Genomic DNA, 121,964 nt, shown 5'->3' with positions numbered 1-121,964 from the left:
AAACCCTATGCCCATGTAGCCCCTGAAGCCAGGAGATGGAATCAGCCCTAATTGAACTGCCTGGAAGCAAGAAATAGTTCCCGAAAACTTTGGAGGTATTTTCCAGCACACAGAATGGATGGCCTCAATCTGTTATCCTTACCTCTCCACAGCACCCTATAGAAAGGACCTACCAGCTCTATTTTCTAAGGTAGGAAAGATAATTGGCTATAACGAGCAACTTTTTCAAGGAAATGCTCCCAATCTTTACAGGTCATAGCACACAGAAAACATTTGCATGGCACACCTGGGTGAACTAATGATACTACCTCCCTAGGAGGTACTCCTGACATTTGTGTTCTACCTGTCAACTCCAGGGCCATTTCTTCCCACCCTATAACCCATTTTGTAGCAGCTGTGGGACACACCAGTTGGGAAGCGCTGGTTTAAGGATATGCAACCCACCTGAGCTTTCTAACACACCAGAGCCACCTCTTTTGCTGATCTAACCTCAGCAGTGTAGGGAACCTTCACAACTCTACAGAGCACGTTTATGGTAGTACCACTCCTTCTTCCCCCCTTCCTAGAAGTTGTATTATCAGGCTACAGGCAGCTGTCAAACCTAGTATTGAGGTAATGTCTGACTCAACTTCATGAAGCACATCCAAAATGTCTACAAGACATGGTGTACTAAAACAAAAATACAGACTTTATTTAGGCACAGATATATTTCTCAGCAAGAAAGAAAAGGCTTTAAAATCAACTTCCTGAGGCAACTGGTTCTTGTGCACTTCTGACAGGAAGGTGGGAAGTGGAGTGGGGAACTGGGTCACAGCATTAAGGAACAAGAAGCTCACCAATGAGGAGGAGCCAGGCAGGAAGAAGAATCAGAGAGGGCTTAAAGGAAGAGGAAGAGGAAAAGTGTTCTTCAGGAAAGTGGAAGAGGAGGAGGAGTCCTTGGGGGAGAAAGAGGCAGCTTAGGAGGGAGCTAGCTTCAGATTATGTACAGGGTTGACCATGCCAGACATCTATACCTTGGGTTGGTTCAGCTGGGCCTGCTCCAGAGGAAGAAGTTGCAGCGAGAGGAAGGGTCAGTGGGAGGACCCTGGGGCCTAGCACACATATAGAAGTGGCGGCCCAGATTGGGTCCTGGCTTCTTCACAGTTCGCATCACACATGGCTCCCTGTGACCCCCACAAAGGGGCATGGGTAAGGGCCCCCCCAACACAGACTTCCAAAAAGAAGTCCGTACCTCCTTTTCATCCTTGGCCTCTGAAGCACTGGCCGGCCCCTCCACCACTTTTGTCATCACCTCCTCTTCCGGAGTCTTTGGGGTCATGAGGGCAACCACACTAGGAAGCTCCGAGATAGGAGAAGCTTGGGGACAATTAGAAGATGGCTGGAAGTAGCTTGTCAGGTTTTTTTGGCCTCTGCTGGGGCCAGCCTGACTTGGCCGAGGCCTGGTTGAACGTACACGGGCTTTGTTTTGGTGCATCTGTATCCGGGTTTGTTTGCTGAGTCGCAGTGCTGATTGCTTGAACACAGGATCTTGTTTGAGATGAACTAGGAAGCGAAGGATCTTGAGCTGGGTACCTGCAAACTCGGGGAGGAAGCGGGTGCATAGAGGTGGGCACTGTTTTGCTGGCACAGAGGACACACTCAAGACTGCACCCACGGGACAATGATCAGAGCCCATTACCTCAGGCAGCCGGAAGGAGTCCTGGAAGGTGTCTATTACCAGGGTCCGGTCCCCCAGCACATAGTCAAGCCGGGAGCCATAATTCAGGCGGCGGGCCCCACTGACTGCTGACCAGCAGGTGAATGCACCCTCCTGCTTTGGCTGGAAGCAGCGGTAGCTGTCAATGAAGGGTCGTATAGGGGACCCAGCCTGGCATCCTAGGTTACTGAGCAAGCCATCCATCCACCTGCGCCCTGGGTCCTCTTCAAAGCATTCCTGGCGAAGGGAGAGAGGGATGAGACAAAGGCAAAACTAGATGCCTAGAACTGAAAGAGACTTAGACTAACTGCTTCATTTTTAAGATAAGAAAATATGAGTGTCCCAAAAAAAGACTAGTACTCAGGGTCACACGGCCCAGAACTGGCAGAGCTGGGATTAAATGTTAAATCTGAAAGCTTGTGGTTTGCTTAATCAAAGCAATTCTCAGAACTGCTCACCAAAAGGATGGAAAGCAGGAAGTTAAAAGTGGTTATCTCTAGGAAGTAGGACTGGGATTAGGAGGTAAGAAAAATGCTACCTTTTCATTTAAACCCTCTGGAACTACCTGGCTTATTTTGTGGGTGTCAAAGGCCTCACAGACCATCTCCTCTCTCCCCCACAAACTCCTTAGCTGAGGAGTTCCAGAAATCCATACCTAACTACTTCCTTTGGCTCTGACCCCCATTTCATCCATCCATCCAATCCATCTGGCCCACCCACTCATTCAATGAGAAAAACGTTTAAAGAACACTGATTATGTGCCAGGCATGGTACTAGAGACAACGTGGGAACCTGAGCTCGTCCAAGGGATCAATGAGGCTTCCTTTCAGAAAGTGATCTGGAGCTGGAAAGTTAAGGCTGAGCAGGAGCAACCCAGGCAGAGGGTGTTTTAAATTGAGATTGCAACCTCTGTAATGGGCCTGTGGAGAAAGGAAGCATGAACTCAAAAGACAAAGGGAGACCAGACTGGGGACCAGCAGACCAGCAGGAGATAACTATCAAAGTCCATATAAGCAAGAGATGATAATCACTTAGACTAGGGTAGAGCCAGAGGAGACAAATAAAAATGAAATTAAGAGATGATTTGGAACTAAAATCAGCAGTACCCATTGATTGTGGGTGTAGAGAAGAAAGACATATTAACACAATTCCCAGGCTTCTGGATGGAGTAGCCAAGGGGATGATGGTGTCACTTAGGAAGATGAAGACTAGAAAAGCCAGACTTTGGGGAAGAGGACATATTCTGCTATTTTGGAAAGATTGTGTTTGTCATGTGACCTGATACTATTAGTCTTTTCCTGGCAGGAAGAATGTAAGAGGTGCACTTGAGAGATCTATGATAGTTCTGAACTAGGAAGAAAAGGCATAGTTATATGACACTATTGCAGGAAGGAGAAAGAACAGACTGAGTTAATGCCTGATGAGAAATAAGGTAGGAAGGGACTGAAGGCTTGCACTTTGTAATGTACACTCTCTTCCCTGTCACACTACCACCACCATTCTTTCATTATCTCATTTCTGTTCATTTTCCCTACTTGGAGCCACATCTGTTTATGTAGCTCTTCTCTAAGTTAATCAAAAGACTCTTCCTACAGCCCCTTCTCTGAGCCAAGCCCAATGCTGAGTTGGACTATGCCAGCCTAAGTTACTGATCGCTCCCCTCGTGAGCAAGCTGAGAACTGGTTTGTAGATTCTAGGGCAGTAGTTCTGAAGCCCGACTGTACAAGAAAATCAACCTGGAACCTTGTAAAACATACTGCTACCCTGGCCCCACAACCAACAGATTCTGATTTAATTGGTCTAGGGTGGCACCAAGGTATTTTTAAAAAATATTTTATTTATTTATTTGACACAGAGAGAGGGAGAGAGAGAGAAAGAGAGCACGCACATGAGTGGGGCAGAGGGAGAGGGAGAAGCAGGCTCTCCGGTGAGCAAGGAGCCCGATGTGGGACTCGATCCCAGGACCTTGGGATCATGACCCAAGCTGAAGGCAGCCGCTTAACTGACTGAGCAGCCCAGGTATCCCTAGGGTGGCACCAAGGTATTAACATTCTTATAAAAGCTCCTTGTTCTAATGTGCTGTCAGAGAATGAGAACCACTGGCCTAGAGGGATTCAAAGATGAAAGGTCCATACAACAACAGCAACAACAACAAAAGACAGGGTACAGTGAGAAAAATCAAAATGAAAATAACTTTTTCAATGGGCTGAGAGGAGATAACCTAACTGGAGTGGACAAAGTATGTAGGGGTACTGAAGATGGAAATGGAGATTAAAATGCCTTCAATGCCAGGCCTAGATGTTTTCTCTGTATTGCAGAGGTAACAGGGAGGTATTGAAAGTTCACGCGCAGGAAACAGTGTATTAGAGAAATGATCAAGACAATGTGGAATTCAAGGACCTCAAAATCTGGCCCCCAAAGGACTTTCCCGCCCCATCTCCTGCCACTCACTTCCCTTCACCCGTCAACCCCTAACAAGAATGGGACTTGCAGTTCACCATGCATACCAAGCAAATTCTCACCTTGCAGCCTTTGCTTAAGCTAGAATGCTTTGCTTCCCCCACCCCCAAAGCTCTATTTTACTCATCGTTTAAAATTCAACCATTTTCAGAAACAAGATGAAACCAGAGAGGGAGACAAACCATAAGAGACTCTTAATCTCAGGAAACAAACTAAGCGTTGCTGGAGGGGAGGGGGGGTGTGAGGGATGGGGTGGCTGGGTGATGGACATTGGGGAGGGTATGTGCTATGGTGAGTGCTGTGAATTGTGTAAGACTGATGAATCACAGACCTGTACCCCTGAAAAAAATAATACATTATATGTTAATTTTTAAAAATTCAACTACTTTCAGATGTCTCCCTAATGTCTAGACTGGCCCAGGAATCCCATTTCTCCAGGCTCCCCTAGACTGCCATCTCTGCTTCAGCTCTGAAGATATCTTTCTATAATTGGCTGGTTGTAAGTCCACAGCCCCTCATCATGCTGAAACCTCTGAGGGGACAAGAGCCAGAACTGACTGGTAATTGAGTCCTCAGCACATGGCTCATGACCAAGTCAAGGGCAAGACAGTAATGTTTCCTGAGTGAATGAACAATCTTCAGTGCTTTCAGAAGTTATTTCAAACTAAGCTCTGCTTTTCCATGAAGGAAGCTACCCTTGGACCCAAAATCTAGCATTGGTTGGCTGGCTAAACAGAACTACAGTCAGAAGTGAGGAAAGGGGCCTAGAAGAGCCTTACCATGTTGACTGCATCCCAGTGGTCAATGGGGCGGTGGGCTGTATTCAGGTCACCCAGAATGATCACATGGCTAAAAAACATGACATGGGATTATCAACTAGACACTCAAGAAAGGGAAGCAGTAGTCCTGGCCCATCTACTGTCTTCTAGGCCCAAGAGCTCAGATTAGCCCCTCCTCACATTTTACGGCCAAAGTGGGAGCCTATAGCAATGCATTGCTCCAATCTTACCATAATCTTGCTAAGTTTTATGCCTGACCAACCCAATCCTGATCTCCAAAGATGACATCATTCCCTATCTGACATGACCATCTCACTTATCTCTACCTAATGGTATCTTTCTAGTCCTGCAAAGTTGAGGCCAGGTACTTCTCTTAGGAAGTATCCCTTGATTACTCTAACCCACCCTCATTTTCCTGTCCTTCCCTCGGACAAGACTTTTCATTTGCTCCTGGGCACTTTAGCTTCTTCATCTCATTTCATCCTTAAAACTACTCTGTAGTAGGGATTCATACACTCACTTAACAAGAGAAAATAAAGCAGAACTAGCCTCGGGACTCATAGTGAGTAAAAGGAGCCAGGAAAGGTGTTTAGAGGTATCTGAGTACAAAACCCGTATCTGTATCACTTTACCTGGTCCTCACAGCTCATACAGTGCAGAGCCCATTCAGGTAGGCACGCTGATGTCTCCAACAAGGCTATAAAGGAACTCAAAAGACAAAGATCCCATATCCTTCCAATAGAGCTTGACACCTAAATGGGTTGGGCACCTAGAACAAGCTCAAGTACTCAGGCTTACAATACCTGCCAGCTGCCAGGAGGGCTTCAGCTCTGATCTGCAGCAAGCGATAAAAGCGCATTTTAAAGGACAGCCGCTCAGGTTTCCCAGCATCCGCATGGGGGCAGTACACGTTGATTAAGGTCAAGGTCTTCTCTTTCCCTTCCCATGTGCTGAGGAGAAGAGACCACCCCCCAAAACACAAGAAAAAGTCATTTCCAAGCCTCCTTTCCCCCCATACCATGTGGCTTCCACTTAATGTTTGCCTGTAGGATGGATGTGAAGAAGGGGACAGAAAGACAGGAATGTACTGGCATGCACAGGACTTGGGGACTGACTACAGGTAAGGCAGGGAGGGGGCACTAGGATAACACCCAGGTAAACCAGGTGATGGTGCTGCCATTCACGACAGGACATCCAGAAAGACAGCAACATGGGGCTATGAGCTGCTAAGTTGCATTTGATGTGCCTGTGGTAATAAGAGAGCTGGACCTCCCAGCCAGTTCCCCACTGTAGAGATGGGGAACTCAAACCTCACAGGGGAACCTGATTTGCCCAAGGTCACATAGTGAGTAACCCAGCCAGAACTAGAGTCCAAGAAAGGCAAATGTGGGACATTTTCCATGATGAATATATGTTTATAAGGTGAGCTTCAGAATCACCATACTAACAGTAGAAGCAACAGTGCTCAGTGACAGGGGGATGTGGGCTATTACCGGATCTTGTGTTGTGTGAGGAGGGCCCGGCCCTCACTATCCAGAGCCCGAAGCTCCTCTTGGGTGAATTCATCCATGTTTCCATAGCAACCCACGTCCCCATCATGAGTGGCAAGTAGGCCACTCAGGCCTTCTTCAGCAGCCATTGGGGTAGCACTGTCCTTACAGAACGTGGCTACACCTGAAGATAGACAGGATACTCTGAATGGGCCTAAAAGTCAATAGCCTATTGCATAGCTTATTGCCCCCACATAGGTCCCCCGAGTCATCTTCATCTAGTGTGGCTGTACTGACAATTCTCTCAACTCCAGGGCCATGGATGGCTCCCGAGAGACTGAGGCAATTCTACTCAAATCCTGGAATGTCAGTTCCTTCATCTAAAGAAGCCACAGGAGGGCACGTGGATGGCTCAGTCAGTTAAGCATCTGCCTTCTGCTCAGGTCATGATCCCAGGGTCCTGAGATGGAGCCCTGAATTGGGCTCCCTGCTCAGCGGAGAGCATCTCCTGCTGCTGCTCCCCCTGCTTGTGTTCCCTCTCTCTGTCAAATAAATAAAATCTTAAAAAAATTAAAAAGCCACAGAACAATAATAGCTACTAGTCTAAGTGTTTTACATGGACACGTGATAAGTGCTCAAAAAGTGTTAGCTATTGGGCGCCTGGGTGGCTCAGTGGGTTAAGCCACTGCCTTCGGCTCAGGTCGTGATCTCAGGGTCCCGGGATCGAGTCCCGCGTCGGGCTCTCTGCTCAGCGGGGAGCCTGCTTCCCTCTCTCTCTCTCTCTCTGCCTGTCTCTCTGCCTACTTGTGATCTCTCTCTGTCAAATAAATAAATAAAATCTTTAGAAAAAAAAAAGTGTTAGCTATTATTATTATCACATGGACTAATCTGTTTAATCCTTATACAGGCATACCCCAGTATATTGCGAGTTCAGTTCCAGAACACCACAAAAAGCAAATATTGTGATAAAGCAAGTCAAATGAATATTTTGGTTTCCCAGGGCAAATAGAAGTTATGTTGTTACTGTACTGTAGTCTATTAAACATGCAATAACATTATGTCTAAAAAATGTGTATGCCTTAATTAAAAAATATTTTATTGCTAAAAAATGCTGTCATCTGAGCTTTTAGGAAGTTGCAAGCACTGATCACAGATCACCATAACAAATATGATAAAAAAGTTTAAAATATTGTAAGAATTACCAAAAAGTGACAAAGAGACATGAAGTAAGCAAATGTGGCAGGAAAAATGGTGCCAAGACATTTGCAACACAGGGTTGCCATAAAACCCTTCAATTTATAAAATATGCAATATCTGTAAAACATAATAAAGTGCTTTACATATATATGTATATATAAAAATATATTATATATAGATATATAGATTCATATATTTGTTACATATTTATTTACATTTAAGTTTATATATATTATATACATATATCTATATATAAACATACACATATCTACAAAACAAGGTATGACCATACTAGCCGTAGGAGGTAGGCACTATCTCCCTTTCTCAGCTGAGAAACTTGAAGCATAAAAAGGTTGATTAACTTGCCAAAGGGTACACAGCAAGGAAGTGAGGTAGGATTCAAACCCTGGCAGTCTGGCTCCAGAGCTCATACAATTAACCACCACATGACTAACTGTGCTTCCCAAGTCAAATAGGGTAATTTTACACATAAAAACTATCCTTCACATAGCTTTATGTGACTTTAGTTCTGTGGACTAAAAGCCTGGGAGCCTGCAACATCAGACAGAGTGAGGGGATGCAACGGAGGTAGGCCAGAGCTGCTGTGGTCACCATGACCCACGGTAACCAGTGTTAGCTCAACCACCAGAAGAATATGAAAAAGCAGAGCTACTAGTTCAAGGGAAAGTACCAAGGTGACAGGCTTTCTGCTGATATTTTCAAGCAGAGGGACTCAGAGATCATTCAGCAGAAGCAGAAAAAGGCAAACGAGAAGGAGGAACCCAAGTAGCTTTGTGGCTTCGTGTCCAAGCCTCTAGGCCTCCCCTGTGTACCTGGAGCCAGGCCCACCACACTCATGTTTTCTCCTGTAGTGCTCACAGGTCCTAGCACCAATGGCATTCCTTTTGCCCTAAGTCTGCAGTGGATCCCTTTTGTGCTTCCTTCCCCTCAGGCAGCCTCTCTACCCCTGAGCCATCCTGGGAGTTGTGGGGGTACCCTTTCCCAGTGTTTTTTTATTCCTGTGGGGCTCACCCCAAAGTATTAAAAGCAGCTTTGTAACTTCAAAAGAAATTTAAAAGTAAAAACCTGAGTTTCTTATTACCTTATCAAATACTGGAAACCCTTTCACCCCCGACCTGCCGCCATCACTAATTTACAGTCCCCAGAAAGCCCCATTTACCAGAATAGCCACTGCGGTTGCGGCTGAAGCTGAAATAGGAGTTATAGCCCTCAATGATAGCCAGAGGTTCTCTCAGCACATCCCCTACAAAAAAAAAAAAATATAAGATTGTGTCAGAGATAAAGGTAGGGCCCCAGACACAAAGGTCTGGAATTGAAGTTGTAGACTAATACCCTGCACACGTCAGAGCCAGAGCTGGGAGGGAAAGGAAGTATCCGTGATTAGAGGAGGAACTAGAAACCTAGAGAGGGAATTGATATCAGAGTAAGAAGGAGGTAGGCTATGGAATGGGAGGAGGGAAATTAGGTGGGAGGAAGCTAGTGATTAGGTGAAAGGAGGGAGCTGGAGGTGGGAAATGGAATATGGGAGAGACAATCCGAGCTGGGGATATGAGGTAGGAGAGTGAGGTAATTAGAGGATCTGAGCTGGGGATGGAGAAAAAGTTGTTAGAGGGTCTTAGAGGGGGGTGTAAGAGAGAGGGAAGGAATGGGGGTTGTTGAGCTAGGGTGGGAGAGAGAGAACTAGGGGATCTAATCTCTGCGTGGGACATAAGATAGAAATGATAAGAGGTTCTGAGGCTGGGAAGGAGAAATGGTGGTAGAGCTCTAGGGGATCTGAGGGGAGAACTGAGGATCTGAGATGGTGAGGTAAAAAGGAAGAAATCAGGGAGTCTGAGCTGGGGGCAAAGATGGGGTGGGAATTAAAGGATCTGAGCTCGAGGCAGGGAAAGAGAATTGGGGAATCTAATTTGGGAGTTGAAGCTGGACAGTGTGTGAGGAGGAGGAAATTTGGGGTACTGAGCTGGGGCAGGAGAATGAGTAGGAATTAGAGGATCTGTGCCAGGATGAAGGTTGCACGGGTGAGGGAATTAAAGCTCTGCTGACGACAGGAGATGAAGCAGGAATTAAGACATCAAGCTGTAGTGAGAAATAGGGGTTTAGGGGGGAGGGGATCAGGATTCTGAACTGGGACTAAGAGGAGAACTCTACGGATAGAGAAATGGTGACGTAAAATGAGATTAAGTAGGGGACAAAAGTTAGTGTAAAAGATAAAGTATGGTAGGGATCCTGGATTTTTGAGCGCTCACTCGTCACTTTGGTCTCCTGAAGGCAGACGATATCGGCATCCAGCTTGTCCAAAATGCGCCCCACGGCCACGGCGGCACAGTTGCTGGGCTCCTCGTATACCATCCCTTGCAGGGGGCTCCGGATCCCATTGATGTTCCAGCTCACCACCCGCAACATCTCAACAGCGAACTACAACACCTCACAGTCCGCGCCCAACCCAGGGGACACAGAATGGCTGGACACCACCACTCACTCCCGAGTTGTTCAAATCCCGCCTTCCGCGAGCATTGGCGCATACGTTCTCCTGCGCGCCACAAAGCTGGTGGCGGAAAGTGGGGCGGAGCTTCGATCCCCCCAGTTCTCATTGGCGGGAGGAGCGGAACTTGATGGGGTGGTGCAGACGCCTAGGAGGAATGAATGCAAGAGGAAGTCCTTCAGCTAGGCCCCTCCTCCTCCCGCCGCTAAGTGGCCCAAGCGTCAGAGTCTGTCTGCCTTTCCGTGCGGCTCACGAGACCCCGTTGTGCTTCCAATTACTTCCAGATAGGGCCTCGCCACTTTTTAAGCCGCGGAACCTTGTACGAAACCGCACGGCAACCGAAGCCCCGCCCCCAGTGCAACTGACCTTACCTCCAAGTGCGCCTCTGGTGCTTGTGTGGGAGACGGGAAGCTCGAAGGGAACTGTGCAGCTAGAGGGAGCGGTAAGAAGTGCTGCAGTGGAATTAGACTTAGGAGAAGGCCCCGGCCTTATAGGGCAAGGGGAGGGGAAGAGAGGAAGTTGTCTCATGCCCACCCTATAGCCATTATTTGTCTTGGGCCTCATAACGTTCCTAAGGACATGGCCCAACACATACTTTTTCGTGGCTCCACTTCTCAGATGAGTAAAAGCGAGGCCCAGGGTATTTAAGTGGGCTACCCAAGCTCCAGAGCAGCACTGTCTCCCAATGTACCCCATGGCTCTTCCATATGCATTATTTGTTTCATTCTCTGGACAACCCTGTAAGGGGTATTAAGGCTAAATATGACAAAATGAGTGAATTCACCCCAGTCGCACAGAAGTGGTAGAGCCAGAATTCAAAGCCTATCTTAATCAGCCCAAGGAATACTTTCCTGAATAAGTTTTTCCTAACACCCACACACCTCCCCAGTTAGATTTTTTCCTCTGGGTCCCCACAGCACCCTCTGGTCCATTCTGTCGCAGCACTTATCTGAATGCACAGCTACCATTGATTTCTGTTTTTGTCACACAACTGCCAGCAACTTGAGAGCAATTACCATGTCTTTTTAAAAAAATTATTTGAGGGAGAGAGAGCGCACACAAGCAGGGGAACAGCAGAGGGCGCTGCAGAGGGAGAGGGAGAAGTGGACTCCCAGCTGGGCGGGGAGCCCAGTATGGGACTGGATCATGACCTCAGCGAAGGCAGACACTTACCAGACTGAGCCACCCAGGTGCTCCATAGAGCAATGACCATGTCTGATTTATCTCGTTAGCCCCTTCCTCTAATCTAGGGCACAACATATATTAGGAGTCTATAACTATTTCCTAAGGGAATAAACACAGGGCAAGTGCAAAAGCAACAGATTAGTGACTTGTTTTTGACAACACAAAAATAGGAATAATAGACATGCCTAATGTCCAAGGAAAAGCATGACTTTGCATTCTTAGGTTTCTCACCCCAAACTGCAAGCATAATTTTTTCCCCAGAATTCCATAGCCTTAGAGCCATCATCCTCAATGTCTGCATAAAAGGTGCAAAGAGCTGCTTTTCCTCCAAAAGGACTTAAGGTTACTTTCCAGTTGTTGCCATCAAGTTAAATAGCTCTACAATTAAAATAAAAATTTTGGTTTTTCATGCTTTGGTGGTTATTGGCTCAGGATTGAGTCCCAGGAGTGGGATAACTAGGACAAAGGAAAATAACATTTTTTATTGCTCTTGCTTCATATTGCCAAATCACTGTCCAGTAAGAGAGTGTGCCCATTTACACTGAAGACCAACCTGCAGCTCAGCCCTGACGAAATCCAGATCTTGCCTGTCTACATTGCTGGTTTTAATTTCCTCATTCTGCAGTTGCTTGTTAATATTAGTTCTGACCTTTGGGGCAAGGTGAACACATGGTTGGCCTGATGAAAAAAGGCTCCGGATGGCTCAGGAACTTCCTTGACAACTAACACAGCTGGTATTTCAACAGAGTGCACACATGCCCCTCTTATCAAGGGTACTTCCACAGCCTTTTCAAGGAACCAACCAACGCCTCCAGACTCCCTCTTTGACGCCATCTCTGTACCTGCTTTGAAGGTCTAAATGCAAGAAAGCTGTGTGTTGGATAATTAGTGATGGAAGAAAAAACCTCTAGGAGAACAGGTAAGTGAGACAGAAGGGGAAATAGATAGAGGTACACAAATCCAAATCCATTCTTTAGGCTCTCTGGTAATTTTTCTTTATATAGGGTTACTTGAAGTGTGCCTTAAAGGGTATGGGAGAATTGAGGAAAAGACGATATCTATATCTAATTATCTATCTAATTATCTATCTATCATCTATCTATCTCTCATCCATCCCAACCTGTCTTTGTGGGACACTGAACAAAAGGAAAGTTCCTTAGCACCTTAGAAGTCTCTCTATTTTGATCTATTCCAGTTTTGAGTGATCTGGATGGTAGGGATTATATCTCACAATGGTGTATAAAGTAGGTCTGGTTTGCTGTGGCACTTTGAACAAGGCTTTCACTTTCTCTGGGCTTCAATAACCTCCTTACCGAAATGGAAATTGAAGTCCCTGGCCTACTTCCTTCAGAGGGTTGTCTCCTGTAGGAGAACAGGAACCAAATTTCTGGAGATGTTTCAGGTCTTCCATGATCTGTCTGAGATTAGTGGTCCTGGTATTTTTCTATCGCCTCCACGGGTAATACCACCCACAGGCCTCCAGCTCTTCTCCCAGAGTGACTATGGTCTGTAGAGAGCCACTCTTAGGACTAGGATGCAGTGAGCCTTGGGCCCCAGGCATGGGGTTGAATATAGTGGGGGAATAGTGAACCAGGGCAATGGCTGCAAAGGAAGTGGTACCTAAGCTGCTGCCACAAAAGGCCTAATACTCACGTATCAGCTCATAAACTATAAGCATGTGGCCAATCTCCCCTGTACACTCTTACCCCTCACAAATGCATTTATACCCACACACTCCCAAGAATTACTAATAGAGATACACCATTTGTGATTTTGTAACCCATGGGTATGGTCTTAATAATGCATTTAATAGGATTATCCTACATACCCCTGACTTTGGAAGGACGGTTAGGATCTGTGGGCCTCCGGAAGTCACACTGTGTGCTTTTTCTCCCTAGAATTAACCCCATTTTAGAATTCGTGGTTCAGATCTTTGTCTTGAGTGAGTCTCTGATACTGAGTGAAAGTGAACTCTTTTTCTGCTACCAGTTAATTGGGCTTTTTCAGGGCAGGGGACTTCATATTTTGTTTATTCTATTCTACCCCATTCAAGGTTGAGAAACTTTCTAGATACCTCCTTCTTCTTTCAGACCTAGTTAGTTTGCCTACCCCATTCCCTGCATAGATCTCAGTTATACTGTTTACCTTCCTGAACGGGGATTCTTTGTGTATATGTTCATCTCATCAAGGGAAGAGAGATACAGATTATACAACTACTCATTAAGCAAGTGTCTTCTCTTTGCCAGGACTTGAGCTGGACACTGGAAACACTGATCACAGATAATTGAGGTCTAGTCCCCATCCTCAAGGAACTCACAGTCCAGTAAGGAAGTACACCAGTAAAAACTGGTGGATACGTGCTCGGATAAATGGAAGCATATAGACAATATGAGAACCAAAGATAATGCCTGTCCCAGGTTACAGGGAAAGGTTCCCAGAAGAGGCAACATTGAACCAGTTCTTGAGGAGTGAGTCAGATTTCATTGAGAATGGAAGGAAAGAGAAGGCATTTCAGGTGGAGCAAAGGCCCAGAGGTAAAAAGTACATGTCATGTTATGTTTAGGGACTCAGGGAGTCAGCCAGTACAGTTTAAGCATGGGGGTCTAAAAAGAGACATGGCTAGAGAATTAGGTTGGAGCTTGATTTAGAACAGCCATTCTGAGACCTTTCCATAAAGCTTGTTTAGTTTTCCTGCTTCAAGGATCAAAGTTAATAACAGAGGTAAACAAACAAACAAACAAAAACCGATAGCCCACGTACCACAAAAGCAAAATAAAACAAAACAAAACAACACATCAACAATAAACAACCAGCTAGCTAGTTCCAGTTCTAGGCAACTTTAATTTGAATTTTCAAGCCTGGACCCCAGGCTTACGCTTTCAGACCTTGCCAATAGCCTGCTAGCCTCCTATCTCAGATTTCCTGCTGCTAAAATTACATTTCTGCCTCTTGTCAGGGTCATGAGGACAAAACTGTAAATAGAGATGGAGGTTCATATGACTGGCTCAGTTACCTTGGACAAGCTACTTCCCCTCCTTAGACCTTAGTTTCCCTATGAGACTAGTGAGAATGTTTATAAGGAGCAACTAGGATATGAAATATGTTGTTGCTTTGTGGGCAATGGAAACTTTACGTGTAAGATTATTAGCACTGAAAATCAAAATGAGGGGCACCTGGGTGGCTCAGTGAGTTAAAGCCTCTGCCTTCGGCTCAGGTCATGATCCCAGGGTCCTGGGATCGAGCCCCACATCGGGCTCTCTGTTCCGCGGGGAGCCCGCTTCCCTCTCTCTCTTCCTGCCTCTCTGCCTACTTGTAATCTCTGTCTGTCAAATAAATAAAGAAGATCTTTAAAAAAAATCAAAATGAGATATTACCTTATATCTATCAGAATAGCTAAAATCAAAAACACAGGAAATAAAAAGTGTTGGCAAGGATGTGGGGGAAAAAGGGAACCATCTTACACTGTTAGTGGGAATGCAAATTGATGGAACCTCTGTGGAGAATAGTATGGAGTTTTCTCAAAAAATTAAAAATAGAAATACCATATGATCCAGCAATTTCACTACTGGGTATTTACCCAAAGAAAATGAAAACACTAATGCAAAAAGATATATACACCCCTATGTTTATTGAAGCCTTATTTACAAAGCTAAGATATGGAAGCAGCCCAGGTATCCATCAATAGATGAATGGATCTGAGACTATATATGTGTGTATATATGTATATATGTATATATGACTATATGTATATATATAATCCCCACACATACACATACATACTTATACACACACAATGGAATACTACTCAGATGTAAAAGGCATAAAAAAAACGAGATCTTCCTATTTACAATGACATGGATGGAGCTTGAGAGTGTTACGATAAGTAAGTCAGTCAGAGAAAAACAAATATATGATTTCATTCATTTGTGGAATTTAAGAAGCAAACAAAGAAAAAAAGACAAAAAACAGTCTTAAATACAGAAAATAAATTGGTGGTTGCCAGAGGTGAGGCAGGTGAGGGGAGGTGTAGAATAGGTAGAGGGGATTAACTGTACACTTACCTAGATGAGTACTGCGAAATGCATAGACTTACTGAATTATACTGTACACCTGAAACTAATATAACACTGCATGTTAATTATACTTCACTTAAAATAGTAATACAAAAATAAACAAAAGATGTAAAACTGCAATGTCAGAAAAAGAAAAAAAAAACAACTTAGTAGCTAGCAAAGCCAATGCTGAGGAAAAAAAAAGTAGCATTTGCAGAGTAATACTTATTAGGAGACTTATTAAAATTAAGAGTTGTATCTCTTCCAAAGTCTAGTTCTGAGACTCTGAAGGTTCTGAGATCATTTGGAACACCACATTCTTAAGTCAAGCTAAACTGATCAATTAACAACAACAACAAAGCCTTGGACTGGGAAAATGAGGTCCCCAGTGTTCTACTCCTGACTTGGGCACTTGTTTGGGCACAGGACCTTAGGAAATACTTCCCTGCTCTAGGCGCCCACTTTCTTAACAGAGAAGGTTGGATGAAATGATTTCTAGGGCCTTCTGTATCACAAAACCAAAAAAGTAAAAATAAATTTATCTTTCTAATTGATTGGCAGGAGCTCTTTATTATAAATGTTATATGTTATAAATTCCCCTTACTGTTTCTTGTATACCCAGCATTATATTAGAAGTTTCAGATCAGCCCAAGAGGTGATTGATCATTTAATTCACAAAGGGAATAGGTGTTGACTAATGTATTTTGAATATTTCCCAGGTTGCTTTATATGTGTTAACATGTTGAGTTTTCAACAATCTTAAGAAGTGGGTAGAAATTCTAATCAGATGAAAAAACTGGGGCACTGTAAAGTAAGTTTTCTGCCCAGGATCTCATAATGGGGCAAGAGGTGGGATTCCACTCAGGTAGTATGGCTCCAGAGCCCATTGCTGTTAACCACCACGGTTCACGCTGTCTCAGTAGATTCATTTAGATGGGCAGGCTCCAAAATGTACTGAAGATTTGGAATGATTTGTACACAACTGGAATCTAACCTTTGTATAGACTAGGATACTAAGAATAAACTTTTAAGGAACTTCTTAAAAGGCAAAGTGTAGCCAGGAGCATTGGAGGAAAGGGATTAGGGATTTCTATACCCAAGACCTTGTTCCTTTGTAGCCCAGTTCAATGGAAGAAAGTTGAGATTCCTTGTAGCCAATCATTGGAGATTCATCAGGGGGGTGGGAAGGTTGCAAAAGAATGAAGTAAAAGTACACTTGGACATATTCCAGGTAAATTGTGTCATTACATGTGCTCTTCCCCCCAGGGGAATGGGGGAAGGTAAAGTAGACTCATCTGGGTGGGATGAATCTGGCCTATGGACTTGTCCTACTTTGAGGTCATTGCTCCCTGCTCCCCACACTCAGCCTGTTGCAGCCTTCACCCTAAACCTCCATCTCCACAGCTTGGCCTGAAGAACTGTAGTCAGATTCTGGATCAGATCATGATGCCTTTCTCCCTAGGGCACGTAATGCCAGCTGACAGCCGTGTGTGCAGTGCTTAGTATCTCTCCTCACAGAAATGGCTGCATTCACTTCTCTTCCCAAGGTGTCAGGTTTACTCTAATTTACTTAGCCATGGCTGGGGAGAACATAAAGATGGTCAGATGGTGCTCCTCTCTCTCAAGAGAGCCCCCAAGCAGCACATTTTAGGAGGGAGAGGCCCTGTGGTAGGAAGGGCAGCAGAATTCACAGAAAGACAACAGTTGCAATAACATTTTGGGTAGGGGGAAGCAGTGAGATAATGAACCTTCCACTTCCAGTTCTGGTTTTTGATTGCTAGCTCAAAACATTGCATTTTTCTGTAAGGATTTTGTTTGTACTCGAGAACCTTGAATTTCTGATGTGGATCTCTGTTTCTGGGTTAGAACCTGACATTCTAGTTGGGCCCATTTTTTTTTTATTTCAATCTGTGAAAGTGGCTGAGACCTGACTCCATCACCTTTACCTTTTTCACCCCACACAGGATATAAGCACATGATCTTTGGTCTTTTATTTGCATGTTCTACTAGTCCTGTCTTCATTGGAGGAAAATAACTGGCCAGACCTAGGTTGTCTTGCTGGCTGCCTTCCCTGCTGGGCTCCAACTAATCTGCTATGTACACAGCCCTTGAAGTTCAGAGGCCTCTGATGACCTCTGCCCAACCTCTCTCTCTGCATCCAAGCCCCCACTGTTACATACAGGCACAGAGGCAGGCAAGTCAAGCAAGGACTTGGAAAGAGGAGAGGGGGCTGGAGACAGGCTGCCAGAGGGCTCATAAGTCCAGTGCACCTCCCTGTCCCAACTCTGTCCACCTGCTGCTTTGGCCACATTAACAGAAGAGACAGCTAGTAAGACAGGAAGTGAGGCCCAGTACTTTGTGGACAGTGGTGTCATTAGCTGTGACACCTAAGATGTCTCGAGAGATGGGAGAGCTCACCCAAACCAGGTTGCAGAAGATCTGGATTCCACACAGCAGTGGCAACAACAGGCTACAGCGGAGAAGGGGCTGTAAGTGTGATTTGCTTTCATGGGCTTCAAGGTGGTGATAGAGTGGGTGTAGAAGAACCGCAAAGACATGCTCTCCCAACATCTACCCCAAGCCCAACCTGAGAGTTGGACTAGATAAGCAGTTGACTATAATAGCTGTAGAACAACAAAAGGATAATGTCAGAAAAGATAAAGAATAAGAGAAAGTCAGAAAGAGAGAGATGAAGGATGAAGAAAGAATGAGGATTAGGTGAAGACCATCTTAATCAGTGGGATTTTTGACTAGGCACTTTTTTTCTTTCTTATCCAGAACTTTTTTGAAATTCTTCTTGTTTGAAATTTGACATTGCTAGATTGGAACTGTTCATTGCTAACCTAGAATGTTTCATTTTGGTGACCTCAGTGAAGTGTCTGTAAATTAGTCCTGTCTAATAGTGCTGGGGTGAAATAAGGTAGTGGTTGCTGGCAAAATTTCTCAGGGAACAGGTGCTGGATGCACAACAGTCCCATGCCATTGGTCAGTTTTGCTCCTCCTTTTCCTCAAGCCTCTTCTAATAAATCTACACTTGTCTGAGTTGGGAAAGTCTGGGTATCCTGTCTCCTGCATTGCCTTCTTGGCACACATGGACACTTTTGCTGCTCTGGGAATTTGAGAGAGAAAACACTCAGTCTCTCAGGAACAGTCTGCTGTGTAGGGTTCACTTTGAAAATTTTAGAAATCAGAGACAAAGGAGAAGCAAACAAAAGTTGTAACATTTTTTTAAAACACTGAAGTATACCATTTCCCATAGATAACAGGGGAGGGTTGTAGACCAAGGTGTATCTAACCCAAGAATTATGCCCTGAGGAACTGTGAGGTGGACAGACTTAAGACAACTGTGGACTGTGGGACACAGACATTTTGAGGTCCAGCTGACCAAGGTTCCTCTATGCTAATGCTAGAGGGGGCCCAGGCTCAGTGCTAGTAGGAGGAGAGGTAGTTGCTTAGAAAATACAGGAAGATGTGGGATATTAAATATGGTGTGTAGTATGCAAGATGTAGATAAAGGAAGAAGAGGAAGAGGCAGAAAAAAAACAGCCTCCTGTTCTCTTTCCTTCTCTCCACCAGAAGTTTCACTCATTCATCCAGAGATCTAGGAGCCTGGATGAGACAGAGAATTACATCCCACCCCCATACAGTCAACCACTTTAATTCTTTCTGAGGGGCTGTTGGGTTTAGTTGGCAAGCAGGCAAACCAGTCTCTGCATACCTGGGTCCTCCAGAGTTAGGACCTTTATATTCCCATGAACTCTATCTTTTAGGTTGTAGGAAAAATATACATAAAACACCTAATATAGTCTCTGTCACATAGAGGGTACAAAACAAATATGTGCTTACATTAGTTCTGAGCTTCTCTTTCCTCAGATGCAAAACAGAACTAATAACTATTTCTCACACTGTGTTGTTGGGATGATTCAGTGATTTGGAGGTCCGGATCCAGACTGCCTAGGTTTGAATCTCGGCTCTCCCACCTCCTGCCTCTGTGACTTTGGGCAAGTCTCTTTACCTCCCTGTGCTTCCATTTCCTCATCTGTAAAAGAAAGTGAATAATAGTGTTGTTGTGGAGATTAGAGAGTAAAATATATAAAATGCTTAGAATGTCCAGCTTATAGTAAGTGCTCCATAAATATTAGTTATTATTTAAACAAGAAGGTGGGTGTGTGATCTTTCTGCCCATTGTATCCTCAGCATCAAGCTCAGAACCTGGCACATAGCAGATGTTTAATGCTCTACTTCCACTCTACTACTCACCATAGGCAAGCCTTGGCTCTATGTGCACAAGACAGTCACTCATTAGTGATTGACTGAATTATGTCAGCCCACAGACACAATAAACTTAGTGTTTGCCTCACCTCCCTTGCTGGGGAGTCTATTTACCACTGAAAGATCTAAATTATCTTTTGCTTGGAGCATCCTCTCTAGACCTACCTTGTTCCAAAGAGGGTGGTGGGTGAAGAGGTGAACACAATCAATGGTGTGGTTCTGAGAATTAAATGCCTTAACATGCGTAAAGTGCTTGAAAAGCTGTGTATGTCCATCCGGACTTGTTTTCTCATTCAATGTTATGTTTTGTGTGCCATCTATATTATTGTTGCATATAGTTATATTGTTTATTCTCCTTGCCATGCAATACTACATTTTGTGAATACCTCATGGTTTGTTTATCCATCTGTTTTTCTTTTAAAGATTTTATTTATTTCTTTGAGAGAGAGCGTGCGAATGCGTGAGAGAGGGAGAAGTCATGAGTAGAGGGGGGGCAAAGGAAGAAGCAGACTCCCCACTGAGCAGGGAGCATGATACAGGACTCTATCCCAGATCCCTGGGATCATGACCTGAGCCTAAGGCAGCTGCTTAACCCAGTGAGCCACCCAGGTTCCCCTATCCATCTAACTTTTGATGAACACTTACGTAGTTTTTAGTTTTTGGTTATGAACAATACTGCAGTAAAATATTTTGTCTGCATAAATTTTGGAATCAGCTTTTCAAGTTACACACACATACACACACAGCATTTTGGGATTTTGATTGGAATTGCATTCAATCTGTAGATCAATTTAAGATCAAATTAAGATCAATCTCTGTGACATTGAGTCTTCTCTAAACACGGTATGTCTCTCCATCTATTTAAAGCCTTTTCATGTTATTCAAGTGAAGTTTTATAATTCGAAGGCACTTGAACATCATTATAAGAAATTCCTTTATTTCTTGTTGCTATTGTAAACTATACCCGTTTAGAAGATTACATGCTATAGCAGTTTATTGCTAATGTATACAAATATAATTGTAGTTTTTGTATATTGCATTTATAATTAGAAAATCTGATCACTTTGCTTATTAATTTTGATAATTTATATGTAAATGACAATTTTCTTTCTTTACCTCCCATCTTTATATTTTTATATCTTTTTCTCTTATACTACTGCACTCCTAGGACTTCTCATCTCCAACACAAACACACCATTTTAAGTACAGTGCTGAATAGAAGTGTTAATAGTGTGCATTGTTATGTTGATCCTAATTTTAAAGGGAATGTTTTTAAAGGTTCACCATTGAGTAAAATGCAGTAGTTTATTGTAGATTTCATTTAATAGGTTAAAAGAATCCTAGGCTCCTGGATGGCTCATTTGGTTAGTGTCTGCCTTAGGCTTGGGTCATGATCTCAGGGTCCTGGAATCAAGCCCCACCATCCTGGCTTCCTGCTCAGTGTGTAGTCTGCTTCTCCCTCTCCCTCTGCCTGCCCCTGCTCCTTCTTAATCTCTTTGTCAAATAAGTAAATAAAATCTAAAAAAAAAAAAAAAGGAAGCTCCAGTTTATTCTTAGTTTACCAATAGGATTTTTTAAAATGAGTAGACTTTGAATTTTATTAAATGTGTATTCTCTATTTCTTGAGATGACATGTTAATTTTCTATTTTAATTTACTAATGTGAATTACATTAGAGATTTTTCTTGTGTTAAAATAATCTCACAGTCCTAGGATAAATAAAAACTGCTAGATTTAGTTCATTAATATTTTATTTAAGAATTTGATATTTTGTTCATGAGTGAGCTTGGCTTCTAATTTTTCCATGGTTCTCATATATCTCTATTTGATTTTAGTGGCATAAAATCAAGTGGGAATGATTTCCTTTCATTCTATTTTCTGACAGAGATTATCCAAGGAACTATGTGTTCTTCAAATATCTGGCACAACTTTCAAGTAAAAACATCTGAACCTACTATCTTTTTTATCAGAAAAATTTTAACTGATGCAATCTTTTAAATAATTATAGAATCATTCCAGTCTGCTATTTCTACTTGTTAAAATTAAATTATGGTTTTCCAGGAATTTTTCTGTCTCATATCACTTTCCAAATTTATTTGCTTGAAGTTCTTATATTTGGATTTTTAAATGTTGCACTTGCAGTTATGTCCTCTCTTTTGTTCTAATACTGTTTATTGGTATCTTCTCATTTTCCTCTTGATCAGTCTTGCCAGAAGTTTATCACTTTTTAAAGTTTTTTAAACATAATCAACTTTTAGCTTTTTACTTTTCTGTCTTTGTTTTCTATTAAACTATTTTTTTCTTATCATTATTCTATTTCTTTCACTTTCTTTTGATTTTTCTTTTTAACTTCTGGAGTTAGATAGTCTGCTCATTAATTTTCAGACTTTCTTGCTTTTGAGTATAAGCATCTGATGTTATCACTTACCTACTAAATAGAAGGGATAAAAAAATAGGACTGATAGTCCTCAGATGCATAATTGTATGGACATAAGGATTTTTTAAATATTTCCAGATTATTTAAAAAATAAACACTGTTCCTGGCTTTCTTAATTTCCCCACCACTTACCCCATCATCCTGGGCACCTCACCCCTTTATTCAGGACTGCTGGGACCTACTAATCACCATTTAACAACTAAAGGGTTAATGCCTGACACAGTAGGAGGGCTCCAGGAATTTGGTGCCATTTCTAGTTTGATTGCATTCTTGTCAGGAAACAAACTTCTTGTGATTTCAGTTCTTCGAAATCTATTTGATTTGCTTTATGGACAAACAAAGGGTCACTTTTAGTAAACATTCCATAAACACTTGAAAAAATATACATTTTATAGTTGGGTTTAGTGTAGTATATAGTTGAATTAAGTTATGTTTCTTAATCTAGCTCAAATGGTCTACATTCTTCTGGGGTATTGTCTGCTTGTTGATATGAAAAATTTATTGTTGTCTTCTTATACCTATGTCAGTCTTGGTTTTATAATTAATTATAAAAATTTACAACTGCTATATCTTCCTGGTGAATTTAATGTTTTATCAATGTGTAAGGAAATTATTTCTGATAATTTAATATCTTTGGCATTTTGCCCTAAAATCAAAAATTTTCCCCATTGTTATTACATTATTTTCATTTAGCTTAATATTTGCTCCTTATAACTTTGCCTATGTTTTCTAAAAAATTATTTTTGATAGAGATATAACTCACATACTGTGAAATAAACCATTTTTTAAAAGATTTTATTTATGTATTTGACAGACAGAGATCACAAGTAGGCAGAGAGGCAGGCAGAGAGAGAGACAGGAGGAAGCAGGCTCCCTGAGCAGAGAGCCTGCTGTGGGGTTTGATCCCAGGACTCTGAGATCATGACCCAAGCTGAAGGCAGAGGCTTTGACCCACTGAGCCACCCAGGTGCCCCTGAAATAAACCATTTTAAAATATACAATTTAGTGGTTTTTCATTATATTCACATGGTTGTATACCATCACCAGTAATTCCAGAACATTTTCATCACCCTCAAAAGAAACTCCATACCCTTTAGAGTCATTCCAGATCCCCCTTCCCCTCAGACCCCTGGCAACCACTTATCTGTTTATTGTCTCTATAGATTTGCCTGTTCTGGACATTTCATACAAATGGAATCATGCAATATGTAGTCTTTGGCACCTGCCTGTTCTCATTGGGCAAAATGTTTGCAAGGTTTTTCATTTTGCAGCATGTGTAGATACCCCTTTTTATAACTGAATGATATTCTACTGAATGCTATACCACATTTGTTAATCTACTCATAAACTGATGGGCATTTGGGCTGATTTCACTTTTGGCAATCATGAATAATGCTGCCATGAACATTGTTGTACAAGTTCTTGTGTGGACATATGTTTTCATCTCTCTTGGATATAAATGTAGGAGCAGAATTGCTGAGTCATCTGATAACCCAATCTATGATGCTTAGAGGAACTGCCAAACTGGTTTTCAAAGTGGCCAAACTGTTTTTCAAAGTTTTACATCCCCAAAAGCAACATATGAGGATTCTAATTTCTCTGTATCTTCACTAACACTTGTTATTGTCCATTTATTATTACACTCATTTTTTTAAAGATTTTATTTATTTATTTGACAGAGAGAGAGATCACAAGTAGGCAGAGAGGCAGGCAGAGAGAGAGGGGGAAGCAGGCTCCCTGCTGAGCAGAGAGCACGATGTGGGGCTTGATCCCAGGACCCTGAGATTATGACTTGAGCTGAAGGCAGAGGTTTAACCCACTGAGCCACCCAGGTGCCCCTATTATACCCATCTTAAGTGAGTATAAAATGATATCTCTCTCATGATGCTCATTTGAGTTTCAATAATGACTATGAGGTTAAGCATCATTTCATGAACTAATTGGCTATTTATATATCTTCTTTGGAGAACTGTCTATTCAAATGTTTTGCTTATTTTTAAATTGGATTATTTGGGGTTTTTAATTCTTTTTTTAATTTTATTTTATTTTTTCAGTGTTTCAAGATTCATTGTTTATCCACCATACCCAGTGCTCCATGAAATACATGCTCTCCTTAATACACACCACCAGGCCCTCCCAATCCCCCACTCCACTCTCCTTCAAAATCCTCAGTTTATTTCTCAAAGTGCACAGTCTCTCATGGTTTGTCTACCCCCCTGATTTCCCCCATCTCACTTCTCCTGTCCAACTCCCAATGTCCTCACTGTTATTCTTTATACTCCCCAAGTAGGTGAAACCATATGATAATTGATTCTATCTGCTTGACTTATTTCACTCAGCATAATCTCCTCCAGTCCTGTCCATGTTGATACAAAATTTGGGTATCCATACTTTCTGATGGACGAGTAATACTCCATTGTATATATGGACCATATCTTCTTTATCCATTTGTCTCTTGAAGGGCATCTTGGCTCCTTCCACGGTTTGGAAATTGTGGCCATTGCTGCTATGAACATTGGGGTACAGATGACCCTTCTTTTTACTATGTCTGTATCTTTGGGGTAAATACCCAGTAGTGTAATTGCAGGGTCATAGGGAAGCTCTATTTTTAATTTCTTAAGGAATTTCCACACTGTTTTCCAAAGTGGCTGCACCAACTTGCATTCCCAACAATAGTTTAAGAAGGTTCCCCTTTCTCCACATCCTCTCCAACACTTGTTGTTTCCTGTCTTTTTTTTTCCTGTCTTTTTAATATTGGCATTCTAAATGGTGTATGGTGGTATCTCAATGTGTTTTTTTTTTTTCCTCTGAGTTACTTTTTTTTTTTTTTAATTTTCAGCATAACAGTATTCACTTGAATCTCCTTGATGGCTAAGGATGATGAACATTTTTTCCTGTGTCCGATAGCCATTTGTATGTCTTCTTTGGAGAAGTGTCTGTTCATGTCTTCTGCCCATTTTTTGACATGATTATCTGATTTTTGGGTGTTGAGTTTGAGGAGTTGTTAATAGATATTGGATATCAGCTCTTTTTTTTTAATTCATTTACTTGACAGACAGAGATCACAAGTAGGCAGAGAGGCAGGCAGAGAGAGCGGGGGAAGCAGGCTCCCTGCTGCACAGAGAGCCCAATGTGGGGCTTGATCCCAGGACCCTGGGATCATGACCCGAGCCGAAGGCAGAGGCTTTAACCGACTGAGCCACCCAGGTGCCCCAAGGATATCAGCTCTTTTTAGTGTCATTTGTGAACATCTCTTCCCATTCTGTGGGTTGCCTTTTGTTTTGTTGACTGTTTCCTTTGCTGTGCAGATTTGGATCTTGATGAAGTCCCAAAATTTCATTTTCACTTTTGTTTCCTTTGCCTTTCCTTTCCTTTCAAGAGGCAAGTCTTGAAAGAAGTTGCTGTACCTGATGTTGAAAAGGTTACTGCCTATGTTCTCCTCTAGGATTTTGATAGATTTCTGCCTCACATTGAGATCTTTCATCCATTTCGAGTTTATCTTTGTGTATGTTTTGAGAGAATGGTCAACTTTCATTCTTCTATACATAGCTGTCCAATTTTCCCAGCACCATTTATTGAAGACACTGTCTTTTTTCCACTGGATATTTTTTCCTGTTTTGTCAAAGATTATTTGACCATAGAGTTGCGGGTCCATATCTGGGTTCTGGACTCTGTTTCAATGGTCTATGTGTCTGTTTTTGTGACAATACAATGCTGTCTTGATGATCACAGATTTGTAGTAAAGCTTGAAATCAGGCAACGTGATGACCCCACTTTTGTTTTTCTTTTTCAACATTTCCTTAGCAATTCGGGGTCTCTTCTGGTTCCATACAAATTTTAGGATTGTCCCAGCACTTTGAAAAATGCTGGTGGAATTTTGATCGGAATAGCATTGAAAGTATAGATTGCTCTAGGCAGTGTAGACATTTTAACAATGTTTATTCTTCCGATCCATGAACATGGAATGCTTTTCCATCTTTTTGTGTCCTCTTCAATTTCTTTCGTGGGTGTTCTGTACTTCCTTGAGTACAGATCCTTTGCCTCTTTGGTTAGGTTTGTTCCCAGGTATCTTATGGTTCTTGATGCTGTAGTAAATGGAATCGATTCTCTAATTTCCCTTTCTATAATTTCATTGTTAGTGTATAAGAAAGTAACTGATTTCTGTGCATTGATTTTGTATCCTCCCACATTACTGAATTGCTGTATGAGTTCTAATAGATTGGGAGTGGAGTCTTTTGGGTTTTCCATATAAAGTATCATGTCATCTGCAAAGAGAGAGACTTTGACATCTTCTTTGCCAATTTGAATAACTTTTATTTCTTTTTATTGTCTGATTGCTGTTGCTAGGACTTCTAGTACTATGTTGAATAACAATGGTGAGAGTGGGCATCTTTGCAGTGTTCCTAATCTCAAAGGGAAGGCTGTCAGCTTTTCCCCATTGAGAATGATATTCGCTGTGAGTTTTCCATAGATAGATTTTATGAAGTTGAGAAATGTTCCCTCTATCCTTATACTTTGAAGTGTTTTAATCAGGAATGGATTCTGTATCTTGTCAAATGCTTTTTCTGCATCAATTGAGAAGACCATGTGGTTCTTCTCTCTTCTCTTATTGATCTGTTCTATCACATTGATTGATTTGTGAATGTTGAACCACTCTTGCATCCCAGGGACAAATCACACCTGGTCATGGTGGATAATCTTTTTAATATACTGTTGGGACCTATTAGCTAGGATCTTGTTGAGAATCTTGGCGTGCATATTCATCAGGGATGTTGTTCTGAAATTCTCCTTTTTGATGGGGTCTTTGCCTGGTTTGGGGATCATGGTAATGCTGGCTTCATAGATAGAGTCTAGAAGTTTTCTTCTGTTCCTATTTTTTGAAACAGCTTTAGGAGAATAAGTATTATTTCTTCTTGAATGTTTGGTAGAATTCCCCAGGGAATCCATCAGGTCCTGGGCTCTTGTTTTTGGGGGAGGTTTTTGATTACTGCTTCAATCTCATTACTAGGTTTGGTCTATTCAGGTTGACAGTTTCTTCCTGGTTCAGTTTCAAAAGTTTATAAGTTCCCAGGAATGCATCCATTTCTTCTAGGTTGCTTAACTTATTGGCATAAAACTGTTGATAATAATTTCTGATGATTGTTTCTATTTCCTTGGAGTTACTCGTGATCTCTCCCCTTTCATTCATAATTTTGTTAATCTGGGTTCTCTCTCTTTTCTTTTGGATTAGTTTGGCCAGTGGTTTATCAATCTTATAGATTCTTTCAAGGAACTAGCTTCTAGTTTCATTGATGTGTTCTACTGTATCTCTAGTTTCTATCCCACAGATCTCTTCAATAATCCTGATTATTTCCCTTCTTGTGTTTGGGGTTGGCTTAATTTGTTGTTGGTTTTCCAGTTCTTTAAGGTGTAAAGAGAGCTGGTGTATTCTGGATTTTTCAATTTCTTTGAGGGAGGCTTAGATGGCTATGTATTTCCCCCTTAGGACTGCCTTTGCCATAACCCATAGGTTTTGGACTGAAGTGTCTTCATTCTCATTGGTTTCCATGAATTGTTTAAGTTCTTCTTGGAGTTCCTGGTTGATCCAAACATTCTTAAGCAGGGTTGTCTTTAGCTTCCAAGTGTTTGAATTCCTTCCAAACTTTTTCTTGTGGTTGAGTTCCAGTTCCAAAGCATTGTGATCTGAGAATATGCAGGGAATAATCTCAGTCTTTTGGTATTGGTTGAGTCCTGATTTATGACCCAGCATGTGGTCTATTTTGGAGAAATTTCCATGTGTGCTTGAGAAGAATGAGTATTCTGTTGTTTTAGGGTGGAATGTTCTGTATATATCCATGAGGTCCATTGGTCCAGTGTGACATTCAAAACTCTGTATTTGTTGTTGTTGTTGATTTTCTGCTTGGATGATCTATTACTGAGAGTGGCATGTTAAGATTCCCTACTATTAATGTATTCATATCAGTATGACTCTTTATTTTGAATGACAGTGGGTTTATGTAGTTGGTACTCCAGTATTGGGGGTATAAATATTTACAATTGTTAGATCTTATTGGTATATTGACCCTTTAAGAATGATGTAGTGTCCTTCTGTATCTCTGACTACAGTCTTTAGTTTAAAATCTAATTTATCTGATATGAGAATTGATACCCCAGGTTTCTTTTGAGTCCCATTGGCATGAAAGATGCTTCTCCATCCCTTCACTTTCAGTTTGGATGTATTTTTAGGTTCCAAACATGTCTCTTGTAGACAGCATATGGACGAATCCTGTCATTTTATCCAGTGTGAAACCCTGCGCCATTTTATGGTAGCATTTAGGCCATTCATGTTAAGAGTGATTATTGAAAGATATGTTTTTATTGACATCATGTTGCCTGTGAAGTCCTTGTTTCTATACATTGTAAATTTCTGATCTATGTCACTCTTGGGTTCTTTCTTCTTTTATAGAACCCCCCTTAGTATTTCTTGTAGTGTCAGCTTGGTGGTCACATACTTTTTTAAACCTTGATGGTCTTGGAAACTCTTCATCTCTCCATCCATTTTAAATGTCAACCTTGCTGGATAAAGTATTCTTGGCTGCAGGTTCTTCTCATTTAATGCCCTTAATATGTCTTGCCAGACTTTTCTGGCTTGCCAGAATTCTGTGGACAAGTCAGATATAATTCTGATGGACCTCCCTCTCTTATGTAAGTAATCTCTTCCCCCTCGCTGTCCTCAGAAGCTCTTGTCTAAAATTATGATTCATGAGTCTCACAATTAAGTGTCTTGAGGTCTTTCTAGATTCATTAATCTTCGTGGGTGTTCTTTCTGCCTGTAGGACCTGAACAGATTGGGAAAATTTTCATCCAGAATTTGTTCAACTATATCTTCTAGTCATCTTTTTCCACCCCCTCAGGGATCCCGATATTTGTGACATTGGAAAGGTTCATGGCATCATTTATTTCCCTAATTCTGTTTTCCTGGCTTCTAAGGTGTTCCAGGCCTCCTCCTGATCCTTTTTCTCTATCAGTTTGTCCTCTAGACCACTAATTCTATCTTCTGCCTCAGTTACCGTAGTTTTAGCATATTTAGATTAGAATGGATCTCACTGATAGCATTTTTTACTTCTGCCAGTTTGGCTCTCACTTCTGCCCATAGAAATTCTATGTTGTCACTAATGGTTTTCTCCAACCTAGCCATTGCCTGGATAATTGTTACCCTGAATTCCCTTTCCAACATACTGTTTATGTCCACATCCAATAGTTCTGGTAGAGGGTACAGTCTCTGAATTTTTATTCTGTTAGGTGTTCCTCCTCCGAGTCATTTTGTTGAAAGGTGGTTGAGGGCATTGTATAGCTGACTATTTCAACCATGATCCAGGCAAGTTGCACCCTGGAAAGTTTCGGAGCAATTGGAAGTCACCACCAAAAAGAAAGAAAAAAGAAAAAAAGAGAGAGAGAGAAAAGAGAATACCCAGGCAGAATGAGCCCCAAAAGTAAGATTTATAAGGTATATAAACAAAAATGGACAAATAAAAAGACTGACAAAAGTAAATGACAAGAAAAGAAAAAGGAACCCAGCCAAAATGATCCCCAAGGATAAGATTTATATAATACCAAAACAAAAACAAATACCCAGAAACACTGACAGAAGATGATGGGAGGGTGGTTACAAATCCTTTATGTGGGTGAGGAAGGTTATTTTGGTTCAACCTAGGTGTATCTTGATATCTTTGTTAAAGGGCTCAACTTTCCAGGGATAAAGTGAGATCATACATATGATCTCACTTTATATATATATATATATATATATATATATATATATACACACACACACACACACACACACACAGTTTATAATAGGGTAGTATATATAAACCATATATATGGTTTATATATAGGGTAGTATTGATTAGTATAGTAACATATAGTAATATTATATATTGTATATATAAATATAATATTTTATATATATATGGTTTATATATAGGGTAGTATTGATTAGTATAGTAATATATAGTAATATTATATATTATATATATAAATATAACATATTTTATATATATATATATATATATATATGGTTTATATATAGGGTAGTATTGATTAGGGAAAGAGGATTACCTTGAAGTTTATATCTATATGTATATTAAAAAATAGAAAAGAAAAAGAAAAGCACAGGTATATTTATGAAAAATGTTCAAATTAAAAGGTTATTATGGAATATGTTGTCTTAAACCTCTAGTTGTAATGATAAGTAGGTAAAAAAATATTAAAGTACAAGAATCATGAGAATGAATTAAAAAAAATTGTCTTCATGAAATATACAAGTTTTAGGTCAATACTGGGAGCTTAATATATTGTTTTCCCCTGATGCTGAGGTTTTACAATTTTATGAGGAGCCTCTGGTGGTTTTCCTCTTGTTCTTTTGGCTTGCCTTCAGGGGGAGGGGCCTCCGGCATTGTTTTTTAGTCAGTCTTGCTTGGGTTGATTCGTTCTGCCCCCTATTAAGGGGCTGGTCTCTGTGGAAACCATTTTTTCAGGCTTTTGTTCTCTGGAGGTTTTTGTTCTTTGGCAGCTTTTTGTAGCTTTTCAGCAGTTTAGTGGAAAGCAAACTGCACCCAGACCTCCGCCTCAGAGAGAAGCCTCAGTCTGCTCCCCTCTGGGTGGTCCAGAACACACAGACTCTCCCTTTGCAAACTCTGCTGAACAGCACAGCCTCCCACAGCAGGAGTGCACCCTAGCTACCATCTCACTGGTCACCCAAGGCCCCTGCCTGTGTCTGCACACCTATGCCAATAACCATGAGCAATATTGGTCCAGGGAGCCCATTTCTGGTGGCTCCCTTTGCTGGGACTGCTATATGGGGTCCAGGCCCACACAGGATGTTCTCAGTCCCCACAGTTGTGCAGGTCAGAGAAGGCTGCCACTGAGGGATCCCAACCAGAGGTCATACCAGGTTCTGCCAGGCATGGTCTGGGAGTGTCCAGACTCTCGGTCGGTGGCAGGTGGCTGGGTCCTAAGGAGTGCAGGATGGCACCCACACCAAGCTCTGTCAGGTGCGGGGGGTGGGAGGCAGGGGTGTGTGTTCTCACAGCCCATGATGGTGCAGGGCATGCAGCGCGCAGGAGGCTGTGGACCTAGAGGGTGCCGGTTGGCACCCACACCAGAAGCTCTCATGCATGGGCAGGAGTGCACCCAGCTGAGCGGTGGTGCAAACAACAGGTGGGCCCTCAGGCACCACAGACTGGAGACCCTGCTGCACTCTCTCTGGCACAGGTGGTCGCCGGCATTGGCCATCCTGGGAAGGTGAGTTTAAGCCTGTGCCCATGACCACCCGATTCCACCAGTTACCACCCAAGCTCTTTTGCTCTTTCTGAGTGCCTTCAACCAGACTCCCAAGTTAATGCTGGTCTCCAACCACAGGACACTTTCGTATTGGGGTATTACTTTCCAATGGGTCACTTCTGGTGGCTCCCTCCCCCTTCTGCTTATCCTCCAATATCCATCTGAGTATTCCCACTCAGCTTTACCTCTCCACTGATGTCTTCTGACCTCGTAGAGATCCAGAAGTGTATAACCCTACATCTCAGGCTGATTTCATGGGTGTTCAGAGTGCTCTGGTAGCTATTTAGCTCACTTTACGGGACCAATTAAAACAGGGTCTCCTACTTCTCCACCATCTTGCCCCTCCTCCAGATTATTTGTTTTTTAAAAAGATTCTATTTATTTATTTATTCATTCATTTATTTATTTGAGAGAGAAAGAAGTGCGTGGGGGAGGCAAAGGGAGAGGGAGAGAGAGAAATTTTAGCAGACTCTGCACCTGGTGAGGAGCCTGATGTGGAACTCAATCTCACAACCCTGAGATCATGCCCCTGAGATCATGACCTGAGCTGAAACCAAGAGTCAGAAACTTAACTGACTGTGCCATCCAGGTGCCCCAAGTGTTATTTGTCTTTTTGTTGATGTTGATTTGTATGAGTTGTTCATATATTCTGAAAATTAGAGTCTTATCAGATATATAATTTGCAAATATTTATTCCCATTCTGAGTTTCTTTTTTCACTTTCTTAATAATATCTATCGAAGCAAAAAGAAAAATCATTTTGATGATGTCCAATTTACCTATTTTTTTTTGTCATTTCTTGTTTGTACTTTAGGGATCAAATCCCAGAAACAAATGTCTAATCCAAAGTTATTCTTTTTTTCAGTTTTTATTTAAATTCCAGTTAATTAATATATAGTGTCATATTAGTTTCAGGTGTACAATATAGTAATTAAATATTTCCATACATCACCCTGTGCTCATCACAACAAGTGCACCTCTTAATCTCCATCTCCTATTTCACCCATCCCCATAGTCCCCTTCACTCTGGTAACCATCAGATTGTTCTCTATAATTAAGAATCTGCTTCTTGCTTTGCCTCTCTCTCTCATTTTTTTTCCTTTTGCTTGTTTGTTTTGTTATTTAGATTCCACATATGAATGAAATCATACGGTATTAATCTTTTTATGATTGACTTATTTTTCTTAGCAGTATATTCTTTAGTTCTATCCACATCATTACAAATGGGAAGATTTTATTCATTTTTATGCCCGAATAATAATTTCTTATAAATATATAACACATTTTCTTTATCCATTCATCAATCAATGGATAATTGTGTTATTTCCATGCCATGGGTATTGTAATAATGTTGCTATAAACATAGGAGTTTAGGAATCCCTTTGAATTATTGCTGATGTATTCTTTGCTTAAATACCCACTAGCACTATTGCTGGATCATAAGGTAGTTCCATTGTTAACTTTCGGAGGAATCTCCAAACTGTTTCCACAGTGGCTGCACCAGTTTGCATTCCCACCAATAATGCAAGAGGATTTCTTTTTCTTCACATCCTTTTGAACACATGACGTTTCTTATGTTGTTCATTTTAGCAATGCTAACAGGTGTGAGGTGACATTGTAGTTTTGATTTGCATTTCCTGATGGTAAGTGATGATCAACATCTTTTCATGTGTCTCTTGGATATGTTGGTAGAATTCACCTGTGAAGCCATCTGGTCCTGGACTTTTGTTTGTTTGGAGTTTCTTGATTACTGATTCAATTTTTATCCTGGTTATTTGTCTGTTCAAGTTTTCTATTTCTTTCTGTTTCAGTTCTTGTGGTTTGTATATTTCTAGGAACTTATCATTTCCTCTAGTTTGTCCGATTTTGGCATATAGTTTTTTCATAATATTCTCTTATGATTATTTGTATTTTTGTGGTATTGGTTGTGATTTCTCCTCTCTCATTTATGAATTTATTTGAACCTTCCTCTTTTTTTCTTGACAAGTCTGGCTAGAGGTTTATCAATTTTATTGATTTTTTTCAAAGACCATCTCCTGGTTTCATTGATGTTTTCTTTTTTTTTTAATTCATGTATCATTTATTTTTTTATTTAAATTCAGTTAGCCGACTTATAGTTCATCATTAGTTACAGATGTCATGTCCAATAATTTATCAGTTTCATATAACACCCAGTGCTCATCACATCACATGCCCTCCTTAATGACCATCACCCACCTCCCCTCCAGCAACCCTCAGTTTGTTTCCTAGAGCTAAGAGTCTCTCAGGGTTGCCTCCCTCTCTGATGACTTCCCATTCAGTTTTCCCTCCCTTCTTCTATGATCCTTGCTGTTTCTTATATTCCACATATGAGTGAAACTATATGATAATTGTCTTTCTCTAGTTGACTTGTTTTGCTCAGCATAATGTCCTCCAGTTCCACCCACATCAATGTAAATTATAAATATTCATCCTTTCTGATGTCTGAGTAATAATCTGGGGTGTGTGTGATTATATATATATATATATATATATATATATATATATATATATATATATATCTCACATCTTCCTTATCCATTCATCTGTCAGTGGACATCTTGGCTCTTTCCACAGTTTGGCTATTGTTGATCTTCTGCTTAGATGATCTGTCTATTGCTGTGAGTGGGGTGTTGAAGTCCCCTACTATTACTGTATTATTATTAATGTGTTTTTAAAATTTGCTTATTAATTGTTTTATATAATTGGCTATTCCCAAGTTAGGAGCATAAATATTTATAATTTTAGATATTAATGTTGGATAAACCCTTTAAGTATGATATAATGTTCCTCTTCATCTCTTACTACAGTCTTTGGTTTAAAATCTAATTTGTCTGATATGAGGATTGCTATCCCAGCTTTCTTTGGATGTCCATTAACATGATAAATTATTCTCCACCCCCTCACTTTCAATCTGGAGGTTTCTTTAAGTCTAAAATGAGTTTCTTGTACACAGAATATGGATGGTCTTGCTTTTTTATCCAATCTGATACCTTGTGTCTTTTGATTGGAGCATTTATATTCAGAGTAATTAGTGAAATATATGAATTTAATACCATTGTGTTACCTGAAAAGTCCCTGTTTCTGTAGAGTGTCTCTGTTTCTTTCTGGTCTATGTTACTTTTGGGCTCTCTCTTCACTTAGAGGATCCCCTTTACTATTTCTTGCAGGGCTGGTTTAGTGGTCACATATTCTTTTAGTTTCATTTTTCCTGGAAGCTTTTTATCTCTCCTTTCATTCTGAATGAAGCCTTGCTGGATAAAATATTCTTGGCTGCATGTTTTTCTCATTTAATACCCTGAATATATCATTCCAGTCCTTTTTTGCCTGCCAGGTCTCTGTGAGTAGGTATGATGCCAACCTGATGTTTCTGCTCCTGTAGGTCAAAAACCTCTTGTCTTGAGCTGCTTTCAGGATTTTCTCTTTATCTCTGAAATTTGCAAGCTTGACTGTTATATGTCAGGGTGTTTAATTTTTATTGATTTTGAGAGGGTTCCACTCTACCTCTTATTCTGATATGCCTGTTTCCTTCCCCATATTAGGGAAATTCTCAGCTATGATTTGCTCAAATGTACCTTCTGTCCCTCTCTCTCTTTTTCCTCTGGCAACCCAATAATTCTAATGTTTCATTTTATAGTATTGCTGATTTCTCAAAGTCTCCCCTCATGGTCTAACAGTTGTTTTTCTCTCTTTTCCTCAGATTCCTTCCTTTCCATCAACTTGTCTTCTATGTCACTGACTCTCTTCCTCACTCCCCTCTCTTCAGTAAACCCTCAGGGATAAACAGTCTTCACTTTTGTGTGTGCCAAACTCTGCAGTCTCCTGCAGTGCATGCCCAAACCTGGGAGGCCAGGGGAAGGTGGAGGGCTGCTACATTTCCATCCTTTGTAGGGTCCCTGAGTGGACAGGGGTCATCTAGTCATGCATGCTTCTGCATCACCCCTCCCAGGAGGAGGCAGAGGGCCTCATATTTCCAGCCTTTGCAGGATCCCCACATGGAGAGCTGTCACCTGACCAAACTGTGGTTCATGGCTTATGGCAAACTGATTTGAGAGGCCCCTCCTGGGCTCACTGACCCTAACCAGTTTCCCCACTCCAATGCTTGGGAACTGCTGGTTCAGGCACCCATGTTCTTTCTGTGACCCTGGGGATCCTGAGACCACACTGTCTCACCTAGGAGTCTGCCCCACTTCACCACTTGAGCACCTTTCAGATAGGGACCTCTTTCACTGGAGCAGATTTCTAAAGATTCGAATTTTGCGCTCAGGGACTATATCATTTTCCTGTAGCTGTCATATGGCATCTCCCTTCCCCCACTGATCATCTTCCAATATATCCTCTCAGATTCATTTTCCATACCTCCTACCTTGAAAAAATGGTCACTTTTCTATTTGTAGAATTCTAGCAATTCTCTTCTTACATCTCAGGTTGAATTAATGTGTTTTGGTCTTATAGTTATCTAGCTAGCTAGCTAGTTATCTAGCTAAATTCAAGGGACCAGATTAAACGAGGTCCTCTAGTCTTCCATCGTCCTGCTTCATCCCCTCTAATTCTGTATATCACTTATTTTTTCTCTAATCTGTATTATTTATTCCATTCTGCTGGTTATAGGTTATTTTGTTGTTCTTTTTCTAGTTCCTTTCAGATTCTTTTTTTTTTCTTTTAATATGAGATTTTTCTTGCTTCTTGAGGTCTGTATTGCTATATACTTCCCTCTTAGGACTGCTTTTGCTGCATCCTAAAGGCTTTGTACCATTGTGTTTTCATTTTCATTTGTTTCCATGTATTTTTGTATTCCTTATTTCTTGTTTTATGCATTCATTGCTTAGTAGCATGTTATTAACCTCCCTGTATCTGTGGTGTTTCCAGATTTTTTCTTGTGGTTGACTTCTAGTTTCATAGTATTTTGGTCAGAAAATATGCATGATATGTCTTTGATCTTTAATTTGTTCATGTTTGTGTTTTGTAGACTAATATGTGATCTATTCTGGAGAATGTTCCATACATACTTTAAAAGAGTGTGTATCCTGCTGTTTTAGGATGGAATGTTCTGAACATACCTGTTAAATCCATGTGTTCCAGTGTGTCATTCAAAACCATTGTTTCCTTGTTCGTTTTCTGTTTAGATTATCAGTTCATTGATGTTAGTGGGGTGTTAAAGTCCCCTACTAATGTATTATTATCAACTAGTTCCTTTATGTTTGTTATTAACTGTTTTCTGTATTTGGGTGCTCCTATGTTGAGTGCACAAATATTTATAATTGTTATATCTTCTTATTGGATTGTCCCTTTTATTATGATATAGTGTCCTTTGTCTCTTGTTACAGACTTTGTTGTAAAGTCTAGTTTATCCTATGGAAATATTAATACTCTGGCTTTCTTTTGACATCCATCTGTATGTTTTTTCTGTTCTCTCACTTTCAATCTGTAGATATGTGTAGCTCTAAAATGGGTCTTCTATAGGCAGCATGGGGTATTGTTTTTTAATTCCAATCTGTCACCCTATGTCTTTTGATTGGAGTGTTTAGTCCATTTACATTCAAAGTGTAATTATTGAGAGATGTGTCTTTTTTGCCATTTTTTTATGTGGTTTGTGGTTGTGTCTGAGGATTTTCTCTGATCCGCTCTTGTTTTTTTCTCTTTAATATTTTGCTGATTTTCTTTAATGTTCTTTTTTATTTATTTCTCTTTATCCTTTATATATTTATTACTGGTTTTTGATTTGAGGTTACCATTAGGTTTGTCTATAATCTCTTCTGCATATAGGTGTCTACATTAAGCTGATGGTCATTTAAGTTTGAACCCATGCTTTTCTCCTCTCCTACTCACATTTTAGGTATATATTATTAAATTTTATATCATTTTATTGTGATTTCCTTGAATTATTTTTACAGAAATGTTTATTTTTACTGTTTTTGTGTTTCCCACCTCTAATTTTTCACTTTTGGTCTTTCTTTTCCACTCAAAGAGTCCCTTTTATTATTTCTTGCAGAGCTGGTTTAGTGGACATTAATTCCTTTAGGTTTTGGTTATCTGAGGAACTCTTGGTTTCTCCTTCTATTCTGAATGATAGCCTTGCTGGATAGAGTATTCTTGGCTGTGCATTTTTCCCATTCAGTAGTTTGAATATATCATGTCATTGTCTTCTGGCTTGCAAAGTTTCTGTTGAAAAATCTATCTTTCTGGGTTTTCCATTGTAAGTTATTTTCTTCTTTTGCCTTACTGCTTTTAGAATTTATCTTTATCACTATATTTTGCAAGTTTAATTACAATATATCATGGTGTGTCTGCTTTTTTGATATTTGGGGGGGTTCTCACTGCCTTATGGATCTGGATATTTGTTTCATTCCCCAGATTAGGGAAGTTTTCAACTATTATTTCTTCAAATAAATTTTCTGCCACCTTTTCTTTCCTTTCTTCTGGGATTACTGTAATACAAATGTTATTACACTCAGTGGAATCACTGATTTCCCTAAATCTATTCTCATTTTGCATAATTCTTTCTTCTTTTGTTCAGTGTAACTACTTTCCATTATTCTGTCTTCTATGTCAGTATTTCATTCTGTTGCTTCTTCCATCCTGCTCTTCATTTGATCAAGCATATTCCTCATTTTGTTCATTCTGCCCTTTATTTCTGCTATATTATTCCCTATCTCTGTTAAGGATCTCACTCATGTCTTCCACTCTTTTCTCAAGTCCAGTGAGTATCTTTGTGATTATTGCTTTAAATTCTCTATTAGACATGTTACATAAATCTGTTTCATTTAGCTCTCTGACTGTGGCCTTGTGCTTTTCTTTCATTTGGGATAAATTTCTCTCTCCTCATTTTGTATCTGTTTCTGTGTGTTAAGAAAGTCAGCTTTGTCTTCTACTCCTGGAAGTGTTGATTCTATGAAAAAAATTCCTGGCGTGCTCTTTCATGCGGTGTCCTCTATTCATCAGAACCCAGCACTTCAGGAAAGTATCTTATGTGTGTTGCTTATGTCCTGCTGTTATGTCTGAGTCACTTTTCCTTTTAGTGCAGTTGTCTACACTGACTGCCTGTTGGGAGCTATGCTTTCTCTCTGTGTTGTTAGGACCCATGCTGGCCTGCCCTGATGGGGCATGCCCACCAGGGAACTTTGGAGCAGGACAACACAGTTAACAAAATTTGTAATGGGCTCTAGTCCTATGCAAAATCCTCTGAAACACTGCAGTGGCTGGAAGCTGTATGCAGGGTGGCTGTGGGGTGAGAGGCTGCACATGGCACTTGATGATATATTGGTGGGGCTGGGCCCTGGGTACTGTGGGGGGGCATGCAGCTGGGTACAATGCAGTGTTTGGCCTTGGCACAGTGACCAGGCTTAGTGGGCAGCAGGTGTACACCTGACAGCTTGTCACAGCATGTGATAGCAGCTGGGAGCACATGGCAAGACATGGAATGTGATGATGACTGGAGTACAAAGCTAGGTGTGGTGTGGTGTTTGGGCCTGGTGTGGTCAATGGCACAGTGCATGATGGCAACCATGCACCCAGCTTCTGGGCAAGGTACATGAGCAGCTTTAACAAAATTTGCCCAGAGCTTAGCGCCAAAGTTATCAATCTTGGAGTGGGTGAGTCCTCTGGAGAATTCATAGACATTGTGAACTGCTAGAGGTTTAGGTAACAAGTGTCTATGGGAGGAAAATGGCTCCCTCATTTTCAAAGCTGTCCCCTAACACGTAATGAAATCAGTATGAACAGATTTGATTCCTGTTTGCCCCCTGTGTTGTACAAACTGATGTTTTTATGTTTCCTCTCCATTCAGGCTGCTGTCTCTTTAAGGGTGGCAACACAACTATTACTTGCTCTCCTGGCTGGTCCAGTACCCCGTAAGCTGACTTTTAGAGTTCAGCCCCTCTGGGTGTTAAAGTCAAACATTATGGCAAGTCTGATCTCCTTGGTGTGAGGGCCTGTTTCTCTGCCTTCTCCATGCACACAGCTCCCTCCCTCCTCTGGGCAGCACTGCTCTACCTTTCTGGCCTTCCTAACCTTTCATATGCAGCTTCTCCTCTGTATTTACATGCATTGTTTATTCTGCCAATCTTTAAATCACTCTCTGGTTTATTTCCTTGGATGGGGGTGATATCAAGTTGAAAATGTAGTCTGGGTGAGCTCAGGGTCTTCCTATTCCTTTATCTTCCCAAGCCCCTTATTGCTATAGTTTTTTTTTTTTTTCATTTCTTTTCAGCGTAACAGTTTTCATTGTTTTTGCACCACACCCAGTGCTCCATGCAATACGTGCCCTCCCTAATACCCACCACCTGGTTCCCCCAACCTCCCAACCCTGCCCCTTCAAAACCCTCAGGTTGTTTTTCAGAGTCCATAGTCTCTAATGGTTCACCTCCCCCTTCCAATTTCCCTCAACTCCCTTCTCCTCTTCATCTCCCCATGTCCTCCATGTTATTTGTTATGCTCCATAAATAAGTGAAACCATATGATAATTGACTCTCCCTGCTTGACTTATTTCACTCAGCATAATCTCTTCCAGTCCCGTCCATGTTGCTACAAAAGTTGGGTAGTCATCCTTTCTGATGGAGGCATAGTACTCCATAGTGTATATGGACCACATCTTCCTTATCCATTCGTCTGTTGAAGGGCATCTTGGTCCTTTCCACAGTTTGGCGACCGTGGCCATTGCTGCTATAAACATTGGGGTACAGATGGCCCTTCTTTTCACTACATCTGTATGTTTGGGGTAAATACCCAGTAGTGCAATTGCAGGGTCATAGGGAAGCTCTATTTTTAATTTCTTGAGGAATCTCCACACTGTTCTCCAAAGTGGATGCACCAACTTGCATTCCCACCGACATTGTAAGAGGGTTCCCCTTTCTCCACATCCTCTCCAACACACGTTGTTTCCTGTCTTGTTAATTTTGGCCATTCTAACTGGTGTAAGGTGGTATCTCAATGTGGTTTTAATTTGAATCTCCCTGATGGCTAGTGATGATGAACATTTTTTCATGTGTCTGGTAGCCATTTGTATGTCTTCATTGGAAAAGTGTCTATTCATATCTTCTGCCCATTTTTTTATATAATTGTCTGTTTTGTGTGTGTTGAGTTTGAAGAGTTCTTTATAGATCCTGGATATCAACCTTTTGTCTGTACTGTCATTTGCAAATATCTTCTCCCATTCCTTGGGTTGCCTCTTTGTTTTGTTGACTGTTTCCTTTGCTGTGCAGAAGCTTTTGATATTGCTATAGTTTTTAATTAAATTTTGGAAGATGAGTCCTCTAATTTGTGCTTTTCTTTTTTAGATGATTTGGCTCTTCTAGTCCCCTAGGGTTTCCACATGAATTTTAGGATTAATTTGTCAATTTCTGCAAAGAAATCAGCTGAAATTTATTTATTTATTTATTTATCTTAGAAATCAGCTGAAATTTAGATAGAAAGTGTGTTGAATCTGTAGATCAATTGGAATATGTTGGTACCTTAACAATATTAAGTCTTAGGTTCATGAAAATGAGATGTTATTCAATTTATTTAGCTTCTCTTTAATACCATTCAATAATTATTTGTAGTTTTTAGGGTACAAGTTTTGCATTTTTTTATATTAAATTTTTTTTATTTAATTTATTTTCAGTGTAACAGAATTCACTGTTTATGCACCACACCCAGTGCTCCATATAATTCTAAGTACTTTTTATGTAATTGTAATTGGGCTATTTTTCTTAATTTCATTTTGTTTGCTTTGCACCTTTAAAGAAATAGAATTGACTTTTATATATTGAACTTTATCCCAAAACATTGCTGAACTCATGTATTAGTCCTAGTAGAATTTTATAGTTGATTCCTTGGAACTTTCTGTGTATAACTGCAAATAAATGTTTCTTCCATTCCAATCTGAATGCCCTTTATTTCATTTTATTGCTTCTATGAGTATTAGGGTCCATATGGCCCTTCTTTTCTTGCATAATTACCCTGGCTAGAATCTCTAGTACAATGTTCAAAAGATGAGACGAGAGCAGACAGCTTTCTCTTTTTCCTGATTTTAGGGAGATAACTTTCAATCTTTCACCATTAACTACACTATTAGTTCTGTGTGTGTGTGTGTGTGTGTGTGTGTGCATGTGTGTGTGTTTACAGCTGCCTTTTATCAGGATAAGGAACTCCCCTTCTATTCTTCGTTTTTTTTTTTTAATGATTATGCTATGTTAGTTACCATATAGTACATCATTAGTTTTTGATGTAGTGTTCCATGATTCATTGTTTGCGTATCATACCCAGTGCTCCATGCAATATATGCCCTCATCGTTGAGCTAACACATCCCCCACACCATCCCCTCTAAAATCCTCAGTTTGTTTCCCAGAGTCCATGGTCTCTCATGGTTCCTCACCCCCTCTGACTCCCCCCTTCATTTTCCCTTCCTTCTCCTAATGGTTTATATTCCAGAAATAAGTGAAACCATATGAAAATTGTCCTTCTCTGCTTGACTTATTTCACTCAGCATAATCTCCTCTACTCTTGTCCATGTTGGTACAAAAGTTGGGTATTCATCCTTTCCGATGGTTCAGTAATACTCCATTGTATATATGGACCACATCTTCTTTATCCATTCTTCTGTTGAAGGGCATCTCAGCTCTTTCCACAGTTTAGTTATTGTGGACATTGCTGCTATGATGGGGTACAGATGGCCCTTCTTTTCACTCCATCTGTATCTTTGGAGTAAATACCCAGTAGTGCAATTGCAGGGTCATAGGGTAGCTCTATTTTTAATTTTTTTAAGAACCTCCATACTGTTTTCCAAAGTGGCTGCACCAACTTACATACCCACCAACAGTGTAAGAAGATCACCCTTTCTCCACATCCTCTCCAACACTTGCTGTGTCCTGTCCTGTTAATTTTGGCCATTCTAACTGGTGTAAGTTGGTATCTCAATGTGGTTTTGATTTGAATTTCCCTGATGGCTAATGATGAGGAACATTTTTTCTTGTGTCTGTTAGCCATTTGTATGTCTTCTTTGGAGAAGTGTCTGTTCATGTCTTCTGCCCATTTCTTGATGTGATTATCTGTTTTGTGTGTGTTGAGTTTCAGTTCTTTATAGATCTTGGATATCAGCCCTTTGTCTGTAGTGTCATTTGTGAATATCTTCCCTCATTCCGTTGCTCTTTGTTTTGTTGACTGTTTCCTTTACTGTGCAGAAGCTTTTGGTCTTGATAAGTCCCAAAAGTTCCTTGCCTTTGGAGGCAAGCCTTGAAAGAATTTGCTGTGGCAAGTGTCACAGAGGATGCTACCTATGATCTTTTCTAGAATTTTGATAGATTCCTGCCTCACGTTGAGGTCTTTCCATGGAACATTCTTTATAATTTCTTCAGATTTATCTTCCAGTTCATTAATTCTTTTCTAATTTGCTGTTTAATCTATACATTACATATTTAATTCCAAAGATTTTATTTACTGTATTTAGATTTAATACAGTATAGTACTAGTTTCAGAGATAGAGTTTAGTGATTCATCAGTTGCATATAACAACCCCTGCTCATTACATCAATTGCCCTCCTTAATGCCCATCATCAGTTACCCCATCCCCCCATCCACCTCCCCTCCAGCAAACATCAGTTTGTTTCCTTATACTTAAGAGTCCCTTATGGGTTGTATCCCTCTCTGATTTTGTCTTATTTTATTTTTGCCTCCCTTCCCCAATGTTCATCTGTTTTATTTCTTAAATTCCACATATGAGTAAAATCATATTTATATTTCTCTGGTTGACTTATTTCATTTAGCATAGTATCCTCTAGTTCCTTCCACATTATTGAAATAGGCAAGATATTATCCTTTTGGTGGCTGAGTAATATTCCATGGAATATATATACCAAATCTTCTTTATCCATTCATCTGCCAATAGACAGTTGGCCTCTTTCCATTGTATGGCAATTGTGGATATTGTTGTTATAAATATTGGGAAGTATGTGCCCTTTCAAATTACTATGTTTGTACCCTTTGAATAAATACCCAGCAGTGCAATTTCTGAGTTGTAGGATAGTTCTATTTTTAAGTTTCTAAGGAATCTCCATACTGTTTATCAGAGTGGCTACACAAGTTTGCATTCCCAGAAACAGAGGAAGAGCATTCCCCTTTCTATACACCCTTGCCAACATCTGCTGTTTCTTGATTTGTTAATTTTAGCCATTCTGACTGGTGTAAGTGGTATCTCATTGTGGTTTTGATTTGTATTTCCCCAATGCAGAGTGATGTTGAGCATTTTTTTCATCTGTCAGTTGGCCATTTGTATGTCTTCTTTGGAAGAATGTCTGTTCATGTCTCTTGCCCATTTCTTGATTGGATTATTTGTTCTTTGGGTGTTGAGTTTGATAACGTCATTATAGATTTTGAATACTAGCCCTTTATCTGATATATCATTTGTAAATATATTCTCCTATTCTGTCGGTTATCTTTTGGTTTTGTTGACTATTTCCTTTGTTGCGCAAAAGTTTTTTTTTATCTTTTTTTTAAATTTAATTTAACATTATTTTTTTATTAACATATAATATATTATTAGTCCCAGGGGTGTAGGTCTGTGAATCGCCAGATTTACACACTTCACAGACCTCACCATAGCACACACCATCCCCAATGTCCATAACCCAAAACCCTCTCCCTACCCCCACCCCCGGCAACCCTCAGTTTGTTTTGTGAGATTAAGAGTTTCTTGTGGTTTGTCTCCCTCCAGATCCCATCTTGTTTCATTTATTATTTTCCTACTCACCAAACCCCCCACATTGCTTCTCGACTTCCTCATATCAGGGAGATCATATGATAGTTGTCTTTCTCCAACTGACTTATTTCACTAAGCATAATACCCTCTAGTTCCATTCACGTCATTGCAAATGGCAAGATTTCATTTCTTTTGATGGCTGCATAGTATTCCATTGTATATATATACCACTTATTTTTTATCCATTCATCTGTTGATGGACATCTAGGTTCTTTCCATAGTTTGGCTATTGTGGACATGGCTGCTATAAACATTTGGGTGCACATGCCCCTTCAGATCACTACGTTTGTATCTTTAGGGTGAATACCCAGTAGTGCAAATTCTGGGTCATAGGGTAGCTCTATTTTCAACTTTTTGAGGAACCTCCATCCTGTTTTCCAGAGTGGTTGCACCAGCTTGCATTCCCACCAACAGTATAGGATGGTTCCCCTTTCTCCGCATCCTTGCCAGCATCTGTCATTTCCTCACTTGTTAATTTTAGCCATTCTGACTGGTGTGAGGTAGTATCTCATTGTGGTTTTTATTTTTGTATTTCCTTGATGCTGAGTGATGTGGAGCACTTTTTCATGTTTGTATTGGCCATCTGGATGTCTTCTTTGCAGAAATGTCTGTTCCTGTCCTCTGCCCATTTCTTGATTGGATTATTTGTTCTTTGGGTGTTGAGTTTGATAAGTTCTTTATAGATTTTGGATACTAGCCCTTTATCTGATATGTCATTTTCAAATATCTTCTCCCATCCTGTCAATTGTCTTTTGATTTTGGTAACTGTTTCCCTTGCTCTGCAAAAGCTTTTGATCTTGATGAAGTCCCAATAGTTCATTTTAGCCCTTGCTTCCCTTGCCTTTGGCGATGTTCCTAGGAAGAAGTTGCTGTGGCTGAGGTCAAAGAGGTTGCTGCCTGTGAGATCCTCAAGGATTTTGATGGATTCCTTTCTCACATTGAGGTCCTTCATCCATTTTAAGTCTACTTTCGTGTGTGGTGTAAGGAAATGGTCCAGTTTCATTTTTCTGCATGTGGCTGTCCAATTTTCCCAACACCATTTGTTGAAGAGACTGTCTTTTTTCCATTGAACTTTCTATCCTGCTTTGTTGAAGATTAGTTGACCATAGAGTTAAGGTTCTATTTCTGGGCTCTCTATTCTGTTCCATTGATCTATGTGTCTGATTTTGTGCCAGTACCATATGTCTTGATGATGACAACTTTGTAATAGAGGTTGAAGTCTGGAATTGTGATGCCACCGACTTTGGCTTTCTTTTTCAATATTCCTCTGACTATTCAAGGTCTTTTCTGGTTCCATACAAGTTTTAGGATTATTTGTTCCATTTCTTTGAAACAAATGGATGGGATTTTGATAGGGATTGCATTAAATGTGTAGATTGCTTTAGGTAGCATAGACATTTTCACAATAGTTGTTCTTCCAATCCAGGAGCATGGAACGTTTTTCCATTTCTTTGTGTCTTCCTCAATTTCTTTCATCAGTACATTATAGTTTTCTGAGTATAGATTCTTAGCCTCTTTGGTTAGGTTTATTCGTAGGTATCTTATGGTTTTGGGTGCAATTGTAAATGGGATTGACTCCTTAATTTCTCTTTCTTCTGTCTTGTTGGTGTAGAGAAATGCAACTGATTTCTGTGTATTGATTTTATATCCTGACACTTTACTGAATTCCTGTACAAGTTCTAGCAGATGTGTAGTGGAGTCTTTTGGGTTTTCCACATATAGTATCATATCATCTGCAAAGAGTGATAGTTTGACTTCTTCTTGGCTGATTTCAATGCCTTTAATTTTTTTATTTTTGTCTGATTGCTGAGGCTAGGACTTCTAGTACTATGTTGAATAGCAGTGGTGATAATGGAAATCCCTGCTGTGTTCCTGACCTTAGTGGAAAAGCTCTCAGTTTTTCCCCACTGAGAATCATATGCATGGTGGGTTTTTCATAGATGGCTTTGATAATATTGAGGTATGTATCCTCTATTCCTACACTTTGCAGAGTTTTGATCAGGAAAGGATGCTGCACTTTGTCAAATGCTTTTCAGCATCTATTGGAAGTATCATATGGTTCTTGTCCTTTCTTTTATTAATGTATTGTATCACATTGATTGATTTGCAGATGTTGAACCAACTTGCAGCCCTGGAATAAGTCCCACTTGGTCGTGGTGAATAATCCTTTTAATGTACTGTTGGATCCTTTTGGCTACATTTTGGTGAGAATTTTTGCATCCATGTCCATCAGGGATATTGGTTTGTAATTCTCTTTTTTGATGGGATCCTTGTCTCATTTGGGGATCAAGGTGATGCTGGCCTCATAAAATGAGTTTGGAAGTTTTCCTTCCATTTCTATTTTTTGGAACAGTTTCAGGAGAATAGGAATTAATTCTTCTTTAAATACTTGATAGAATTCCCCTGGGAAGCCATCTGGCCCTGGGCTCTTGTTTGTTGGGAGATTTTTGATGACTGCTTCAATCTCCTTACTGGTTATGGGTTTGTTCAGGTTTTCTATTTCTTCCTGGTTCAGTTGTGGTAGTTTATATGTCTTTAGGAATGCATCCATTTCTTCTAGATTGTCCAATTTGCTCGTGTATAGTTGCTCATAATATGTTCTTATAATTGTTTGTATTTATTTGGTGGTGGTTGTGATCTCTCCTTTTTTATTCATGATTTTATTAATTTGGGTCTTTTCTCTTTTCTTTTTGATAAATCTGGCCAAGGGGTTATCAATCTTATTCTTTCAAAGAACCAGCTTCTAGTTTTGTTGATCTCTTCCACTGTTCTTTTGGTTTCTATTTCATCGATTTATGCTCTGATCTTTATTATTTTTCTTCTTCTGCTGGGTTTATGCTTTATTTGCTGTTCTTTCTCTAGCCTCTTTGGGTGTAGGGTTAGGTTTTTTATTTGAAACCTTTCTTGCTTCTTGAGAAAGACTTGTATTGCTATATACATTCCTCTCAGGACCGCCTTTGCTGCATTCCAAAGATTTAGAACAGTCGTGTTTTCATTTTCATTTGTTTCCGTGAATTTTTAAAATTCTTCTTTAATTTCCTGGTTGACCCATTCATTCTTTAGTAGTATACTCTTTAGCCTCCATGTGTTTGAGTTCTTTCCATCTTTTCTCTTATGATTGAGTTCTAGTTTCTAAACGTTGCGGTCTGAAAACATGCAGGGAATGATCCCAATCTTTTGGTACTGGTTGAAACCTGATTTGTGACACAGGATGTGATCTATTCTGGAGAACGTTCCATGTGCACTAGAGAAGAAGGTGTATTCTGTTGCTTTGGGATGGAATATTCTGAATATATCTGTGATGTCCATCACTCCAGTATGTCATTAAAAGCCTTTATTTCCTTGTTGATCTTTTACTTAGATTATCTGTCCATTTCAGTGAATGGGATGTTAAAGTTGCCTACTATTATTGTAGTATTGTTGATGTGTTTCTTTGATTTTGTTATTAATTGGTTTATATAATTGGCTGCTCCCATGTTACAGGAATAGATATTTAAAATTGTTAGATTTTCTTGTTTGACAGTCTTTGAGTATGATACAGTGTTCTTTCTCTTCTCTTATTATAGTCTTCTGCTTAAAATCTAATTTGTCTGATATAAGGATTGCCACCTCAGCTTTCTTTTGATGTCCATTAGCATGGTTAATTGTTTTCCACCTCCCATTTAAATCTAGAGGTGTCTTTGGGTCTAAAATGAGTTTCTTGTGGACAGCATATTGGTGGGTCTTGTGGGTTTTTTGGTTTGTTTTGTTTTTTTATCCATTCTGATACTCTATGTCTTTTGATTTGGGCATTTAGCCCATTTACATTCAGGGTAACTATTGAAAGATATGAATTTAATGCCATTGTATTGCCTGAAAGGTGACTGTTACTGTATATTGTCTCTGTTCCTTTCTGGTGTGTTACTTTTAGGCTCTCTCTTTGGTTAGCAGACCCCTTTCAATATTTCCTGGAGGGATGGTTTGGTGTTTGCAATTTTTTAAAATTTTTCTTTGTCCTGGAAGCTTTTTATCTCTCCTTCTATTTTCAATGACAGTTTAGCTGGATATAGTATCCTTGGCCACATAATTTTCTCATTTAGTGCTCTGAATATGTCATGCCAGTCCTTTCTGTCCTGTCAGGTCTCTATGGATAAGTCTCCTGCCAATCTAATATTTCTACCATTGTGGGTTACAGACCTCTTGTCCTGAGTTGCTTTCAGGGTTTTCTCTTTGTCTCTGAGACATGTAAGTTTTGCTGTTACTATTACTATTTACTATTACTATTAGATGATGGGTTATTGACCTATCTTTATTGTGCCTCCTGGATTTTGATGCTTGTTTCCTTCCCCAAATTAGGAAAGTTCTCTGCTATAATTTGCTCCAATATACCTTCTGTCTCTCTCTCTTTCTTTTTCTTCTGGGATCCCAATTATTCTAATCGTGTTTCATCTTATGTTATCACTTTATATCTCAAATTCTCCCCTCGTGGTCCAGTAGTTGTTTATCTCTCTTTTTCTCACTTTCTTTATTCTCCATTATTTGGTCTTCTATATCACTAATTCTCTCTTCTGCCTCATTTATCCTAGCAGTAAAAGCCTCCATTTTTTTTAATTGAACCTCATTAATAGCTCACAAATTTCAGCCCCTCTCACTTTCCAAGCCAATTTCCATGGGTGCTTGTCTTCCCCATGTGGGATCCCCTGTGTGCTAGTCTGTCTCTCACCTTCTTCTGCAACTGCAGCTCCTTCCCCACCATGGTGACTGTGATCTGTTTCTCTCTGCTTCTCTCACACTTCTTACCTTCTTTGATGTGAGCTATTCTCTATGTTTAGTTGTGGAATTTGTTCTGCTAGTCTTCAGCTTGGTTTTGGGGTTATTTAGGATGGTTGATAGTTATCTAGCTGTATTTGTGGGACAAGGGAAGCCTAGAGTTTTCCTACTCTACCACCATCTTCCCAGACTTGTTTCTTTTTTATCTTTTTTTTTTTTTTTTGCTTTTCCTCATCTTATTTGAGCATTTTTCATGATCCCATTTTATTGGTGTGTTTACTTATTGTTTATATATATTTGTGCTTTTCTTTTTGGGGTTTTTCTTTACTTTTTAGTGGTTCTCCCAGGGTTTATGATATATGTTTTAAAATAATTTGGGTTCACCTTCAAATAACACTATATTACTTTACGTGTAGAACAAGTACCTTATAAGAGAACATTCCCAGATTCTTCCTCCCTTTCCTTGTTCATTTTGTATTTATTTCATTTTGATATATGCTTTAAACACCCAATACATTATTACTATTATTGCTTTAGACAGTAGTCTTTTAGAACAATTAAGAATATGCAAAATAAAAGGTATATTTTGCCTTAATTTATTCATTTTCCAATGTTCTTCTTTAATGATGTACATCCAATTTTATGACCTATATCAGATCTTTTCTGCCTAAATATTATTCTTTAATATTTCTTATATGACAGGTCTGCCTGTGATGAATTTCCTGTTTTTGTTTGTCTGAAATAAAAGTATTTATTTTGCCTTTATTTTTAAAGGACGTTTTTCCTGAATTTAGAATTCTGCATTGACAGGGTTTGTGGGGCTTTTTTTGTTATTGCTGCTGCTCTTGTTTACTCTCAATATTTGATTTTTTTTTCACTATCTTTTTTGCTTATGTGGCTTCTAACAAGAAGTCCAGTATAATTCTCCTACTTGTTCTTCCGTAAGTAAGGTGTTCCTACCATGCCTTTTTCCTGGCCTCCTTCAGTATTTTATTTTTGCCTGATTTTCTGCAGTTTGAATTTGCTATGTCTAGGTGTGGTGTGCTTCTTTTTAAAGTTTTATTTATGCTGCTTAGTATTCTCTGAGATACTGTAATCTGTGGTTTGTTGTCAATAACTCAATTTTGGAAAATTTTGGCAGTTCTTTCTTCAAATATTTCTTCTTTCCCATTAGCTCCCTCTTCTCATTCCATTATTCTACTAACATATATATTACATTCTATATATATAATATATTCTAATTACATATATATGTATATATATGATATTTATGGGTTATTTATAGGTTACATATATATTACACTATTTGATACTTTCTCAAAGTTCTTGGAAGTTTTGTTCTGGGTTGTTTTGTTTTGTTTGTTTTTACTGTTTTTTTCTGTCTGCATTTTAGGGTGTGTAATTTCTACTGATCCATCTTCAAGTTCATATATTTCTCAGCTATGTTAAGTTCATTTTTGAGAACATTGAAGACATTCCTCAGATCCATTACTGTGTTTTTCTCTTGCATTTACATTTGATTCTTTCTTATACTTTCCATCCCCATACTGAAATTATCTATCTGAACTTGCATGCTGTCTACCTTTTCAATAAAGCTTTTAACTTATCAGTCATAGCTATTTTAAATTCCCTGCCTGTTAGTCCCAATATGAGTATCATAACTGAGTCTGATACTGATGATTTCTTTGTCTCCAGACCATTTTTTTTCTTGCCTTGATTCTTTCCTTTGAGCTGCTCTCTGGAGACAATTATCTTTTTCTTCCTTTGAAGGTGTAGTCTTCTATTATTTTACTTATTTTAGTCTGGTAATAGGGAAAAGGGAACTAATGACATTTCATGTTAATCTGATTAAGCCTCAGTCTTAGGCAGGCTTATCCTCAGTCCTGGAGGTGTGACCTTTCCATGTGTTCTGACTCTTCTTTAACTATAATAGTGGGTCTAGTGCATATTCCTATGCCTTCTGGGCTACAGCATTTTTTTCCCATTTTCCTTCTCCAGGTGTAGTGAGTTTCTACCAGTGTTCTCAGTTTCTGTTGCCCTTCCTTCTTCAGATTAAGGCTTATTTTCTTTTAGGGAGATGGAGTAGATTGGTCTCAGCAGTCTCAATAGTGTTGGGCATTCCACTCTGTCAGCTGCAGTTAATTTCCATCAGTGCTCTCAAACTACAGTTGCATTCCCTTTCTCTGTGAAGACTAAGGCTTTTGTTTCATAGAATACAAAATGAGAATGGTCTGGGCACAATTTCAGCAATGGCTGCTATTCTGTTTTCCTCTCCAAACCAGAACCACAGGACATATTTCTCAAGATTCTTCTGTAACTGGTGGAATTCCTAGAGGATGCAAAACCACCTATGTCTTCAGCCCCAGGGGCTTCATATTCTCACACTATCCCACAATGAACATTTAGCAATTTATTATAAATTTTAGCTCAGTCTTCTTATGAGTTTATATGTTGAAAGATAAGCAAACACCTGCTCTGTTGCTCCCTGCAGATGCCTGCCTGTCTCTATAGATTGGGTTTAGCTGTTCACACTGTAATCTCAGTTTTCTGAAGAATTCAGAAGTCAGTTTGAAAAATTCCAGGTTTTTGTTATTGTTCTTATAATGGTAGGTAAGATGTTTTCCCAATTCAACATCTCTGAGCTGATACCAGAAGAGAATGGGAACCTGGGAATAAGTTTTTGAGATTCCGTTTATCTTTCAGCATCGATACCCCAGTTTACCAATTCCCCGACAATGGTGATCATGGTGGGTTTACCAGCTCGAGGAAAGACCTATATCTCCACGAAGCTCACAAGATATCTCAACTGGATAGGAACACCAACTAAAGGTATGTCTCTGAAACCCTTTGTTCTACAGCCCATTACCTGCCACTGGCTGAAGGTTAAGGTAGCAGGCATGAGAAAAGACATTCCCTCAGTATCAGGAACACCTCAAACCATTATTACCAATCTTCAGATTACTACTACTACTACTGCTACTACTACTACTACCACCACCACCACCACCACACTCTTAAAAGTTTTACAGAATCTTGAGAACATACTCTATGCCTCAAGGTATTCTAGGTACTAGGTATAGGAAAACTAGTGAGATTAAATGTCTGTTCTCAGGGACCTACAGTTTTACAAGGCCTTAACATAATCCTTTGAGTAATATACTATTTTTATTACCATTATTATTACTTTATTACCATTATTATTCTTGCCACACCAATATTACTACTTTGACTAACATTACCATGTATTCAAAACCTTAAGGTTTTCTTCAAGCCTTAGGGTATGTAGAATCAAGCATATTGAAGCCACAGCCCAGAGGTTCCCACAGAGTCTTCACTAAAGTTGGGCATCTTCACTCACCTCATCTTTTGGAGTTCAGAAGGTGCCTCTCTTTAGGTCTGAGCTTGTTGACTTCTGCTTCCCACCTGGAAGTGGTCCTGCCTTTTTCAACCTCCAGAAAGTCCTCCTTCCCTGCCTGCCAAACTCCTCCTTCACTCCCTGTTTCCAATTTTCCATTCTCTTCAGTGTGGTCTCTTTTCTGCTTACTACCAGTTATTTAGTAATTGCTCTCTCCCATTCCCCATTTGATTTCTCTGCCCACCTCCAGCCTGTATCCCCATTCCTATCTGATTGCTCTGTTCCCCCTGAGAAGACTGTTTCTCTGGGCTCCCATACCAAACCACCCGACAGCCCTCTCTATGCCAACACTAATTATAGAGTGTGTTGTTGCAGTGTGTGTCTGGGTCTCTCACCAGGAGCTGTTCTGGGGGCAGGGGACCAGGTCATATTCCTTTCCATCTCTGAAGTATGACCAGATTAAGACATTCAGACACTCTAAACAGTAAGAGATAGGGTGCCCCCACATCATATACAATTCAGAATAAAAACAGTAATGGTAAGAAAGTCTACCAGTGTTTATATTTATCTCAAATGACTATATTGATGCTTTCAGTGACTATCAACTTATCTGAAATTTTTTATTGGGACCATGTTCCCCCTTTCCTGGTACACTAAGCAAGTACTTAGACCCCCAGTGAAATGGAGCACTGCTCCCCAGTGCAGCAAACAGTTCTTCTTGGGCATTTATTTATTCAATAATTAATTATTCAATGAGCACATAGCTGTGACAAAGCCCTTGTTGGATACTGAGCAAAGACAAGTAGAATAGGATGCCTATCCTCAAAGAACTAACATCTATTTTTTAAGTTCTATAATGCCCATGAAAAAGAAACTAGTATTATCATCATTCCACAGTTGATTACTGTGAAGGACCTCTAAAGGCACATGGCCACCCAGTGACAGAACCAGGAAATGAGCCCACCTCTGGTTATTTCCAAAGCCTGACACTCACTGTGCCAGGTCTGCTACTTGGTTCTACTGATGGGAAGAAAAACTAATCCCACATTGGCCCTATACTCACCTTTTTTCCATTATTTTTCTCGCCTTTCTCTTGCCCATCCCAGCACCCTATGTATCTGCACGCTTCCCCCCTTTCTTCAACTCTCCTCCTCTCTTTCTCCTATTTCTTCTTTTCCTTCTCTAATCACTGGCGAAGTGTTCCCTAATGGTTTTTTATGTGCCAAAATCCATGCTAGGCATTGAAGATGTAAAAATTAATGAGATTCACACCCTGTCCTTGAAGAGTTTTCTATCTGGCTGGGATGCATACTAAAACCTCATGGTCACTTAAGGAATCCTAGAGCAGGGTACTGAGGGGGCTCACAGAGGAAATCACCAACTGGAAGGCAGAGAAACTTCTAGATAGAATATATTTGAGCTTGGTCCTGTGGGAGGAGTAGAATACTGGCAGAAGAGCAGAGAAAGAATAGTATTTGCGGAGTACTGCAGTCTCCAAGTAGCTTCTGCTGGATGTTAGGGGAACATGGGATGGTGGTGCATGGGTCTGTGCCCTAATGCACATGCGTTCCATCTGCTCCAGTCCAGTCCACTTCACAGAGCACAAAGCCTCAGAGTCATGCTTCAAAGTATAAAGCTTACCATACCTACAGTCTCCAAGGGTCTTCTTGGTCTACAGGTTTAAACCCAAGTTTTTTAGCCTGTTATTCAAAGTCCTCCACAATCCGTCCCTGTCAGCGTCCCAGGCTTCAGTTACAGTGAATGACTCACCATCCCCCAAATATGTTCTGCCTTCTGCCAATGTTATACCTTTGCTTATGATGTTCCTCTACCTGAAATGTCTTTGTTCCCCACTCCCAACCCCCTTGGTTGCCTATAAAAGGCCTGCCTTCCTAAAAGGACTGACTTAAATACTTCTTTCTCCACAAATCATCTTAGATTACTCCAAATGTAATTAGTCTGTCCTTCCCCCTTATTCTTTTGAATGCCTATTGGAGAACTCAACAAACTGTGTAGGAACTCTATGTTTGCTAGTTTACTGTCAGTCCTTGCTGGATTGTGAACTCCTTGGGGCCCCATCATGAATATCTCATCTATCTTTGAGACCTCAGAACTCATATCCACTTTACAGTGTGTGTCAGAATGCACATCAGAATGTATTTATTAAATGGATTAATGAAATATTGCATTGGTCCCTTTATCCTCTTTCTCCTCCTTTCCTTACCTGCTATCAGGTTTTTAACTATTACTAATGGGAAAATATAGCCTAGAGAGGGCAATAAATTTACATTCTCTGTCATGATACTGGAAAATGTAATAACATTGGACTAGGATTTAGGAGGTCCAGTCTAGTTCTATTACCTGCTGACTCACTGTTTGATACTTAGTGATTGATTTTATTCATTGGATCTGTTTCCTTATTTTTCCAATACAGTAGAGCATTGAAAGTGTTAGAGTTTATGAAAAAATAGAATAGCAGAAAATCCACTAGCTTTGGAGCCAAACGGGCCTGGTTTTTAATCCAGCTTCCCATTTATTAACTATGAAAATTACTTCCTTTCTCTGAACTTCAGTTTCTTCATTTGTAAAATGGGATTGTAAATCCTATATTGCTGAGTTGTTGTGAGGAATAAATGAGATGGTAACCATAATTTGAAGCTTTATAAGCATATCATATAACTACAAACTATACCTCCTTCAATCTCTGAAATCTCTCCCAGCAATGACATATTTTTCCACTAGAATCTTTCTAATCCCTTCACCAGACCTCCCTGCTTTCAGTGTTTAATTTAGGCCAGTACCGACGAGAGGCAGTGAGCTACAAGAACTACGAATTTTTTCTTCCAGACAACATGGAGGCCCTACATATCAGGAAGTAAGTGTCTAATATTTTAGAGATCAGAGCTGCCCCTGGCTGAAGGAGGGCTTTGTTCAGATAATGGGGGTGTGGAGCAGAGTAATTTGGGTTAACAAGGAGGTCTTTTAGACTCTCAAATGGTGATCGGAAAAACTCTTCCCCTACCATACCCAAAACTTGTTTGTGGTCATAACCATCCCCTACTTAATAACTTAGAAAGGAAATGTCTCCTACTCCTTACAGGAGAGAGTGGAAAATCTAAGAGTCTGAGCCTTTAAGGATGTCAATAACTTGGCCCATTCCAGTCTCTCCAATACCATTTATTTAATCTCAAGTTCTCTCTCCTCTACAAGACACAGCACTTCAAGAACAGAACCTAGGTCTCATTTATTGATCCATGCCCTTATAATAGAACCCAACAAAGAGTAAACACTAAACATATTTTTTCCAAATGCATAAATATATTGCCACCATCATACCTGTGCTTATACTATTACCCATTCCAGGAATGCCTTCTACTTCACAGACTATATACTCAATCTCTACCTGGGTTTAAGGACCAGTTCCACTTGTGTTCTATCACCTCAAATGTTGTTTTTTAATATTATGACTCTGTCATTAGTCCTTTTTTCCTGGGTATATCACTTTATGCCTCCCTCTAAGATGTGCACACAGAGCCACTTTCAACTGTGTGACCTGTCTGTGCTTGTCATGGTGCCTACAACATAAGATAGCCTGTGTAAATGTTTCATAGATGAATATTTTTTAAAGATTTTATTTACTTATTTGAGAGAGAGAGAGAGCATGAGAGGGGAGAAGGTCAGAGGGAGAAGCAGACTCCCCATGGAGGTGGGAGCCCGATGCGGGACTCAATCCCAGGACCCCGGGATCATGACCTGAGCTGAAGGCAGACACTCAACCCACCGAGCCACCCAGGCGCCCTCATAGATGAATAATTTAACATGAAATATCTGAGAGGTGGTGCAAAAGATAATGGAGGAACATAGAGAGGAACTCATCTTGGGGACAGGGATTGTCTCTGTTTCTTTCTCCATCTTTTTCAGGCAGTGTGCCCTGGCAGCCCTGAAGGATGTCCATGACTATCTCAGCCATGAGGAAGGTCATGTTGCGGTAAGGAATTTTGCATTTTTTCTTCAAGTTTCTGCCAGAATGAAGGCCCCTAGTATGTACTGAGCATTTACTATGTTCTATACACTATTCTAAGAACTTTGACCATATTAATTTAATTCCACCCTCTCCCATGAGACAGGCATTGTTGTTATACTCCATTTTATAGCCCAGAAAAATGGTACCGAGAGATTGAATAATTCCCCAAGGTGGCACAGCATGACTACAACAAGGCCAAAACTAGAATTCAGGTTGCATAGGTCCAAAATCTACACTCTTAACCACTGTGCTTTACCACCCCACCCCCAACAATTCAGAAAGACCACAGTACAGTTTAAGACTACAGTACAAACATTTTTTAGTTCTAGAGACTTACTTAAATATCTAGTCAGTTTAGTTTCATAGATGCTTGGGGTAAGATTTGTGAATTCTAAAAGGAGAAAATAGCCTCAAATTGTTCCACCTTAGGTGCTGAAGGTAGAGAATTGTTTCCTGTTCTTGAAGAGCTCCAAAGTGATAGGAAAGAGGAAGCCTCAACTAGGAGTTGAGAGGATCCATTCTAGCTCTGCTCTGTTAGCAACTCTTGGTGGCCTTGGTTAAGGCAAATCCTTCCTCTAAGCCTTGGTTATTTTACCTATAAAATTACCCTAGTAAAAACTTACAGTTTTACTCTTGTTTATACCTACAGTCTCTGACATTTCTGGACTGACAGCAAGCACTCAATGAATACTTAAGAAATTGGCATAAATCAATTATTTCAAGTCCTTCCTATTCTTCAAAACTCAGTCAAGATCTATGTTATACTGGAAGCCCTCCACCTAGCACAAGGATAGCCAAGGAGTAGGTGTTCTCCCAAAACCAGATTCAGAGTAAACCAATTTCATCATTGGCCTCTAGGTTTTTGATGCCACCAACACAACCAGAGAACGACGGTCACTAATTCTGCAGTTTGCTAAAGAACATGGTTACAAGGTATAGTAACATTCCCACTCTCATCTACAGCATACTTAATCTAGTAGGCAAACCAGAGGACTCTAATCTGCCAAATCAGCTACAAATTCAAGTTCAACATCGTAATTTGGTTATATGGCTTTCCAGATCACAAAAACAACAAAACAGAACAGGAAAGAGGTGCCATATTGGACAATGGAAGATAATTGCTGACAGGCTGACACTGTGGGGTGGAAATGAGAAAGGAGGGAAGAGAACTACTACAAAAAGCATATATAAGAACTAAAAACCAATAAAAACATAAAAAATAATCTAGGATCATTCAGTTTTAAGTCAATATGTCTCATAAAACTCAGAATCCTGAAAAGTAACACTGTATGAAATTATGTTGTCATAGATGCCCCTAGGGATGACTCAGAGTCACTGAGAAGAGGTGAAGCTATGTTTGGCCCTACCAAATATAATTCCCTGCTGGAAATTTCTCTTCTTTTTCTCTTATAGGTCTTTTTCATTGAGTCCATCTGTAATGACCCTGGCATCATTGCAGAAAACATCAGGGTAAGGAGTACCTTACCCTTTCCTCTTTACTTTTCCTCAGTCTTGGGTAACACATAAAAGATCTCTATGAGGCTATTAAAGGTGATATCCTTCTCTGAGCTTCCTATTCCTATTCCTATTTCTGAGCTTCCTATTCCTATTCCTATTCCTAAGCTTCCTATTCCTATTCCTAACTATTCTTCCTACTTCCTATAGGAAGTATTTCCTGACCTTCCTGGCCTACAATAACCCTATGAAATTTAAAGAAGCCATAATATAGAGTCATTAATATGCACTGGGCACCAAACTTGACTCTTACTGATTTGTTACAACAACCTGCATGTTAGGAATCACTTCATTGTTGGAAAGAGGAAGCAGATTCCAAGAGAAGAGTTTTTCAAAGCTTCATACAACCAGAAAGAAGTAGAAGTAGGACTGGACCTCAGGCTTGTATCAGAAATGTAACTGCTTTTAGATTCTAGACATGTGGTCTAGAATTGGATCATCTGCCACATTTTACTGTTCCTTGTTTCATGAAATTACTGGAGCTCAGGGACAGAAGAGACCTTATAGGTTACCTCCCTCAACCCTCCATCATATACTTGAAATCTCAGCTAAATATTTGTCTATATTTTCTTTTCATACCTCCAATGAAAAGAGACTCATTCCATCATCAAATGCAGTCCAATCAAGCTGAAATTTGCCCCCCTGAAGTTTTAACTGATTGGTCCTATTTTTTTCTCTTAGGGCATAAGACATGTCCAACCCCTCTGTTATTCATCTACCCTTCCATCTATCCATTTACTGATTCAACACAAATTTAATCTATACAACTGAACTGGGCCATTCTGTGTATTCAAGACATAGAGGAGAGTGCTGCCCTTGATCTCACAGTCTAGTGAGAGATACTTGGAGATACTGACAGGTTTACAGACATAACTGTATGTCTGTGCTGAGATGAAGAAATAAAGGAGGCTCTGGGAGAACACTGTTGAATACCTAGCCTTGCATGGGAGGGATAGATGTGTACCAGGGAAGACTTCTCAATGAAAGCAATAGCTGACCTGAATCTTGAAGAATGCAAATGGAATTTGACAGGTGAAGAATTGGATATAAGGGAATAGCATATACTAATCACTGTATCTCCACGGAACTATAAGAAGTTCAAGTTGACTAGAGCAAAGTGTGTGGAGGAATAGAAGTGCAGTGGGAGGTGAGATGAAGAAATCCTTTTGGACTCAATTATTACAAATGGGTCACCTGATAAAATAGTTCACACTGTTCCCTAAAAGATATAAGAAAATGGTGAAGAGTTTTAAGCACGGGAATGCCATGGTCAGATGGGCATGTTAAAAAATATCTTTCTGGATGCTAGTATGAGGAATAAATCAGAAGTAACAAGACTGTAGACAAGAGAAACTAGTCATAAAGCTAGAGTAAGTTTCCAGGCAAGAGAGAATGGAAATCAATAGGAGGGATATTTAGAAGATAGAATGGAGAGGATCTTGTGCCTGCTGAGAGGTGAGGGATGAAGACACATCTAGGATGACTCCCATATTTTTTCTAGGCTCAGGTAACTGAATGGATGATAGCACCATTCACTGAGATGACAAATGTGGGTGGAGAAGGTAATCATGGGGGATTAAGAGACATTAACCTTTCAGAAATTTAAAGCCAACATGCCATGTTCTCTCATTAAACACTCAATACATGTACGCCATTATGACCCCTGGCCAAAATCTCCTGTTCCTCTTCTTCGGCCATTTCTCACATCACAATTTCAGATCCTCTTTTATTACTTTTTATTTTTTTTATTTAAATTCAATTAATTAACATACAGTGTAGTATTAGTTTCAGAAGTAGAGTTAGTGATTCATCAGTTGCATATAACAACCATTGCTCATTACACCAAGTGCCCTTCTTAATGCCTATCACCCAGTTACTCCATCCCCCCATCCACCTTCCCTTCAGCAAACCTCAGTTTGTTTCCAATAGTTAAGAGTCTCTTAAGGTTTGTCTCCCTCTCTGATTTTATTTTTCCCTCCCTTCCCCTATGATCCTCTGTTTTGTTTCTTAAATTCCATATATGAGTGAAATCAGGGCACCTGGGTGGTTCAGTCTTTTAAGCATCTGCCTTCAGCTCAGGTCATGATTCCAGAGTCCTGGGATTGAGTCCTGCATTGGGCTCCCTGCTCAACAGGGAGTCTGCTTCTTCCTCTTCTTCTGCCCATTCCCCCTGCTCATGCTCTCTCTCTCTCAATCTCTCTCTCTCAAATAAATAAATAAAATATTATTTAAAGAAATCATACAATAATTGTCTTATCTGATTGACTTATTTCTTATTCTTATTCCTTATGACTCAGCATAATACCCTCTAGTTCCATTCATGTTGTTGCAAATGGTAAGATTTCATCTTTTTAATGGCTGAGTAATATAGATATAGATATATCTATATAGATATATAGATATATATCTATAGATATAAATATAGATATAGATATACCTAGATATAGATATACACCACATCTTCTTTTTTAATTTAAATTCAATTAGCCAACCCACATCTTTTAAACACCATGTTCTCTAGAACTAAGTACAATATAACAAACCTTGTTTAATCACATAGAAATAAAGCATAAGGAGTCACACATTCTAAATTCTCTTAAATTGACTGATTTGTAACTTGGCAAGACCTTTTGTCTGAGTCTCAATTTCCTCATCTTTATGATGAGGGATGTTGTACTCAGTGATCTCTAAGGGCACTTCCAAAGTTCACTGTTAGAGTCTCTGTCTCTCACAGTTCCTCTGTTCTCCCTTTTCCTAGCAAGTAAAACTTGGCAGCCCTGATTACATAGACTGTGACCGGGAAAAGGTTCTGGAAGACTTTCTAAAGAGAATTGAATGCTATGAGGTCAACTACCAACCCTTGGATGATGAACTGGACAGGTAAGAACCCAGAACCCTAAATTCCAGGACTGGATCTTTACCCCTATTTTGATGTCCTTTAGTATCTGTGGAAATGTCCTTTTCTGGGTCTCACCTTCTCTATCTGTAAAGTCAGGAAGCTAGAATCAATGATTTCCCTTTAGGACTCTCCAAGCTCTAATTGTCCGAGGTAGTGAATCCTTGATATATAAAGTGTCCATGAGAGTTTTAAAGTAGTGCCTTCCTGACCAATATGAACAGATCAGGACCCTGATCTCTAAGAAAAAATTCTTCCCTCCTGTAGTTGTTGCTTTTATTTTTTTCAAAAGCATTCCTCACACATGGATGCCACCTTCTTTGTTTCAATGAATCCCCTCAGCACCCCTATAAAGGAAGCCAAAATAGATCTTATGTTCATAAATTTTCAAGAAGAGGAAATTGAATCTTAGCTGAAACCACTTGCCAAGCTCCCAGCACAAATCAAGGGGTAGAACTAGGATTCTAACCATATATTTTGTCTCCTACTCATGTCTCTTTTCATAAACCCATGTACCTCTTCAATCAATAAGTATTTGGCCTCTTTGAGTTGTGGTGTACATAGGAGTATAAATACTGGCAAGAAAGGTGGTTTCTATCTGCAGATAGCTTCCATAGTGCCTTGATATATGGGAAGACACATGAAAATATGAAACTCTCATTCATAATGTCAGCTAAAAATTAGAAACATGTTAGCTGGAATATGTGAGTTTCAGACATAGGATATTCCCAGAGTCCTCAAAATGGGTTGTGATGCGAGAAGACTATGGTCACCCAGGCCCTTAGGGCCCCAAGTGAGGAGTATGAGGAGGCCTCAAATAGTTATTAAAACATTAGGAAGTTTAAACAACATCCTTCCAGCTTTGCCCAACCAAAGTCCTAAGAGGCAAGTATTGTTACTGCATTGCTCATAGATGGAGAAATTGAGACCCAGAACTGTGCAAGGACTTAACTAAGGCCACATAATGAGTCAGTAGAACATTTATTCAAACCCTTATCTCACACTTCCAGCCAAATTCTCCTCTTCCCACATCCCTGTATCATAAAGAAGTGTCACATGAGGCTTAGACACTTGGTGCGAGAAGCAGGAATTTTATATACAATTGTAAAGACTGTTCACTGTGCAAAGACAACCAGGTCAAGGGTACACTTGTTTTCCTCACCGAGGCATGTGTGTTGGAGTGGGGATGTTTCTTTCTTGAGGAAAGTGTAATTTATTCAAATTTCCACAAATGCACCATATAGACTAGCAGCATATGGTGAAAAAAGCTTGAAGGGGAGCTAAAGTGAAAGAAGCATGAGAAAGCCCCTAGTCTTCAGCATAGAATACTGAGGGTGCTCAGGTAGTGTTTGATGAATCAGTTTGGGCCTAAAGATGACACATTCTGAAGTTTGACCTTATTTAATGATTTTTACATCAACAGACATTTACAGTCCATGTATCAGGGCCCAGCCAAAGCTGTGCCCTAGGAATCCAAAGAGAGAAGGGTTGTCCGTGCTGTGATAGAATGCACATTTAGTTGGAGAAGCCAATGAATATGCAGTTGATCAGAATTGTAGAAATTGTAAACCAAGTGAGCTAAAGGAATACAAAGGAGAAAACTCAGCTCAGCTTGGGAAGAGAGATCTGGAAGAGCAGGTTTACCCAGTATAGGCATGTGTTTGGGGTACCAGAAATGTGGAGGCTACCAAAAATAGGAATAAAACAATCTGGAAAGTTTTTACTATTTTAATTTCAAAACCAGCATCAATGTGGTCAAAATGGGGGAAAAAATCACAAAATTTCATGGGACCTCCTCATATAATATAGTGTATGATTTTTATTTTAGATTTCACATAGTAGAGATAGGCACTAGCTTATATATTACTTTTGGTGGGAAGCACCTCTAAATGACTTCATGTGATTCTGGGTTCAAAGACGTCCTGAAGAGAGTTAATGTGTTGGCTCTCAAAGAATGGATGCATAGGAGCTCAGCTTTGGAAAGCAGGAAAGGAGTGTCTTTAAGCAAACAGAACAGCATTTTGGAATACTGTAGTTAAATCTGAATAAAAGTGGGGGAGTTTAGAGAATATTCCAGCAAAATAATAAAGGCTAGATTGAAACAGAGAAATTATGGGCATGGGTGTGGATATGGGACTGTGAGGTGAGGCCAAGCAGGGCCAGTGTGTGAAGGTACGTAGAATGTCAGACTAAAGAAGAAGTTGAAAGCTCTGCTAGAACTACCCAGGACCTAGCATCAGGAATAGACAGTAATTAGGCAACAAGGCTACATCAGATATTTTCCACCACTAAGTTCTGAGACTCTTAGACAAGATAGCTGGAGAGAGTAACCTTAAGCATACCATTTCCACTCTCTGTGCTTCAGTTTCCTCTCCTATAAAACAAAGCTAATAATCCTTGATTCCTAGGATGATTATGAGGATTCATGTATTTCAAAGTCCCCGCTCCCTGCCAGATGCACAAAAGAAAATGCTTAGCAAGTGCAAATGTCCTGCAGAAACCATGGGATATAGATGACAGGGATGGGCATGATTAAGTATAATACAGATTAAGAGGCCATCTCTAGGAAGATCAGAGAGGAGGCTTTCTAAAACCAAACCTATCAGCCACTGTTTTACATGCCTTGGGTTAATTCAGCTATTTATATTTACTTTGATTTGCTACTGTGCATCCAGGGCTCCTGGTATGTCACCACATTGGTTCAGCCTTCCCCACCTCTTCCCAGGGATCTCCTTGAACTCCATATAGTCCAACAACTAAAGGACTCATGCCTGGTGCAGCAGGGGCCTCAGAAGACTTACTCCATGGTTCTAGTCCTCTAATTAGTCAGTGTTGCTCATTCCCAGCTCCTCTGGAGACAGGTTGTTGAATAGTTTGATTATCACTCTGTGTATAGTTATTAATTCATGACTAGAGCACAGAATCGAGGAGATAAAAATGGGGCTTGAAGCAAGGACCACAAGATTTCCATGTTGTGGACCATCTCTGCATCCCCACATCCCAATACTTGGCACATCTAAGAGACTGTTTATGGAAGGGATGTTGAGCATTGGTCACATGTTTCCAAGTGTATGTTCTTGATTGAATGAAGAGCTTGCAAAGGGAAGATGCTGAGTCCCCACCTCAAGGACAATGGTTCGAACAAAGGAGGGTGTGTTTGTTGACTGCATGACAGATAGGGGAAAAAACAACCTACACATACAGTAAGAAGAGACCTACACATACAGACACAAGTGCGCACAGACACAATCTGGTAGCTGCCTGTCTGGTGTCAAATACAATATATCATAGCAGGGACTTAAAGAATAGAGGTGCAGAACTCAGCTTGAGATTTAGAAGATTGAGTAGACAATTCAGGAGCTTCCAGTAAGATGTGGGAGGCAGCCAGGGTCACAGGATTACTGCTTCTCTCTGAGTATGTCATGAGTGTGAACTATGAAGAACAGAACCCAGATCCCTGGAGTGTAAAAAGTGATTGTGAAAAGATAGCCTGGATCAAGCTGAAACTGAAGAAAGGAAACAGGGGAAGGTGGTAACAGGCAGAGAGCTCTTTTTTTTTTTTTAAATTTTTTATTTATTTTCAGCGTAACAGTATTCATTGTTTTTTCACCACACCCAGTGCTCCATGCAATCTGTGCCCTCCCTAATACCCACCACCTGGTTCCCCCACCCTCCCACCCCGCCCCTTCAAAACCCTCAGGTTGTTTTTCAGAGTCCATAGTCTCTCATGGTTCACCTCCCCTTCCAATTTCCCTCAACTCCCTTCTCCTCTCCATCTACCCTTCTCCTCTATATTATTTGTTATGCTCCACCAATAAGTGAAACCATATGATACTTGACTTTCTCTGTTTGACTTATTTCACTCAGCATAATCTCTTCCAGTCCTGTCCATGTTGCTACAAAAGTTGGGTATTTGTCCTTTCTGATGGAGGCATAATACTCCATAGTGTATATGGACCACATCTTCCTTATCCATTCATCCGTTGAAGGGCATCTTGGTTCTTTCCACAGTTTGGCGACCGTGGCCATTGCTGCTATAAACATTGGGGTACAGATGGCCCTTCTTTTCACTACATCTGTATCTTTGGGGTAAATACCCAGCAGTGCAATTGCAGGGTCATAGGGAAGATCTATTTTTAATTTCCTGAGGAATCTCCACACTGTTCTCCAAAGTGGCTGCACTAGTTTGCATTCCCACCAACAGTGTAAGAGGGTTCCCCTTTCTCCACATCCTCTCCAACACACGTTGTTTCCTGTCTTGCTAATTTTGGCCATTCTAACTGGTGTAAGGTGGTATCTCAATGTGGTTTTGATTTGAATCTCCCTGATGGCTAGTGATGATGAACATTTTTTCATGTGTCTGGTAGCCATTTGTATGTCTTCCTTGGAGAAGTGTCTGTTCATATCTTCTGCCCATTTTTTAATATGATTATCTGTTTTGTGTGTGTTGAGTTTGAGGAGTTCTTTATAGATCCTGGATATCAACCTTTTATCTGTACTGTCATTTGCAAATATCTTCTCCCATTCCGTGGGTTGCCTCTTTGTTTTGATGACTGTTTCTTTTGCTGTGCAGAAGCTTTTTATCTTGATGAAGTCCCAGAAGTTCATCTTTGCCTTTGTTTCCTTCGCCTTTGGAGACATATCTTGAAAGAAGTTGCTGTGGCTGATATCAAAGAGGTTACTCCCTATGTTCTCCTCGAGGATTCTGATGGATTCCTGTCTCACGTTGAGGTCTTTTATCCATTTCGAGTTTATCTTTGTGTACGGTGTAAGAGAATGGTCAAGTTTCATTCTTCTACATATAGCTGTCCAGTTTTCCCAGCACCATTTATTGAAGAGACTGTCTTTTTTCCACTGGATATTTTTTCCTGTTTTGTCAAAGATTATTTGACCATAGAGTTGAGGGTCCATATCTGGGCTCTCTACTCTGTTCCACTGGTCCATGTGTCTGTTTTTATGCCAGTACCATGCTGTCTTGGTGATCACAGCTTTGTAGTAAAGCTTGAAATAAGGTAACGTGATGCCACCAGTTTTATTTTTGTTTTTCAACATTTCCTTAGCAATTCGGGGTCTCTTCTGATTCCATACAAATTTTAGTATTATTTGCTCCAGCTCTTTGAAAAATACTGGTGGAATTTTGATTGGAATGGCATTAAAAGTATAGATTGCTCTGGGCAGTATAGACATTTTAACGATGTTTATTCTTCCCATCCAAGAGCATGGAATGGTCTTCCATCTTTTTGTGTCTTCTTCAATTTCTTTTAGGAGTGTTCTGTAGTTCCTCGAGTACAGATCTTTAACCTCTTTGGTTAGGTTTATTCCGAGGTATCTTATGGTTTTTGGTGCTATAGTAAATGGAATCGATTCTCTAATTTGCCTTTCTGTATTTTCATTGTTAGTGTATACGAAAGCCACTGATTTCTGGACATTGACTTTGTATCCTGCTACATTACTGAATTGCTGTATGAGTTCTAGTAGTTTGGAGGTGGAGTCTTTCGGGTTTTCCATATAAAGAATCATGTCATCTGCGAAGAGAGAGAGTTTGACTTCTTCCTTGCCAATCTGGATACCTTTTATTTCTCTTTGTTGTCTGATTGCTGTTGCTAGGACTTCTAATACTATGTTGAACAAGAGTGGTGAGAGTGGGCATCCTTGTCGTGTTCCTGATCTCAATGGGAAGGCTGCAAGCTTTTTCCCATTGAGGATGATATTTGCTGTGGGTTTTTCATAGATAGATTTGATGAAGTTCAGGAATGTTCCCTCTATCCCTATACTTTGAAGCGTTTTAATCAGGAACGGATGCTGGATTTTGTCAAAAGCTTTTTCTGCATCAATGGAGAGGATCATGTGGTTCTTCTCTCTTCTCTTATTGATTTGTTCTATCACATTGATTGATTTGCGAATGTTGAACCATCCTTGTAACCCAGGGATGAATCCTACCTGGTCATGGTGGATAATCTTTTTAATGTGCTGTTGGATCCTGTTTGCTAGGATCTTGTTGAGAATCTTAGCATCCATATTCATCAGTGATATCGGTTTGAAATTCTCCTTTTTGGTAGGGTCTTTGCCTGGTTTGGGGATCAGGGTGATGCTGGCTTCATAAAAAGAGTCTGGAAGTTTTCCTTCTGCTTCAATTTTTTGAAACAGCTTCAGGAGAATAGGTATTATTTCTTCTTTGAAAGTTTGATAGAATTCCCCAGGGAATCCGTCAGGTCCTGGGCTCTTGTTTTTTGGGAGGTTTTTGATCACTGCTTCAATCTCGTTACTAGATATCAGTCTATTCAGGTTGACAATTTCTTCCTGGTTCAATTTTGGGAGTTTATAGTTTTCCAGGAATGCATCCATTTCATCTAGGTTGCTTAGCTTATTGGCATATAACTGTTGATAATAGCTTCTGATGATTGTTTCTACTTCCTTGGTGTTAGTTGTGATCTCTCCCTTTTCATTCATAATTTTATTAATTTGGGCTTTCTCTCTTTTCTTTTGGATTAGTGTGGCCAATGGTTTATCGATCTTATTGATTCTTTCAAAAAACCAGCTTCTAGTTTCGTTGATACGTTCTACTGTATCTCTGGTTTCTACCTCGTTGATCTCTGCTCTAATCTTGATTATTTCCCTTCTTACGTGTGGAGTTGGTTTGATTTGTTGTTGATTCTCCAGTTCTTTAAGGTGTAGAGACAGCTGGTGTATTCTGGATTTTTCAATTTTTTTGAGGGAGGCTTGGATGGCTATGAATTTCCCCCTTAGGACCGCCTTTGCTGTATCCCATAGGTTTTGGAGTGAAGTGTCTTTGTTCTCATTGGTTTCCATAAATTGTTTAAGTTCTTCTTTGATCTCCTGGTTGATCCAAGCATTCTTAAGCAAGGTGGTCTTTAGCTTCCAGGTATTTGAGTTCCTTCTGAACTTTTCCTTGTGATTGAGCTCCAGTTTCAAAGCATTGTGATCTGAGAATATTCAGGGAATCATCTCAGTCTTTTGGTATCGGTTGAGCCCTGATTTGTGACCCAGTATGTGGTCTATTCTGGAGAAGGTTCCATGTGCACTTGAGAAGAATGAGTATTCTGTTGTTTTAGGGTGGAATGTTCTGTATATATCTATGAGGTCCATCTGGTCCAATGTGTCATTCAATGCTCTTATTTCTTTATTGATTTTCTGCTTCGATGATCTGTCTATTTCTGAGAGAGGCGTGTTAAGATCTCCTACTATTAATGTATTCATATCAATATGACTCTTTATCTTGATTAATAGTTTTCTTATGTAATTGGCTGCTCCCATATTGGGGGCATAGATATTTACAATTGTTAGATCATCTTGGTGGATAGTCCCTTTAAGAATGATGTAGTGTCCTTCTGTATCCCTGACTACCGTCTTTAGTTTAAAATCTAATTTATCTGATATGAGAATCGCTACCCCGGCCTTCTTTTGAGGCCCATTGGCGTGAAAGATGCTTCTCCATCCCTTCACTTTCAGTCTGGGTGTATCCTTAGGTTCAAAATGGGTCTCTTGTAGACAACATATGGATGGGTCCTGTCGTTTTATCCAATCTGCAACCCTGTGTCGTTTTATGGGTGCATTTAAGCCATTCACATTGAGAGTGATTATTGAGAGATACGTTTTTATTGACATTGTGTTATCTTTGAAGTCTTTCTTTCTGTCGATTGTCTCTATATTTCTGTTCAATGCTATTCTTAGGATTTTTCCTCTTTTATAGAACCCCCCTTAATATTTCCTGCAGTGTCGGCTTGGTGGTTGCATAGTCTTTCAAGCCTTGCCGGTCTTGGAAACTCTTTATCTCTCCATCCATTCTGAATGTCAGTCTTGCTGGATAAAGTATTCTTGGCTGCATGTTCTTCTCATTTAGTGCCCTGAATATATCTTGCCAGCCCTTTCTGGCTTGCCAGGTCTCTGTGGACAGGTCTGACGTTATTCTGATGGGCTTTCCTCTGTATGTAAGGAGGTTCTTTGTCCTAGCGGCTTTCAAGAGATTGTATCTACAATTATGATTCCTCAATTTTACTATGAGGTGCCTGGATGTTTTTTTTGAATTTATAATCTTGGGGGAGGGACCTTTCTACTTCTAGTACATGAACACTTGTTCCATTCGCAAGATTGGGAAAATTTTCATGAAAAATTTGTTCCACTATATCTTCTAGACTTCTTTCTTTCTCCTCCCCTTCAGGGATTCCAATAATTCTGACGTTGGAACGTTTCATGGCATCATTTATTTCCCTGATTCTGTTTTCGTGGCTTCTAAGCTGTTTGTTCCAGGCTTCCTCCTGATCCTTTCTCTCTATTTGTTTGTCCTCCAGATCACTAATTCTATCTTCTGTCTCAGTTACCCTAGCTTTTAGAGAATTTAGATTAGATTGGAACTCATTGAGAGCGTTGTGAACCTCATCCCTGGTGGCCTTCAGCTCTGCCCTAACATTATGAACCTCCTCTCTGGTCGCTTTCAATTCTGCCCTAATCAATTCTGTTTGGTCATCCATGGCTTTCTCCAACCTAGCTATTGCCTGGATAATTGTTAGCCTGAATTCTCTTTCTGACATATTGTCTATGTTGATAGCCGTTAGCTCTGTTGCAGAAGGCCCATCCTCTGTATTTTTCTTCTGTTGGGGATTCCTCCTCCTAGTCATTTTGGTGAGAGATGACTGGACAGATGTAGCTGGATGTATTGACCGTGGTGCAGTCAAGGTGCACCCTGGAACGCTTCTCAGCACTCAGGATTCCCCACCCAAATGAGAGAAAAAAGAAAAGAAAAAGAAAAAAGAGGGAGAGAGAGAGACAGGAAAAAAAGGGAAGATAAAAGTGAAGGTTCAGCCCAAATGGGCCCCAGGGTAAGGTTTATGACGTATACAAACAAAAACAGACAAACAAAAAGACTGATAAAAGTATATGACGAGAGAAAAAAAATATATATATATAAGCAAAAAAAAGGAGGAGCCTCGTCAAGAAGAACCCCAAGTATAAGATTTATATACTATCCAGACAAACATAAATACACAGAGACACTGGCAGAAGAAAAAGATGGGAGCATGGTTATAGATTCTCGGTGTGGGCGAGGAAGGTTATTTTGATTCTTCCTGGATGTATCTTGATATCTTTGTTAAAGGACTCAACTTTCCTAAGAAAAAGGGGGATTAAAAATTGGTTCACCTATAGGGGTAGCATTGCTTGGAGAAAGGGGGTTACCTTGAAGTTTAACTCTATATGAATATTAGAAAATAAAAATAAAAAAGGAATAAACTGGACTAAACTAAATTAAAAATTTTTTTAAAAATTAAGAAAATAGAAAAGCAAAAGAAAAACACATGTGTATGTATCAAAAAAATTCAGGTTAGAAGTTTATCATGGAATTTGATGTACTGGACATCTCACTGTGATGGTAAATAGGTTAAAAAATTATCTATATAAAAAAAGAAAAAAAAATGAACCAGAATAGTGGGAAAGAATTAAAAATAAAAGTTGTATCTATGAAGTAGTGGTGGTTGTTCTCTTGTAGTCTTTTTTTTTTTTTTTTCCTGATTTGTTTTCTGGGGGAGGGGGCTGCCACGTGGGTTTTCAGTCAATGATGTTCCCTGAGTTAAGTCCTCCCGACCCCCTCAAGGGGGTGGGCTCTGAGAAAAACTTTTTTTCAGGTTTTTGTTCTCTGGAGGTTTTTATGTTTGTTCACTTCTTTTCTCTCGCCTTGACAGCTTTTGATGGTTTTTGGAGGTTTAGAGGAAAGAAAACTGCACCCCAACCTCCCTCTCAGAGAGAAGCCTCAGTCTGCTCCCCTGCAGGTGCTGCAGCCGCTGGGCCGCTGGCAGAGCAGGTTCTGAGTCACGGTCCCTGGGGACGCAGGATCTCCTGCTTGTACGCAAAACCAAGGCAGCTGTGTCTGTCTGGGCAGCTCCAGACCGCCAGAGAGGTTCCAAGCAGCAATCGCACACTGAGATTTTCCCGCTGGCTGGGGCTGAGAGCTCAGGGCTTGCGCGCACCTCTCCCAGGGGATGGTTTGGGGCGCGGCGCCTCCAGCTCTATCGGCTCTATCGCCGCGTGGGTCTATCACCGCGTGGGTCCCAGAACACCAGGCTGGGCGTTCGTGCACCTCTCTCAGGGGAGGTTGAGGCACGCGCGCATCTCCAGTAAGGTGCGCGTAGGCAGAGAGCTCTTTAAGGTGGCTGGGAGCGAAGTCTCTAGAACATGTACCCAGAATAGGGCGAAGCATGACATTTTGCTAGCGGAAAGGTAGGTGAAAGCTGCATTGTAGAAGAGGCTTGAAGGCAGGGTGTGGGGATGGGACTTTGTCTTGGGATTAGCCTCTCCATCATCATCCCCTGAGCTGCACTTCCTCCTTCTTGGGCTGGCCCAGCCACCTATCCTACATCAAGATCTTCGATGTGGGCACACGATACATGGTGAACCGAGTGCAGGACCACATCCAGAGCCGCACAGTCTACTATCTCATGAACATCCATGTCACACCCCGATCCATCTACCTATGCCGGCACGGAGAGAGTGAACTCAACCTCAGAGGCCGCATCGGAGGTGACTCTGGCCTCTCAGCTCGGGGCAAGCAGGTAAGAAGGGACCCAGGCACACTGAGGCGTTGGGTGAGCTGGCCCAGGTGGGCTGTGGCTGATGGTACAGCTACTGCCTGGGTCCTAAGGACGGGGGAGTCAGTGACAGGGTAAAAGCAGGTTCTTGTCACACCTGCTATTCCACCCAATCAGTCACTCAGTCTTGACCCATCCTTGAATGACTCCCATGTGCTAACAACATCTGCATGTCTGTTAGCTTGGTCTTGGCACTTCATGCTTGCCCAGATCTGCTTGCTCTTCCAGCCCCATTACAGTGAGCACCCCTCACACTTGCCTGATTGATTCCTCTCCTCTCTCTCTCAACTCTGCGCCTTTGCTTGTGCAGTTTCCCCCACCTAGGTTGCTCTCCTCTGTCAGCTGGTGACCATCACATGCCCTGACAGCTGCCCTTATACGCCCCATCCTTGAATCTATTTTCTCCCTTACTCAGGGATGATGCCACAACCCCCATCCCCACTTCAGGCCATTCCATTGTCAGCACTTGTTCCCCACCAGTTACTGCTCTTTTCCTGCCCTCTCTCCTCCACCTCCTTCCAGGGTCCAGCTTCTGCTCCCTGGTTTGGTCCAGGAAGCCCTCCCCTGTCCCTTCCTGCCCTCCCAGGCAGGTCACTGTGCCCTGGACTCCATCTGTCCCAGTTCTAGCTCATCTCTGACTGTGGCATTTTTTTCTTCTCTCCAGCCAAGCATAGTAACCTGCACCTTAAGGATATAAAATAAAACAAGGCACACATTTTCCTTAATGTTTGGCCCTGTGCCTGGGCTTATTAACACAGGTATTGTTCTTGCTGGGAGGATGGCTTGGGTAGAATAAATGGGAAATGGGGTGCAGGAGGGAGGAAGCACTCTCTTTTACTGGGCACCTGTGCACAGCAACGGCACCATCTGCTTCCACAAGTGTGACCGCACTCAATCTTCACAACAGCTCTATGGGATGGGCATTACCATTAACGGTTCATGAAATCTGAGGAAGCTGAGGCCCAGGGAGGAGAAAAGAGCAGCCCCAGGTCACGTAACCAGTAAAAAAGAGCCAGGATTGAAAACCAGGCTTTCCTGCCTGCCCCTCTTCATCCCCCACTGCAGAAGTGGTAGTGTCCTAAGCAAGGCACTGCACTGGAAGGCCTGGTCCTCATGGTTCCCTTTCTGTTACTTCAGGCTGTCAGGCTCCCCTTTAGGTGGACTCAGACCTTTGACTCCCACCTATCTTACTCTTCAGAGCAGAATAGAGGGTACTAGTGGCATCACCCTTTCCCTATGGCACTACCTGCAGCCAGGGGTCTCTTGGTTGGAGCCAGCTATGGCTCTGCCCACACAGCTCAATAACCAGTTTGGACACATGGCCATCTCCACAATGCATACTGCCCTTGCACACAAACAAGTGCATGTACAGGTAAATTCCTGTCACCAACCTTCATACTTATGGGTACAGTGCACAATGCAGCTTACAAAACACTTTCTCATTGGCTGTCACTCATAATCAATCACAGAGGCTGTCACCTACTGTATGTCAAGGGCACTCTATGTGTTCTCTTCCACTATCTAATGTGATGCTCATAGGAAAGGTTCAGTGAGCTAATGGTGTTTACAACTTACAGGCAGAAGATATAAGGTCAGGGAGAAATAGGGTTGTGTCCCAGGTCACACAGGGACATATAAGGAAGCCGGGAAAGTTTAACCCCTGTTGCCTAATTCCCAATCAAGGGCTCCTTCCACCAGAGCACACTAACTACTGACTCATAATTCATAATTAGAATGTGTATACAAAATACTTATATTTGTACATACACATGTGTACATATAAATAAATTTATGCATTTGTGCCAATGTTCCTCACATTACTACCTGTGACTAATAACATGACGCTATGCAAAAGAACAAACCACTTGCTCCTTTGGGCTCCCAGAGCCTTTCATGTTTCCTTTCAGTACTGTCATTGTTTCCCTACTGGACTGGTTCTGTCTTGAGAACAGGACACCCTGATACCCAGTACATGATCACACACACTCGGTATATGTTTGAATGACCTTAGAAGCTGGGTTCCAAGACCCCAACTCAAGCAAATGAGAATCCCCAGAGTCAAAAAGAAATGTCCCCAAATCACACACCCCTACTTCTGGACCACACTCTGAGTACCCAAAACCCAGAATCCCCTACCCTTCTGGCCTGGAGTCTGCTCTCCATGCCTGTGTGGGCCTATCTCAGAGTCTGTCCACCTGAGAGCAGGCCACATCACAGTAGTGTGTAGCCCTCGGCAAAGAAGTGACCAAACGGTCACTGTTTCTGGATCATGGGAATCAGTGGAAATAGGGTTTGGATAGAATTTGGTCATATGACTAGGTTATCTACAAACATGTACTCAAAACACCTACAAGTGCAGGATGGAGGCACAAATGAGAAGAGAAGGGAGGTTGACTGGGTAAAGTGCCTCCATTTGTAGTCTTGTCCCAGGCTCCACAATTGCCAGAGGTGGGCTCTTTGAATGAATAACTGAGCAAGGGGCTTATTAAACAAACATCAGTGAACACACACACACACACACACACACATATACATACATAAACACACATACCTGTTTCTATTTCCTTGATCCTTGTCATATCCCTGTTTATAAAATGGAAACATTTTAATTCTACTCTTTCTTGTTCATCATCATTTCACCATTTGTGGCAGATCTCACAGCTACCCTGTTTTCTTTCATCTCTCTCTCCCCTCTTCTCATCCTCTGCAACCCCACTCCCCAGTACGCTTATGCCCTGGCCAACTTCATCCAGTCCCAGGGCATCAGCTCCTTGAAGGTGTGGACCAGCCACATGAAGAGGACTATCCAGACAGCTGAGGCCCTGGGTGTTCCCTATGAGCAGTGGAAGGCCCTGAACGAAATTGATGCGGTGAGATCGTGGGCAATGAATTTCCTGGTAGTTAATGGGACTTGACTTGGGCTTATCCCCTGGGTTGCCTCTTCTTTGGCTCCTTTGAAGAACACAATTAATTCAACAAGTATGCACCATACACTGTTCTGTGTGTTGTAGATCCAGTGAAGCCCAGAATAGACATGTTCTCTGTCCTCATGGAGCCCAAAGGCAGGCCATAAATAAGACAGTGCATATCCTATGACAAAATGTTGTAAAAAGGGAAGTATAAGGGAGGTGAGTTTGGAAAGGAAGGCGTCTCAAAGAGTTTTATACTTCATGTTGAGATATTTGGATGCTGCCCTAAAAATGGAAAGCCAAAGATGTGGTCTAAGTCAAGAAGTGGCCTGAATGTGATTCACATTCGTAAAAAGAAGACAAGACCATATTATTTCATATATGAAGAATGTAATAAACAATGATAAAAGAAGAGATAAACAAAAAACAGACTCTTCAGTAAATTGGTGGTTGTTCAGAAGGGAGGTGGGCAGGGGGACGAGTGAAATAGCCAGAGCATATTAAGAGTACACTTATCTTGATGAGCACTGAGAAATGTATAGAATTATTGAATCATTATATTATATACCTAAAATTAATATAGCAGTGTAAGTTAATTATACTTGATTAATATAAATAAATAAATAAATAAATAACCTTTCTGATCATCTGTGGAAACTAGTTAGGAAAAGGGCCAGACTGAGCACGTAGATCAGTATGGAGATGGTTGCATTAATCCAGGCAAGAGGTGACAATGGACTAAAATAGTGGTATTGGAAATAGAATGAAGAAAAAGACCATCTGACCCTCATGACATAGCAATCTTGCTTCAGAGTCAGGTTTTCCCATGTGCCTTTTGCAAAAGTGTTTTTTTTCCTCCCCGTTGTCTCACCTGGATTATAGTTATACTGACATCAGGTAGCAGTCCACAGGTTATGATTGTTAGACCCAGAAGTAAAAACTTTATCACAAATATAGTTAACTTTCATGTAGTTAGGTTAACTTGCTTGCCTGGTAGATATACTTCAATAAATGCAAAGAAGTATATGTGTGTCTGCATACATACACATGTACTTAGCTATAGATGTACAGAGATACACATATTTAGAAAAGGAATATACAGTATCATTCTACATATCACATATAATTGCATTAAAATACATTCAAGAAAATATATAAACCCTTCGTCATAAGAGATCAGTCACTACTTGTTTCTGGCCCACATGTGGTATAAACATTTATTGAATACCTACTTTGTTTCAGGCTCTGGGGTGGTGCTGGAGAAAGAGATTGATTTTTGTCTTCACTGAATTTTCGGTCAAAACAGGGTAGACAGAAAAAAAACAACAACAGAGGAATACAAAACAGCATGTGTGATATAGTCTCTGAGAGGCTAGACCATAGATGTACAGATGTCAGGGCAGGGCATCTGACCCAGCCAGGATCTGCCTGGAGGAAGTGATGCCTAGCTGAGCATTCATTAACAGTTAGTCAGGTAGAGAGGATCAAGAATGGTATGTCAGGCAGAGCCCAGCATAAACAAAGAAGGTTGTGTGTGTGTGTGTGTGTGTGTGTGTGTGTGTGTTTAGAACTGCTGAGATTGTAGCAGTGGAGACAGGAAAGAAAAAGGAATAGATTTTTGAGAAAGTTAGCAGATAGAATTACAGCAATTTGCTCTAGGGGAGGAGTAAGGAAAAAGTAATAGTTTAGAATGATGCCTAAATTGCTGGTTTATTTTCCATGATCAATAATATATTAATAATTGGGGCGCCTGGGTGGCTCAGTGGGTTAAAGCCTGTGCCTTAGGCTCGGGTCATGATCCCAGGATCCTGGGATCGAGCCCCGCATCAGGCTCTCTGCTCAGCAGGGAGCCTGCTTCCTCCTCTCTCTCTCTCTCTCTGCCTGCCTTTCTGCCTACTTGTGATCTCTGTCTTTCAAATAAATAAATAAAATCTTTAAAAAAAAAAAAAATAATATATTAATAATTAGTTCCACTGCTTGAGTCTTTAAAATGTACCTTGAACATTCTGTGCTAGATATATTATTTTTAATATTCAAAACACTTTTGTGAGGTTGTTGTAATTCTCATTTTTCAGATGAGGAAAATAAAATTCAAAGAGTTTAGGCAATTTGCCTTAAGTCAATATGAAGTCAGTGTCACTTCTGCAGGCAAGAGGCTTTGAGCATGCCTCTAAATAGAAAGTCAAAGCCAATCTGGAAGGATCTTGTGTATCCAGTAGAGTGCACTTTTTCCCATAGACAGTGTCAGTGGAGAAATTTGACACTGCAGAGCTGTTTGTGGGTTATGGCAGGGGTGAAATTCACTCCTGAAGAAAGGCTGATATATGATTCAAAATACAACAGCCAGAGCCTATTGCTCCTTTACAGGAAAGTCTAACTGGAATCCACACAATCAAAAGGAAATCTTATAAACCCAACATTGCCTTCCACCTCCACTCCCAACAGCCACCTCACTTCTGGGTATTTTTCAGTGAACTTGGGAAGCTCTCATGTGCTCCTAAGGAACTCATTCCCTGAGCTCTGAATTCCTGCTTTGGGTAAGGAGACTATATTTCCCCAAGGTCCACTCTGAAACTGTTAGGAATTTATTAATTCTTATCTTCTGAGATGTCTGTGGATATCTGTTTCTTTATCTGCCAGAGGTCCTGGAGCGTAGGGAGGAGCAGAGGGGATGGGAAGTGCTATAAATGGGAGAGCACTGTTATGTAAGTGCACACATGTGTGTGCTTGCATACACAGTCATAGACATCCACCACAAATATGTTTATAATCACAGACATACACTTCACAGACACATTGACCTGCTAGTCTGACAGAGGGTCCCTTTCAGACACATCTACCAATCAACACTTGCACCGTGCATGCACACACATACACAGTCACAGACAGACACACTTAGAGATACATATAGACACACTTACCGTAGACACACATGCAGTATTTGTATATACCTACATCACACGGATGCAGATAGGCATACCATGGATGAAAATGCACAAAGTGCAGGTGCATAACCTCAAGCATATTACCACAAATTCACATGACCTCAGGCATAGGCACACAGCTATTCACACATATACATCAGAGACATAATCAGAGACCTATACACTCACAGAAACACAGGCCACAGACACACTGAGACATACATGGAGAAACAGACCACAGAGACCCTCATGTGAGCATATTCTCAGATGCTCAGACACCCTGTACACACATGCACGCTCACCAAACACACTACGAAAACTGAGACAAATACACAAACACAAGGCATATGTCTTTAAACATACCAGCATGATACACATACACACAAACACAGTCTCAAATCCTTAAGCCCATATATTTATAAAACACATACTGAAATGTACAATGTACATCTACAAACCTTTTGGGACAATCATAGAGAAACACCACAGGTATACACCATATACTCATACTGAACACACCTGTACACATGCACACTCTCTCACATCCACACACTTCATACACACACACACACACACACACACACACACACACACACACACTCAGACAATAGGCACAAACATAAAGCTATCTTCACAGAAAATCAGGTGTGTTGCTGTGCCATAATCTTTGGACTCAGAACTATGGTAAAGGCTGTATGGATTTCACCTTGAGAATACTTTTATCCCCAAATAATTTTTCTCAGGGTGTCTGTGAGGAGATGACCTATGAAGAAATCCAGGAACACTACCCTGAAGAATTTGCACTACGGGACCAAGATAAATATCGCTACCGCTATCCCAAGGGAGAGGTAAGGTTTGGAGGGGTTGTCTGACTCCTAGAACTCCTCCCAGTAACTTCATTCCAACAGCCAAAATTGCATAGTTCCCTGGACAGCTTTAGAAGCAGAGTAAAGCATATTTTGTAGCAGCTGCCATCCCACAAAGCACATGATAATCTCGTTCTTGGTTTTCTCTGCTTCACGGCTATCAGCAACAGATACCTCTTTTACTAAAGCTAAAATAATTGCCTCCTTATATCCCATCTGTTTCAGGAGGGCCTCATCCTAGATTTTGTCTCTGGTATCCTTTCACTAAAGACACCTGAAGTAGTTCAACATACTCCTGTCATTTTATTGCCAAGTTGCCTAAAGATCCAGTCTCTGGACAGTGGGTTAGAGTCTAGAGTGGGACAATGGCTAATAGTTTGACCAGATTCTTTGCTACCACATGAACCAGACCATCAGTTCCCTAATTCCCATATCAGGTGGATCCTCACTGCTTTCCACCCAGCAGATTCATTTAGCCAGTTCCACATCTTAAAGTATTTATTAGTCATACTCCATTTTTGATATACATTCCTGGGAACAATTATAATAAAAGCAGGACACCAGGGAAGGTAAAATAATACATATCCTATGTTGCAAAGCAATTTCACACTTTTATCCTCATCCTCAGAAATGACATTATAAAGTGAGTCTGAGTTTGCCTTTATTTTCCCTTATATATGCTGAGGCTATGTTATTACAGGCATACAAATTTAAAGCAATTATATCTTCTTAGTGAATTGCATATTTTATTAGGAATAATATTTCCCCTAGTAATGTTTCTTCCTGAAAGTGTATTTTATCTAGTAATAATATAGCTGTATCTATCTATCTCTCTGTCTGTTTATCTATCTATCTATATATACATATATATATGTTTTCTAGTTAGTATTTGCCTAGTTCATCTTTATTAATTTACTTACAATTTCTCTGGGTATTTTTGTTTTAGATCTCTTGTAAACAGAATATAATTGATTTTTTAGAAGACACTTATTTTATCTTAGAGACATAGATATCATGAGCAGGGGGAGGGACAGAAGGCAAGGAAAAGAGAGAGGAAGAGAAGAAGATTCCTCACTGAACATGGAGACCAACACAGGGCTCAATCCCATGAACCAAAGATCATGAACTGAGCCAAAATCAAGAGTCAGATGCAAAACTGACTGATCCACCTAGGCATCCCAGCTTTTGTTGTTTTTAATACAACGTGAAAATATTTGTTTTTTAAATTGTAATTCTGATACATTTACTTTTATTATAATTACTGATTTAATTGAGCTTATTTCTATTATTTTGAGATTTTTTTTCTGAACCTTTATGCTTAGTTTATATTTCTCTTTTTCTCCCTTCTCTAAAATTCTGCTCCTGAGATTTTGCATCTATATTTAAGTTATATAATGTTTCATTCTTTTTAAAAAATTTTTATTTAAATTCAATTTAATTAATATGCTCCACATTATCAGTTTCAGAGGTAGAATTCAGTAATTAATCAGTTGCATAGAACACCCAGTGCTCATTACTTCAAGTGACCTCTTAATGTCCATTACCCAATTACCCCATCCCCCCCAACCTGCCCTCCAGCAACCCTCAGTTTATTTCCTACAGTTAAGAGTCTCTTATAGTTTGTCTCCCTCTCTGTTTCCTCTTATTTTATTTTTCCCTCCCTTGCCCTATGTTCATCTGTTTTATCTCTTTAATTCTACATATGAATGAAATCATATGGTATTTGTCATTTTTTGACTTATTTCACTCAGCATAATACCCTCTACTTCCAACCACATCATTGCAAATGCAAGATTTCATTTCTGGTGGCTGAGTAATATTCCATTGTATATACCACATCTTCTGTATCCATTCATCTGTAGAAGGACATCTGGGCTCTTTCCATATTTTGGCAACTGTGGACATTGCTGCTATAAACATTGGCGTGCATGAGCCCCTTTGAATCACTATCTTTATATCCTTAGGATAAATACCTCAGAGTGCAACTGCTGTGTCGCAGGGTAGCTCTGTTTTTAACATTTTGAGAAACCTCCATACTGTTTTCCAGAGTGGCTACACCAGTTTGCGTTTCCACCAAAAGTGTAAGAGAATTCTTCTTTCTCCACATCCTCACCAACATCTGTTGATTCCTCAGTTGTTAATTTTAGCCATTCTGACAGGTGTGAGGTGGTATCTCATTGTGGGTTTGATTTGTATTTCCCTAATGGCTAGTGATGTGGAGCACTTTTTCATGTGTCTATTAGCCATTCATAAGTCTTCTTTGGAGAAATGTCTGTTCATGTCTTCTGCCCATTTCTTGACTGGATTTTTTGTTTTTTGGAAGTTGAGTTTGATAAGTTCTTTAGAGATTTTGGATATTAGCCCTTTATCTGATGAGACATTTGACAATATCTTCTCCCATTCCATAGGCTCCTTTTAGTTTTGTTGACTGTTTCTTTTGCTGTGTGGAAGCTTTTCATGTTGATGAAATCCCAATTCTTCATTTTTGCTTTTGTTTCCTTTGTCTTTGAAGCCATGTTGAGCAAGATGTTGCTATGGTCATGGGAAAAGAGGTTGCTCTCTGTGTTCTTCTCTAGAATTTTGATGGATTCTTGTCCCACACTTACATATTTCATTCATTTGGAATTGATTTTTGTGTATGGTGTTAAGAAAGTGGTCCCGTTTCATTCCTCTGCATGTGGCCATCCAATTTTCCCAACACCATTTTTTGCAGAGACTGTCTTTTTTTCCATTGGATATTCTTTCTTGCTTTGTCAAAGATTAGTTGATCATAGAGTTGGGGGACCATTTCTGGGGTCTCTATGCTGTTCTATTGGTCTATGTGTCTGTTTTTGTGCCAGTACTAAAGTGTCCTGATGATTACAGCTTTGTAATACAGCTTGAAGTCCAGAATAGTGATGTCACCAACTTTGGTTTTGTTTTGTAACATCCCTTTGGCTATTCAGAGTCTTTTCTGGTTCCATACAAATATCAGGATTGTTTGTTCCAGCTCTATAAAAGATGCTGATCATATTCTGATAAGGATTGCTTTGAAAGTGTAAATTGCTTTGGGTAGCATAGACATTTTAACAATATTTGTTCTTCCAATTCGTGAGCATGGATGTTTTTCCATTTCTTTGTCTCTTCCTCAATTTCTTTTATAAGTGTCATATTGTTTTCAGAATACAGATACTTGTTTCTTTGATTAGGTTTATTTCAGGTAGCTTATAGTTTTTGTTGCAATCATAATTGGAATCAATTCCTTGATTTCCCTTTCTTCAGCTTCATTTTTAGTGTATAGAAATGCAGCTGACTTCTGTGATTTGATTTTATATCCTGCCACATTGCTGAATCCCTGTATCAGTTCTAGGAATTTTTGGAAGGGGAGAGCATTCTGGGTTTTCTACATAGAGTATCATGTCGATGGCAAAGAGTGAAAGTTGCTGATTTGGATGGCTTTTATTTCTTTTTGTTGTCGATTGCTGAGGCTAGAACTTCCAGTACAATGTTGAACAAGAGTGGTGAGAGAGGACATCCCTGACTTGTTCTTGACCTTAGGAGAAAAGCTCTCAGTTTTTCCCCATTGAGGATGATAATCACTGTGGGGTTTTCATATACAGTTTTTTATGATACTGAGGTATGTTTCTTCTTTCCCTACACTGCGGAGAGTTTTTAACAAGAAAGATGCTTTTTTTTTTTTTTTTTGCATCTATTGAGAGGATCATATGGTTCTTTTCTTTTCTTTTGTTAATGTGGTATCACATTGATTGATTTGCAGATGTTGAACCACACTTGAAGCCCAGGAATAAATCCCACCTGGTCATAGTGAATAATCCTTTTGATGTACTGTTGGATCCTATTAGCTAGTATCTTGGTGAGAATTTTGGCATGCATGTTCATCAGAGATATTGGTCTCTAATTCTCCTTTTGAGTGAGGTCTTTGTTTGGTTTTGGGATCAAAGTAATGCTGCCATCATAGAATGAGTTTGGAAGTTTTCTTTCCATTTCTATTCTTTGAAAGAACTTCAGAAGAATATGTATTAATTTTTTATTTTTTAAAAGATTTTATTTATTTATTTATTTGACAGAGATCACAAGTAGGCAGAGAGACAGGCAGAGAGAGAGGGGGGGGAAGCAGTCTCTCCACCAAGCAAAGAGCCCAACGTGGGGCTCAATCTCAGGACCCTGCGATCATGACCTGAGCTGAAGGCAGAGGCTTTAACCCACAGAGCAACCCAGGTGCCCCTAATTTTTTAAATGTTTCATAGAATTTCCCTGGGAGACCATCCGGTCCTGGACTCTTGTTTTGGGGGAGATTTTTTTATAACCACTTTAGTTTCTTTACTGGTTATGAGTCTGTTCAGATTTCCTATTTCTTCCTGATTCAGGGCACTTTATATGTTTCTAGGAATCCAGCCATTTCTTCCAGATAGCCTAATTTGTTGGCATATTGTTGCTCATAATATGTTCTTATAATTGTCTGTATTTCCTTGGTGTTGGTTGTGATCTCTCCTCTTTCATTCATGATTTTATTTATTTGGGTCATTTCTCTTTTCTTTTTTTAACATCTTTATTTTATTTTATTTTTTTCAGTGTTTCAAGATTTATCGTTTATGCACCACACCCAGTGCTCCATGCAATATGTTCTTTTCTTTTTCATAAGTCTGACTAGATGTTTATCAATCTTATTAATTCTTTCAAAGAACCAGCTCTTATTTTCATTGATCTGTTCTTTTTTTTAAATTCTATTTTTCTATCACTGAATTCTGCTTTAATTTTATTAATTCTAGTTTCCTGCTTGGTATAGGTTTTATTTGCTGTTCTTTTTTCCAGCTCCACTAGTTGTAAGGTTAAGTTTTCTCTTTGAGACTTTTCTTGCCTCTTGAGAAAGGCCTGTATTGCTATGCACTTCTCTCTTCCAACTGCCTTTGCTGCATCCCAAAGGTTTTAAAGTGTCATGTTTTTTTTAAAAAATTTTTTATTTATTTTCAGCGTAACAGTATTCATTGTTTTTTCACCACACCCAGTGCTCCATGCAATCTGTGCCCTCCCTAATACCCACCACCTGGTTCCCCCACCCTCCCACCCCGCCCCTTCAAAACCCTCAGGTTGTTTTTCAGAGTCCATAGTCTTTCATGGTTCACCTCATGTTTTAACTTTCATTTGCTTCTATGTATTTTTTAAGTATTCTTTAAATTCCTGGTAACCATTCATTCTTTTGTAGGATGTTCTTTAACCTCCACATATTTGTGGTCCTTCCAATTTTTTTTCTAGTGACTGACTTTATGTTTCATAGCATTGTGGTCTGAAAATATGCATGGTATTATCTCATTGTATTTGTACCAGTTGAGGTCTGATTTGTGACCCAGTGGGTAACCTATTCTGGAGAATGTTCCATGTGCACTTGAAAAGAATATGTGTTCTGGTGCTTTAGGATGAAATGCTCTGAATATATCTGTGAAGTCCTTCTGGTCCTGTGTGTCATTCAAAGCCCTTGTTTCCTTGTTGATCTTCTGCTTAGATGATCTCTCCATTGCTGTGAGTGGGATCTTAATGTCCCCTACTATTCTTATACTATTATCAGTGAGTTTTCTAAATTTTGTTAATTAATTCCTTTATATATTTGGCTTCTCCCAAGTTAGGTGCATAAGTATTTATAACTGTTAGATCTTCTTATTGGATAGACCCCTTTATTATGATACAGTGCCCTTCTTCATCTCTTCTAACAGTCTTTGTTTTAAAATCTAGTTATCTGATATAAGAATGACTCTTCTAACTTTCTTTTGATGTCCCTTAGCATGATAAATTTTTCTCCACCCCCTCACTTTTAATATGGTGGTGACTTTTGTTCTAAAATGGGTCTCTTGTAGGCAGTGTATCAGTGGGTCTTATTTTTTTAATCTATTCTGATACTCTATGGCTTTTTTAAAGATTTTATTTATTTATTTGACAGATAGAGATCACAAGTAGGCAGAGAGGCAGGCAGAGAGAGAGAGAAGAGGAAGCAGGCTCCCTGCTGAGCAGAGAGTCCAATGTGGGGCTCGATCCCAGGACCCTGGGATCATGACCCGAGCTGAAGGCAGAGGCTTTAACCCACTGAGCCACCCAGGTGCCCCTACTCTATGGCTTTTGATTGGAGCATTTAGGTCATTTCATTCAGAGTAATTGTTGAAAAATATGAATTTGGTATCATTGTAAAGTGGTACTGTAAGGTCACAGTTTCTGTAGGTTGTCTCTGTTCTTTTCTGATCTTTGTTAGTTTAGAGCTCTCTCTCCTTTTAAAGGATCCCTTTTAATATTTCTTGCAAGGCTAGTTTAGGATTGATGTTTAGAGGGAGAGCTTGAGCAAGTGAGAAAAGGGGCATAAGGAGAAAATCTTCAAGCAGACTTCCTGTTGATCATGAAGCCTGACTTAGGGCTCCATCTCATGACCTGTGAGATCACAATCTGAGCCAAAACCAAGAGTCAGATTCTTAACTGACTGAGCCACCCAGTTTCCTCTTGTCTTGGAAACACTTTATCTCTTCTTTTAATCTCAATAATAGCTTTGCTAGATAAAGTATTCTTAGCTGCATATTTTTCCCATTTAGCATGTTGAATATTTCCTTCTACTGCTTCCTGGACTACCAGGTGTCTGTGGACAGGTCTGCTAGTAACCTTAGTATCTTTTGCCCCTAGCTGTTTTTAGAATTGCCTCTTTATCTTTTGGCCCTAGCCATTTTCAGAATTATCTCTTCATCTTTATATTTTATAAGTTTCACTATAATATGTTGTAGTGTTGACTTTTTGTTGATTTTGAGAAGAGTTCTCTGTGAATCTTGCCCTGGAGTGCTTGTTTCCTTCCCCAGATTAGGGAAGTTCTCAGCTATAATTTGTTCAAATAAGACTTCTGTCCCTCCCCCCCCCCCTGCCATTTTTTTCCTGGGACTCCTATGACACAGATATTATTGTAGTTTTTGGAATCAATGAGTTCCTTAAGTCTACCTTCATGATCTACTAGTTTTCTTTCCAGATTCATTATTTTCCATAATTGTATCTTCTATAACACCTATTCTCTTATCTGCTTCTTCAATGCTCATTGTCATTATATCCAGTCTGTTTTACATCTCAGTTATGGCACTTTTTGTTCCAGCCTGACTAGTTTTTAGGTCCTTTGTCTCTGTAGCAAGGTGTTTTGTTGTTGTTGTTATTGTTTGTTTTGTTTTGTTTTTGTATCTTCTATGCTTCTTTCAAGCCCAGCTAGTAGTTTTATGACTGTCCTAAATTATTGTTCAGATATATTGCTTATATTAGTTTTTAGCAAGTTCCTGGTTGTGATTTCTTCTTGAAATTTCTTTTGGGGAGAGTTTCACCACCTTGTCATTTTGGCTATGTTTCTGTCTTTTGTGTGTTATATTTCCTGTATCTGAAAGTAATATTATGTTAAAAAGTAATCATACAATGTCCAGGGCTTGGCACTTCAAGAAGTGTTTCTAATATATGGTATGTGCACTCTGCTACTGTGTTTTGGCTATTCTTTCCCACGGGTCATTCCTCTGCAGAGTTCCTCCTTGCTTGCAATGGGGAATATTTGGACCTTTAGATGCGCTTTATTTTTATTGAATGGGCCTGTAATGCTTTTTCCCTCCAACTGTAGAAATCCTTCTTCCAATACTCAGATCAATTTCCTGGGTGTTCCAAGGGATTTGACCTCCATACAGCTGTGCCCTGGATCCCCCTACTTTGCCATCTTAACACTTCCCCCGTCACCACTGTCTTCTGGCTTCTGATGTAGCTAAAAAGTCTCTAGTCAGTCTAATTGCTGTTTACCTTCTTTGTGGCTGCTATTAAGATCTTTGTATCTTCATTGCTTTTATGTTCTAATCTGATATATCTAATTTTTTTTTATTTTATTTTGCTTGCGATTATTTAGACTTCTTGAATCTGAGGATTGGAATTCTTCATTAATTCTAGAACCTCTCAGACATTATGTCTTCATCTCTTTTTCATATAATCTCTATTATCTCCTTCTGGAAATAAAACTGAACGTGTGTTTATCCTGTCCCTATCCTTTGTTTTCTAACTTCTTATTTTTAATGTCTTTGTTGCATTCTGAGTAATTTCTCCAGCTTTATCTTCCAAATCACTATTTCTTAAATTCTATCTAATCTTTCATTCACCCAGTTCATTCAGTTTTCATTTTTAATAAATATATTTCTTATTTCTAGAAATTCCATTAGTTTTTTTCCAAATCTACATCATATATTTAATGGCATCTTATTTCTTTCTCTCATTTTTAGTCCGTCTTTTATTTCTTTATAAATTTCAAACATATTTATTTTATATATATATATATATATTTATATGGATCCTTTATCTTATGTTTTTAGGGTTCTTCTCTTATTCTTTCTGTTTATTTTCACTAATAATAGCTTATTTTCCGTGCATGTTATGTGAGCTTCAGTTTAGTGAAATTTATATGTAAGAATTCTGCACAAACTAAGTTAAGAGGATTCAGAGATAATTTCCATTTGCTTCTTCCAGATACGCCTGGGAACTAATGACGAAATTGCTTTTTATTAAAATCCCATCTTAGCATTTTCTAAAACACATGGTATTGTAAGCTTGAACCACATACCCACATGATGGTAGGTTTGTGGTTAATATATTATTATAAGAAGTTTTTCCTAATTTTTCCACTGAGTCTAGCAGAGGCAGATGAATGTTATTGTTTCCTTTTGCCTGTGGATATATATTTTTTTCTAGTTTAGACTTCTACTAAAGATGTAGCCCTCTGAGTGTTTCAGATTTGTGTGAAAATTTCAGTCCCAATTCTCCACCTTATGAAGTGCTAAGGCCTTGTCTTCTCTCTCTATAAGGTTTTAAAATCTCAAGCCTTTCAGGTATTGTGATTGACAAATGGACCCAAGGCATTGTGGCTTCTACATCCACTTACCTCTCTTTTTTTTCCCCAAGTTTTTCTTCATTTTGGAACCCTACATTCATATTTTCCTTTATTTTGTTGAAAGATCGGTAGTGCAAACATTTATTTTATCTAGTTTTTCTAGGAATTTTATTTTATTTTATCTTTAAGGAGGGAAAACATTTTATTTATTTATTTATTTATTTTTTAATTTATTTTATTTTATTTATTTTTATTATGTTCAGTTAGCCAACATATAGTACAGCATTAGTTTTTGATGTAGTGTTCAATGATTCATTAGTTGTGTATAACACCCAGTGTTCATCACAACATGTACCCTCCTTAATACCCATCACCCCGTTACCCCATTCCCCCACTCCCTCCCCTCTGTAATCCTCAATTTGTTTCCCAGATTCTATTTGCATCACATGGATGGAACTGGAGGGGATTATGCTAAGTGAAATAAGTCAAGCAGAGAAAGACATTTATCACATGGTTTCATTCATACATGGAACATAAGGAATAGCACAGAGGACCACAGGGGAAGGGAGGGAAAACTAGATGGGAAGAAATCTAGGAATTTTATATTAAGAAGTTTTATTATTGTTGTTATTTGGTCAACTGTGTTGAATGCTCTCAGTTAGTAGATGAGAAACTAAGATGCTAAAAAAGAAGTGAGTGGTCTAAGATCATACTACTAGGTCAACAACTGAACTGGTGACAGAACCAACTTTTCCTAATTCATAGTCCTGGGTTCTTCTGTTGGCAAATCTCCTCATCTCCCTTTTTTCCCCAAATATTCTGTCATTTTTAGTCCTATGAGGATCTGGTTCAGCGTCTGGAGCCAGTTATAATGGAGTTAGAACGGCAGGAAAATGTACTGGTGATCTGTCATCAGGCTGTCATGCGGTGCCTCCTGGCCTACTTCCTGGATAAGAGTTCAGGTACCACTCTCCTATCTGTTCCTGGCATAGGAAACTAGATATGATTTGGGACCCTGACACCAGCAGTCTGTGGTTTATACCTTAGTGCTTAAGAGCACAGTATCTAGAACAAGAATGCTTGAGGTCAAATTCTTGCTCTGTTACGTACTAGCTTTGGCAAATTATTTTAGCTTCTCTGGCCTCAATTTCCTCATCTGTAAAATGGAGAGAACAATAATGAAGTTTGAATAAATTAACATATGTAAAAAGTTTAGGACAGTTTATGACACATAGTATGGGCTATATAAGGGTCAGCTGCTGTTTTTAGTATTAGTATTATTCTGAGTTAATGTTTTCAAAACCAACCTTAACAGTATGCATCAACCTGAAAAAGCGGAGACACTACTTCTCTGAAACAAGCTGTCATCAGTACTGTCTTTGAGACTGTGAGGCAAGCACTGTAACCCTGACTGTGCAGATAAGGAAATGGAGGCTCTGAGAGTTGAAGTGACCTACCCAAGGTTGTGGGGCTCAGAGGGCAGGGAGGGGTGTCAACCTCAGTTTCTTTCCAGAGAACCCCCACCTTAGATGTGTAGATTGAGGGAGGGGCACATGCACCTGTCATTCTCCCACTGCTTTACCACTTCTGCCTTCTTTCATGCACAGACCACACCAGCTGCCCCCAGCTGCCCCCAGCAGCCCTAGGAGCTGGGTTAGGCAGTGCTAGGTACATGTTTTTACCCCTGTTACTTAGTGAGGAAATTTGAGGCCCAGAGAGATGATATGACTCAGAAAGCAGACCCACAGGACCTCAGAGCTGGAGCACCCTCAGAGTACATCTAGCCCAATCCTGTGCTGTAAGAGGTGGGAACTCTTAGGGGCAGAGAAAGAAAAGGTTGGGCCAAGATTACTTTTCCAAGTGGTGGCAGAGGAAGTCAGAGACCACAGGCAAGTCACTTCCCTTCTCTGAGTCCATTCTGTCACATGTGTCATGGGGAACAGTAACCCCTGAAGAGTATCAACAAAGGTGGAATGAGACCTTGTACCCAAAGCATTGGGCCCCAGGGCCTGGTAATGATGATGACAAAGACAAGAAGGAGCAAGATGGATGCCCAGGATATCGTCAAACCTGATGTCTCAGGAGGCTGGGAGGGTGGTGGTGGCTTTAAAAAAGTGTGAACCCTGGGGACAGAGAAGCCATGAGGGGTTTGGTTTTGACTCAGTGAAGGGAGATGGAAAGTGGTAAGGGCAGCCTGGGTGGGAGAGAGTGGCTGCTGTTGGAGAGTGGTGAGAGATGGGGGTGTCATTCCCATGACACTGTGAGCCCCTCCATGGCCGTGGCAGCTGGCTGCAGTGGGCAGAGCATGTGTTTAGCCTCAGAGGGTCTTAAGTTCAAGTCCCAATGCTGCCACTTCCTGACTGTGACATAGGAAAAGTGTCTTTCCTCTCAGAGCCTTAGTTTCCTCAACCATGGAATGGACCTAATCATCTCCTCCTCTCAGGGATGTCTAATAAATGAAAACCTAGGCTTATACAAGAAATGGTATATGAATATTCAGAACAACTTTATGAATAATAGTCAACAACTGGAAACCAGTGAATCAAGAAATACTTACCCATCATGTGTGAGAGGTGTCAGAAAGCAAAGGCCTTGGCTGAAGAGAAAACTATGGGAGATGCCAAGGTACATATACACATTTCCAAGGGCCCTGGCACGTAACAAGCTCTCAGCAAACACTTGCCAAGAAACATCTGTGGGCCTTCATATTAGAAGAGCTTGTGGAAGGCCTTAGGCTTTGGTCAGAAGGGAGGTCTGCCTTAGTATCATGCTTGCCCTGTGAGTGAGGAGATAGGCCACATCCCAGATAATGAGCCTGTCCCTCCTGGGGAACTCACAGTCTGTTCGCATTCCCCAGGGTCTTCCTTCCTCTCTGCTCTAGAGACCACCTTTCTGCATTCTTCCTCACTACCCACCCTGTTCTCAACATTGTCCACTGCAGAGTGTAGGGGGGGTGACCCTGATGAAGCTGACCATAAGGAAGGGGGTATGGCAGAAGAGGCCTGAGGAGATGGTACCCTCCCCAGTACCTTGTCTGTGATGGCTACTCTCTCCTCCTTTCCAGATGAGCTGCCATATCTCAAGTGTCCTTTGCACACGGTGCTTAAACTCACACCTGTGGCTTATGGTGAGTGCTCCCAACCTCATCTGAAGAAAGACACATAGAGGGCATGAACATGCTTTCAGTGCATACCATTTGCCTAGAGAGTCCTGAGGGAAGTTTCTTGGGTGAGTAATTGGATGTCCTGGTGAAGGAAGAATTGGCAATAAAAGGATGAGGCAGGGAAGAACCGGGATGGCCTCTAAATCCAGGGCCTGTCCTCAACTTTCTCTGGCTCTACCAAAGCACTAAGCATGGAACACTAACCTGTATAAGGAGAGGTCCCCAAAGGGGACCAGAGGAGTAAGTGTAGGTTGGGCCAGATTGAAGAAAGCTCAGAGAATGACCTGGTAAGTTTAGACTATCTCTTGGGACATTAGTTTGCTATGAAATATGTATGAGCAGGGGAGAGAGAGACTCAAATATCTTCTGGGGTGTGAATAGGGAAGAGAGTGCACTGAAGCCCAGAGTAGTTTGCAATCCACAGGGATGGAGCTGGGCGGGGGTGCCTTCCATAGGCATTGGACCTCCTCTGACAGCCCCCAGGCCCCAGAGTGATACCACTCCTTTTTATTCAGGCTCTCAGAACTCCTTTGTGACCTTCCACATCTCTGTTGTTTCCATAACCATTTTTGTCCTCTAAAAAAACTTTACCTTGGACTGATTGCCCCAAGGCAGTGGCCCCAGGACTCTTCGAGCACTTCAGCACTTAACACAGTTTAGGAGGTCCACAGGGCTCCATCACTATTATACAGATTAGATTGCTGTCTCACAGAGTACAAGAATTGGGGGAGTCCCCAGAGATCATCTATTCCCATCTCCTTCCCATTATCAGTTGAGCAACTGAAGCTCAGAGAACATTGAGACTATTAGGGGCAGCTGGGAGAACATCCCATTAGCTTTTCTTAGACCTGGTGTCTTCCCCATACAATGCACAGCTGGTCTATAGTCCCCTCCCTACAGAATAGTCACAATCTTCACACAGTGTGGAGCTCAAGGTATAGGTAGTGAAGGGTGAGGGAGCAAATGACAGCTCAGGGAAGATCTGTACTTAACCTTGGGGACTTATGGATGGACTGGTTGTTCTTTCTGAGGCTGCAAAGTGGAGTCCATCTACCTGAACGTGGAAGCCGTAAACACACATCGGGAGAAACCTGAGGTAGGTGAGGGACTCTGTGGCCTAAGCTAGCACATGGTGAAAGAGCCAACCCACTCAGAAATACCACCCCAATCCCACAGAGCCTGGGTGTTTCATACCAACAGGTAGAATAACTAGCACCCAGAAATGCAGGAACCATGGCCCAGGCCTGAGGTGCCAAAGAGATGCAGGGCTAGAGCAACCCCTACCCCAAAGTCGTCAGGTTGAGATTCCCCAGAGGCTTGCCTGACAAAAGGGTCAGGATCCAGGCCTGGCTGAAGGAGGGGAGCCTGTCAGTGAGGACAAGAGTCAGGGGAGAGTCGAGATCTCCACAGGGCTGGCTCATTCCTATTAATCCTGGGCTCTCTCCTCTCAGAATGTGGACATCACCCGAGAACCTGAGGAAGCTCTGGACACTGTCCCTGCCCACTACTGAGCCTTTTCCAAGAAGTCAAACTGCCTTAGCTCTATCTCCCACCTTTAAGAGCTGCTATCCTTGCACTTCTCTTACCTTAAGACCCTGGACTTGGCCTACAGGTCTTGATTTCTAGCTACAACCAAGGAGCTGTGTAGTTCTGAATAAAACTTTTCCTTTCTTAATTACCAAACCCTTATCAATAAAGACTTTTCTTGCTGCCTATAAAAAGGGAGAAGTCATTGTAAGTCTTCTCCCACAAGATCTTAAGATCCCAATCTTGTGAAATGCCTCTGGTACTGTGGGGTGTTGAATGGATGAGGGCTTCCTAGAGGGAAGGGTTCTGGGGAATCACCTCTCAACGTGAGGGAAGAGATAAGTCTCTGTGAGTACGTATGGCCCTTGCTCTTTGGTGTGCAGCATGGCTGAGGACCAGACACCTTCATTTGTACACTCAGAAGAATCTGTAACTGGACCACAGTGTTCCTCTCTTCTCTAACTCCTATTGCCATCCTGAGTGATTTCACAGTTCATACAAATTATCCAAATAATACCCTGGCCTCCAAGTTCCCTGACCCCCTCAACTCCAGTGATCACTTCCCCCTCAGCCATCCACTCCATGGGTCTTGGCATCATCTAGACACCCTGCCCCCAGTACAACTGCTTAAATACAAGGATCCCACTATCTGACCCCTGGCCCCTAGTCCTTACAACTCTGTGTCACCTACAGGATCCCTAGAAGCATGCCTCCCACATAGTGAGCATGCGTGTAGTATTTCTTGAATGAATAATGTTTGTTCTTGTACTGCATCAAGAGTATAACCCTCTGATTCTTCCATTGTCTTAGAATCCACTACTTTTCTTTCTCCTCATTGTTCTACCATCACTAGCCAGCTTGAATCCTATGTTCCATTTCTTCAGCCACTCTCCATGCATCTAGGTATCTGCAGTCTGGTGGTGAAGAGACAGATTCATACACTCACTGCCTTGGTTCCTTTGTTCTTCCATCATAGCCACCAGCAAGACCCAAATCTTGTATAATCCACATTACTTTCTGGGGGGATGATCTACTGCTTGAAACAAAGCTACATTTATCTGCTTCCACAGCCACCCTTAAATCCTATTCAAAGTCAGGGTCACCTTCTACTCCCTGGCACTCTATCCCATCCCACCTTTTCAGGCATGGGCTACTTCAGTAAATTCTTTACTATTCTATATCTACCTTCTGTCCTTTATTGGCTTTTGCCTCCACACTCTCTGCAACATGCTCAGATCTCTCTCTCTCTCTTATCTCAAGAAAACCCTCCCTTATTCCTGTGTCCACATCTAGTTTCATTCTTTCTCTCTGTTCTTAAACAAATGTCTCAAAATGTATGTATATTTACTCTCCAGAACCCTCTCTCTCTGCCTTCTATCCTAGGCCTTTCCCCTCTATATCTTTGCTCAGACTATAATCTCCTTGCCTGCTGTGCTTCCTCCAGGTCTCTATCCCACTGAAATCATACTTTCGTTTTAGCCTAAAGCTGCAGCCCACCTTCTCTGAAAAGCTACACTGATCTATAGTTCTTTTTTTAAAAAAAGATTTTATTTATTTATTTGACAGAGAGAAATCACAAGTAGGCAGAGAGGCAGGCAGAGAGAGGGAGGGGAAACAGGCTCCCTGCTGAGCAGAGAGCCCGATGCAGGCCTCGATCCCAGGACCCCGAGACCATGACCTTAGCTGAAGGCAGAGGCTTAAACCCACTGAGCCACCCAGGCGCCCTCTAGTTCTTCCATGAACCTGAAATGTCACTACAACAACCTAAACATATTAAAAGACAGGAAAAAAAACTCCAATTCATCTTGCAAATTTAATGTAACTCTGATATGAAAATATGACAGCACACAAGAAGCAAACAACAAAGTAGGATCACCAAGCAGATTTTTCATAGCGTGTCACCCTCAGCTGATTGATAATATCTGCTTATACTGCTGTGTGGACAAAAATTCCAAGGATGTACCTTGGTTCCTTGGGAAGAACTGCTGCAATTCATTAGCCATATCTGTAAACCTGGGAAATAAACCTGAAAACAAAACACCAAACAGGAACACATTTTAGTACCAAATATACTGTTTTCTCATACTTCCTTCGTTGTCCTCATCTCCCCACCCAAACCTCCCACTTTGGAGTTTCTTATAGCATTTCCCAGCTCTTACACCCATCCCCAAGGACCATGGCTGTGGAAATGTAATTACCTGAAACCTCACTAGCCATAGGAGAAGCTACAGGCACCAAGGCTGGTGGCTCCACCACCAAAGCCAGCACCATTTCTTGGTCCACCGCCAAAGCCAGCACCACTGCTTGGTCCACTGCTGAAGCCAGCACCTGTGCTTGGTCCACTGCTGAAGCCAATGATAGAACTGGGTCCACCATTGAAGCTGGTGCTGGTGCAGGGTTCGCCAATAAAGCCTGTGCTGGTGTTGCAACCACTGCCAAAGCCAATGATGGTACTTGGTCCTCCGTTGAAGCTGTTATTAAGCCCAGCACCAAAGCCATCACTGATGCTGAGGCCACCACTAAAGCCAGCACTTGTGCCAAGTGTGCTGCTAAAACCAGCACTGGTGCCCAGTCCATCACCAAAGCCATCGCTTGAGATCAGTCCACCACCAAAGCCAGCACTGGTGCTCAGTCCACTACCGAAGATAGCACTGGTCCCTAGTCCACTACTGAAGCCAGCACTAGTGCTCAGTCCACCACTAAATCCAGCACTGGTGTTTAACCCACTGCCAAAGATGAAACCAGCAGTGGTACTGGATCCATCACCAAAACTAGCAGTGGTAGCACCACTAAAGCAGGCGCTAGTGCTAGGAGGGCCAACAAAGCATAGGTTGGCATTAGACACACTGCCAAAGCAGAGGCTGGTGCTAGGAACTCCACCAAAGCCAATGCTGGTACTGGGAGTAATGCCAAAGTCAGTAGTGGTGGTAAGTGCCCCACTGAAGTCAGCACTGGTGCTGAACACACTGCCAAAGCCAGAGATGGTGCTGGGTGCACTGCTGAAGCTGGCACTAGTGCTAACAGCACTGTTAAAACCAGCACTGGAGTTGAGTGCACCACCAAAGCCAACACTGGTGCTGAATGCACCACCAAAGCTGGCACCAGTGCTGGGAGAGCCACCAAAGCAGATACTGGTGCTTAGTGTGCCACCAAAGTCAGCACTGGTGCTGGAAGAACCACCAAAGGAGACACTGGTGCTGAGTACTCCATCAAAACCATTGGTGGTGCTAGGAGAGCTGCCAAAGCAGATACTGGTATTAAGTGTGCCACCAAAGCTGGCACCGGAGCTGGGAGAGCCACCAAAGCAGACACTAGTGCTCAGTGTGCCACCAAATCCAGTGCTGGTGCTAAGTGCCCCACTAAAGACTGTGCTAGTTCTGGGTAGACTGCCAAAGCTGCTACTGGTAATGAGTGCACCACTGAAACCAGCAGTGGTGCTGAGTGTGCCTCCAAAACCAGAGCTGGCTCCACCACTGAAACCAGGACTGCTGCTGAGTGGGACACTGAAACTGGAGCTGACCCCACCACCAAAGCTGGCACTGGTACAAGGTGTGCCACCAAAGCTAATGCAGGCTTCACTGTTGAAACTAGAGCTGGTGCTAGCTGCACCACTGAAGCTAATGCTGGCTGCACCGCTGAAACTAGTGCTAGTGCTGGGTATGCCACTAAAGCAAATGCTGGCTGTGCTACTGAAGCTGGCACTGGTCCTGGGTGTGCCACCAAAGCTAGTGCCGGGTGTGCCACCAAAGCTAGTGCCAGCTCTGCCACCAAAGCCACCACTGGGGCTGGGCACACCACTAAAGCTAATACAAGCGCTATCGCTGAAGGTAGCCCTGGTGCTAACTCCTCTGCTGAAGTCGATGTTGGTGCTGGCTTCTGCATTTTCTTGGGCTCTGGTCTCAATTTCAAATGAAAATCTGTTCCAGGACTGAGCATCATCGCCTAACTCTTCCCTTGTTAGGCAGTCGATATCCATGTCATCCCAATTCCAGGGCCCAGCCACAGCTTCCTCTCCAATCCCCATTTGGGCTCTTGCCTCAGCCCTTGCCTCAGTCTCAGCCGCAGCCACAGCTGCAGCTTGGACTTCCATCTCCACTGCCTCCCGGCACTGAGCAGCCCAGTCCTTGGCGTACCTGAAATGGGAATGATAATCAATATAAGGACAATAACGTTTGTAATTATCTATTATGTACATACAATGGGCTCTGTATAAAATCAAGAGCAGTATTTTTTTTTAATTCTTATTTTCCTGGGGCTCTATCAGTCCTGAAATCCAAATGCAGCTCTGATAGCTGGGTGAACTTGGACAAGTCACTTAACTGAGAAGAGGGGAAATGATAAGAGAGTATGTTATGGATTGAATGTTTGTGTCCCTCCCCCCAAATTCATATATTAAAGCACCAGCCCCCAGTGTGACTATATTTGGAGACTGGGCCTTTACAGAAGTAGAGTTAAATGAGGTCATAGCAGTGGGGCCCTGGTCCAATAAGATTCCTGTTTTCGTAAGAGGCTCTTTTTCCACCCTGTGAGAACACAGCAAGAAGACATTCATCTGCAAGCCAGAGGGAGAGACCTCATCAGAAACTGACACTGCTGGACCTTAATCTGGGACTTCCAGCCGCCAGAACAGTGAGAAAATAAATTTCTGTTGTTTAAGGCACCCATTTTGTATTATTTTGTTATGACAGTGCAAGCAGACTAATAGAAATTATGAAAGAAAGAATGAAATAATGTAAACCTTATGTTCAGCAGCATTCTCAGACATCAGCAAAGTTCCACATGCTTATATACTAACTGCAGGCTGCCCTGTACCTAACCATCCCCGCACATAGTCTGCTCCAGTTAGGGTACCCTTAATATGACAAGTCAGGGCAGCTCTCCTATTACTTGCATGCAAACTTGAGTACTTTCATCTTGCTAGTCTCATGGTAGGAGCGCAAGCCCCAGAAGAACTCATATTCAGGTGGTCTGCTGTTAGGGACCCTCTTGGGTCCTTGTACTCCAGGTACCTTGGAGAAAGGAAATGAAACTTGCTTCTAACCAAACAAATCTGTTTCGCAACCACTGGGCACCAGGTGACAACTTCCTTCAAATACTAATCAACTCCTGGAGGAGGACTTCTAAGAACCTCCTTCCCCAGACTCACTCCCAAACACAGTTCATGGTATTGGTCTCCAATATTGTCATTTCCCTTTGGACCCGTGCAAGGCAGTCACTTGATGCTTCAGAGAAGGTATGTATAGGGCATGATGTCACAGGAAGGCCAAAGTATCTTGCCACCTGTGAGGAGTAAACCCAAGTTCCTGTTGGGTGTTTTATAAACAGAGGAGCCATTCTTCAGGCACCCTGCTCTGAGCACACCCCAAAGCAAGGGCCTTGTCTTTGGTCTAGCCCAGTCCTGGAACTGTCACTCATGGGAATTATGGACAGGACTCAGTTCTAGGGCATAGGATGCCCATTCCGCCTCTAAAGCTAGTGTAATAAAAGGGCTGACTGAGTACTTTCTGAACCAGACCAGCACACTCAGAACACTTCAGGGTCAGACAAAGCCCCCAAACGCCACTTACTTCTGCTTCACAAATTTGTCTGTGATGAGCTTCCTTACTTCCCCAAAGAGCGAGTGCCTTACCCTGACAATGGGAAAAATAACCCATAAACAGAGATTAAAAGTTCCCAGATGAGGGAAAAGACATTTCTGAACATGGAAGAGACCTCTCTAGAACATGCAGCAGTCCCAATGAAGCCAGAAAGTAGTGAACACATGGTCACCAGAAGCAGTAACTTGAGGCCAAGATGGTTCTTTGTCAGGGATGCCCCTGAAGTTCTAGCTTCTATCTCAGGTTAGAATGACACAGGGGTGGGAAGATGCAGAGAGTTCAGGACCATTTTCCCCACTCACCCAGCTCAGAACCCTGGACCCTTTACCAGCACCCCCACCCATTCCACCAGACCATCAGACTGATGCAATCCTGGAACCATCCTTTCTTTCCAAACAACAACACGGACAGCAAGCACTGAGAGAGCCCAATCATACCCAGGGCGCAGCCCCAGCTTGCGCAGCACCTCCCAGATGACAGCTGCAAGAGGAGGCAAGAGGAGACAGGGACAGAAAATGAGCATGTGGAATTCCAACTGTGGCCACCCATTCAGCTGCATGCCTACCCACTCACCCTCACTGGACCGATTTCCATTCATAAAGATGAAGCTAAGAAGCACTGTGTAGCTACAGTTTTCAGTGTGTATGAGAAATCAGCTACGTGGCCACCACTACAGAAAACAGGTAAGAAATGTACTATTATCAGCATCACCTTTGTAATTGTGAGGATTTAGGGAGATAGAGAATGGGGAATGAGAAGGAGAGGTGAGCATCTGAAATACATTACAGAACACATCCATCATCAGACTGGACAAAGCTGGGAGGCTTGAGTCCTAGCTGTGTTTTACCACTGACTTGCTGTGTGACCCTGAGCTAGTCTATGTTCCTACTTAGGCCACTGTATGCCCAACTGTATAGTGATGGGGATGGATTAGTGATCTTTGTGGTCTATTCCAGAAGAGCCATGTAAGTCTTTATTGATTCAAGGCTTCCCCATTGTGCCCGTCCCCCAGGGCTGCCCCTTCACCTTCTCCAGAGCGTAGCTTGCTCGTTCAATGATCTCTGGGAAATATTCATCATATTCTTGGATGATATCCTTCAGCATGTCTGTAGGAAGGGTGAAGTGGGAGCAGCTGGGCTGAGCAGGGGCCACGGAACTGCAGCCCTCTGGCCAGCCTGTAGGGACAGTGCAGTCTGAGTTCTCAACTGTGCTAATGGGAGATGCCAGCCATAGCAGAGTGCTGGGAGGGCAAGGGAGGACACATGGGAGAATGAAGAGGCTATAAAAGTAACTTGGTTACTCCAGGGCATGGGAGAGAGGGGAGTTGAGAGAAGATTTCAGGGAGGCAGATTGGTATGACTCTACCTGAGCGCTTGATGGGGATCTTTGTCTGGTCCTTAACCAACAGGTATTTCACCAACTTATTTGCCTGGGAGAAGAGGAATACATGGGGAGATCTCAATATGTTTTTAGAGAACTTGAATGACAAAAAAGAGGGAAAGTGAAAAAGAGAAGAGACTGGGCAGCATTGGATTCTTACCCTTTTTTGAAAAATGGCCACATCTCGGGGTGGCAGAAGGCTCCAGCCTCATGGAATCAACCTGTAATTACTGTTACCTCCCTCAACCCCATGAGATCCTTTGACTACATCATCAGAAATAAGGAAGGTCCAGAGTCACCAGGTGAAAGAGATGGCTCTGTCTCCTTACCCTACCTTCTCCTGAAAATCCCCCAAACCCTTCTTATAGTGGGTCCTGACCTTACAACTGACCATCCTAAGTCCTAGATATGTCTTTCACTGTCTTCCAGCCAGGAGTTTCACCCAAGGGCAGGACCTGGGGCTCCTTCTCTTCCTTTGGCCACCACTAACTCTGCTAACTGTATCCCTTGGAAAAGTCACTTCACCTCTCTGGGACTCAGTTTTCTCAACTGTAAAACCAGAATCTATGATCCCCGGATAGTAAGAGTTACTTTCAAAACACAAAGACACAACTTTTATGAACTACCCAGGCCCCTGGTACATGGTAACTACTATGTAAATACCAGCTGAATTATATCCATGTTGTAGCTAAGTATATGGAAGTAATATTCCCCACCAATCTGTGAACTGTCAGGGAGCAGGAACTATATCACATTCTTCTCAGCATTTCCCACAGCCTATCAAAACAGTGCCTGGCTCAGTGTAAAAAAGTCTCAGTAAACTTTTATGGAACAAATGAACAAACTAGGAGGATAGGAATGGAAAAGAAGTGAAAAATTTTAAGGATGGTGATGTCAGAGATCTCACCTTTTGGTTCCTCTTGCCCCGGGTACTGGTTGTAGGCTCCAGACTCAACTGAGCCAGGTAGTCATCTGCCAGGGCCCGTACAGCAGCAGCAACCTGAGTCTCAAGGGCACTCATGTTGGTCTTAAAGGTGGCTATCTTAGCCTGGGGTCCTTGGTCAACAATTTGGTTTTCAGCTGTCTGGGTCTTAGTGACAGACTTATGAACCCTGGACCCTCTCTTGACCTGAAGGGCAGCTGCTAGGGCTTGGTTTGTGATCATTTGAACAGCAGGCGGAGCCTCAGAGACCTCACAGGCAGAATTTGGGCCTATATTGGCAGCTTTCTTGCCCTTGAATTTTGGGGGCCTTAGTTACTGTTGAGGCCTCAGTCTGCCTGCTAGCTCTCTCAGCATTTGGGGCCTTTAGGAGTTCAGTGTCAGTATTTATGTCCTTAACAGTTGGCTTCTTGGCTTTGGAGGCTTTATTAGTTCTGATGCAGGTTGCTGTGGCATGGGTAGTGGATGCCTCATTATTAATTTGGCCTTGGGTGGTAGCTGTGTGGGTGGTGGTTAGAGCCAATGAGATATCAACAGTACTAGTTATGGCCTTATTGGCAGCCTTCTTAGCTTTGGAAACTTTCTTGGGCTTAGTGAGGACTATCAAAGCCTGGGAGTTGGCTGACCCACTGGTCAGTGGAGCCTGGATAGCCTGCAGGATGTCTAGTAGGTTTAGGGCCTGCAAGGATGCCTTGATCTGTGTAGTGACACTCTCCTTGCCAGTTGGATATTGGGAGGCTTGGGCTGCCTTAGCAGTAACTCTCTTTATCTTATTGGCTTTCTTAGGCTGAGCAGTGACTGAAGAAGCCTGAATATTAGATGCTTCAGTGGTAGCTGAAGCCTGGTTGATCTGGGGGATGATAGGCAGGTTTAAAGCCTGCAAAGTTACTTTAAGCTTGTTAGTGGCAATCTCATTGGCAGATGAGACTGTAGGGGCAGCAGTTATGTCTTTAGTAATAGACTTAATAGGGGCCTTCTTGGTCTTGTTTTTCTTAGGCAAGTTGGCAACTGGAGGGCCCATGGCCAGAGGGTCCTTAGTTGCCGCCAAGACGGTAGGCATCAGCAAGACACTGTCCTCTTCTGTGGTCTCAGTCTGTGTATCTAGAGGGAAGTGAAGTTCCAGGCTCCCAGAGGGAAGCAGAGGGCCCTGTGCACTTAGGATTATGATCTGCTGAGCCATCTGGCCTCCCTACAGCCCACCCTTTCCAGGAAGGCCTCTCCTTCCTCTAACCAGTGATTGAAGGAGAGGATAATAGAAGAGGGAGGAAACAGGAGCTAGAGTCGGGCAGGTTTTCTTCTCCTCCTCCTTCACTTTGCAGGGGAGGACTGAGACAGGTTAGGCAGGAAATTCAACTACAGAGTGGTAAGGGGCTCAAGATTAATAAATGAACTCAGGAGGGGGCAGATGGCCTGGTGAGAATGCAGAAGCCTCACCTGGAATGGGAGCATCCTATAACCGCAGTCATTTCTCCTATCCATTTTTCTGAAAGGCCGAGTAACAGCTGAGCTGAGGGGAAGGGGCCTGAAGGGGAGAATGAGAAGGAGAGGGAGATTCACCAGACCTCCCAACTATGCTGAAAGAAGGGGTATCTCATCCAACTTTGTACCCCAAAGGGTTCAACTATTCGGTTCTCATACCTAGAAACACAGATCACCTACCTGAACCCTAGCTCCATCGCCTCCCCCCAAAAATTGCAAGTCAGTTCTACAGCCCCGCCCCTTAATCTTACACACGCCTCGTACTGCAACTTAATAGTGCGCATGCGTGCCAACTGGAGCACATGCGCTTTGGTGGACTGGTCAGTCTGACCACCTCGATCTCATAGATACCTCCTGCTCTCAGAGAAGCAGAATGTCTGGGACAAGCCCGGGACCCACTCTTCCTAACTGCGTCACATTTCGGTCCAACCCTTCCCCCAACGCCAGCCCGCTCCCTCTGCGGTACTACTTTGCACCGCCCCTTCCCTAACACCGCCCACCTCTACTCTGCGGTACAGACACGCACCGCCCCTTCCCTATGTGCTCCCTCCCTCCTTTCTGCAGTACTTCTCAGCAACTCCCTTTTCCTTAATACGCCCCTTCCCTCCTCTCTCCAGCGACTCCCCGCACTGCCCTTTCCCCCAAAACCGCTCCCCCACTTACACGTTTGCAAGTGACCGGTTCCACCCTTTCTGCGACATCGATACCCCACCCACAAATCCGACGATATTATGCTTTTGTGTGTTCCTTGTTCCCGAATACTAACAGGTTCTGTCCCTTCCCTTTTCAAACCGTAATCAACCAAATCCCAGCCCCTCTTCCGTTCTGTCTGAGCCAGGTCATTCTTGCTATTCAAAAGGGATTCTGCCCCGCATTTCTGGATCCTGACCCCTACTTTCTGTGGCCCAAACCGGATCCTGTCCCCTTTCACCAGCCTCCCAGAGTCCTGCCATAGCTTATCACCTTCCCAAACTGGGTCCTGCTCCTTTCTACTGCCTGAACGATTGTTTTACCTTCCCGCAGTCCGAATCGGGTCCGCATTCCTCCTTTCTGCGGCCCGAACAGAGTCCAGATGTTTCCATTATAAAAGGCCCAAAGGGGATTCTGCCCCCTCTATCTCCCGTATGAACAGGGTCCAAGTACCCCCAAACCCGAGCACATTAATGCAGTTAGCCCCTGAACCCGCGGCAGGTTTTCTTCACCTTAGGGTGTGTGGAGTCAAGCACATTAAAGCCATAGCCCAGAGGCTCCCACAGGTCTTCACTAAAGCTGGGCACCTTTAGCTCACCTTGTTCTCTGAAGTCCAGAAGGCGTCCGCTCTCTCCAAGCTTCTCCTTAGGTCTGAGCTTGTTGGCTTCCCCTCCCCAGCCGGAAGTGGTCCTGCCTTTTTCCACCTCCAGAGGGGTCTCCTTCCCTGCTTGTCAACCTCTTCCTTCCCGCTCTACTTCCAACTTTCCATTCTCCTCAGTGTGGTCTCTTTTCTGCTTACTATCGGTTATTCGGTCATCGCCCTTTCCTAGTCCCATTTGATTTTTCTATCCGCCACCATTAATTATTATCCCCATTCATATTTGATTCCTCTGTTCCTTCTAAGAGGACTGTGCTTCTCTGAGCTCCTATATCCCTTCCTACAGCCCTCTCCATGCCCACACTAATTATAGAGTGTGTTGTTGTAGTGTGTGTCTGGGTCTCTCTCCCCACGAGCTGTTCTGGGGGCAGGGCACCAGTTCATATTCTTTTCCCTCTCTCAAGTATGACCAGCTTAAGACATTTAGGGACTCTAAACAGTAAGAGATAGGGTGCCCCCACAACATATACAATTCAGAATAAAAACAGTAAAGGTTAAAAAAAAAAAGGCTACCTTTTTTTTTAATCCCTGATGACTATATTGCTGCTTTCAGTGAATATCAACTTACCCGAAAATTTTTATTATTCCTCCTTTCCAGGTGCACTAAGCAAGTACTTAGACTCTCTCATGAAATTGAGCACTGTTCCCAAGTGCAACAAACAATTCTGCTTGGGCATTTATTTATTCACTCAATCCTTAATTATACACTGAGCACACAGCTATGTCAAGGCCTTCACTGGTTGTGGGCAAACAAAGACAAGTAGGATAGGATGCCTGTCCCTAAAAGAATTCAAATCTATTTTTTCTAAATATTGTTTTAGATGAGTTACTTTTCAAGTTTTTATTTTAATTCCAGTTAGTTAACATACAGTGTGATATTTTAATTTCAGGTGTACAGTATGTGATTCAGCACTACAAATACATCACCCTGTGCTCATCAGGACAAGTGCACTCCTCAATCCCCATCACCTAATTTAACAGATCTCCTCACCAATCTACCCTATGGTAACCATAAGTTTGTTCTCTATAATTCAGTGTCTGTTTCTTGATTCCTCTCTCTCTCCCCTTCTCTTTTTTCCCTTTTTGTTTTGTTTCCTAAATACCACACATGACTGAAATCATATAGTATTTGACTTTCTGTGACTGACTTATTTTGCTTAGCATTACACTCTCTAGATCCATCCACATCATCACGAATGGCAAAATTTCATTTTTTATGGTTGCATAATATTGCATTGTATGTATCTACCACATCTTCTTTATCCATTCATCAATCCATAGACACTTACTCTTCCATATCCTCCCTATTATAAATAATGCTGCTATAAACATAGGGGTGCATGTATCCCTTTGAATTAATGTTTTTTGTGTTCTTTGGGTAAATGCCCATTAGTACAATAGCTGAATGATAAGGTAGTTCTATTTTTAACTTTTTGAGAAACCTCCATTCTGTTTTCCAGAGTGGCTGCATACCAGTTTATACTCCCACCAGCAATGCACTAGTGTTCCTTTTTCTCCACATCCTTGCCAATACTTGCTATTTCTTGTGTTATAGGTTTTAGCCATTCTAACAGGTGTGAGGTGACATCTTACTGAAATTTTGATTTTCATTTCCCTGATAAGGGATGATGAGCATCTTTTCAGTCTGTTGGTCATCTGTATATCATCTTTGGAGAAATGTCTACTCCCATTTTCTGCTCATTTTTTAAAAATTGGATTATTTGGTGGTTTGGGGGGTGTTGAGTTCTATGCATTCCTTATATATTTTGGATACTAACCCTTTATTGGATACATAAATTGCAAATATTTTTCTCCCATTATGAGGTTGCCTTTTAGTTTTGCTGATTGTTTCCTTCATGGTGTAGAAGCTTCTTATGTTGATGTAGTCCCAATAGTCTACTTTTACTTTTTTTTCCCCCTTGCCTCTGGAGATATATCTAGTAAGAAGTTGCCATGACCAATGTCAAAGAAGTTATTGCTTGTGTTCTCTTCTACATTTTTTTCAATGATTTTAGGTCTCACGTTTAGGTCTCTAATCTATTTTGAATTTATTTTTGTGTATGATGTAAGAAAGTGGTCCAGTTTCATTTTTTGCATGTTGCTGACCAGTTTTCGCAACACCATTTGTTGAAGAGACTGTCTTTTTCCCATTGGATATTCTTTCCTGCTTTGTTGAAGATTGGTTGGCCATCTAGATGTGAGCCCATTTCTGGGTTTTTATTCAGTTCCATTATCTATATGTCTGTTTTGTGCCAGTACCATACTTTCTTTATCACTACAGTTCTGCAATGTAACTTGAAGTCCACAATTGTGATGCCTCTAGCTTTGCTTTTCTTTTTCAAGATTGCTTTGGCTCTTCGGGGTCTTTAGTGGTTCCATACAAATTTTAGGACTGTTTTTCTAGCCCTGTGAAAAATGCTATTGGTGTTTTGATAGATATTGCTGTAAATGTGTAGATTGCTTTGGGTAGTATAGACATTTTAACAATATGTGTTCTTCAAATCCATGAGCATGGAAAGTCTTTCCATTTCGCTGTCATCAGTGCTTTATGGTTTTCAGAGTTCAGATCTTTCACCTCTTTGGTTAGGTTTATTCCTAGATATCTTATTATTTTTGGAGGAATTTTTAATGGGATTGTTTCCCTTAATTTCTCTTTCTGCTGCTTTGTTATTGGTGTATAGAAATGTAATGGGTATGTTCGCAGTGATTTTCTATTCTTTGACTTTACTGAATTTGTGTACCAGGTTTAGCAATTTTTTGATGGAATCTTCTGGTTTCCTATATAGAGTATCATGTCACCTGTAAATAGTGAAAGTTCTCCTTCTTCCTTGCCTATACAGATGCCTTTTATTTCTTTTCATTGTCTGATTGCTGTGGCTAAGCCATCCAATATTATGTTAAATAGCAGTGGTGAGAGTGGACATCTCTGCCTTGTTCCTGACTGTAAAGGAAAAGCTCTCATTTTTTGTGTTCTGTTTTTGTTTTTGTTTTTCCCAACGAAGAAAATACTAGCTGTGGGTTTCCATATAGAGCATTTTTATATTGAGGTATGTTTATTTTACACTTATTTTTTTGAGGGTTGTTATCATGATTAGATGTTGTACTTTGCTAAAGTCTCTTTCTGCATCTATTGAAATGATCATAGGGTTCTTATCCTGTTTTTATTAATGTGCTGTACCACACTGATTGATTTGTGAATATTGAACCACCTTTGCAAGACATGAATTCATTCCACTTGATCATGATGAATGTCTTTTTAATGTATTGTTGTATTCAGTTTCCTAATATTTTATTGAGAATTTTTGCATCTATATTCATCAGGAATATTGAACTGTAATTTACCTTTTCAATGGATTCCTTACCTGGTTTTGATATCAGTGTAATGTTGGCCTCATAGAATAAATTTGGACATTTTCCTTCTTTTTTCATTTTTTGAATCATTTGAAAAGAATAGGTATTAACTATTCTTTAAAGGTTTCATAGAATATGTCTGTAAAGCCATTTGGCCCTGGACTCTTGTTTGTTGGGAGACATTTGATTACTGATTTAATTTCTTTGCTGGTTATGGGTCTGTTCAAGTTTTGTAATTCTTCCTCTTTCAGTTTTGGTAATTTATAAGTTTCTCATCATTTATCCATTTCTTACAGGTTGACCAGTTTGTTGGCATAGACCTTTTCATAATACTGTCTTATAATTCTTTGTATTTTGTGGTGTTGCTTGTTATTTTTCCTCTCTTGTTTGTGATTTTATTTATTTGGGTCCTTTCTTTTATCTTTTTGGCAAGTCTGGATAGAGGCTTATCAATTTTGTTGATATTTTCAAAGAACCAGCTCCTGGATTTATTGAACTATTTCTTTTTTTTTTTTAATTTTTAGTTTCTATGTCATCTATTTTTGCTTGAATCTTTATTATTTCCTTCCATCTGCTGGCTTTAGGCTTCATTTGTTCTTTTTCTACCTCCTTTAAGTGTAAGTCTTGGTAGTTTATTTCTGATTTTTCTTGCTTCTTGAGGTAAGAATGTATTGCTATTTTTTTCTCTCTTAGGAATGCTTTTGCTATAATCCAAAGGTTTTGAACCTTTGTGTTTTCGTTGTTACTTGTTTCCATGTATTTTTAAAATTTCTTCTTTGATTTCCTAGTTGACCAATTTATTGTTTAGAAGCATGTTGTTTAACCTCCATGTATTTGTGGTCTTTCTAGATTTTTTCTTGTAATTAATATAGTTTCATAGTATTGTGGTCAGAAAAGGAACATGGTATGAATTCAATCTTTTTCTATTTGTTGAGCCTTGATTTGTGACCTAATATGTGATCTATTCTGAAGAATGTCTCATGCACTTTTGAGAAGAATGTGCGTTCTACTGCTTTAGCATGAAATGTTCTGAATATATCTGTTAAGTCCATCTTCTCCAGTGTATCATTCAAGCCCATCATTTCCTTGTTGATGTTTTGTTTAGATGCTCTTTCCATTGATGTAAGTGGGTTATTAAAATCCCCTAATATCATTGTATTATTATCCATTAGTTACTATATTTTTGTTATTAATTGATTTATATATTTGGGTACTCCCATGTTGGGTCCATAAATAATTATGATAGTTATATTTTTTGTTGGATCATTCCTTTTATGATTATACAGTGCCCTTTTTTGTCTCTCGATAGTCTTTGTTTTAAAGTCTAATTTGTCTGATATAAGTATTGCTTTTCTGACTTTCTTTTGACATCCATTTGTGTGATAAATGATACTCCATCCCCTCACTTTCATTCCAAAGGTGACTTTTGGTCTGAAATTACACTTTATAGGCAGCATATAGGTCTTTTTTTTTTTCTTAATTCATTCTGACACCCTTTGTCATTTGATTGGAAATTTAGTCAATTTACATTCAAAGTAATTACTTTTTGAGAGAGAGAGACCCAAAGAGTGAGGGAAGGAACAGAGGGAAAGTGAGAGAGAGGGGGAGAATCTTAAGCAGGGTCCATATCCTGCATGGAGCCTTACATGAGGCTTGATTTTATGACCCTGAGAACATGATCTGAGCTGAAGTCAAGAGTTAGATGCTTATTCAACTGAACCACCCAGGCACCCCCAAAGTTATTATTAAGATATGTATGTATATAGTGCCATTTTATTACTTGCTTTGTCATTGTATCTGGAGATTTTCTTTAATCTTTTCCTGTTTTTTTTTTTTCTTTTTCACCTTTGTTCTCTCCTTTCTACTAAAAAGTCTCTCCTTTGATATTTCTTGCAGGTCTGGTTCAGGGGTCAGGAATTACTTTATTTTTTGTTTGTCTGACATAGTCTTTTTATCTCTCCTTCTATTCTGAATGATAGTCTTGCTGAATAAAGTATTCTTGGCTGCAGATTTTTCTCATTCAGCATTTTTACTATATCATGCCACTCCCTTCTGGCTTCCAAGTATTTCTCCATCTGGCCTTATGGGTTTTCCCTGGTACATCAAGGACTTCTTTTCTCTTGATGCTTTTAAGATTTATTTTTATCACAATATTTAGCAAATTTAATTACATTATGTCTTGGTGCTGGCCTGCTTTTGTTAATTTTGATGGGAATTCTCTGTGCCTCCTGGACCTAGATATCTGTTTCCTTTCCCAGAGTAGGTAGTTTTCATCTATTAAAATGTCTGCCCCTTTTCTCTTTCATCTCCTAGAACTCCTATAATACAAATGTTATTACATTTGAGGGAGTCAGTAAGTTCCTTAAGTCTATTCTCACGTCACATAATTGTTCTTTCTCTCTTTTGTTCAGCTTCATTACTTTCTATTACTTTGTCTTATAGGCCAGTAATTCATTCTGTTTTTTTCATTTTATTTTATTTTTTTCAGTGTTGCAGAATTCATTGTTTATGCACCACACCCAGTGCTGCATGCAATACGTGCCCTCCATAATACCCACCACCAGGCTCACCTAATCTCCCACCCCTCTCCCCTCCAAAACCTTCAGTTTGTTTCTCAGAGTCCTCAGTCTCTAATGGTTTGTCTCCCTCTCTGATTTCCCCCAGCTCACTTCTCTCCAACTCCCAATGTCTTCTATGTTATTCCTTATGCTCCACAAGTAATGAAACCATGTGATAATTGACTCTCTCTGCTTGACTTATTTCACTCAGCAGAATCTCTTCCAGTCCCATCCACGTGGATACAAAAGTTGGCTATTCTCCCTTCCTGATGGAGGCATAATACTCCATTGTATATATGGACCTTATCTTCTTTATCCATTCATCCATTGAAGGGCATCTCTGTTCTTTCCACAGTTTGGCAACTGTGGCCATTGCTGCTATGAACATTGGGGTACAGATGGCCTTTCTTTTCACTGCATCTGTATCTTTGGGGTAAATACCCAGTAGTGCAATTGCAGGGTCATAGGGAAGCTCTGTTTTTAATTTCTTAAGGAATCTCCACATTGTTTTCCAAAGTGGCTGCACCAACTTGCATTCCCACCAACAGTGTAAGAGAGTTCCCCTTTCTCCACATCCTCTCCAACACATGTTGTTTACTGTCTTGTTAATTTGGCCATTCTAACTGGTGTAAATCAAACTCTCTCTCTTTGCAGATGACATGATACATTATATGGAAAACCCAAAAGACACCACCCCCAAACTACTAGAACTCATATAGCAATTCAGTAATGTGGCAGGATACAAAATCAATGTACAGAAATCAGTTGCTTTCTTATACACTAACAATGAAAATATAGAAAGGGAAATGAGAGAATCGATTCCATTTACTATAGCACCAAGAACCGTAAGATACCTGGGGATAAACCAAAGAGGTAAAGGATCTGTATTTGAGGAACTACAGAACAGTCATGAAAGAAGCTGGAGAAGACAGCAATTCATTCTTCTGCTTCTTCTAGCCTGCTGTTCATTGCGTCAAGCCAGTTTACAATCTCATTTACTTCACTCTTTATCTCTGATTCTTTTTAAATATTTTATCTTTGTGGTAAGGGTATCACTGCTGTCTTCTATTATTTTCTCATCATTGCTTTAAATTCTCCATCAAGAATGTTACCTGTACCTGTGTCACCTAGATCTCTGACTGTGGCCTTATCCTGTTCTTTTATCTGGGACATAATCCTCTATGTTGGCATTTTGTCTAAGCCTCTGCCTTCTTCTCTGTATTAGAAAAACCAGTTATGTCTTTGGCTCCTGAAATTAATGCCTTAAGAAGAGATCATGTAGTGCCTAGGGATTTGTGCTTCAGAAAGTGTTTTTGGTGTGTGCTGTGTGCACTCTTGCTGTTGTATTTTGGCTGCTCTATCCTTCAGGTCAGTCATTTGTAGAGGATCTCCTTGCCTACTGTGGGCAGTGTTTGGTCCCTGGCCTGAATATAGTGAGCTAGGTGTGTTCCAGTTTGTTTGTGGAATGAGACCTGATACCACCTCCACCAGAACTGAGGTCCTTCAGAACTCTCTGGTCTGGAAACATGGTGTAGGCAGACATGTTTGTGCTGGTCTTCTGGGGGAAGGACACACTGCATTGGGAATGAGGCAAGTGTGAATGAGAAGGACAATCCTGCCAGAGTACAGGGGTTGGGGCTTGGTGTATGCAAGTTAAGCAGCCAGTGTCAGCACTGTGTTGCTCCCTGCAGGTGGCTCTCTATTTACGCTGAATAGCAGAGGAGGGAATAGGCACCAGTCAGCTCTTTTGTTCCCAAAGAGTTGTCTCTATGAATGTTACCTCACAGGGATACAAGTTCTGAGAAGAGTGAATAACCTCCTCCCTTTGTGTCTCAGTTGTTCTTCAGATTGCTGTCTCCATGTTGTCTGCCTGTGGGTTGTTTATTTGCCCTTTCTCCAGGAGCAGAGCAGTGCCCTCCAGACTCTGTCCCAGCCAAGTTCACTGACCTTTAAAACTCCAGGCTATAAGTCCAGCTGCTTGTAAGAATTGAAGAAATTCAACTCCTCTCATCTTTCAAACCCATGGCTTCAGGGGAACATTATCCGTGTGCATTCCCACGTGTGTTCCTCTGCTGCCCTTCTTCATGACCGCAACTCACTCCCCTACATAACACCCACAATCTGTTTCTCCCCTAAACCTTATCTCTGCACTTCCTACCTTCTTCAATGTGGCCTCTTCTCTCCCGTCGATTGTGGAGTTTGTTCTGTCAGTCTTCAGGTCACTTTCTGGAGAACTTAGCTTAATTTGATGGTTATCTAACTGTGTTTGTGGGATGAGATGAACGTAGGGCCCTCCTACCCTGCCACTATCGACTATCTTCCCCAACTCTCCCAATAGTCAATTGATTTCTTTTTCTTTTTCTTTTTCTCTCTCGTTTTTTTTTTTTACTTCTGCATGCAACCTGCTGAAATATGTTTTTTATTTTTATTTTTTTCATTTGATTTTATTTTTTCAGTGTTCTAAGTTTCATTGTTTATGCACCAATCCCAGTGCTCCATGCAATATGTGCCCTCCTTATTAACCACCACCAGGCTCACCTAACCCCCCACCCCTCTCACCTCCAAAACCCTCAGTTTGTTTCTCAGAGTCCACAGTCTCTCATGGTTCTACTTCCCCTCCGATTTCACCCAATTCACTTTTGCTTTCCTTCTCCTAATGTCCTCCATGTTATTCCTTACGCTCCACAAGTAAGTGAAACCATATGATAAATGACTATCTCTGCTTGACTTATTCCACTCAGCATAATCTCCTCCAGTCCACTCCATATTGATACAAAGGTTGAGTATTCATCCTTTCTGATTTTTACTGAAGTTGTCAAGACATTTCAATGAAGAAAGGAAGGCCTACCTAACAAATGGTTATGAAACAATGGTAAAAAGCATAATTCAGAACCACAAATATTATCAGAGAAAAAGAATAATTTTATAAAATAATAAGGAAGTTAATTCTTCAGAAACATTTAACATCCTGAAGTTTATATGCAAAATACAACAGAACATCAAAAAATATGAGACAATAAGTTATGGAATTGAAAAGAAGAATAGATAAAGCAACACTAATGGCTGGAGAATTTATAACTCATTTCTCAGTAACTGGCAGAACAGTAAGGATATAGAAGACCTGAATAACACTACCAACCAACTAGGTCAAATTCAAAATTATAGAAAACACTAGACCAATAGCAACAACAAAAATAAAACATTTTCTTCTCAAATGTACACAGACATTTCATCAAAACAAAAAACTACATTCATGGGGTGCCTGGGTGGCTCAGTGGGTTAAACTTCTGCCTTCGGCTCAGGTCATGATCCCAGGGTCCTGGGATCGGGCCCCACATCGGGCTCTCTGCTCAGCAGGGACCCTGCCTCTCCCCACTCCCCCCTCCCAGCCTGCTACTCTGCCTGCTTGTGATCTCTCTCTCTCTGTCAAATAAAAAATAAAATAAAAACAAAAAACTACATTCAGATCCATAAAACAAATCTCATTACATTAAAAAAATAAAAATTGTAGAAATTATGCACTTGAACCATAATAAAAACGAGAAATGAATAACAGAAAGATATCTACCTTACCTAAATATATGAAAATTAAATCACAATTCAAAATAAACATCAGTCAAAAACAAGTTTTGAGAGAAATTTAAAAATAATCTGAACTAAAGAGGAGTTAAGATGGTAGAGGAGGAGGAGGGGGAATCTAAGCTTCTCTCCTCCCTCTAACACAGTTAGATAGTTATCAAATCATTTTGAACACCTAATAAATCATTCAAAGGTCTAAGAGAACAAAAACTGCAAGTCTACAAGTAGAAAAGAGACCACATTTTGGGAGGTAGGAAGTGCAGAGAGTTGATTTGGGGGAGATATAACTGTGGGTACTGCAGAGGGGAGGAAGCCCTGCTTAGGGAGACTACCACAAAGTATGATAAGCAATGAGACACAAAATCTGAGCTTTTAGAAGTCTGCTCTTGTGGGGGACACACCTAGTTTAAAGGTGCTCAGGTGGAGAAGTGGGTCAGAGTCATGAGTGACAGACTGGCCTGAAGATTCCCTGGGTTGCAAGAAGAATCGTTGTCACCAATATGCTGCACTGTTCCGAGGCATAGGAGTAGGGATGTTGGCTGAGAGCAGTGAGAGTTGGTGCTGTGTTTCTGCTCTGTTTTGCCATGGACTCTGAAATGCTGCAGAGCCATATGACTGCTTTCTTGGGACAGGTCAGCAAATGGGAAAATTGTGGTGAGAACCTTCTCCAGACTATCAGTGAAGATCCATGTAACAGAAGTCACTAAAATTTGTACTTTTGAAACTCAGTAATGCACCTGAGATAAAAAGCAGGGTGAAAACAGGGTTCTGACAGAAACCAGGGACACAAGAGGGGTGACTGGTTGCTCTGTGAAGATTTACTGAGGAGTGGGGGTGTGAAATTTCAGCTCTAGGGATAGAGAGAAGAATGCCACCATATTTATCCTACGCATCAGGACTGAAAGCATTCATGGAGCAAAACAGCGCCAACTAGTAGAGGGGGGAGTTGCTTACAACAAGCCCTGCCCCCCCTTCTTTCTGGAGGCACATGTCCACTAGGCATGTCCACCTGAGAATCAGGACAGCAGGTCACTTCACCAGAAGACAAGCACAAACTACTCACTCACACCAAAGCTTCAACATTAAGGTAGATACAGTCTAGCTTTCTTTTTATGTTTATTTTTTATTTCTTTATGATTTTGTCATTTATTTTCTTATGTTTTCAATGCCTTTAAAGATTATTATAATTATTATTATTATATGTTTTACAAATATATTATTTGTTGTATATTTTTATTTTATTTTATTTTTTATTTTAAATCTGCATTCTTTTTTAATTTGAAGTCAATTGGCCAACATATAGTACATCATTAGTTTGCGATGTACACTTCAGTAATTCAGCAGTTGTATATAACATCCAGTGCTCATCATATCATGTGCCCTCCTTAATGTGCATCACCCAGTTACTCCATCCTCCCACACACCTCCTTTCCAAAAACCATCAGTTTCTTTCCCATAGTTAAGAGTCTCTCATGGTTTGTCTCCCTCTCTGATTTCATCCTATTCAGTTTTCTCTCTACTGTTCTGTGTCTTATATTCCACATATAAGTGAAACAATATGACAATTGTCTTTCCCTGATTGACTTATTTCGCTAAGGATAATACCCTCCAGTTCCATCCACATTGATGTAAATGGTAAGATTTCATCCTTTCTGATGGCTGAGTAATATTCCATTGTAAAAATACACCACATCTTCTTTATTCATTCCTCTGTTAATGGACATCTGGGCTCCTTTCATAGTTTGGTAATTGTGGACATTGCTGCTATTCCAGAGTGGCTGTACCAGCTTACATTCCCACCAACAGTGTAAGAGTGTTCCCTGTTCTCCACAACCTCTCCAACATTTGTTGTTTCTTGCCTTGTCAATTTTTGCCATTCTAACTGGTGTAAGGTGGTATCTCATTGTGGTTTTGATTTGTATTTCCCAATCCCAAGTGATGTTGAGCATTTTTTCATGTGTCTGTTGGCCATTTGTATGTCTTCTCTGGAGAAATGGTGTCCATGTACACTGCCGCTTGCTTTCTTGACTGGATTATTTGTTTTTTTGGTGTCGACTATGACAAGGTCTTTATAGATCTTGTATACTAGCCTTCATCTGATGTGTCATTTGTAAATATCTTCTCTCATTCCATAAGCTGCCTTTAGTTTTGTTGACAGTTTCCTCTGCTATGCAAAAGCTTTTCATCTTGAGGAACTCCCAATCATTCATTTTTGCTTTTGTTTCCCTTGCCTTTGGAAACAGGTTTAGCAAGAAGTTGTTGCAGCTGAGGTGGAAGACGTTGCTCTCTGTGTTCTACTCTAAGATTTTAGTGCATTCTTGTCTAACATCCAGGTCCTTCATCCATTTTGAGTTTATCATTGTGTATGGTGTAAGAAAATGGTCTAGTTTCATTCTTCTACATGTGGCTGTCCAATTTTCTCAGCACACTTTATTGAAGAGACTTCCCTCTTTCCATTGGATTTTCTTTCCTGTTTTATCAAAGATCAGTTGGCCATAGAGTTGAGGGTCCATTTTGGGGTCCTATATTCTGTTCCATTGATCTATCTGTCTGTCCATGATGTCCATGGTGTCCTGATGTCCTGATGATTACAGCTTTATAATAGAGCTTGAAGTCGGACATTATGTTGCCACCAGCTTTGGTTTTCTTTTTCGGCATTCTTCTAGCTATTTGGGGTATTTTCTTATTCCATACAAATTTTAGGGTTATTTGTTCCAGCTATGTTGTTGGAACAACAAGATGTTGCTGGTATTTTAAGGATTGCATGGAATGTATGGCTTGTTTGGATAGCATAGACATTTTAACAGTATTTGTTCATCCAATTCATAAACATGGAATATTTTCCATTTCTTTGTGTCTTCTTCAATTTCTTTCATAAATGTTCTGTAGTTTTTAAAGTACAGATCCTTTACCTCTTTGGTTAGGCTTATTCCTGTTTTTCTGTGGTTTTTGGTGCAGTTGTAAATGGGACCAGTTCCTTAATTTCTCTTTGTTCGGTAACATTGTTAGTGTATAGAAATGCACCTGCTTTCCTGGCATTGATTTCATAACCTGCCATATTGCTGATTTTTTTAATTCTCTAATTTTCTGAACAACTCTCTCATTCCTTAGTAGGATGTTCTTTAACCTCCAAGTATTTGAGCTGCTTCCAAATTTCCTATTCTGATATAGATCAATGTTCAAAGCACTGTGGTATGAAAACATGCAGGGAATAAACCCAATCTTTGGTACCAGTTGAGACCTGATTTGTGACCTAGTATGTGATCTATTCTAGAGAATGTTCCACATGCACTCAAGAAAAATGTGTACTCTGTTGCATTAGGATGGGATGTTCTGTATATATATATATGAACTCCATCTGGTCCAGTGTGTCATTCAAAGTCCTTGTTTCCTTGTTGATCTCCTTAGATGATGTGTCCATTGTTGTGAGTGGAGTGTTAAAATACCCTGGTCTTTTTGTATTATTATCAATGCATTTCATTGATTTTATAATTAATTGGTTTATATAATTGGCTCCTCCCATGTTAGGGGTATAAATATTTAGAGATTATAAATCTTCTTATTGGATAGGCACTTTAAGTATGATTTAGCATGCCGGCACAGAAATTAGTTGCATTTACATACACTAACAATGTGACTTAAGAAAGAGAAATTAAGGAATCCATTCCATTTACAATAACACCCAAAACCATAAGATACCTAAGAATAAACCTAGCCCAAGAGGAAAGGATCTGTATTCTAGAAACTGCAGAACACTTATGAAAGATATTGATGAAGGTACAGAGAGATGGAAAAATATTCCATGATCATGGATTGGAAGAGTAAACATTGTTAAAATGTCTATGCTACCCAGAGAAATCTACACATTCCATGCAATCCCTATCAAAATACCATTGACGTTTTTCACAGAGCTGGAACAAACAATCCTAGAATTTCTTTGGAAAAAGGAAAGACCCTGAAATGGCAGGGGAATGTTGAAAAAGAAAACCAAAGATGGGGGCATCACAATGCCTGACATCAAGCTATGTTACAAAGCTGTGATCATCAAGATAAAATAATATTGGCAAAAAAACAGATACATAGATCAAAGGAACAGAACAGAAAGCCCAGAAATGGACCCTCAAAATTATGGTCAAATAATCTTTGACAAAGCAGAAAATATCCAATGAAAAAAAGCCAGTCTCTTCAATAAATGGTGCTGGGAAATTGGACAACCACATGCAGAAGAAGGAAACTGGACCATTCTCTTACACTGTACACAATAATAAACTCAAAATGGATGAAAGACCTGAATGTGAGACAGGAATCCATCAAAATCATAGAGGAGAACACTGGCAGTAACCTCTTCAACATCAGACACAGCCACTTCTTGCAAGACATGTCTCTTAAGGCAAGGGAAACAAAAGCAAAGGCTTATCAATCTTATTAGTTCTTTCAAAGAACAAGCTTCTAGTTCTGTTTATCTGTTCTACTGTTTTTCTGGTTTCTATTTCATTGATATTTGCTCTAATCTTTGTTATATCCCTTCTCTACTTGCTTTAGGCTTTATTTGCTGTTCTTTCTCTGGGTTAGCTTCTGTGTTTGGGATTTTTCTAACTTTTTGAGAGAGGCTTGGAGGGCTATGTATTTCCTTCTGAAGTCCACCTTTGCAGTATCCCACAGGTTTTGAACTGAAGTGTTTTCATTCTCATTAGTTTCAGCGAATAGTTTAAGTTCTTATTTAATTTCTTCTTTGACCTATTTATTATTTAGCAAGAGGCTCTTTAACCTTCAGGTATTTGAGTTCCTTCTAAATTTCTTCTTGGGATTGAGTTCCAGTTTCAAAACATTGTGGTCTGAAAATATGCAAGAAATAACCTCAATCTTTTGGTATTGGTTGAGACCTGATTTGTGACCTAGTATGTGATCTGTTATGGAGAAAATTCCATGTGCAATCAAAAAGAACGCATATTCTATTGTTTTAGGATGGAATATTCTGTGTGTCTGTGAAGTCCATCTGGTCCAATGTGTCCTTCAAAGCTCTAGTTTCGTTGTTAATCTTCTGCTTAAGTGATTTGCCCCTGGCTGTGAGTGGAGTGTTGAGGTCTCCTACTATTAATGTATTGTTATCGATATGTTTCTTTACTTTGGTTACTAATTGGTTTATATAATTGGCTGCTCCCATGTTGGGGGCATAGATATTTACAATTGTTAGATCTTCTTGTTGGATATACCCTTTAATTATGGTCGAGTGTCCCTTTCCATCTCTTACTACAGTCTTTTATTTGAAATCTAAATTGTCTGATATGAGAATTGCTACCCCAGCTTTCTTTTGAGGTCCATTAGTGTGGTAAATTTGTCCTCCATCCCTTCACTTTCAAACTGGAGATGTCTTTAGGTTCAAAATGAGTCTCTTGCAGACAGCATATAGATGAATCCTGCTTTTTTTATCCAATGTGATAAACTGTGTTTTTTTATTGGAGTATTCAGCCCATTTACATTTAGAGTAACCATTGAAAGATTGGTATTTAGTGCCATTGCATTATCTGTAACATCCCTGTTTCTGTAGATTATCTCTGTTACTTTCTGGTCTATGTTACTCATGGGGCCTCTCTTTGCATAAAGTATCACCCTTATATTTCTTGCAGGGATGTCTTGGTGATCACATATTCTTTCAGTTTCTGTCTGTCCCGGAAATTCTTTATCTCTCCTTCATTCTGAATGATAGCCTTTCTGGATAAAGTATTATTGGCTGCATGTTCTTCTCATTTAGTATCCTGAGTATATCTTGCCAGACCTCCCTGGTCCTTTAGGTTTCTGTGGATAGGTCTGATGATATTTTGATGTTCCTTCCTCTGCACATAAGAAATCTCTTTCCCCAGCTGCTCTCAGGATAGCTTCCTTGGCTCTATAATTTGCAAGTTTCACACTTATATGCCAGGGTGTTACTATATTGTTATTGTTGTTAGAAGGGGTCCTCTCTGCCTCTTGGACATGAATGCTTGTTTCATTCCCAGATTAGGGAAGTTATCAGCCATGATTTGCTCAAATACACCTTCTAGTCCTCTCTTTCTCTCTCCATCCCCTCTTAGATTCTAATGATCCTGATATTGTTTTTTTTTTATAATGCATCATCAAGTTCTCTAAGTCTCTCTTCATGTGCTGAGTTGTTTTTCTTTTTCTTCAGTTTCCTTCCTTTCCAATAGCCTGTCTTCTAGATTACTTATTCTCTAATCCGCCTCACTTACCCTTGCCATTAGAGCATCCAATTTAGACTGCATCTCATTCATAACATTTTAAGGTCAGTCTGACCAAATCCCATTCCTCTCCTAGAGATTCTGTATTGTCATGTGTGCTTTTTTTTTTTTCAAGCCTAGCTATTGGCATTATACTTGCTATCCCACATTCAATCTCTGACATCTTGCTGATATCCATATCCATTAGTTCTGTGGCAGAGGACATTGCTTCTGGTTCTTTTCTGTGTTCAGAGCACCAGTGTCTACAATAGTCAAACTGTGAAAGTATCCAAGATGTCCTTCAATGGATGAATGGATGAAGAATATGGGGTTCATATATACAATGGAGTATTACTCAGCCATCAGAAAGGATGAATACCTACAATTTACATCAACATGGACAGCACTGGAGGAGATTATGCTAAGTGAAATAAGTCAATCAGAGTAACACAATTATCATATGGTTTCATTCATATGTGGAACATAGGGAATAGTGCAGAGGACAATAGGGATGGGGGAAACTGAATGGGAAGAAATCAGAGAGGGAAACAAACCATATGAGACCCTTGACTCTGGGGGAAAAAAAACTGAAGATTGAGGAAAGGGAGGCGGGTGGATGATGGGATAACTTGCTGATGGGGATTAAAGAAGGCATGTGATGTAATGAACACTGGGTGTTATACCAAACAGATGAAACATTGAACATTATATCAAAAATCAATAATATACTATACCTTGGCTATTGAACATAAATAAATAAATTTTTTAAAAAAGCAAAAATGAACTACTAGGACTTCAAGATAAAAAGCTTTTGCATAGCAAAGGAAACAGTCAACAAAACTAAAAGGTAACACATGGAATAGGAGAAGAGATTTGCAAATAACGTAGCAGATAAAAGGCAAATACCCAAGGTCTATAAAGAACTTAACGGTTTTTTGGGGGGGATGATAGTGGCAGAGTAGCAGACCTCATTTCATCTGGTCCCTCAATTTTAGCTGGATATCTATCACACCATTCTGAACACACAAGAATTCAACCTGAGATTTAAGAAGATTTATCTGTATCTCCACAGCAGGAAAATGATTAGTTTTTGCAGGGTAAGAGATGCACAATCTTGACTCCTCAGGGGAAAATTCCAAAGATAAACAGAGTGGGGAGGGAGCCTCCATAAGCTGGCTGCCAGAAAGTGATATAACATCAGAACAAAAACTTGGGAACCTTGAAAATCTAATCTAGTGAGAGGCACCCTCTTCTGAAAAGGGCACAGAGGGCGAAAAGGGCAGAATTCTAGATGGATCATTGTGGTCTCAGGTTTCTAGGAGTCTCAGAGAAAATGAACCAACAGAGTGCCCAAGGAGTGGAGGAGGGAGACTGCTTATGGCCAGCAAGCCCAGAGGGGACTTTCAGCTCCAAGTACCATAAACCAAGAGCTGAGGTGGTAGGGAGAATGCCCTCTACCTGACCACTCTGAAAGGACTAGAAGGTGCAGGCTATCTAACATCCTAGTGGAGATATAGAACTGCTTTTGCCCACGACAGGGACAACTCTCAGAGTGGTGTGGCCCATGAAGAGATGCTGGGGTAGCACCCAGCATGACCTAGGAGCTGTGGGAGAGGGTAAACACACAATCCCATGACCATAGGCAGTTATGGAGTCACAAGACACAGAGATGCTCTCGGGTCCCTGTAATTCCCCCAGGAGAAGTGTGACTGGCAGGAGCTGAGGGCTTTGGCAGTTTGGCACACAAAGAGTACATGCCTGTGACCAGGCAACATCTCTCAAGGCAGTGTGAACCCCAAGGGTCACTGGAGCAACACTCAGCATGACCTGGGAACTGTGGAAGAGAGTGAACACATGACCCTAAGCTGCTAGCAACTGCAAAATCACAAAGTGCAGAGAAACTCGCAGGTCCCTGTGAATCCCCCAGAAGAGGTGTGGCAGGCACGAATTGCACAAGTCTGTAGAGTTTGGTATGTACAGAGTTAGAGACAGATTGACCTGGAGGATTTGTTGGTGGGTAGGGTGGGGAAAAGGAGACCATGACATTGCGGCTCTGGGCCAGAGATTTCTGCATGGTCCCATTTGCTCTGACCCTTTAAAAAGAAATGGAAAGACACCAGGGAACAAAAACCAAACAGACAACCAGCTCACATTGAGCCCATCCCCCTGACAAAGGATGGGGCAACTCCACCCAGGCAAAGAAGCCTCAGAAGCTAAGCAGCCAGCTCCTCCATCAGAAGACACTGGAAGAACAGGTGAATGATAAGTTTATTTCTCACAGAATCAGAAAACCCCAGCACCAGAGGAAAATAACATAGGGAGTTCCAGGTGTTCCCTCACAACTCACTTATACTTCAGGCTAAAATCTTATTTATTTATTTATTTATTTTTTTTAGTTTCTTTTCTTTTCCTTTTTTTTTAATGTCCTGCTCTCATTCCAATTAGATTCATATTTTGCAACCTATGTCTTTAAGTCACTTCTTAACTTTTTTGTCACATATACGTTTTATAGATTTATGCCCCATACTAGACTATTTTCCTTTCTATTTGATTTTTATCTTGATGTGCATGTAAGCTCTGATTTCTTTGCAATTTGGGGATATAGTGTCTTAGAGCACACAGACCAAAAATCAAGCAGGAGCTGGCAGATCACCCTGCTGTGTCCACCCTGAGAGATTATAATCTCTTTCCCAACCCCCTTTTTTCCTTCTTTTTTTTCTTTCTTTTTAATTGTTCTGGATCATCTTGACTTTGGTGACATATCTGTGGTAGCTTTCAACCCCTTTGGATTTTTTCTAAGATGCATTTTGCTAGGTCATGGTTGACATTTTGGATTCTGTCCATTCCCTCAACCATCCCTTAACAGAATGACTAGGAAGAGGAACTCCCAACAAAGAAGAGAACCAGAGAAAATGTCCTCTGCCACAAATAAAATGGATATGGTTATAAGCAAGATGTCAGATAGACTTCAGGGTAGCAATCATGAAGCAATCAAGGTAGGCTTCAAAAAAGCATTACAGACAATATAGAATCTCTAAGGGCAGAAATGAGATCAAATCAGACCAAACTTAATCTCAGGAAACAAACTGAGTGTTGCTGGTGGGCGGGAGGATAGGGTGGCTGGGTTAAGGACATTGGGGAGGGTATGTGCTGTGGTGAGTGCTGTGAATTCTGTAAGACTGATGATTCACAAACTTGTACCCCTGAAGCAAATAATGTATTATATGTTAATACGAAATTTTAAAAAATGTTATGAATGAGATGCAGTCTAAATTGGATACCATAACAGCTAGGGTAAATGAGGCAGAATAATGAATTGGTCATCTAGAAGATAAGCTGATAGAAAGGAAGGAAACCAAAGAAGATAGGGATAGGCTGCTAGTAGCCCATGAGAAGAAACTTAGAGGGACATTCTAATGAAACATCCCAGTGTCAGAATTATTGGGTTCCCCAATGGGGTGGGGAGAGAGAGAGGACTAGAGGTATATTTGAGCAAATCATAGCTGAGAATTTCCCCAATCTAGGGATGGAAATAAGCATTCCTGTCCAAGAGGCAGAGAGGACCTCTCCCAAAAATCAATAAAAATAGATCAACATCACAGCATATAATAGTGAAGCTTGCAAATCTTAGAGCCAAGTAAACTATCATGAGAGGAACTGGGGGGAAAGATGTCTTATGTACAAAGGGAGGGACAACAGAATAACATCAGACCTATCCACAGAGACCTGAGAAGCCAGAAAGGGAAAGAAAGACCCCAAGAGTAATATAGACCAGAACTTAACAGAGACAATCTATAGAAAGAGGGACTTTGCAAGCAATGCAATGGCATTAAATTCAATAGTTACTATCAACATAAACAGAGTGGATCCTTCCATAAGAAGGCATAAGATTTCAGATTGGATAAAAAATAGGACCCATCCATATGCTGTCTACAAGAGACCCATTTTGAACCTAAAGACACATCCAGACTGAAAGTGAGGGG

General features: G+C 40.7%; 3 protein-coding genes and 1 pseudogene across 14 annotated transcripts; 2 read left to right on the top strand and 2 right to left on the bottom strand.

The window, feature by feature from the left end:
* Positions 1 to 665: 665 nt before the first annotated feature.
* Positions 666 to 10,206, bottom strand: APEX2 (apurinic/apyrimidinic endodeoxyribonuclease 2). 2 transcript variants are annotated; one of them, XM_080795927.1, is made up of 6 exons: positions 9,890 to 10,206; positions 8,803 to 8,886; positions 6,429 to 6,609; positions 5,739 to 5,885; positions 4,936 to 5,005; positions 666 to 1,933 (listed from the first exon to the last, which is right to left on the bottom strand). In XM_080795927.1, the coding sequence occupies exons 1-6, from the start codon at positions 10,044 to 10,046 to the stop codon at positions 1,025 to 1,027; spliced, it is 1,548 nt and encodes a 515-aa protein (XP_080652053.1). In that variant the 5' UTR covers positions 10,047 to 10,206; the 3' UTR covers positions 666 to 1,024. The 2 variants fall into 2 exon arrangements, with proteins under 2 accessions (XP_080652053.1, XP_080652054.1); XM_080795928.1 differs by lacking the exon at positions 6,429 to 6,609 and having other exon boundaries at positions 9,890 to 10,184.
* LOC308336976 lies at positions 8,236 to 8,667 on the top strand (annotated as a pseudogene). The gene has a single exon. The product of its transcript is annotated as an uncharacterized misc_RNA (transcript).
* A 1,667-nt stretch (positions 10,207 to 11,873) lies between the features above and the next one.
* PFKFB1 (6-phosphofructo-2-kinase/fructose-2,6-biphosphatase 1) lies at positions 11,874 to 91,773 on the top strand. Of its 10 annotated transcripts, none has more exons than XM_080795423.1 (14): positions 11,874 to 12,229; positions 51,598 to 51,723; positions 55,031 to 55,124; positions 56,171 to 56,237; positions 57,132 to 57,206; positions 57,687 to 57,743; positions 60,547 to 60,668; positions 71,039 to 71,246; positions 74,006 to 74,152; positions 77,859 to 77,963; positions 87,677 to 87,806; positions 89,909 to 89,971; positions 91,039 to 91,103; positions 91,459 to 91,773. In XM_080795423.1, exons 1-14 carry the CDS (start codon positions 12,202 to 12,204, stop codon positions 91,516 to 91,518), a joined length of 1,347 nt encoding a protein of 448 aa, XP_080651549.1. In that variant the 5' UTR covers positions 11,874 to 12,201; the 3' UTR covers positions 91,519 to 91,773. The 10 variants fall into 10 exon arrangements, 8 of the variants coding, with proteins under 8 accessions (XP_080651549.1, XP_080651550.1, XP_080651553.1 ...); XM_080795421.1 differs by lacking the exon at positions 11,874 to 12,229 and adding an exon at positions 17,534 to 17,851; XR_013966305.1 differs by lacking the exon at positions 11,874 to 12,229 and adding an exon at positions 17,624 to 17,851 and having other exon boundaries at positions 70,380 to 71,246; positions 91,459 to 91,720.
* A 1,556-nt stretch (positions 91,774 to 93,329) lies between these two features.
* On the bottom strand, positions 93,330 to 101,053 carry LOC308336974 (trophinin-like). The gene is given in 15 exon segments (XM_080794897.1): positions 93,330 to 93,560; positions 93,733 to 95,667; positions 96,422 to 96,528; positions 96,531 to 96,543; positions 97,102 to 97,164; positions 97,569 to 97,611; positions 97,705 to 97,757; positions 98,150 to 98,237; positions 98,497 to 98,560; positions 98,672 to 98,719; positions 98,723 to 98,769; positions 98,772 to 98,775; positions 99,419 to 99,767; positions 99,769 to 100,598; positions 100,886 to 101,053. Coding segments are annotated over 14 exon segments (3,678 nt in total). The 5' UTR covers positions 100,931 to 101,053; the 3' UTR covers positions 93,330 to 93,560; positions 93,733 to 93,743.
* Positions 101,054 to 121,964: the final 20,911 nt, after the last annotated feature.

Source organism: Martes martes (assembly GCF_963455335.1).
Source record: "Martes martes genome assembly, chromosome: X".
Taxonomy (NCBI): Eukaryota; Metazoa; Chordata; class Mammalia; order Carnivora; family Mustelidae; genus Martes; species Martes martes.
Note: the sequence above shows the minus strand (reverse complement) of the source record. Positions and strands in the feature narration are given on the sequence as shown.

What these genes read in the sequence shown, in the direction of transcription:
- APEX2 (XM_080795927.1), bottom strand. Translation starts at nt 10,046, where the DNA reads ATGTTGCGGGTGGTGAGCTGGAACATCAATGGGATCCGGAGCCCCCTG. An exon ending in TCAGGAGACCAAAGTGACGA is followed by an intron (nt 8,887 to 9,889) that starts GTGAGCGCTCAA and finishes TTTTTTTTGTAG; the next exon opens with GGGATGTGCTGAGAGAACCT. An exon ending in ACTGGGATGCAGTCAACATG is followed by an intron (nt 1,934 to 4,935) that starts GTAAGGCTCTTC and finishes TCCCTTCGCCAG; the next exon opens with GAATGCTTTGAAGAGGACCC.
- PFKFB1 (XM_080795421.1), top strand. Translation starts at nt 17,755, where the DNA reads ATGTCTCGAGAGATGGGAGAGCTCACCCAAACCAGGTTGCAGAAGATC. An exon ending in GATAGGAACACCAACTAAAG is followed by an intron (nt 51,724 to 55,030) that starts GTATGTCTCTGA and finishes CCCTGCTTTCAG; the next exon opens with TGTTTAATTTAGGCCAGTAC. An exon ending in CTTCCTGGATAAGAGTTCAG is followed by an intron (nt 87,807 to 89,908) that starts GTACCACTCTCC and finishes CCTCCTTTCCAG; the next exon opens with ATGAGCTGCCATATCTCAAG.